The sequence below is a fragment of the Primulina eburnea genome, chromosome 16 (genome assembly GCF_022965805.1).
Source record: "Primulina eburnea isolate SZY01 chromosome 16, ASM2296580v1, whole genome shotgun sequence".
Taxonomy (NCBI): Eukaryota; Viridiplantae; Streptophyta; class Magnoliopsida; order Lamiales; family Gesneriaceae; genus Primulina; species Primulina eburnea.
Window position 1 is genome coordinate 5,616,551 of NC_133116.1, and position 134,578 is coordinate 5,751,128.

Here is a 134,578-nt window from a genome sequence, read left to right on the forward strand (position 1 = left end):
ATAATAATAATTAACAATAATATAATAATTATTATTGTTATTATCTCGGAAAATATCTCTCTCATTTTTTTTTATTACAGCAGCAACAACTCGTTACCCCTGTCCCTTGTCCGCTTCAAATTTTCTTTTCCTTTTCAAACATAATATATATGTATAGGTGTATATATATATATATACAAACACAGATAAGAACCATTTTTCTTTCTTTTTCTCTCTCTCTCTCTCTCTCTCCTGCCATCTATTCTCTTTGCGTTTTGTTATTAATATCTCTATGCGCCCAGCGATCTGGTAGAGATAGGAATCTCCACCGTGGCTCGCCGGGCGTGACGTCGTCAAAGATCTGATGTGCAGCAGCCGCGGGGAAAGAGGGAGGAGAATCAAAAGGGAGCTGAACAGAAGGAACTCATTTTCTCCAGGTGGGTACAAACTCGTGGGAGGAAACAAGAATTTTGACATGTAATTGTTGAGGTACATTAACGTCCAATGTAGGAAAACGCCGGCCAGAAATGGAAGGAATTAAAGGCGCCACGGAAGATGTTGTTTGCACGCCAAAGATACCTAGATCTCTCCTACATTTTCCCTTCCCTTTGCCTTCTCCCGCAATTTATTCCTTTGTCTTGTCATTTTTAAATTATCTCTCAGTTTATATGGCCTTCTTCAGATTCTTCTTCTGTTCTGTCACCTCTTGTTCTTTCCTGCACCCTTTATCTCTGTCTCTCTCTTTGGTACGGTTTTTGAGCTTTGAGAGATGTTGTTGTGATTCTGTAGCTGACCTTGCTTTGACGTTTTTTGTTTACTTTTTGTGGAATTTGAGTTGTTTAGACTTTGATCCCTTGAGAATTATGGTCGTGCAAGTCCAAAGGTTGCAACTTTTGGTCGTCCGAGGGTTTATGTTGTGTGATCTGATGTTGAATTTTGTGTTTACCTTAATCTAGAGTTCGAAATTTAAGATGATCTTTTCTCGATCTGCTTCAATTTCGAACATTTATTTATACTGCCATGAATTATGGTTTGTGGGTTGCTGGATCTCGTTAACGTTCTCTTTTCTTGTTTCAAATAGACTAGCCATTTTCTTTAAAAAAATTTAAGAAAGAAAAAGCGATTCGTTACGAGAAATTGAAATCCGTTGTTTTCACGTAAAATCATATTGTGTATGTATTATCTGTGCGTGTTCTCTCTAACGCTGGATCTTATTGAATTGTCTTACAGAATCATTGAGTTTGTTCTTTGCTGCAATCCAAGGACAGGATATCTGTTAAATCAGTCGCACCCTCTGATATGACTAACCATTCGGGTGTACCTCCTTCATCCTTTCTTCCCGAGGAAACACGTTCTTTGCATGAGGTAATCTCTGGCATACAATGGAAGAGAAGAATCTTACTGAAAATCTTGTGAAAAATAAATTAAAGCAGGGATTTGAATTGTCCAACGGTTCACCTTGCATCAGTCTTTGTTCCACCCACAATCCGTTTACCTTTTTGGCATCTTTGCAGCACGGTCATAATTATTCCTGATATCTTCTTTCCACTCTTTGCAGAGACAAGTTGGTGCATGGACGATGGACCACAGTCCTGGTTATCTCGGTGAGTTGCCCATGGTCTTAGTTTATGGCGGCTTCTGCATGGAAAATGAAAACAGTACAGTTATTCGTTTCTCTCTCTCTCTCTCTGGATCGAGGGGGTTGGGATGGGAATGGGGAGCAGGGGGGAGGGGCGAAGGTTATTTTTACTTTTTGAACAAGTGTGAAGTATAAACCATTCAAATTATAGATATTTGTAGGTTTCTTAGTAGTTGAATGTGTAGATGGATGCGATCCCTCTTTATAGACCGTTTAAACTATATTTTTTATGCCAAATATGGAGCCTAGCCTAAATTACAATTGATGTGTTTGCAAGTGATTCTTCGTCAAAAGCTTTTTTAGTTGAAAATCCTATTATTGTCTATTCGATTGTGTCGTTTGTGAATTAATATTCTTCCTTGAGCGACTGACAAAATTAGAAGGTTTGCCAACGGATAATTAAATACCTTTGGTGCGGATGGGTTAGTTTGTTGTCTAAAGATGATTATGAAAAAAACATTAATCTATTATTTTGTTATTTATGTTTGTGAATAAAATAATTTACTACTTTTGATAAACATGAAGAAATAGCTAAAGGATTTATATGACATTTAGCTTTTCTGTGGTAAAAATTTCTATCAATAAACACGAGAGGTTTCTGTGAAATTTGGTTCTTTTTTTCAGCCGCAACCTGAACATATTAGTTGCATTGTTAAAAATGGATTAATTTCCTCGTGAAAAATTCTTGAAATGTCATCTCGCACTCTGGGAAAGATAATTGAACTCCAGAAAAATTCCACAAGTGTCTGCAATCATTTTAACAAAAAGCAGTTATATTGACTTGCCTTTGTTTCACAATTCTTCAAGCTATTAGACTTCTTCAATCAATATCGGGGATTGCATTAAGCATTGTGGATTGTTTGCAGGTTTGAAAGCTGGTGCCGCATTAAGAGCCGCAGGTGTTGCTTCGTCGCCTATTGAGAATAGAATCCCGTTGGATCCCCAGGGTTATGTTCTTCCTGAATATTATCTCAGTCATGGTCGAAATGTTAACCTTTCATTAGGGAAACATATAGTTTCAGTTGAAAGAGCTGCCAGTCATTCCTTGCCAAGTGTTCTTGACCATGATCAAAGGACTAGAACTATTATGAATCCGGAGTCTGCATCTGGTTTGGTCGGTGGAGATAAAATAAGTATCATGGGTTCTCAGGACGAAAACAGCCTCTTTTCAAGCTCAATGTCAGATTTATTTAGTAAAAAGTGTATGCAGTACATCTCCCCTGTGTTAACTAATTCATTGAATGTGTTCTTATCTCAGCAACTCATGCCATAAAAAGCACTTGAACTCGAACGGTTTCATTTTATTCATTTTTATGTTGCTTGCTTTCAAGGTTTAATGCAAAGCGAACCTGATTTCGAGATAATACTTCATTATTCCGTCTGTTTTTATCTCGTGCAGTAATATTACCTTCGAATCATTCTGCATATGGTTGCTCTTTTGGTGCCGCTGCCTCCCATTCTCAGGGAGAGGATGCTTTTGTGTCCCTTAAAGAACTTGAGGCTCTAACCATTGGTAATCTTCTTCCTGATGATGATGACTTGCTTTCTGGAGTGACTGATGGATTTGATAGCATTGCCCAATTTAATGGGGGGGAGAATGCGGAAGATCTAGACCTTTTTAGTAGTGTGGGAGGGCTGGAACTTGGAGAAGATGGCTCGTTGCATAGAAATTATGAACTTTCTGATGTAAATCCAAATACTGAAATGGGAGTATCTGAGGTTTCTCAATGTGGGGAGCATCCTTTTGGGGAGCACCCTTCTAGAACACTTTTTGTGAGAAATATAAATAGCAACGTTGAAGATTCTGAATTACAAATGGTTTTTGAGGTACCCTACGACTATATTTTGGTTCTTCAAGTTGTGATTCAAGCAATTTCTTTTTGGTAACATAGTTGTGGAATGGATTCTTATTTTCAAATTTCGTATTTGTAGCAATATGGGGACATCCGCACTTTGTATACAGCATGCAAGCATCGTGGCTTTGTTATGATCTCATATTATGATATACGAGCAGCATGCAATGCATTGAAAGCTCTCCAAAATAAGCAATTACGGCATAGGAAGCTTGATATACATTTCTCAATTCCGAAGGTAATGTCTGCTATTTTGCTCTTCTTCATCTATTGCCCATCTTAAACATTTATGTAAACTGTGTCTTTTCTGGATACTTTTGACAGGAGAATCCATCAGAAAGGGATATAAATCAGGGAACTCTTGTGATTTTCATCCATGATTCTTCAGTTTCAAATGATGAACTCCTTGAAATCTTTGGAGTCTACGGTGAAATCAAGGAGGTGACTTCTGGCGCCAACTGCCAACGTAGTACTTTACTTTGCAATCTATTGTAGCTATTAACTATTGTTATTGGGTGTAGATTCGTGAAACTCTACCTAGAAGTCAGCACAAATTTATGGAGTTTTATGATGTTAGAGCTGCAGAATCTGTTCTCCGTGCATGGAACAGGGGTGACATATCTGGAAAGCGGATTAAGATTGAACCTAGCCAACCTGGTGGCTCTAAAAGGTGGACCAGACACTTATATTTATCTTCATTTCTAATCCTCATGGCTGATATTTTTCCTTCGTTCTGAATCATATTCATTTATGAAACCAACCTTGCAAGTAAACAATATGATTTTTTAGGTTTTTCAGTTTACTGTGCCTTGTTGACTCATGGACTCTACGGAGAATATTATATTTCAGCTGACTCCCATGGATTATCTCTGCTTTTTCTATAGGTCAAGGCAGCTATTTTCTTCAGAGCCGGAACTAGCAGAGTCTGGTATTCAATTGCAACACCATAGCCTTCCTAATATCCTCGCTACTGGATTTGTTGGTAATTATAATAGTTTTTACTTAGTAGCTGATTTGTTTCCAATTATCAGAAAAGCTGTTAATATATGTTTGGATAATTATTTCAGGATCTCTGACTCTTGGAGGAAGCACGCCCAGTATGGATAATGGTCCATTCTCAGGAACCGGAGGTCCTCATAGTCCACTCCTGGATAACATGTTTCAATCAGGAGATCCATCTAGTGTATCTTACAGCTTGCCCTCTCTAATAAAGGTTGGATCAGGAAATCATTCGCTTACTAGTGAATCTGGCCACTTGAGGAACCACCTGAAATTTGAGCTCCAGGGAGTGACAAATACTCATCCTCATTCGCTTCCAGAGTACAAAGGTGGTTTAACAAATGGGCTTCCCCCTCTCTTTGGTTCTCCAAGTAATATGGCTGCAAATATTAGTGCTCGCCCACCCGAAATTCTTGACAACCAGCAGTTTTGTAGAGTCGGTAATGATGGCAAGTCGTATGAGTTAAATGACAGTAAGATTTCACATGTTCTCCTGCCTTTTTTGTATCTTTGCTAGATTTCCCGAGTTGCTGCTTAATTGCATTTAGAAAATGAGTTGTCGAAGGCGGAACTATAGACTGAGAAAGATTTTACGTGTCCCTTGTTATGTTTGAAGAAAAAAGAAATGTCATATTTCGGATTATAATATTTCCTCCGTTTACTGTTTTTTCAAACTGTGAGACTATGATGAGTGATATGATCATCTTCATTTCAGGTTTTGGTTCCTCTGGAAATGGCAGTGGTGCTCCACCTGGCCATCACTACATGTGGAGTCATTCTTATCACCGCCAACCTCAATCCAGTGCATGGCCTAATTCAACATCATTTGTTAATGGGATTGGTGCTTCTCTTCCTCAACATTTGCATGCAGTTCCTAGGGCACCTTCTCATATGCTGAATGCTCTTCTACCTCTTAATAATCACCATGTAGGATCGGCACCATCTATCAATATCTGGGACAGACGACATGCTTATGCTGGGGAATCACCCGATACAACTGTACTTCACCCAGGTTCACTTGGGAACATGAGAATGTCTTGTAATTCACCACATCCGTTGGAATTCGTTCCTCATAACATCTTTCCTCGTGCTGGTGGAAATTGTATAGACCTGCCAATTCCTTCCCAAAATAATGGATTGCATCCTCAACATCAGAGAGGCATGATTTTTCCTGCAAGAGGCCAAATTATTCCTCTGATTAGTTCATTTGATTCTCCCAATGAACGTGCTAGAAGCCACCGAAATGAAGGCAACTCTAGTCAAGCTGACAACAAGAAACAGTTTGAGCTCGATGTGGACCGAATTTTACGAGGAGAAGATAAGAGGACAACCCTTATGATAAAGAACATTCCTAACAAGTAGGGCCTCTTTGCTTTTTATATTGTTTATTCATTTCCCCTAGCTGATAAATTTTCCTTGGTTTCACAATACCTTGATGATTAGCATTTTTGCACAAGTACAACGGGTTGTTGTACATGCATATAAATGTTATAGTATGACCTGCATTCTGGTGACTAAATGAATAAATTTTAAGGTTTTATATTTCCATGTACTAGGATGGTGTTGGACCATCCAATAACACTTTGGTTTGAACAAGCTCATCTTTATTGTTCAAATACTTGAAAGTTGTTATCCGTCTTTATCTGATACTGATGTTTATTTAATATCCTGGATTTCCGTTTTTGGAACACACACCACGGACATTGTTTATTAATTGCGTCGAATTGAATGGTTCTCCAAGGCATTTGAAATATACTTTCTTTTTTCTTTTCTTGGTTTTTCAAAATCCGTGCTTCCCTTTACATCCATGATGGTTGTGACTTCAGGTACACTTCAAAGATGCTTTTGGCTGCAATTGATGAACGCCATAGAGGGACTTATGATTTCATCTACTTGCCTATTGATTTTAAGGCAAGTACACTCCAAAGAATTTATTTCCATTTGTTGTTAATTTGTCAAAGGGCTTTCTTGGATGCTTATGATTTGGCACCAAAGAAGTTCCTTATTTATTTCATGTTGGTTTTTGGATGCAGAACAAATGCAATGTAGGCTATGCTTTTATAAATATGACCGATCCTTCCCTCATTATTCCTTTTTATCAGGTATATTAATTTTTCAGACACTTGTTTGTGTGTTTTGGATTGGTCCAAATGTATTTTCTTTTCTTGACTTTGCAGACATTCAATGGAAAGAAATGGGAAAAGTTTAACAGTGAAAAAGTAGCGTCCTTGGCATATGCTCGAATCCAGGGAAAGGCTGCCCTCATTGCGCATTTCCAGAATTCAAGCTTGATGAATGAAGACAAGAGGTGCCGTCCTATACTCTTCCATACAGAAGGTCCCAATGCTGGTGATCAGGTATGAGAACAAGGTGTCTTGCACATTATGGATGAATTTTGAAAATTTATGCGCGTCTTCTTTTTTTCCCCTTTGATAAATTAACTTATCTTGTAAAATCCATGTGCTGTAGGACTTGGACTGACCTTTCAGTTGTTGTATTGATTCACTTTTAAGTGATATTTGACCTCAGAACTCTTAGATGTGGACTTAAGCTTAACCTTGATGTAACCCTAAAAAAAATCAAGAATCTTATTTTTATCTACTTCTGCTTCAGGTTCCCTTCCCTATGGGTGCTAATATTCGACCAAGACCCAGCCAGATCCGAGCCACCACCTCTGTGGAAAACAATCAAGAAATCCTAATTGGTTCTGTAATCAGGGAGGATGTCTATGGGGATGTATCAACTGCTTCAGGCAAAGAATCAGATTAAGCTGCTACTTTCTTTTTTGACTACTAATCGTGGTAGAATCAAATGTGTTGCAGTGGTTTTCCTAACTGAATTTTGTTTGTACATTATGTTATGATAAGAGTAGCAAGAGACGGCATCAGCTGAAATTAACAGGGGGGGAGCTAAATTTCCTGCAATTGAGAAACTCTAGAGGTTTAGGGATTGCCTGTCCGAAGAATAGCACCTTTCATCTGTGCCATGAGCCCAACACAACGATGGCAGGCACAATGAGGAGCAACTTATGGAGCTTCAAAATTTTGGACTATTTTGATGAGTTTGTGATTCTGTATGTGTGCATAGAGTTTCTGAACTACAACAAATTATGCTGTTTGGAGGGGCTTCTGCTACCGTATCTCCTTTTATTGGGCAATTTTTGTTTCTTCATCGTGCCCTATTTCACATTGTTCTTAATTTTCGGTTTATTTTTGTTTTTTGGAGCAGTTTGCTTAAAAAGTCAGAGCGTTATTGAATTTTTGTTGTGATGATTCAGAAATGGATAGAACCAGTTAACTAGAAAACCTTTCGTTCTTCTTTCCTTGTTCTGTCTTGTTGAATGGAATGAAAGAGAGTGCAAGTAAGACTAGTAGAATTTGAACCAACACGACATGGCGACTGAGTTGACGTATGGCCCCAGCAATCAGTAAGGCCATTGCATATGTTTGTTAGAGCATCTCCAACTCATCTCTATATGGGAGATGGCCTTAATGATCTTGAGTGTGAGCAGTTCTCAAAAGCTTAACCAAGTGTCTTAAAATCGATTTACAGCCAGAGTTGAACCATGAATTATCAGTGAAAGCGAATGATTTTGAGCGTAAGATCATAATGATCTGGTCTAAGCTAGCAAAGTAATTAATGGATTGCGCGTTTCGAACCACAACTAGCATTGAGTCACTTGTCACCTGGATGTGTTGTTCATGATACCTTGAAAACTAGAAGATTCTCTTTAAGAAGAATTTACTCGCTCTGGTGTTTCGATTTGCTCTGGTGTTTCGATTTTGTGATGATCTTTTTTCGAGATACAAAACTCATAAACGTTGCATTTTCTCTTTTAATAGAAGCAGAATGAACAATATGAGAGCATGAAGTTTTCAAAAAAATATGATTCAAAAGTTTTTAACATTGATCATGTGTTTATAGATATCAACATGTAGGGATATGTTTCAACAATGAGATGTTTTTTCGTCCAAAAATGAGATGAAAACTACCAAGGACACCATTTGAATGCAATGTATCATGAAAACTATCACATGTTCACTAGACGTCTCCTCCACAACTCCGGAGAAAACCAAGGCATTTGGGCGCCTCCTCTGCACAGCAGAAGGTGCTTAGGCACCTTCTGTTGCTTTGATTCTTTCAGGCCGCATATGGGGAACTAAGGCGTCTTTTCTAGGCAACTCAACATTTTCTTGACGCATAGAACAATCGAGTAAGTTTTTCCTAATCTTTTTTTGCTTAACTTCGATTCTTTAAACTTTAAAATATTCCAACATAATAAAAACACAACGATTTACGCTAAAATAGCCTGAATCACCGTGACTAGTGTCAAGAAGTGTTTGTAAATGATGTTGCTGAAATCGGGGATGGCTGCTGGGAGGTCGAATCTTCGCTTGGGGAGCTCGGATCGGACATTCGACAGGTAGCTGGGAGGTCGGATCTTCACTTGGAGCTCGGATCGGACCTTCGAAATCTGAAATCACAAACAAGAGTGTTAGAAGGAGGCCGGGAGGTTGTTCCGGCGTAGCCCCTCCGACACTCAAGTCAAAGAATAGGAAACTACTCTTGGGGGCCGAAAGGTTGTTTCGGCGTAGCCCCTCCAACGCTCAAGTCAGAGAATAGAAAACTGAGAGAGTAATGTTTGTGCTGAGAGAATGTGAATATATGAATGCATAAACAGTGAACAAAACCTGGTATTTATAGGAAAACGATAGAGTCCTGATTTGGTAGGTTTAGATTCTCAGAATATTGAAAGATTTGAGTATATCTTGTGCCAGATTTGGTCAGATATTGTGCCAGATTTGGTTAGATTTTTAATGGGCTTTGATTTCTGTCGACTACGCTTAATGCTTGAGTAAGAGCTCTCGTAGGTACGAGCCTACCTGAAGTCTGGACCTCCCGGGAGCTCGGCGTGGGAGCTCGGCCGAGATGTTTCCAATCACACCGATATCATAATTTGGGAGGTCGGCTCGGCATCATCTTGGGAGGTCGGCATGGGAGCTTGGCGTGAGAGGTCGGTTGGCCTCTCCGATCGATGAAACTGCTGTTATAGGAGGTCGGCTCGGCATCATCTTGGGAGTTCGGCATGGGAGCTCGGCGTAGGAGGTCGGCTGACCTCCCCGATCGACGTAACTGCTGTTATGGGAGGTCGGCTGGGATGACCTCTCAGATGACCTCCCGCGCTTCTCTGAATGCCGAGTTCTCAACTAGATGGGCTACCGAGAGCGGGCCGAGCCCATACTCAATCCGGGAGTATCAGTAAATATTTAGAAACTTATAATGGATACAAAACTTCGTAGGAAAAATTTCGTAAACACTTTTATTTTTCAAACAGAAGCAGGAATTAATTCTCCTCCACGGGTAATCAAATTCTAATAAATTAAGTGAATGCCATATCTTGTAAATTTTGTAGAAGCTACGACGTTCTGGCAACGTCGTCTCACGTCGAACAGAAATGCTCCGGGTCTGGGCTGCTCTAACTGAACTTTCAAGTCTCAGAGACCTGGCCGTTCAACATGAAAATTAGGCAGGACCTGGATCGGCCATGGTTTGGTTCTAGGTTTGGGTCTAGGTTTGAACCATGAATATTCTTTGTACAGCCCTGTAAGTTCTATGTCAGGCAGTCGGTAGTGCTCAAGCGAGACAAATGTCAAGTCCTAGAGACAACAATTCTATATCAACTTTACCAAAAGTACATAAAAGTTCTAGCATGGGCCTCATGAAGCAGGGCAGGTTTTGCTGCAGCGCCTTGGTCAGGCCTGGTCCCAGTTGGCATCCGCCTTTTTTTCAGCCATCGTATGTTGTAACATTAGTTTTGAAAAACAATAAATTGTCGTAATAATTGATATAAAAAACATAGGGATGGAGATTAAAAAAACGAATACAAATATGCAAGAAAGCATCAACAGCATGTAGACACAGCAAACGAATGTATAAATGTCATAAGATCATAGTAAAAGATAAGTGCCACAAAGACCAAGAAAACAATATTCAGGTGCCTGCATAATCCTCAAACATACCAAAAGTGCAAAAAGAAACTAGGAATGGGGATTGTATTTTAGTAGAACTAGTGAGCAGCTGAATCATCAACCACTACTTTCTCATCATTTTCAGCAGGAATGTTGTTGCCTTGGGTTGCTTTATCTCTGTTGCTTTCATCATCACTTTCGCTGTCTGCATCATCCTCGATATCTTTAGCCTCCAACGCTTCTTCCTCCTTCTGCAGTGATTCAATCACATTCATCAACTCCCTGTTCACCTGCATAACAGAATACATGTTTCTCATTGTCTGGGGAAATAACCCGGTATTCTACAGCAGCAGTTCTGAAAGCACGTCATCAATCAATGTAATAGCATTTATTGCCTGTGGATTCTGAAGGAAGTCAGATAAATCATTTGTGCAAGATGGACATTTCATAATATTCTTCTGTGCTCTTAATGTCCTCCTCCCCTCGCATGTCCTCTGTTTTACAAAGGATTGCCCAGCAAATGCACCCTCTAAGCATGCCTTGCAGAAATTATGAGCACAAGGTGTAGTGAGCGGTAGAACCATGACTTTCCGACAGAGGAGACACATGAATTCTGCAGACATATTTACATATAAGACTTGTGAATGCAGATGTTACCATGTGGAAATCACAACAAAAGAGGCCTTCCTCTAATTTCAAGGGGACCGGCAACTGCAAGATTGCTAAATTGAGTAGCATACCTTTCAAAAGCCTTTCTTTTACAGACCCATTTCGGCTTGGACGTTTTCTTTTCTTTGAACTCTTACCATCACCATCATCACCTGGGGTTCTTCGACTTTCTGGTGGAGGTTTTTTCCACATCCATTGGCCATTTTCCTCCTATATTACATAAAAGTACATAGCTGGATTGTTTTTCTTTAGAAACGAAGAGAAAGCACGCGAAAATAATTGAAGTTTCTGCAGTTAAATTCATTCCAGTCACCATGCAAAACACAATTCATACATGCACATAAAATCTAAAAGAAATTTGTTGAAACTAACAAAGAAGTCGTCCAATATCTCACATCATAATCCCAGGCAGGACTCCCTTTCCTTTCAGTAATATCAGTAGCATCCTTCAACTCTGGGACATGAGGTAGTGGCCTCAGACGGTCACCTTGATTGTCACTGCATCAAAATCCATAATAAAAACTAAAGACACAAGCCAAGAAAGTAGTTAAATTTGGTGAGACAGAAACAACAGACCTTGTCCATGGTGCAGGTTCATTATCACAACGAACAAATAGATATCGACAAACCTTAAATCCCTGTGACAAAAATCGACAAGAAAGAGTTAAGATAACATTAAGAAACATATTATGGCAAGCATATATTCTTAGCAAATTTCCCACTTGAATTCCAGCTTTGCGCCAGCATTTTTCAATCCTGTAAATCCCATCATAACGCACACCTTCTTGCGGTGCATAAGAAGAGCGTTTCTCCTTATGAGACCTGATTGTCAGGGGAAACAAAGCAGAGTTGAAATAGGGAATTGAGAGCATAAAACAGAAAGAGGCTATTTTGCCAAAAACTAACCAGGGAACATTAACTCTGCATTTGACTGCAGGATTGATACTCACTTAAACTCCAAAAAATCTCACACAATCAAACAAAATGCACAGGGAAAACAAATATATAATATTTACCTTACTACTCGAACAGGATATCCCTGACGACAACTGACTCGCAAGGCTTCATTTTGTTTCGCAAACTTTTGGTCAAATGACTGATTTTTGGCTGTCCTTTTATTCCCACTGAGGTCACGCCCACCACTGATTACCAAATAAGACACCAAAAAGAAGAAAATAAGATGCTAATATGAGAAATGACAACAAAAATAATCAACCAACAACCTAAACTTTGGCTCCTCTCCAAGGAAGCTAACAAATTAGTTCATGAAATGAAATGTAGTTCAAATTAATGAGGGGCATGATTAAGTTTCCACGTAAAAATTTATTATGAACAAAAACTGGTAGATATAAGAAATCTTAGTGATAACTCAAAAAATTAGTTTGCAAAATATGGAATAGTGTAAAGGCTTCAAATAGCCTTAACTTTTACATTGAATTCGTGGAGGAAACAAAATCTATCAAAAGAACAGAGTTACGCAAACATGAAAGCATAACATGTCAAAATCCTCAATGACCAAAAAATATATAAAATAACAAACACAATTGACTTCGGGGGGAAATGTACTGTTAAACAATATAGTGCCAAATCAAATCTACCGATGAAGGAAAACAATAAATGACATGGAATATGGATAACAAGAAGTCAATCACAGAACCTGGTAAGAATGACCAGCCCAAGTGCTCACAAAAATTAGTTCCTGCACAAAGGCTTACTTAACAATTTAACAATGTAGATGAAGATCAGTTCAAATTCAAACACAGGCATAGCAGCTTCATCATCTTTTTTATGTTCAGAAAATTTTAAAAAAATCAGTCTTGATCAAGTCCACTTTGATATCATGCAAAGAAAACCTAAACTTAAACAAAAACACTATTTAAATTTTAAATACATAGAATTAGAATTGAATATACCTTCCTGTGTAGAGGAACCAATCACCACAGTCCTCATCATCTTCATAACCCCCAGACAATGCAACAGACTGAGCCCCATGATCTGACTGGCCTGAAATACCTGCAACATGTGGAAAATGAGCCCCCCATTGCCTGCATTCCATCCTGTCTTCCCAAGTCTCTCCGACCATAACACCCAAATTTCTTCCCGGATCATTCTCTGCTGTAATTGGACCAAAATGATCCAGAGGAATTGTGACAAAAATCTTCCCACTGCAGGCATTAGCCTTTCCAGATTTTTGTGCTCGCTCGGTGGTAAATGCTTTGTCAGGACGATCTTGGTTGTGAATAAAATGGTGGACCTTCATCGTGCCAACAGAAAAACCAGACTGGGAAAGTTTAGCCATTCGAATGGCCATAACCATTGCAGAGTTTATTCGAGGTTCCATTGCCATCTTGGGCGGAATTGACTTGCGACAGATAGCACAAGTTTTCTTCTGCTGCTGCCCTACCCATTTTTGGAAGCATTTCAAGCAGAAGTTATGGCCGCATGGAGTCTGAAACAATAGTAAATGTAAATTAACAACCACTGCCATATAGTAAGAGCTAAATTTCAATCAATGCACTTAGGTTAGAATTCGTTGAGTTTATCATAAAATATTCACACAATCATGAATGAGCAACACGTGTAACACACAAGGGTAAAAAAAGAAAATAACAGCATTATAGTGTTGGCTAACAGAATAAGAATGCCCCGATACATCAACCATGCACCGTTACAGGTGTTCCGTACTTTTTTTAGGCTAAAATCCAGAAAGAAACTATATATTTTAAAAAAAATTGAAGGCATGCAATTGCAGTAACTAACCAAATTACCTATATAGGCATATAAGTATAAAAAGGTAAATTGACAGTGTATAAAATTACGAAGACATCTTAATATATAAATTCAAGCAACTTTTTGAGGTAACATCAGCTAATAAACAATTGATACACATTTATATATTATATACCAATATCTCGCATGACGTCAATCCATGAATATATGGAAAAACATTATGTATTGTAATATTATGCAATGCTTTAAAAAATATATTTGTATAGCTAATACCAATGAGTGATGAAAAAGGCTAAAAAGCAACATTTTCTTGTGAGAATCATGTGGAGGCAAGTGATTTCTATGGTTGTTTTTTACGGTACTCTTTTCTATTCCTTAACTGATTTGGTTTGTCCTCATATGAAAATTTCATTTCTCATGTTTCCTTTTATTTCATCAAGTGTTACAAAGCCACGATACTGTTTCGGTCCATGTCAACCATAACGGTCATCCCGCGATTTTCCCCCTCAGATACACTCCATTACATTTCTCAAACCTTCACAAACATATTTTTTTCCTACTGTGTTTCTTTTGTATTCGTTAATAGATTCAGTTTGTTTTCATATAAAATAATTTTCTTACCTATTATGTTTCCTTTTTATTTCATCATTTTTACCAAGTTCTGTGTTCTGCCGCGATACTGTTCGGGGCCATGTCAACTATAACAGACATCCCCGCCACTTTTCCCCCTCGGATACACTCCACTAGACCACTACATTCTCAAATCTCACAAATATAAAAGTTAGACAGAAGCATTTGTTGCCATTATATCTGATTTAATGGCATTCTATTACAATAATATCAAGTCAAAATACACTTCCGAATCAGATGGCAGTCGAGCATCTTGATTCATTGAACATAAACCAAACTATATAATTTAGCATTTGAATATTTTGGTGCATTGTGATTAAATAGCTAAAATAAATTAAAACAATGTGCATTGATTTTAAATTCCCCCACAAGACATTGATTTCATTTGGCAGTTCACATAAACACTTGGAAGACATAAAGACACTAAATCTCATGTATCCCAGAAAGCAGATAAACCCCAAATCTTTAAAATGATACAAGAAGGCATTTTGCTTGGCACCAAATATCTTCAGGGTTATACATGAGTGGCACAGATTTACAAGAGGAAACAAATACCCATATCAGAAAACGGCGGAATGTCGAATAGTATAAAAACAAACCCTCAAAATTCCAAGGATAAACAGGTGCATTTAAATTTAAAGAAAAGCAGAAATAGGCGTCGATAAGAGTAAACATACGGAGACGGGCCTCTCGAGAAGCTGCATGCAAATGGAGCAATTGAACTTATCCCCCAAAATCTCCAAAACACCCCCGCTCTCGGTCGTCCTCTGCTTCTGCTCATCGGCGCCTCCGCCGCCGCCCAACAGTTGTTGGCGCAGCTTTGCCTTCTGATGGTCGGTCAGCGAAGCATCAGTCTCGATGGCCCGAACCTTTTCCACAAGCCCTCCAGCGTCAGCAGCGGATTTGGCAGCGGGCTGAGAGATGCCGGAGCAATCGGGGCAGTCCCACTGAGCGACATCGGCCAGAGCTTTTGGCGGGGCGCTGAGACAGGTGGCGTGCCAGGGGGTGACGCACGTCTTGCAAGTGATGGTTTCGCTTTCCAGGGACTTCTGCTTGCAGACCATGCACATTCCATCGGCATCGCAGGGGAGGTCGCTGGGATCCGCCATTGGATTGCAGCAAATGGAAAGAAATCAACACAAATGCAGTGTGGTTTTGGATTAATTATAAATTATGACAATAATTAGTATGAAGTAAAGAGAAGTGGAGTAGTTGGGACTAATTTATAAATATAGAGAGAGGGGCTGGCTCAAAAAGACACGACGCCATAGAAAAAAAAGTTCAAATTTTTGAAATCGTTTGCGAAAGAAAAGCGCTTGAAAATTTTCATTTTAATTTTTGGGCAGCTTCCCTCTTCATCATTTTCCTATCTATTTTTTGTTTTTTTGTAGTAAATAAATTTGTAAATCTACTCAAATGCCTTAAATGCTATATACACAATATATCATCAATTTGTCAACCATGTCAGTAAATGCAGCACACATAATCTACAAAAAAAAATCTTGTGATCCGATATTAATCTGTTTTTTTATTAAATCATAATACGTTTTTGTAAGATGGAATGAAAAATTCATTCGAGAAAGATTTGGTTCATCAAAAAAACAAATCGCATTAAATGGTTCAGTTCGGTGAAAATCGAAACTTTTTCGATTCAGTTTACGAATTTATATTTTCAAAATTTTTAGTTATTTATATTCATTATCAATGAAAATATTAACAAAAATAATTTTATTTAAATACTAAAAAAAGTATTTAAATAAATTTTAAAATAATGATTTTCGGTTTGGTTGGGCTCCCCGACCTACAAAAATGAACCAATAACCGAAAATCTAAAAAACATTACCGAATTAATGGTTAAGTTTTCGATTCAAGAGGTTGAATGAACTGTCAACACTTCTAAATAAGATATATATCTCATATAATTGATATATAAGATGGTTTCATATGAAATTTTGTGATTGAGTTAGTATTATGCTACAATTACTTGATTAATAGTAGATTTCATTTATATTAAGATTTCACATTTAATTCGACGACTATTGAATAATTATTATTTATGTTTCTTAAGACACATTTAAATGTCTTTTCGTCGTCGAAATTGCTAAACAACAAAATAAGGTTGTATTTAGATTTGAGATATTTTGTTTAAAGATAGAGTAATAAATATTTAGTGTGTCGATTATGCTGTTTAATGGTAATATCCAAATTTGTATTCTTTTTTCAACATTAACATCTTTTGTCATGTTTCTTTTTATTAATTTGATTTTAATATATTTTTTTAGTAAATTTAATTCAATATCTCCACAACTTTCTCTCACCATCTCAGATTTTTCTCAAACTCGTCTTAATTCAACTTGTTCCCCCTTTGTATTAAAGTGATTTTTATCGATCTCTTTTCGATTTTATTTTTGTTTTTCTTTCCTCATATTACAAGCATAACAAGTGTGGTGACTAACAAAAGATGAATAGAAAGAACGTTTACGTGTAAATTTTACTCCAAACTTATTACGATTTAACAATAAATATATATTTTTAAGTAAAAATATAAATAATCATGCACACGCGATGTATGTATATATCGGTAGCTATTATATATAAATCAAGGGAGGAATTTGAAGAGAGTATTTTAAATATGGTTGATTAATGATAATTTGAAGAAAAAATAAAATTAGAATTTCCTAAATTAAAAAAGAATCAAATTAAGTAAAATATATAATAGTAGATTTAAATCACACGACCAAGTCCAGCCAAAAATAAAATTATTCGCGGTTCTTCCGAATCGAACACAAGTCCAAATCCAAATCCAAAACACCAAGGAGTAAGCCCTTCAAGCAGTTGGGCTAAGGCGGTTTCGGCTTCTTTGTTGCTAAAGTATATTTATATATATAATTAAATTTGTTGAATTTCCTTATATTTCTCTTGCTCACCACATTTTCCATTTAATAATTTTGCATCCAAGTCGATCGAAATTTATCTGAGTTAACACAGAAGAGAAGAGAATCTCCATCGACCTAAGATGTTGAGAGTAGCGGGGCGGAGGCTGTCATCTCTTTCATGGCTGTCTGGTCGGAATTCTTCGGCCGCCTACTCGGCCCTAAACCCTCTCGCCGCCATCCATCCATCTTCCGATGATCGCGCAGCATTCATTTCCTCGCCTCCGCACACCAATTCAATTCTGGATCAAATCAGAGGTTCGGTGCTGTCCGTCATAATTTCGTTTTGTTTTTTCCTCGTTTTAGTGGACAATTAGGTGGTATTTGTTTTGATAAAGTTGAAGTATTGGGTTAGTATTGCCTTTTTTTACGAATGGCAGATGGGATTGCATGTGGTGTTTGATTGTTTCTTCCGGTGTAATGAGCTGTCTTTGCAAGATCTGAAATTACCTGTCAAATTGAGATTTTTGTTGTGTGATAATATAATTATTTTGTTTCCAACCTTCTGGATTTCTTGGTGGAATATTGACTTTTTGGTGCTTATTTAATAATTGATTGTCCGGGGTGTTGTTTGATGTGGGAGTCTGCTGGTAGATTATGAAATTTTTTGCCTTTGCTTTCATTTGGATGAAAAAAATAAATCCGTTGAATGAGCTTTTTCTCTGCGGATTTGGGGTTTTATTCTTAGCTTGTTTCTCCCAATCGTGAGGTTGGTATGAATATATGTTCTTCTGACCTACTGCGTTAATGATATTATATACCACACAACATTGGATGTACGAGTGTGAGTAATTATTTATGAGGAAATTTTTTTATAGCAATTATTTTGAAGGACAATAATTCTTCCAAAGGTGCCATAACATGAGCTTACCCTCTTTTGTGGTGTAAGCTACCTGAAAATTTTCTAGCCTTTCCTTGAGATATTCTTGAAGTTTTACATGCAGATGCAAATCTGTTTAACAGGATGCGTGCTGTTTTAAAAATATTCTATGTCAAGTAGTTAAGCTTTGTCTTTTTACTGATGAAAAGGACTGAGTGGGAAATTATGGCTTGAATTTGAAATGTATGCGCGTATGTTGGAGACATTTCCATCGGCGAGGGTTTTTTTGGGTGCTTGATGCTGTTTGTTCTTGATTGTTTTGCAGCCTGAATTTTATTTTCAGGCTAAAGTAGAAAATAGTGTAGGATTGAGCATCTGTGTGTGGATGAGCTTTCTTACAGTTTCTACTGCTACATCAGATTGAAAGTCAACCAGTCCATAATCCTGCTTTTTCACTCGGTTGCTTCATGCTAGCTGTACTTATTTGCTCCAGGCATTTCATTTGGCTGTGTTCTTGCAACATCTTGTCGTAGTCAGATCCTGTAATTTGATCGGTGTGGTGTTCTTTTCTCTTCTTTTCACGTTCCACTTCTCAGAAGTCATTCCCTTTATTAATATGTTACAAATGTTTGATTTGAAGATAATCAGGCGTTTGATTATTTGTCTAGCCCCATCGTGTTGTGAAATATAACTCTGTTCCAATCTAAATATTGTTAATTTTTAATGATTGTGAACATGGCAATGTATTACATCTGTACAGCTGTCTGCTACTAATCATTCTTGTTAGCTCCTATTTTGAACTCAATTTTTTAAACTTTTTCAGTGATATTATTCAATTCTACAAATTAGGTACCTCGCAAATTTTAATGATATATTTTGAACCTTGATGAAATTTTTCCAGGATTTTCATCTGGTGCCCTTGCGCCTGGACAGGAGATTGGTATGACTCCAGATCTCCCAGCTACAGTGGCTGCAATAAAGAATCCCAGTTCAAAGATTGTGTACGATGAGCACAATCATGAGCGGTATCCACCTGGCGATCCCAGCAAACGTGCATTTGCATACTTTGTTTTGACTGGTGGCAGGTTTGTGTATGCATCATTGGCCCGTCTCCTAGTCCTCAAATTTGTTTTGAGCATGTCTGCAACTAAAGATGTCCTCGCTCTTGCTTCGCTTGAGGTGGATCTATCAAACATTGAACCCGGGGCTACTGTTACCGTGAAGTGGCGTGGGAAGCCAGTTTTCATTAGGCGTCGAACTGAAGATGACATCAATTTGGCTAACAGTGTTGATGTTGCATCTCTTCGCGATCCGCAAGAGGATTCTGTGAGGGTCAAGAACCCAGAATGGCTTGTGGTGGTTGGGGTGTGTACCCATCTGGGGTGCATTCCCTTGCCGAATGCTGGTGACTTTGGTGGTTGGTTTTGCCCTTGCCATGGATCCCACTATGACATCTCAGGCAGGATTCGCAAAGGACCCGCACCATTCAACCTAGAGGTTCCCACTTATAGCTTCTTGGAAGAAAACAAGCTATTGGTTGGCTGAAAATTTACTTTTTATAGATATTCGTAATATAGCAATCAAATCTGGGACCAATTTTTGTTTGTGATCATCTGTGATGTGATTTGACTTAAATTTGTATTGACTGGACAGTGTGTCCCTAATAATGCTGGCTACTGGTCATTGTTTTCCCTTTAAAGAGCTTGTTTCACTCATCGAGTTCTCCATGACGTTATCATTATTATTATTTAGGTGAAATAGTTTTCATTTTTGTTTTGCTCGAAGAACGGAATAAGAAGACATTTTGTGCATCATTATATTTTTTCAAGGCAGGTTTGTTTATGTCGTCAGCTGTAAATTTCAAGTCGTAGAATTTGAACGAATACATAGGAGCTAATACCCTAGATAAACAAATTGGTCAGTATCCTACTTTCGTCATCGAATATCAACCTTATTTATTTATTATTTTTTACATGCCAAAATTAAGAATCCTACAATTCAATGAAGCACCACCTCGTGTGCCTACACCGGCCAGATAAATAAATAACACTTTCAGGCAAGCAACACAACAACAATTCAAAAGGTTTGGAAAATAGACAATTAGAATTTAGAGTCTGATGAAATCAAATATGCAGCAGAAAATCCAACACACTACACAAACTAAAAATCTCATCGCTTGAAGCTACTGAAACTTTCAGCCAATTATTCAAGGGAAAGCTCCCTGCGCCTGTACCGCACCATAACTTTTCCTTTCACGCCCACTACCATGGCATTCCAGTCTGTCTCTGGAAAAGGTGAAACAAGCTCCAGTTCAAAATTTCTGAGCAAATGGCTCCATATTGCTTTGATTTGCAGATATGCAAATGGCTCCCCTAGACAACCGTGCCTCCCACCACCAAAAGATATGTAGGAGAAAGCTCCAGCTGCCTTATCCTCCTCTCTCCCTGGCCCGAACCTATCAGGATCATAAGTGTCTGGATCTTTGAAGATGTGTGGGAGTCTGTTTGCAAAGGCAGGTGATGTGGCTACAATGTGGCCTTTGGGAATGTCGTATTCGATACCTTCTCTGGTCTTCACACTAAAGTCATTATGTGAACTACGTAGAAGCATTATAAGTGGAGGGTGGAGTCTCAGGGCTTCCTTTATGCAACGGTATAGGACTTCCATCTCAGACAAAATGTCATAATCAACCTTATTCCCATGCTTCTCAACTAATTTCTGCTGCTCATCCACCACAGCTGACATGTATTTTGGGTTGCAGAGGAGGTACGCCCCTGACCATGTGGAAGTAATGGAGCTTGTGTGCTGACCAGCGAAAAGAGCAGCAATTAGCAGGCCAGTAACCTCTGACTCAGTCGTAGAGCGCCCATTTTTATACTTAGAATCTATGAAGCATTGTAACAAATCATTTTGTGCCTTGCCTGTTTGTCTTCGAGAATTTATGATGTTAGCGAAAATCTCAGCAAGCTTCTTACGAGCTTGGTCACGACGGTGATGGGCTGGAATTGGCAGGTAGGGAAATATCACACTGATAGGAAGCATTCCATTGTCAAGATCGTGAAAGAGAGCAGAAACATCTTCAAAAAGCTGATTACGAACCTCTTCACCCAACAGACATCTACTCGCTGTCAATATGATTAGGTGTTCCAACTCATACTTCAGATCCACTTCACCACTCTCTCCCCATTTCGAGAAATATTCCTGCTCAATTGTAGAAAGTGAAGAACGGCCTAGCTTTTCCACAATATGAAATGAACAATTACATGATTAAACCAACCACACAAACACGTATATATACACGTTCCTTCTTTTCTTTCGATTTGATGATAGATATTTCGTAGGTTGAAAGCACAATTTGGTTTTTTTGTTTAATGAATATTTTACTTCGTTGTACACGACAATGGTTTGCTAAGATGTGTTCAATTATTCCTTACCATTCTGCCATTACCTATCTCCTCTCAATCAAGAATATAGTGCATATATCAAAGGAACGATGGGGATCCAACACTCTTATCTTTCCATGAGGTACATCTGGCAAGTATGCCAGGTAAAATCAGTTGAATAAGAAAAGGAAAGGGTCCGTCCAGAATCACTAACATCCTAGGATTGCATAATACCTAAAAGGAGAACTTCAAAAAACTGGTAAGACCTTCTGTACGGTCTGAAGGCTGCGAGGTACTAATTTGCGCGTGACCTTGAAATGGCCCCTCACTACTCGGCCCCCTGCTATGATATGTCTTTGGTTTTACATAATGCCCCAAGATTATGGGAGAGATTCAGTTCTAACTGGCAATGTTTGGAGTTTTGATCATACTTTTGCTCAGACAAGTTTTTCCCAAGTTAAAGATCACAACATTTGAACCATTTAAAGACTTGTTAAACAAATAATATGAATCACGAAGAAATGAGAATACCTCTGCCTCCACGACCATCTGATCGACATAACTTTTCAGCTTATTAACCCTAAGAGCCTCAGTGAAAAACCTGAACTGCTCCTGCCTAACGGTGTAGTCCACATCAAACACGACCCCAGGCCCAAATGTAGGCACATTGAATTGGTACACCTCTTGCTGACTGAGTTCGGATTCTGGGGCCTTGAAGAAATGGGCAGAAACCTCAGGCCCGATCAGGAAAGTCATGTTCTTGTTAAGGAGTTTCAGAGTGAACACACTCCCAGTCTTAGGGTACTCCTCACGCAGCATCACGATCGGTCCTCTCAAGAACCGCACCAGGCCACCCAGCACCGGCCATGACTTCACCGTAGGCGGCAGCCTTTTTTTGGATCTTGGAATTATCAATGCATATGCAAATTTTGCCACCACAAGAGTTGCCAGCAGAAGGAGCCCCACGCTCATGATTTGCTTGTAGGCAGGGGGTGATTCCTCCACATCCATGGATACCGTCATTGCTCCGCCAAAAAATTCTGGAAATTGCAGGAAAAATAAACAAATAAATCCAAAGATGCTACTTCAATTTCGACCACCCAAATATACAAAATAAATATTAAATGAAACAGATAATGGCGTATAAAAAAATCAAAGCTAGGGAATCACACTGGCAGATACACACAAACACACCATAAATCGCGGAATTAGGGTATTAGGAAGATTTACCTGATAATGCTTCGATGGACTGGGTATGCTTTTGGAGTTGGATCTTTGTAGTGTGAACTCACATTTAAAGACAAACCCTTGTTAGTATTATTTTCATTATATTATTTTAATTTAATTAACACGTAATAGGAATCCCCCCAGCGCTCCATCTCCATCAATGAGGTGTCCCGCTGTCCTTTACACTCATCGTTTTGTGCATAAACTATGGGCATCTCAATGTTAAACAAATGTGAGCCCACTTGTGCCAATTATTTTATGATCTATTGTATTGTTATCATATATTATCATTATGTATGTCAATTTTTATAAAAATATAAATGATCTAATAATATTAAAATATGAGTCCGGAGAGATGTCTATCTATATACTGATGTTGTCTCATATATCTCAGATATCAGTCTTACTTTTTTCCTACTGTCGGCCTTGTCCCTGGCAAGAATAGTATTACCCTTTAAGATCTGGCTTCACTCTTTTACGGTCTATCTATGTGAGGACCCGGACGCTGATCTTTCTCATTAATCATCTTTGGGATTTAATTATCAGTTCTGATAAAACAGGGTCTAAAAATTTTTCTTTTAAAATAAAGTGCGGAAGGTAATGGCATCTACATAATATACATATCTGTATAAAACTACATTTCAGTATAAAGAACCATATTGTACAACAGTCTTTTAACTAATCTAAGGTTCAACTACTAAAGTTCTAGTAATAAAACCTACTCTACAGTAAGTCCGGAATCACCACGCTAAACTCGTCTTCTCTCGTCATCTTCTCGACCCCGATCATGCCCCACCTGTTGTCATGCACACATACAAAACAAGACAACAGCCGGATAACTCCGGTGAGAATAAATCTCAGTATAAAACATGGTAAGCATGTATAGAAACAATCTAAATCATAAAACATGCTATCATGATCATATTCAAAAGTAATAGATTTCATAATCTATGAAATCAAATCAAAATAAGCATGCAACTCAATTCAGATAAACATGACATTTAAATCAAATCATATAAACATGATGTCATAACTGAAAGCAATAAACATGGGTTTCATAGTCTATGAAACCATATCTATAACACATGCAGTTCTAGTCAAATCATGTCTAGACTCGACTCAACTATAACTCTAGGGATCCCGTTGTGAATAAGACGATTTATCACCTACTCTCCAATCGGGGTGACGGTACGTCTTATTCCTAGACTTCGGTCTGATCTATATCCACATCTACAATAGGAGAATGATCTTGTAGTAGCCCGAATTCCAAATTGGGTAATTAACGGATTAATGGTGATTAAGAAGGTTTAATGTGTAATTTTGACCGTGGTCATGATCGGACGGACCGAAGATGGTTCGGTAGCACCGAAGAGTTCGGACGATCCGAAGTGGGTTCGGTGGATCCGATCATGAGGTGTCAAGAGTTGATCGACACGTCAGTTTACATGCAAGTTCGGATGATCCGAAGTGTAGGTTCGGTGGATCCGATCATGAGGTGTCAAGAGCCGATGGACACGTAGGAGTTCGGACGTTCCGAAGTGGGTTCGGTGGATCCGAACATAGCCTATAAATAGTGCTCGGATTTCCTCATTTTGCATTGCAAATTCTTGAGTTGTGTCTCATATTTGAGAGGTTTGGAAGGTTTCTAGGGTTAGTTGTCGGTCGAGCGATAGCCAAGAGCTGCCAGGATTGGTAGCGTAGCGACGCCTGAGTTACGAGGCAATCGACATCAAAGGGCTGTCGACGGACGAAGGTAAACCCTAAACCTTTGGTAGTACTGGTTTTGCTAGTCGAGCATGGTAGTATTGTTCATTGAGTATGCTTTTGATGCGTAGGCTTGTTCTAGACCTGATTAGCGGTGTTGCGTAAGGCTAGGCTTGCTGTGATAGAGGTACGAAAGTACTATCCGAGATATCCTGGTCGAGTATACATCCTTATATGTGTTGCATGATTATGTGGTGCATTGATATATGTCATATGATGCATGCTATTATGTCACGTTTTATGATGCATGTTGCATTTCATGTTGAGCCGTATCTCCTTCGAGATAGTCTTTACTGTTGAGCGGTATCTCTTTCGAGATAAGCTATATCTTGTGGGGCCGCTCAGCCCTGTCTTGTCTTGTGGACGCATGGACACCGAGAGTACACAGTGGCCGACGGGTCCGGAGGGCTTCGGTGATCCGGGACATTTTAGGTCCACGTCTGTTCTTGTAGTGGATGCAGTGACCCAGAGGAGTACCGCGCGGCACTATCCACTTGGCGCCTCTAGACTGAGCATTTTGAGATCCTTTGTTACTCCTGTTTCTTGACTACCCTGGTATCATATCATAGCATGTGCATTTCATATAGGCTTGTATACTCATGCTTTTGTACTGGGCGTTCTTATCGCTCACGTCCTCGGTTTTGTTTATCTTGGACACCCCATTCCCACGGGGCAGGCCTCAGGTTGGATGGCTCAGGAAGAGCAGGAGGAGGACAGTGAGTAGCTGGTTGGTTTAGTTTTCAGTACTATTCTATTCGATATGGTTGTACCGAATATATTTTGAGTTGTTCTGATTTTCGATTGGGTTGTATAACTATTGTCGTTGGCCATATTTCCGCTGTTATCTCTGATTATTATTAATTAAGTTAATTGCATGCTTAGTTCTTGATTAGTAGGTGATTCTGGAACGGGTCACTACAGATCTTCTCCTACGCTGTGATACCACCGAACGTCTAGAAGTCTGACTGATCTGTCAAGACTTTCCTATCTTATATGCAATGAATATCGATCTATAAACAAAGCATACTCATTTCAAAGAATGTGAATATAACATCTATAAACACATCATAATCATATCATAAAATAAATAACAATAATTATAGTATGTGATTTTATTGGGAAACTCAAATAGGATCTTATTTGAGTTGTGTCTTCCCGAATATCACATGAGATATACCTTTGTCGTCCCGGTCTGACGAAGACGATGATCTGTATTCAACTCTGTCCATATCCAATCTGAAATGACAATATCGAATACGCTGTATCAGTGAATAACTCAATACACAATATGTTCTGATCAATACTCAAATCAGTATACAATCTGATCAATGTCTGAACAAGATATAATCTGAGTCATATCTATAATATCACAATCTAATCGAAATCATATCTGAATCTGATCAATCTAACTCAACTGATGTTTCGACGGCATAACAATACAATCTGAATAACCCCGTCAATCTGAACATCACAATATAATACCAGAACTCATAATCTATGGCAATACAATTCATAATCTGAATACTAACACAATTCTGATATAGAATCTCAGTCAATATCTTTCAAAAAATCATAACAATTGCATAACCAGTCTATTCTTAAATCTGACTTCAATTATACAATATATACGGTAACAGAAACACCATATCTGAATCACTTGCAATTCTAGCAACATCATATTTCCAAAACATCTCAAAACGTAACAAAACTTACGTCCTTGTGTAGCTCTTAGCACGAGGAGCATGATACTGCTTCCGGATTCGAATTCTGATAGACGGATATTCCACAATCGCAAATCAAAAAGGCGTAAGGATTTTCTCTTCAACAACTCGACTCCTTTTTCTGAATTGTGAGGAATAACGTGTAATGCTCCTATATATATACTGCATGCAAATCGTAAAACGTGGCCTCATTTTTCAAGCAACACGTATGACCGCGGGTGCGGTCGTGTCATGCACCGCGGGTGCGCTCATGCTTCAACATTATCTTTCATTTTCTGAAATTCACCACCGCGGGTGCGGTACATCTTAGACCGCGGGTGCGGTACCACCACCGCGGGTGCGGTCTTGTTCTTACCGCGGGTGCGGTGTCGCCTCGAATAAAATTTGCCAACTTTCTGTCCATGCACCGCGGGTGCGGTGATGCTTCGGCCTCACCTTCAAAATTCCATTATTGCGTGACCGCGGGTGCACTCCTATTCTAAGCGCGGGTGCGGTCTTGCAAACCCTATTTCCTCATGTCTTTTCTTCCCTCATTGCATGTCATACATTCTCATATCTTCCGAGTCTCACGTTAATAACTATTAATAATCTTGGTTATCGATTCTGTAATTCTTGAGCCTTACAATCTAGCCAATCAAATCAAGTGACACAACATCAACAAATTGACATAAGATCACTTATACAAGTACTACTCACAATCATACACACTTAACCCAACTTTTAGTTTCTTTTAAAAAACTAAGAATGAAACGTTATCTTTATTATTTTGTTTAATAAATTTATTCCGTAATTTTTATATCAAAATAATAATGAAAATTTATAGATAAAATATTTTTCAACTTTTTTATTTTAAATATGTTGACCAAAATCATATAATTACTTCTATATTTAATTATTTAATAATCTAAAATAGTCCCATAAAAATTTTAATATTTATGTGTGTGTTCAATATTTTTTATTTATCAATTTCTTTATATTATATTACAATTTTCTGAAAAATAATAATAACAATGAAACATTCCTTTATTTATTTGTTTAATCAATTTATTACATTTTTTTAAAGCAAAATTTGGTTTTAAAGAATATGTACACAATAAAGTTATGTTGAAAATATTAAATTTTAAAAAATATATCTATATAATGAAATATATCTCCATTATCTAAAAAATATAGACATATCATTTAATTTGCATTCTTATTTCATTTTGAAGTTGGTTTTATTCATATCCAATTTCATTTCAATGTGTCGTTCATTACTTAATTATTTAATTAACTCTTGCCCTAAACAATCGATCGATAAAAGCATTAAGGTTGATAATGAAATGATAGATTAAGATCAATCAAACTAAAACAATAATCGGGTATTGTTATGTTGTAATTATGTTAACATTCCCAAGACAACTACGTGATTTCACATTGTTATGCCATTACTATGAAATATTGGGTTGTAATTCAAGAAATTAAGTACTTGTAATTCAGGATTTGAGTACAGAAAGGATATTAGTTTTTATGTTAAGAGTATTAATTTTTATTGTGAATATCAATAAGATTGACACGTCGCACAGATAAATATTCGTGAGACCGTTTCATAAAACTTACTCATGATCTTATACCTATAAATCATATATTACATACTAACCATGTTCTACGCAATAGGGACCACCTCATTCTCGAGTCAATGTATGTCATACCATAATAGGTTATCATACTTAAAAAATTAAGCACTTTTAGTCCAAAATCGAGTACCAAACAATTGTATTAGAGTGCTAATATGCAAATTTTGAATATTTTAAATTAAGTATAGGATAACATCTATTCGAGAATTTGTTTATTTATTTATTTATTTTTATGTGGACGATGAACTTTCTTTGTGTCCCTTTCTTGGCATTAGACAAGAAAGTACATAAACAATGAAATTGGAACAATGTAGAATAGGGGTGTCTAAATCCGATATGATCTATCAATCCGACACGGTTCAATCCGAAAAAAATAAGGTTTGGGTTCAGGATTTGGGTCAAATCGGGTTGGTCCTGATAGCTGACCCGAAAAAATGATCGGTGGGTTGACCCGAAAAATTTAATTTTTTTAAAAATATATATAATTAATAAATATTACCTACATTTTTTATATATTTTATGTCTGAAAAAATATTTATTGTATATTTATATCATAAATTTTCATAATTTAATATTTATTTTGAACATTTTTTATTTTTTAAATAATTGTTTATTTGATTTAGTAATTATAATTTATTTTTCTACGATTAGTCTAAATCATATACATGAGGGAGCTTTTGTTATTGAGTGAATCTCATGTGAGACCGTCTCACAGATTTTAATCTGTGAGACGGGTCAACCCTACCCATATTAACAAAAGAAAGTAATACTCTTAACATAAAAAATAATATTTTTTCATGGACAGCCCAAATAAGAGATATGTCTCACGAATACGACCCGTGAGACCGTCTCACACAAGTTTTTGCCATTGTTATTATGTGTTTAAATTAAAATATTTTTTTTGAATTTTATTTAATTTTCTTTTAAAAATTCAAATCGAGTTATACGGGTTGATGCGTTGATCGGGTTGATTCGGGTTCAGGTTCAGGTTAAAAGTTTTCAGGTTGGCTTGGGTTCGGGTTGATTTCGTGTTGGGCAATTTTTGAATAGTATTATTGCTCAACCCGACTCAATCCACCCGAATTGACACCCTTAATGTAGAATGCCTTTTTGCGCCAGTTGATATTATTATGACATAATTATACAATATCATCCAGTAATTGAGTAATTGATTATATGTTTGACTAGTAACGAAATATCACATGTTAGAAATTGGGTACGATTAAACCTTAACTATTTATTATCATGCTGAATTTTAAGTATTATATAATTGAAATTAAGTACTATGTATTTTTCAGACAAAGATCAATGAAATTAGAGCAATGCAACATCAATACTATAAAGTCACTCATTTCAATCCAATCCCGACACATTATAGAAGCTAAAGTCCAATAACTATCAAATGATCGACTCTCGTGTGGACATCAATGATCCTAGAACAAAATATCATCAGATATCCAATAAAAATGATTCACTAAATACAAACAAATGTATTTCTATGCACATATACATCATTTACTAGTATGCCTTAATTATATAATAATATATAGTTACTGAATATTTAATTAGGTGTCCAATAGCATAGCATCATATGTAAGAAATTCAACATGAGTAAACCTTAATCAAGTATTATTACATTGTATTTCAGTATCATGTAACTAAAATTGAGAATTATATATAAGTATGAGATTATTCCGACATGATAATTGGTTAATTCAATATTGTCTGACATTGTTGATAAAATTTCACATGAAGATCAGTGAAACTGTAATAATCATAGTTAAAAAAAAATTTATCGAACGCGGTATGTCGATACGTGATAGATATTACTAATTATAAAAAAATATGTTCGGGAAATATTGAGTATAAGATGTCGATCACACTCGAGATCGTTAACTATTGGAATATATCTATTTAAGAAAATTAATGAAGAGATGTTTATTGTTTATATATATTTTTTTTAAAAATAAAATATTCAAATTAATTGTTTTTATTAAAAAAAACTAATTTTGATGAAAATAAAATTGAACAAAGAAACTTTAAAAATATTAAATGTTTCCACATTATTGAATAAAAAATAATGTAATATCAATGTAGTCTTTACTCTTATTCTATATATATAAAATTTAATGATTTCTTCAGAAATATTGTCTTGATAAAATTTAAATTTTTTGACTTGAAAATCGTGAAATTAATTTATTAAACCACTAACTATTTTTAAAATTTTAAATTATTTTTTTGAATAATAATGAAAAAAGTGTTTTCATATAATAGTAAGTTGATACATTTAATTAAATTATTAAAATCTCTATTGAATATTTTATAGTATTAAATAAAATAAATAATGTAAAGATAATTCAACATATGCATTCTTTCAATTATTGGAAAAAAAAATGCTTCGACCTTATCATTAAATGTATAAAAAAAATTAGTTTTATAGTGGAGATCAAACTTGTTATGTGATAAATAAGAGTATTTAAATAATTTTAGACTGAGAAAGAGCTAGAACAGAGAAAACTTATTGGTCTGTGACTGAATCATGACTTTATTCATGTAGGAACTGAATCAAAAGTTTTGATTTCGTATAAGGATTTTAGTGTAAGTTAAGAATCAAGCGATCGAAGATATAGCGTCATCATTCGCTCAACTTTTTTTTAATAGTGATTCAGATAAGAGTAAGTCTCATGTGAGACCGTCTCACGGATCATAATCTGTGAGACGGGTCAACCCTACACATACTCACGAATATAAAAAGTAATACTCTTAGCATAAAAATCAATATTTTTTCATGGATAACCTAAATAAAAGATTCGTCTCATAAATACGACCCGTGAGACCATCTCACACAAATTTTTGTCTTCAGATAATTATATCGTATTATTTGATAAGACGTTAAATAATTATCTTTCACAGTTTTTATTGAATATTGTATTACATCGATCTACTATACACATATATTATTTTATCATCATTATATTTAATTTATCCTCTCCATCTCACAAATCAAAGAGTGCTTATGCATATACTTTTTAATCTATAAGTTTTAAATTATTAATTGTGAACAACAATAAGATTTATTATCCAATATTTATAAAATTAAAAAATATAGATGATGACATAAAAAAAAACATTTGATAATCTAGACTATATAAATTATATCTTACTAAACAAGAGGGTTCTAGGTAGTGTTTCCAAAAGCTTAAAAAATAATTATGGATTTTTTTCTCACATAATCAATTTTATTAAAGCGTCAAAGAAAAAGCGACGCATCGACGTATCGCTTCCCATGCTGCTTGGAAATTTCGGAGATAGCTTTTAGGCGTTGATAATTTTTTTTACTTCGTTTTGTTTTGTTCGATCTTTCTACGTCTTTTTTCCTTAATTTCAAATCATTAAGCCCAAAAAATTCGACATATAATTATAAAAAAATAGGATTACATTGTTTCGACTTTCACTTAAATGAATCGTCACGTATTTTTACGGATGGATTAAGATATTTCTTTTTAAAATATATGTTGTTACAACATTAGATTAATAGTGTGACAAATATTCAGGTTGGTGTGAATGAATATTAAGTTATGTTCCCCTACTTATTACTTCAATATTGTAAATAAGTCAAAAGACAAGTGGTGAACATCGAACAATTTTGGCATTGAAGTTAAATGGAACTATGGGAGGATGCAAATAACATACAAATTTCTATTTTATTTTTAAAGGAAAAAAGAAAGAAAAAGACTGATTTTGCGTGATGTATTAAATACCTAAGATTCAATTAAAATCCAAAATCTCAACTGTAAATAATGAATGCATATTTATTGAGCAAACAAAAATAGAGAAATGGATCGTAAGCAATGGTACCAACTAATTAGGCGGTCAAATCATTTATTTATTTATTTATTTATTTATTTATGGATATATATAAAATAATTAGTAAACAGTGAGTGTCACACCTACCCTCTCCTCCTCCATTTAATGCTTTTTCCTGTCTATTATTGATTAATTTCAATTCTTTCCTTTCCACAGTTCACATGTTAGTTGGGACTCTCTTTATTGAACCTGCCATAACTATCTACTATTCATTTGTTTGCTTCTGCTCGGTTTATTCAAGATTTAGTAAAAAAAACATTAAGGAATCAAGAATTCATTACATATGTGGATTATATTTTTAGCTTAAGAGATTAAGATAATTTTTATGTTTTAGTGATGGCTCATATTATTTTGATCCACATAACTCAATCTAATGTTGTGTTTAGATGGAAAGAACCGTGTGAGTAATTCAAATCAAAATATTTGAAATGTAGATTTGTTTTGAAATTGCGAAAAAATAGTAGGTTTTTGTGAGACGATCTCACATATCTTTATTCGTGAGACATATCAATCATGTCCATATTTACAATGATAATTAATATTTTTGTAAAAAAAAATTTTTGCAGGACCGAGCTCTTGCCGCTTTACCAAAAGCTATAGCTGGTGGTAATAATGCAACTCAAATCTTTTAAACCGCACAGCAGCTCAAGCACCACGGTTCGATTGTTCTACCAAACATGGACAATTATTGCACCCAACAATCTCCCTCCCAATAATTGCACTCATTGGAATCAATGAGAATCAAACTCGTGACATTGGCTCTGATACCAATTGTAGGACCGAGCGCTTGCCGCTTTACCAAAAGCTATAACTGTTGGTAATTGTGCAACTCAAACCTTTCAAACCCCACAACAGCTTAAGCACCACGGTTCGATTGCTTTACCAAGCAGAAACAATTATTGCACCAAACAATTTTTTTACTAATGGCTCAAATTGGAGATATGTCTCATTAAATTGACTCGTGAGACGGTCTCACGTATATTTTTATGAAAAAAACAATTAGTCAATCAATTCGAGACATGGATTTGAAATTAATTTTACTCAAATACATCATTCTATCTAAGTTCAACCTACGTTCTCTTTTCAAACACCTATTGTCGAAACCAACAAATAAAGATTGGTTTTATGTGATTATTTCGTTTTTCTCAACATTATCATCAAACCGTAGTGAGTTCTAACCTCATATAAGTATTTAATAGAAACAATTGAAGTCGGAAAAAACAAACAAACGAGTTCTAATCAAACCGAACCGTGGTCCAGGGGTGAGGCACACAAGAACCATTGATAGGTCAGTCATAGGAAATGCCAGATCCAAGATGTCCCTTTTGTACATGGTTGGTTTTCGTTGTGGGTGGATTACTTTGATAATATCTGTTCATTATTAACCCAACTTCGGCTGTTGCCTGCATTTATTGACTCGCAATGCGTATTTTCATCTGTTCTCACACTAGCTGGGTCATACCAACGAATCAACTTCAGTGGCCACATTAAATTATGTGTATATATATATATATATATATATATATATATATATATATATATATATTGATTGCTGGAAATTTTATCATGTAGCTAGCTATTAGCAAGAAAGCATATAAATTCTGAGTATCGAGGAGTAAGTGGAGGGGTGTCCGAGATGGATCATGATGTTGGCACTGGCGCTAGAGAAATCAAGTCCACTGAGTTAGTACCAACTGATCATTATGCACAGGAAGACGCGAATAGGAGGAAAAAGCTGGGACTGTATTTCCTTGAATCAGATGACGGACGGATGACTGCGCTTGGAGGTGGGTACACACCAGGCGGAGCGACACCCGTTAACATCCATGGAAAGCCCCTTCCTGACTACAAAATGTCCAAGACTGGTGGTTGGATAGCAACTTTCTTCATTTTTGGTACGAATATGTTCAGATATTTATTTTTGTTCCGATTTATTTGCCATGCGGTATTCACATGTGCGTTATTACTGCTGCAGGGAATGAAATGGCGGAGAGAATGGCTTACTTCGGACTCTCGGTTAACATGGTGGCTTTTATGTTCTACGTTATGCATCGACCTTTTGAAGTTTCAGCCAACGCAGTCAACAATTTCTTGGGGATATCGCAGGCATCATCTGTGCTGGGTGGTTTCCTTGCTGATGCATATCTTGGGAGATACTGGACGATAGCCATTTTCGCGACTATCTATCTTGCGGTACGAAATTTTCATTTTTAACAACATGGCTACAGTTTCTTCGTGTGATTTATATCAGCTTGAAACTTCTTTTTGACTATTGTTATTGTTATTTCTTGGAGGGTCTAACAGGAATAACCATATGCGCAACCATGAAGACTCTTGTGCCCAACCAAGACGAGTGCAGTCAGATTGCCCTTCTTTTAGGGAACTGCGAACCTGCAAAGTCTTGGCAGATGCTTTACCTCTACACAGTCCTATACGTGACTGGATTTGGGGCAGCTGGCATTAGGCCCTGCGTCTCTTCCTTTGGCGCTGATCAATTTGATGAAAGAGATAGGGACTACAAAGCCCACCTCGACAGATTTTTCAATTTCTTCTACCTCTCAGTCACGGTTGGGGCGATTGTGGCTTTCACAGCGGTCGTCTACCTTCAAATTAAACATGGGTGGGGTTATGCTTTTGGTTCATTGGCCATAGCCATGGCCATGTCCAACCTTGTTTTCTTTCTGGGCACTCCTCTTTATAGGCATAGGCTGCCCGGTGGCAGCCCCTTAACCCGGGTAGCACAAGTCTTAGTCGCCGCCTTTCGAAAGAGAAAAGATTCTTTTCATAGCAGCGAGTTTGTGGGCTTGTACGAGCTTCCGGGGAAAAGATCCGCCATAAAAGGTAGCTCCAAGATTGCCCACACCGATGATTTCAGGTAACATTTAAAGATTACCGAGACTCTTCCAGCATTCAAGTTTTTAGAAATTAATACAATTTTTGAACCCACAGGTGTTTGGACAAAGCAGCTCTGAGGCTGAAAGAAGATGGCCCCTGTCCAAGTCCATGGAAACTTTGCACTGTGACGCAAGTAGAAGAAGTGAAAATTCTTGTGAAACTCGTCCCTGTTCCAGCTTGCACCATCATGCTCAATCTAGTCTTAACAGAGTTCTTGACTCTATCAGTACAGCAGGCATACACACTGAACACTCATATTGGTCGTCTGAAACTCCCCGTCACCTGCATGCCAGTCTTCCCTGGACTCAGCATATTCCTATTGCTTTCTCTATATTACTCCGTGTTCGTCCCAGTATCAAGGCGAATCACCGGTCATCCACATGGTGCCTCTCAGCTTCAAAGGGTAGGCATAGGTTTAGCAGTTTCGATACTATCAGTGGCGGTTTCCGGAATCTTCGAAAGTTATAGACGACATTACTCCATACAACATGGGTACGAGGCCAGTTTTCTGACTCCAATGCCGGAACTGAGCGCTTATTGGCTTTTGATCCAGTACTGCTTGATAGGGATTGCCGAGGTGTTTTGCATCGTGGGATTGCTTGAATTTCTGTATGAAGAAGCTCCAGATGCCATGAGAAGTATAGGATCAGCCTATGCTGCAGTTGCCGGGGGATTGGGTTGCTTTGGTGCCACCATATTGAACAACATCGTCAAAGCTGCGACAGGGGATGCAAGGCAAAGGAGACCTTCCTGGTTGTCCCAGAATATAAATACAGGCCGATTTGATTACTTTTACTGGCTTCTTACAGTCTTGAGTGTCATAAATTTCTGTGCATTCTTGTACGCAGCGTGTAAGTATCAATACAGAACAAAAGAAGTGTTGGAAACGAGAGAGCAAGCAAATGGGTTGTAGGCAGCATGGCACATAGCGCTTTTGAGATCTTAGAGGATATGATTCATACATACAGAATTGTGCATCTCTCTGTGCCTAATCAGGCTTCATATATTATAGCTTCGAAAGTTTTAAGGCTGTCCACTTTTTATTTAATTGTTTCTTTTCCAGATATTTCCAGAAGAAAAAAGTAAAATAAAAAGAATGCCACCACAAACATGAACTTATTAGCCTTTTATTTAATAAAAAAATTAAGAATGTCGCCACCGACCATTTGGTTTAGTGGCATGTTACTCTCAAATCCATAGATAACCTCGGATGCCTGATCAATTTAATACAAGTTAATTTTGATTCCAAAAGTATCTGCACAACAACTTGATTTGAATTCAAAATAAAAATATTGTAGGATCTACCAGAAAATCATATGAAATGTAACACATACTAAAATATTATCATAGTCTGTGACGAAATTAATGATACAACTTAGCACATTATTTTGTCTTAAATAGTCTTGGCAAATAATAAATGAGTAAAGTTCCAAGTCAGCATAGCAAGTACTCCAGATATCCTATAGCATGTAGCTATACCAGGAATCAAATAAGCCAGAAAAAATTCGTCAGGATGAAGAACATAATATATTGTGTCATATTCCAGGGATGTGAATGACATGTTTCTTATTCATACCATAGAACCTATACTTCTCCCCACCTATAAATATCCTAAGCAGGACAGAAGTGAAAATCATGAATCCATGTATAATTTTTGTCTTTTCCTAATTTTTTTTTTATCATTGACTTGAGTTTCGAAGAAATTTGACTTGAAAAATCCAAATGTACTCTGAACCAATTTGATGTTGTTCTTGTGCAGGCTGAGTGGCTTAAACTAAAATCCAAATGTACTCTGAACCAATTTGATATTTTGGAAGGTTGGTGAACTAAAACAAAAGAAAAGTAACTATGTCTAGGTTTTTTTTTTCTAACTTCAATTTTAATTAAAATCTAATGCATAAACTTCCTGTTTCCCTAGCTTTTTGTAGTTTTGGGAACCAAATGTTTACTTTTTATTTATTTATTTCTATTTTCCTGTTCGAAGAAATTTGACTTGAAAAATCCAAATGTACTCTGAACCAATTTGATGTTGTTCTTGTGCAGGCTGAGTGGCTTAAACTAAAATCCAAATGTACTCTGAACCAATTAGATATTTTGGAAGGTTGGTGAACTAAAACAAAAGAAAAGTAACTATGTCTAGGTTTTTTTTTCTAACTTCAATTTTAATTAAAATCTAATGCATAAACTTCCTGTTTCCCTAGCTTTTTGTAGTTTTGGGAACCAAATGTTTACTTTTTATTTATTTATTTCTATTTTCCTGTTTGGTTATCAAGTGTCATAGAAAATGTGAAAGTTTTGTGATTTAATTTCATCTATGAGGGAAGTCCAAGTTTAAGACAGGCAGCAAAGTACATTAAAACACAGTTAGAAATGATAAAAGAACGAGCTGGATCTTATTTTAGGTCAGTGTTTGATTAATATATGAAATCTATCTAGATTTTTCGATTGTTAATTTCAAGCCATAGCTTTAGTATTTATCTGTCTGTGTTTTCAGGATAGAGATTGAAGAAACCATAGTTAATGGCTCATTCAATATGATTTTTTTGGGGCAGAGCTTAAAAGTCACTAACTTACAGAAATCATACAAATATCTTAATGAGGTACTTTACCGATTGTTTTGTTTCGTTCACTTTTCTATACATTTTTTTTATACCTTCGAACAGTTTGTGGAGTCAAAATTTATTAGTTTAAGGTTGTAGTTTAATTTGGGTTTTCGTTATGATTATATTTGGTGATGTATCTTTAAGTATGTTGCTGTATTGAGCCTTTTTAGAATCTAATATCTGTTTAGATATTAAGTCCTCTGCTCACATGAGAAAAAAAGGATCAGTATTTTGGTTTGCAGAATTCTGATGTTGTTAATTCACTATATTTCTCTCTTTTAAAAATCTCATCCCTTCTCTGCTGGTGCTACCGCTTGTCCCATTTAAGGCATCCAAATACTCCAATATGTAAATGATGACTACACTAAGCACACAGTATTGTGGAATATTTTTTTATTGAATGCTTGCTAAAAGAAATGGTTTCTGGATGTCTTCAGTTACTTAATCCGACTTGAATCACATGCAGGATTTCATCGATAAATTCTCCACACACTGACACATCAGTGTTATTGAACGGTCATTTTGATACCCCGCCTGGTTCTCCAGGAGCTTGGTGATTGTGGTTCATGTGTTGGTCGGTGGAATGCACAATATGTTCTGGTTCATAGTTACACAATGAAGGTTGGCTTAATTTTTACTAGTTTTTCTTTGACAGCATCATTACTCGAACTAGCAAGGTTCACAGTAGATTCTGGCTGGATTCCTCCTAGGCCAGTTATATTCTTATTTAATGGAGCAGAAGAACTATTTATGCTGGTGAGTGATGTTATTATTTTCCTTTCCCTTGTACTTTTACATAGTTGTCGTAAGATTCTTGGTTTGGTTTTTATAACTATAATAGCGCATCTACATGTGTTGATATTATGTTCTCACTATTGTACTGTAAAAATCAGTTTGTCTTATCTTGAAATATTTCTTCTTCTTTTCAAGAAATCAAATGTGAAAACCAAATTCTGGTATTGTTTATCACTGCCATTTGCTTCACGTTCATGTCTCATTCGATCAATCCGGTCCATCGAAACCATTTAATTTTATCAAAAATCCTTTCCTATGATCGTTTATCTGTTCCATATAAGGAATTTATTGTCAAAGTTTCTTCCCAATTCGAACCAAAATTCTATCATCAAGCTGTCCTTTATCCTGAATGGAGGCAGGCAATGCAAGATGAATTATCAGCTTTGGATGTCAGTGGGCTGTTGTTCCCATACCCCTTACCGAGCATTCTATCGGGTGTAGGTGGGTGTTTAAGCTTAAACTTCACCCAGATGGGTCTGTTGATCGTCACAAAGCTCGCTTAGTGGCTAAAGGTTATAATCAGCAGGAGGTGTCGACCTTATGGATATGTTTTTGCCTGTTGCTGAGTTAGTTACAATCAAAGTTCTTCTTGCTTTGGCTGCATGTCAGGGATGGCATCTACTTCAGTTAGATATCAACAATGCCTTCTTAAATGGTGATTTATTTGAGGAGGTGTATTTGGATATACCTCTTGTTAGAGTAGGTGCCCGTCGAGCCAAGTGTTGACCGAGTGTTCACAATGAAACTCTATGTATAAGCAATCTTTATTTTAGTAATATTTGATATTATTATTTTGGCACATCTTTATCTGTATACCCATGCTAGTTGCATAGATAAAGCCCTTGAATATACAAATAGTAGAAATAATATGATATGCTCATATGAGGAGTATCATGAAACTCATATTTGTAATACTGTATATTCTAAACGGTTTCTAGTCGATTCAGCCGCCACTAAGAAGGATATAGGCCGCTCGAGTTAGAGACTAGTATCTGCGATGTGAGTACCATGTTTCATTGGTAGGGGACATTGTGATGTCCGAGCATGCAGATAGGTGCTCCTAGTAGAGTGCACTGAACAACCCGCCATTAAAGGACTTTCCAAGTGGTTCTCACTTATCGAGTGGAAACGTCCTAGTTTATGGTTGTACACCATTAGTCCTTATGACCCGGGACAACATTGAGACTCGATGTGCTAGCATTTCACTTTGATTTGTTTACCGACTCTTATGGGGTCATCAGGTGGCAAGGTTGGGTGTCATGTCGAAACACATAGGAGTCGATGCATTGTAGTCGGGGATTCACCGCTTACCTTCGGGTATGGATATCCTATGTGCTATCATGTGTATGTAGGTTGAAATCTCTGTCCAGAGTATGGTGGTAATTATGAAAGGGTTTCATAGATTACACCATCGATGCAACTACGACATGACACATAGTATCAATTCATTGACAACTCTCGATAAACCAATGGTTGTCGAATCGGTCGGGATATATGAGTTGAAGGGACCGTACTGTACGCTAACCATAATTGAATGGTTCTTGCAGGCACTATCATTTGATACCTAAGGAATCATGTAAGCGATGCTGCTAGGCGTTTAACATGGTTGGTTGGGTACTATCAGACTCGAGTTCTGACATTCTTTTTATCAAGGAGTTGATAAGTAAGAATGGAGCAATTGGGGTATGCTCATATAAGGACATGTTTAGTCCGAATCACATGGAGATGTGAACCCACGGCTAGTTGTATCAATGAACCATTGAGGGCCACACAAGTGCTAGCTTTCTAGATCCCGTTGAGAAGTAAAAATAGTTCAATGTGTTGAACGGCTTATAAAGGAGTTTATAAGCGTAAGGAAAATTAGAAGTATGACTTCTATAAAGGAGAAAATAGTTCAATGTGTTGAACGACTTATAAATGAGTTTATAAGTGTAAAGAAAAATAGAAGTATGACTTCTATGAGAGAAATGTAAATTTTAATTTATGGAAGTGTTCCTAAATTAAAAGTTGGCCAAGTGAATAATGTATTTGAAAATTGTGATTTTCATAAACATTATTATGGACTAAATTAAATTAATTCAAGTGTTGAATTAATTAAACACTAGTAGACCTAGTAGAGTCCAAATAATTAAATTAATTCAAGTGTTGAATTAATTAAATAACATTGGGCCTTGTAGAGCCCAATTGGAAATAATTATTTAACTAGTGGGCTTGAGTAAAATCAAGTAAGGATTAATTGGGCTCAAATGTGTTTGAGACAATTTAAATAAAAGTCCATGGGCCCTTGTAAATTGTTATAAGCCCACATGCAAAGCATGCTTGGAAGGTGAAGGGTTGGGTAATTCTTTTCATTAAAAAATTGGATGGCATGCAAAAAGTGAGTGACTACTTTTTCACACACCAAGACAACCCATTCCCTTCCTCCCCCTTCTCTCTCATGGCCGAAACTTAGAGCCAATTTCTCTCATCCATTTTTCTCTCTTTTGTTCTTCAATTGTTGGAGATCAAAAACATTTCTCTTTGAAAAATCCTCTTAATTTTCTAGTGCAAATTAAGAGGGGATCTTCCTAGTTAGTTGTGGGCTTGATTTTGAAGGAAAGAAGGAGGCTTGGAGGCTTGTAGATCTTTCTTGCCATTCAAGAGCCAAATTGTTTACAACTTGGTTGGTGCCATACATCAACCTCAAGAGGTTGATAGGTAACGATTTTCTTACACCCTATGTATGACATTATTTGGTGTTTGTTGTATTTGCTACACAATTTAGTAGAGGTGGCCGAAATTTCTTATGAAAAATAAAAATTTTAAACTTCCGTTGCGCTTCCGGTCACCGTAACCGATCCCCTTTCACCTCTTGGCTATAAGCTTCCGGGGGAGCATGGTTCTTCCAATCAAACTTGGTTTGCAAACTTCATAAATCCCTATATGGCTTATGCCAAGCATCTAGGCAGTGGTATTCCAAACTCTCTCAGTCCTCATTCAACTGGCGTTAACTCAATGCAAGTCTGATTATTCGTTGTTCACTCAAGGCTCTGGCTCTACACTTGTGGCTTTGTTGTGTACGTTGATGATATCATCACCGGTCCTTCATCTTCTGCCATTCAGTCATTAAACACAATTGCTTTCTGCCCAATTTAAACTGCGTGATTTGGGCTGCCTCAAATATTTCCCCGGCCTTGAAATTGCAGTCTTCTACTGGAATCGTTTTATTGCAAAACCAAAATGCTCTTCAACTTCTTGAAGACAATGGTTTTTTTGCTTCCAATCCAACAGTTATTCCTATGGATCCTCGCATTCAACTGTCCTCTACAGATGGTGGTTTACTTCCCGACAGTAGCCAGTATAATCTGACTCATTGGTCGCCTGCTCTATCCTACCTTGTCTCGTCCGGACTTCACTTTCGCTGTCCATAAATTTAACCAATTTGTGGCCCAGCCTCGGGTGCCTCATTTACAGGCTGTAAGGCTTAGGAACCCTGAGAAAATGTTTAGAGAGAGAATGCTCTCCCTTCTCTCTTATGGAAGGAACATTTTCTACTGTTCTTGCTCGCGTTCCTTAGTGATTTCTACGTGAATCACCTCGTTTTCCTCTATTAGGTGCTGGGTTCTTGCTTATTGTTAGTGCTCTTTCTCGTTTCTCTTACTGATTTTGTGCGATTATCCTCCATTTCGCGACCTACCTGTTAATGTTGGGTTCATCGCATCCTGTGGTCTCTGTTTACTGGTTTAACTGGTTTTTTGGTTACTATTGGCTTTGTGAAGTTAATATTTTTGCCCTAATTTGTCTCTCTTTACTGGGCGTTTGATTGATTCATCTTGCTATTGCTTGTGCGAAACCATTCTCTTCCCGCTGGCTTTGTGTTCGTAGAATTGCCACAATGAATGTCCAGAATACTACTGCTAGTACTCGAGTTGCAAATCAGTCTACTGAGCATGGTCTTTTGGAAACTACCATTGAACAGAACAACGGAGAAAATATCACCGATCAACCAGTAAATGGAAAAGCTGTTCTAAATGGTGATGCTTCTCAATCAGGTTTGAACAATCCCCCTATTAACAGCTTAAAAGGAGTAAGTGAATTGGATAACAGAAACAGTCGAGCTTCGTATGTGAGTTTTTTCAAGAATAATAGAATGGCCAAGACAAATTATAAATTGGAATTTATGGAGTCAGGTGCAGGTACATTGAAAATTGATATGAATGAGATTGATTCCATAGAACAAACTTATGGTATTTGCTTGTTGGGATATGTAATCAGTGGGAAGCCTCCAACTGCTGCTTTGTTTGATCTAGTAAAAAGATGGGGAAAGGATATCAAATTTCAAACCCATGATAGTGGGTGGATCATCTTCACTTTCCCAAATAATGACACTAGAGATCGTGTATTGAGTGGGGGCCCGTACATGGTGTTTGGGTTCCATTTATTCCTAAAAGAAATGCCTCGATGTTTTCGATTTAGGGAGGAAGACATGAAATCAGTGCCATCATGGGTTCAAATTCATGGACTTCCACCGGATTGTTGGAATTTTGGCATATTAAGCAAATTGGCTTCTAGAGTTGGCAAACCTATCCATATGGATATGCTCACTCACGAAAGGAAGAGAGTTAAATATGCTCGTGTTTTGATTGAGATGGAAGTTTTGAAACAAAAGATCACTGAAATAGATGTTGAACTACCAAATGGTGTTATTAAGATTACACTTGAATATGAACAAGATTTCAAGATTTGTGAGCTATGTCACATTGCAGGTCATACTTTGCATCAATGCAAACGAAAAGTATCGAGTGATGAAGTTGTTGATGAAGACATGGCAGCTAATTCAAATCAGAAATATAGCAAACGATTAAGATCTACCAGTGTGGTGTGGAGAAAGAGCAATTCCAGGGGCAGGTCGCGCTTTGGTAGGAATTATAAACATGCACCGCCGAGGCAAAAATCTGGAAATAATACGACTCCGATGGTGGATATCATAGGTGTTGCTTCGGGCAGTGGGTGTAATGATACTACAGTTGGCAATGAGGGTGCAACTGAGTTAGTCGACAAGGGCAAGCAAATCACTTATACAGCAGATTACTCGATGAAGGACCAATGTGATAGTAAAGTTATTGATAATGAGGGGTTTGAGGAAGTCACCAATGCAAAGACAAATAAAAAGAATAAGAAAAAAGTGAAACAATCGGTGGCCCAACAGCAACAAGATACAAAGCAAAGGGCTGCCTTCTTCGAGGGTATGGAAGATACGAGGTCTTGTGATACGGAACATGCTAACATGGGGAAAACCAATGAAACAAAGAGATATGTTGGAAATCAAGAAAAGGGGCGGCAACCCTTAATTGCCTCCGGTTTTCAATGAAAGTTGCATCGTGGAACATTAGAGGTTTTCACAAACCTCTAAAGCAAAAGAGTGTTCAAACTCTTGTGAACACTTGTAAGATTGATGTCTTCGGTATTCTTGAATCTAAGATGGATGGAAAAGCTTTGCACCAAATGCTTCGGATAAGATTTCCAGGTATGGATGTTGTTCACAATTTTGACCTTAATAGCAAAGGGCGTATTTTTGTTTTGTGGAATCCAAATAGAGTGAAGATGAATGTTATTCGAGTAACCGAACAATCGATCCATGTCAGCCTTCTCTGCTTGCTTACTAATAAGTTGATTTTTGCTTCATTTGTCTACGGATTTAATACAATTGTGCAAAGGAGATTCTTGTGGGACGACTTGAAGTTGTATGGACAATCAGTTTCACATCCGTGGCTTATCTTGGGTGATTTTAACAGTGTTCTCTCGCAGGATGAGAAGCAAGGAGGGCTCAAAGTTAAAAATTATGAAACTCGAGATTTTAATGATTGTGTTGCTACTCTTGACTTGCTTGATCTACAGTACACTGGTTGTTACTTCACTTGGAATAACCCGACAGTTTGTAGTAAACTTGATCGTGCTCTTGTTAATAATATGTGGCTTACTTCGAGTATGCAGAGTTTTGCTGAGTTCTTGGCCCCTGGCTGCACATCAGATCACGCTGTTTGTGTGGTTTCTATGTTTGAACAGAGTAGGAAGAAGAAGAGACCATTCAAATTTATGAACATTTGGGCAATTTGTGATGGATTTCACGATCTTATTAGGGATAAATGGATATTCTGTGGTCATGGTACTTCTCAGTATCGACTTAAACAATTGTTCAATGGCCTTAAGAAGCCTCTGCAGCAGATGAACAACAAGCAATTTAGTAATATTTCTTGCCGTGCTAATGTAGCGAAATTAAATCTGGATAGATTGCAATTGGATATGCTGAACACGGGGGTTATGATTGACAACTACAGTGATGTTAAAAGGAAAACAGAAATGCTACTGGAGGCCGAGAGATTGTTCATTTCTCAAAAGACAAAAATCAAATTTTTGAAAGAAGGAGATAGATGTACGAAGTTCTTCCACGACTTGATCAAAAGAAATAACAAAAGAAATGCTATTGTTGCTATTCAAAATCATGATGGTCAACCAACATATGACACGGAGGAGATAGCTGCTTGCTTCCTTGATCATTATTCCTCGCTTCTGGGAAGCAAGATTGACAGAATTCAAATCAACAATGATGTCATAAATGATGGTCTGTCTGTACAGATACATGATTGGAATGCCCTAACAGCTTCAGTTTCTGTTGAGGAGATCGAATATGCACTACAGAATATTGATAATGACAAAGCACCAGGGGCCGATGGATTTGGGGCCTCATTCTTCAAGAGTTCTTGGAATATAATCAAGAAAGATGTTTGTGCTGCGGTGGTTGAGTTCTTTGAATCGGGCCGGCTGCTTAGACAGTGGAATCATGCCGTGATCGCATTAATTCCAAAAAAGACGGGGGCATCGACAGTAAATGATTTTCGCCCCATCTCTTGTTGCACTGTTTTTTACAAGTTAATATCTAAAATCATTGTCCACAGGTTGAGAGAAGTAATGGGTGACTTAGTTGATGGGGCACAAACGACTTTCCTACAAGATCGTTCTATTGTAGATAACATACATTTAGCCCAGGAATTGATGCGAAAATATGGAAGAAAGCGAGGATCACCCAGATGCATATTACAAGTGGATATCCAGAAAGCCTACGATACGGTTGATTGGGATTTCTTGCGAGAGGTACTCACTTCGTTAAACTTTCCTCCTCGATTTATCTCTTGGGTTATGGAATGTGTTACTACCACCTCGTACTCCATTGCGATTAACGGCCATTATTATGGGAAATTTGATGGAAAAAGAGGGCTGCGACAGGGCGATCCGCTTTCACCCCTTATGTTCTCACTTTGCCTAGAAGTTCTTTCACGATCTTTGAAGCATATGTCCAGATCTCCGGAATTTGGCTTCCATCCAAAATGTGTTAATCTCCGAATCACCCATTTAGCCTATGCAGATGATCTTCTTTTAATGTCATATGGTGATAAAAGAAGTATAATGATGATCTTACAATGCTTGAATACTTTTGGTGATATGGCCGGGTTGAGAATACATGCTTTGAAATCGAATATTTTTATGGCCAGCATGAATGATTCTGTGAGACAGGAAGTTGTGGAAGCAACTGGTTTCCGTATTGGTACACTGCCATTCAGATATCTTGGTGTGCCATTAGCAGCGAGACATCTTCGTGCTTTTGAATATAGTGCGCTTGTTGACAGTATTTCCTCGAAGGTGAGGGCCTGGCCCCGTCACTCTCTTTCTTATGCTGGTAAGGTAGAACTGATTCGTTCTGTTATTCAAGGTATGGAGTGTTATTGGTTGTCTATTCTACCATTGCCGAAATGTGTCTTGGATAATATAAATTCAATATGTCGCAAATTTGTTTGGCCAACTAAGCACCCACCGATTTCTTGGCATTAATTGTGTAAACCGTTGAAGGATGGTGGTTTCGGATTAAAGAATTTGAGAGCATGGAATCGTGCTTTGATGGCCAAAACTTTGTGGCGGATCCATGCTAGGAAAAATTGTCTCTGGATTAGGTGGATAAATCATATTTATAGCTGCTTTGGAGGGGTTTGGAATTGGAGTTGGCACAAGGATGCATCTCCCCTGATAAAACAAATTATTGACATTCGTGATGAAATGATGCGTATATATGGCTCGAATGATTATGCATCGGCACAGCTGGACTATTGGTTTAGTAATCCGGGTGGGGTTAATCGAGCTTATGAATTCTTTGTTGGGGCGAGGGGAAGTGGCCATGGAAACCTCTTATCTCAAAATCATACATTTTACCAAAGCACAGATTTATGCTTTGGTTGTGGGCTCATCGGAAATTACTAACTAGGGACAGATTGGGATATGTTGATGACAGGAAGTGTGTATTGTGTATGGTTGAAGATGAATCTACTGCACATCTTTTCTTTTGTTGCCATGTTACTAAACTTATATGAGACGCTATTCGAAGGTGGCTTAGTATGAAGAAGTGTATGAGTTCAACGACAACAATTCTTAAGGCTTTCCGGACTGTTTATTGGGGTAACTCGATACTAGCTAGACTCAGAATTACGGCAATGGCTGCAACGGTTTATCATGTTTGAAACTTGCGTAACAGAGTTATGTTTGATGATGAGAAACCGGTAGTTCAAGTTATTGTTCGAAAAATTCAGATCCATGCTTATAGGTGCATTCCAGAAGCTATTGACATAATGTGTGGTTTTAATTAGGAAGATTGCCTTATGATGTTTTACTTTGTTATCTAGTTTTTCGAACTAGGGGAATTGTATTGTTGCTTTTCATTATGATCTCCTGGGGATGCCCAGTATGCTTGTATATTTAACATTTTTTTTACCCGTTTAATGGAATTCGTTTCATTAAAAAAAAAAAAAAAATTTACAGGCTGTACATCACTTAATCTGATACATCAAAGGTAGGCCAGGCCAGTTGTTATTATTTTCCGCAACATCATCCCTTAAGTTGCGTGCATTCTCTGATGCTGATTGGGGTGCCTGCGTGGATTCTCACAAGTCTATTACTGATTTCTGTGTCTTCCTTGGTGATTCTTTAGTTTCATGGAAGGCTAAGAAACAGCTCACCATTTCTCGCTCATCGGCAGAAGCAGACTATAGGGCTCCTGCCACAACAGTCAGTGAAGTCATTTGGTTACAACTACTTAAAGATTTTTCCATTCATTTTTCTGAACTAGCAGTGGTATATTGTGACAATCTGGCTGAAATTCATACTACTTCGAACCCCATATTTCATGAACGTAGTAAGCATATTGAGATTGATTGACACTTCGTTCGGAAAAAGTTCACGCTGGGGCTATGAAGCTTCTTCCAGTTCACTCACACAATCAGTTGGCCGATATGTTTACCGAAGCATTACTTTTTTCTTCCTTGTCTGCTCTCATGCCCCCGAGATGCCTATAAAGGTCTTTATAGACCACCTTGAGGAGGAGTTTACCTTTTTTTTGCAAGTCGTACGATATTTTGTTCCTTTTTTACCCAACATTCAATTTCATTTTCACACACTATATCATCCCAAATTCGGGCACTCCTAAGAGCTTGGCCGCTATTGAAGTAAAATTTTCTAAAATAAAGACTAAATTTTGAAGCTAGAGCTACTCCAAATAATAATGAAATAACATACATAATACATTAATTCTCCATAACAAAAAACAGAACATATTTTATACAACACAAAAAATTTATGTCCTATGCACATAATTCAAACTTTCGTCTGAAAATATTATCAGAGCGCTCATTATTTATTTAAAATAAACATTTTATTTTATTTCATAAAATTTCTATTTATAATTTATTAACTAAGATGTCTACACATCATTTTTATTAATACTTTACTTAGAACAGTCAACTTGGTTAACGTATATTTCCTTTCCTTTTTGTCATTTCGAAAGAGATAATAACACGTAATTCCAATATTACATAAACTTTGAACATCAAACAATTTGAAATATTACGAAATTCACGGTTTTTCTTGTATCAAATTTTGCTTCAAATAAGAAATAATATTCTAATCAATAGTTAATCACACTAATTATCAATGAAAAGTTCGTTACATATTTTCTTAGATTTAAGCATTCTTTGTCAACGCATGTATCGTGCAGAGGTATAAACTTCTTTCAATAGAACATATATTTGAGTTCGATCACAGATAATAAGTAAAAACTCATACCTACATAAAATAGAAGAAAAATAAAAAATTTGTGTGAGACGGTCTCATGGGTCGTATTTCGTGAGACAGATCTTTTATTTGGAACATCCATAAAAAATATTTATGTTATGATTGACTTATCTCACAAATAAAGATTCGTGAGATCGTCTCACAAGAAATATATTAAAAGAAAAATTAGCCCAGCCCATTATGACCCACGTAGATATTAGGGTTTCGAAGCCAGAGATATAAACGAAGACTCTCCACTTCTACTTCGCCTTCACCTAAGAACCCTGAGGCGGAGCATTTTCTCTCTGATCCGCAGAATCAGGAGCTGAGATGGTACATCTCTTCGCTCGTGCGCTACAGAACAATCTCTACGGTATCTACTATCGCTAAGTTTATTATTTGATCTTAACTTGGAATTTTTCTTGTTTGTTGTTAATTTTTTGACAGGTGAAGTACTCGAGAGAGCCTGATAACGCCACGAAATGTAGGTTTTCGTTTATCATTTTTAGTCGGAAAGCTAAGAATTTAGTTTTTCTGGGATGTGTCTTTACTTCTTTTTTTGTCATATATTTATCGCAGCTTGCAAAGCTAGGGGATCCGATCTCCGAGTTCATTTCAAGGTATGTTTCACTTTTTTTCTTTCGTCTAAATGTGTTCAAGTGTGATTCTGTTTAATATTTGGACATGACTTACATGTCCTTGTACTTGTGGCTTTCGTGATTTCTTCTTTTATATAGATTCGAAATTTGAATGTGCTTGAACTATCTTTATCGTGATTTTTATACTTGGGGTTGCTGAGGTTCTTTATATTTAATTTCAAATTGCTTATGCTGGTATGAGTTCCGGTTTGTATTTGAGTATTGGGTCAATTACAACTTATGACCTGATGAAAAAAGCAGGGATTTGTTGCCTTTTGTGAACAAGGCTCTCGTATACATCAGGGATAAAAGATTTGCAATGTTATTGGGTGAACCTCTTGAGTTGTTCCAATGACTGATGGTTCAGTAAATGACGCTACATTGTTTCCTTGTTCTCTGACTGATGAGAGTATGTTTTTTTACTAGATTTTCTGTATGGAGTTTATTCTGTATCTTTTTTACTATCAGCTAATTAGCTTTGCTTTCAATTGCATTCAAGGGAATTATTTGATTTTAAAATATGTTTGTTGGTGAAGGTTAGGGATGCAATGTTATTTTTAAGTTGAAAATGTACTATCTTGGCACTTGCCTGATGAAAAAAGCAGGGATCTGTTGCCTTTTTTGAACAGGTTCCTCGTAAACTTCAGGAACATAAAATGGCAATGTTATTGGGTGAACCTTTTGATATCTAATGATTATGGGTTCAGTAAATAATGCTACATGTTTAAAACCGTGTTACAGCAAGAGGAGATTTTGTTTTGCTTTGTAATTTTAACGGTGCATTTGTTCATGTAGCAGCAAGCCATGAGTTAGATACGAGGAGTGTAAGTGATTATATTTGAAGTTCTTATTTAAGTTTTGGAGATTTGAATGTTGAGAGAACCCATAAAATGTGTTTATACCCATTCGTGTTTGGTATTGTCGCACCATGAAGTCTCATGCTGAAATTAATTTTTGTTTTGTCTATAAATATCATCATTGTGGTGTGCTATCCTTGATGAAAATAAAGTGATCTCTAATCTAAGATGCATGACCTTTTACAATTTTGCAGAATACTAGGGAAACTGCGCATGCCATCAGAAAGCTGCCTCTAGCCAAGGCTAAAAGGTATTTGGAGGATGTCCTTGCCCACAAGCAGGCCATTCCTTTCACTCGCTACTGCGGCGGCGTTGGAAGAACTGCTCAAGCAAAGAACAGGCATTCCAATGGACAGGGTCGCTGGCCTGCAAAATCTGCTAAGTTCATCTTGGATTTACTGAAGAACGCCGAAAGTAATGCTGAGGTAAAGCTTTATTCAATTTGTTTTCGTCGTCGTACTTCATTTATATCTATATCTAATAACTGAAGATTTCTGTTCCTAGGTGAAAGGATTGGATGTCGATACACTTTTCATATCCCACATTCAAGTTAACCAGGCTCAGAAGCAAAGACGTCGCACATACCGCGCGCATGGGAGAATCAATCGTATGACATCATTTTGATTATTTGTTCATTTTTCTTATAACTAATAAAAAGTTTTGAACTAACATTATGATGTACTTACCAGCTTACATGTCATCTCCTTGCCACATTGAGTTGATTCTTTCTGAGAAGGAAGAAGCTGTGAAAAAGGAGGTAACCATGAATTCAAGAATCTTTATTTAGGATTGGTCAAAGAGTTCCTTGAATCACAATTTTTCTGTTCGTCTTACTGATAATTGGCACATTTTCTTGTTTGTTTTGCAGCCCGAATCTCAGTTGGCAACAAGCAAGCCTAGAAAAGCTTGAGCTCATGGTGAATTCCAAATCATCGTATCGCCAATTTTTGAGCTTATCCACCCTTTCTGTTTTTGGAGAGACAGTTGTGTTTTATTTGCAAAAAATGATTTTGATTTTAAAATATACTTGGATTTGTAAGATTGATGGCTTCTCTCTTTCTATGATTCTATCATTTCAATCAATCATAATTCATACTATGATATGGTTTAATTAACTAATTAACTTAAATCAATCAAAGAAAACTACTTGAGGTTGTGGCCTTTTTTACTGTGGTTTTGAAAGATCTTGTTATATAACAAGGGCCCATTAAACTGTAGGTAAAGGTGAATTGTGCTATTCCATAACATGATAGTTTTTTTTTTCCCGATAATTTCTGTTCCAATGTGGTCCATCTTGAACCGAAATTGACAATTTGTTAGTTTTCCGATTTCTGTATAATTTGTCATCGGCTAAATTTTGTGGAAGTCGTGCAACATTTTGTTCCTTGGTTCAAGTGTCTACCCACAAAATGTTCGTTTAACCATCACTCAATTTCAGTCTCGCATGCTATATCCCAATCTGTGCGTACCTGAGAATAATGAATTGACGTACAGTAATTCTGGATGACTACGTTCCCCTTGGACTATAACTTATTTTATTACAAAACAAAATTTTTCATGTACCATTTACATGATTCGAACTTTGATGAGTTTGTCATGTTGACTTTCTGCATGTTGATTATTTTTTCAAAAAAATATACATGACAGTTTCTTAACTCTCCAGTTGCTCTATTCCCCCCTTCTCCGCAATTAGGTCGGGCTAATTCGGCTCCTAACGTTGTTTGTCAAAATTTGTGTGCTTATATGGTTGGGCTTCTCTTCAAATTTTAATTAACATTTGTTACATCAAATATCTTTTTATAATGTAACTAAGATTTCCACATATTATTTTTATGACTACTTTACTTAGAGCAATCAACTTAATTATTTTATATTACCTTTTATTTCTTTTTCTGCTTTTTTTTTTTTTTTTCCATTTTGAAAGAGATGATAACAAGTCCAATATCACATTTGCTTTGCAATTCAAACATTTTGAAATTTGACTAATTCACAGCTCTTCTTGCATCGAATTTTACCTCAAATGAAGAAATTATATTCTAAGCAATACTAGGTAACCATACTAATTATCAATGAAAGTTTGTTACCTGTTTTTATTAATTTTCTGCATTCCCTCGTAAAAATATATGTGAATTCCCAAAATTAGTCTTTTGTAAAATATATGCGAACATTTGTAATTCACAATAACATTTGCAAATGTAATTCATAATATTAGTGTTTGAAGAGCTTATTTTAATTGTTTGTTGGTTTTCACATGTAATTTTCAAATATTTCATTGACTCAAAGTTTAAAAAAATTAAAACAAATTCTTGCAAACACTATAATAATAATAAAAAAATAGTGGATTTCAAATCTGTATATTTTAAATATTGTTAATTAATGTTACGGCTAGATCTTTTGTGAGACGGTCTCACGAATCTTTATTTGTGAGACATGTAACCCATCGATATTCATAATAAAAAATAATAATTTTTCATAGATGATTCAAATAAAAGACATGTCTCACAAAATACACAAAATACACAAAATACGACCACCGTGTCATACAAATTTTTGCAATTGTATATGTAAATTGGGCACAGTTATGAGCCTGCAGGCCAATACGACCCACGTAGATATACGGTTTCGTTCTTGGGTAATCGGACCTTCATAACCCTGAGAGGAGAAGCATTTTCTCTCCGATCCGCAGAAGGTATACCCCTTCTCTCTCTCGCTACGCACAATCTATGTTGTATCTATGATATGATTTGATATTAACTTTCAATTTGTCTTATTTGTTGTTATTTGGACAGGTGAAGTACACGAGGGAGCCTGATAACGCCACGAAATGTAGGTTTTCGTTTATCATTTTTAGTCGCAAAACTTGGAATTTGTTTTTTTCTGGGATGTGTATTTACTTCTTTATTTGCTGTATATTTGTCGCAGCCTGCAAAGCTAAGGGATCCAATCTCCGAGTTCATTTCAAGGTGTGTTTTTTTTTGTCCGGCTAAAATGTTCATGTATAATTTAAGTTTGATATTAATTTCGACGCTGTGGTTTGTTTTACTGATTTTTTATTTTGTAAAGATTTATGAATTTTATCGAATTGTTTCTTAGTCAACTTTGTTAGTTTGAAATTTTGAATGTGCTTGAACTATGTGAGTCATGATTTTTATATACTTGGGGTTGCTGAGGTCCGTTGTTTTTATTTAACTACGTTTTTTGCGCCTGTACGAGTTCCATTTGTATTTGAGTATTGGTTGAATTACAACGTTCAACATGATGAAAAAAGAAGGGATTTGTTGCCTTTTGTGAACAAGGCTCTCGTATACTTCAGGGATAAAAATTGCAATATTATTGGGTGAACCTCTTGAGTTATTCCAATGACTGCTGGTTCAGTAAACGATGCTACATCGTTTCCTTGTTCTGTGGCTGATAAAGTCTATGTTTTTTACTATTTAGAAAGGTTTTTTGTATGGAGTTTATTCTGTAATTTTATGCTATCAGTTAATTAACTTAGCATTCAAGGGAATGATTTGATTTTAAAATATGTTTGTTGGTGAAGGTCGTTTGTGATAGAGATGCAATGTTATTTTTAAGTTGAACATGTACTATCTTGGTACTTACCTGATGAAAAAACAAAGATCTGTTACCTCTTTTTGAACAGGTCTCTCGTAAACTTCAGGAACAGAAAATCGCAACGTTATTGGGTGAACCTTTTGAAATCTAATGATTATTGATTCAGTAAATAATGCTACATGTTCAAAAGTGTACTTACAGCACGAGGAGATTTTGTTTTAGCTTGTAATTTAAACAGTACATTTCTTCATGTAGCAGCAAGCCATGGTTGGTTAGATACGAGGAGTACATGAGATTTATCCTTAAAGTTCTTATTTAAACTTTGGATATTTGAAGGTTGAGAGGACCCATAAAACGTGTTTATTAGATTTATGTGTTTCTGCCTTGTTGTGAATATTGTGGAGCATTTTGATGGTTTAATTAAATTTATGCATCTGCGCCTTTCTGTGAAATTCTGCCTTTTATGCCTTTATGTTCTAAATGTTGAGACACCATGAATTTTGTTATCATTCTTTAAGAAAATAGGATTCTAACTTCAGGAACCCCGAATTGCATGACAAATGTGGGTCGGGTTCCGGTAGTCAAAATGGCTACCCGACTAGTCCGGTACATTCATACCATTTGTTGATCCATCCAAAAGAAAAGCTGGTTTTTTTAAAGTTAATTGGACAATGTCCTGTGGGTATTTCGGTCTTTTTTCTGTGTCTTGAAAAAGTATGGTTATGTTCTTTCCTTGAGCAATGCGGCTTTGGTTTTTTGGTGTCGAATTGCTTCAAATTACTTGTTAATGGACTCTATTACTTGTCGTCAAAGTGCTTTTTCCTACCCAGTAAGTGCTAAATAGTCTGCGCTCATACCTCTCGTTTATCTCAATATTTGCGAACCCCATTGTTTATTTTCACGCTCATCACCGTTCCATATTTTTAGCTTTGACTACTCAACCCCTTTGGGATGTTATTTGTTCTGAAATTTCTACATTACTGGATACCAAATGGATGATTCATGTAATTTGTTATTGTTTTCCTTTAGATAGTTACTTTACAACTGCTTTTAATTTAAATAATTTAATCCCGACCACATCTACATAGTACTTAATTCATTGGGGCATAACTATCTTGTTACTAAATAATTTGTTTGGCAGATGGATTGGCAGGGGCAGAAGCTAGCAGAGCAGCTGATGCAGCTGATGCTGGTAATTTTCGCTGCTGTGGCATTCATTGTAGGCTACGTGTTTGGGTCTTTTCGTACAATGTTCGTCATCTACACGGCAGGAGTCGTGGTAACTTCTATTGTTACCATCCCCAATTGGCCATTCTTCAACCGCCATCCTCTCAATTGGTTAGACCCAAGCGAAGCTGAAAAGTATCCCAAGCCACAGCCTGCTGTTAATTCTGGCTCAAAAAAGAAGACATCGAAGAAGTAGGCTATCTATGTTTCAGCATTCGAGGTCTTAGTAACATAGCACAATCTTGATGAATGAATATTTACAGCACCTTGATATTAATCAACTATTACCAATTTTAAGTACTTGTGACTGCATATATTCTCCTTTTGTTTTATTTTAGTGATACCATTAATGTTGAGGCTATAAATAATTCGCTACCGATATCTAGAACTTGTTCGATTTATAAGCTAAAACTTGCTTGAATATAAGCATATACAGATAGCGGAACGTGCTAGCCTAGTCAACCAAATACTATCACTGTGTGGTGGTGAAATAAGATCTTAGACTGCTGTGGATGAATAAAGCTAGATTTGACTTGGGATTTTGAATGATTTAAATTTGAATTCTGGATCTGAACTTACTTGACTTGAGTTGAATTCTAATGTCAGCCAAGATGATCTGAATTTATGGGGGAAAAAGATTAATTTCGAATTTTATTTATACGATGTATTGAATGCAATTTTATCTAATTTTATTTTGTGTTATTTGTGGTTTTACTATCTTTAAGCACACTATTTATTATTGTTTTCTTTTGTTGTTTTAAATAATTTGAATTTTTTTTTATTTTTTCATTCTATTCATCATTCAAAAATAAAACCGTAAATTTATCGTAATCGCTCAAAACCGCGAAACTAACTTATATGCAAAACAACAAGTAATCAGCCAAACCAACTTATATGCAAAACCACAAGTAATCAAAAGTAAATATAACCGAACTGCAAATGACAATTTGATTTAATTTTTTTTTTTTTAAAAAAACTATAAGATCGCACCGTGGTCGGCCATGCCCAAGGGTATAGATATGCTACTTTAAGGTAATGGCTACTCATAAGTAATAATATCGATTTCTGCAAATGTTTATTTCGTTCGTAATATAACGGGTTTTTATTAAAATTAATTTAAATTTAAAATTTTTTTTCAAAACTAATTGAAAAAAAAAAACCATTTCAAAACTACGTGCATTTAGCGACGGTTTCTGATGCATTTAGCGACGGTTTAAACGGTTTAAAAAAAAACCATTTCAAAAATAAAATTATGTACATTTAGCGACGGTTTCTGATGCATTTAGCGACGGTTTAAACCGTCGCTAACTTAGCGACAGTTTTTAAGCCGTCGCGGATTCCATTACAGCGGCGGTTTATAAACTGTCGGAACTATTAGCGACGATTTAGCGACGGTTGTAAAAACCGTCGCTCAATTGCGACGGTTTATATATATTTTCCGTCGCTAATATTATCTGCTGCTCCCCGCTCCAGCGGATTACAGTAGTTTTAAAATGGTTTTTTTTTTTCAATTAGTTTTGAAATTTTTTTTTAAATTTAAATTAATTTTAATAAAAACCCTAATATAACTAAAGCCATTATTAATCTTTTTAGACCGGGTCCCTCAAGAAACCATGTTACAGTTGCAATGAAGATTTTAATATAAAATAAATAAAAGCTATCGATTTCTTTCTATTGCTCTGGGGTCAAATGAAGTCCCAGTTTTTGTTCCGAAATTGGCGTTTCGATTCACGTGAATAGGTGAATGACACGTGTTCTTAAAAAGTAAAGAGTGAGTCTCATGTGAGACCGTCTCACGGATCATAATCTGTGAGACGAGTCAAACCTACCCATATTCACAATAAAAAGTAATAATACTCTTAGCATAAAAAGTAATACTTTTTCATGGGTGACCCAAATAAGAGATCCGTAACACAAATACGATCCGTGAGACCGTCTCACACAAGTTTTTGTCTAAACTAAACGTATACATGATTTACTAGAAGTAGACTACATTTGGAATGGGTTTGGTTACAAGTTAAAAGATCGATGTGAATATTGCTTGGGCTCCAAAACTTGGAGGCTGCTCTTTACCAAGAACTCTAACAATCGGTATATGCCTCTGCCATGATCAAAACTATGAGTGCTTTCCAAGAGATAAATGGTCGTGCGCCTTTCCCCTTAGTTTTCTTTGGATCATACTTGATAATGCCCAAGTAAATTAGGTGAATTTGATGGACAATATCCTGGATCGAGTTATGTTTCATTTCTGGTAGCCCCGGAAACCGGACAAAAAGATCTCAGACTAAGTGTTCTGCAAACTTGGAAAGCAAAGAACGTTAGTAGGACGTCAGAAAGTAGTGTGCAGATGAGACAACATGTGATTTGGCTCTGTTCAACTGATTGTTCGACTGATATCTTTTCTGAACCAGCTTGTTGTTATAGTAATTGGAGTAGTCATTTGAATAATTCCTGCTGAATCTTTTTGACGACTGACTGCGTGAGTCAATTAAAACTTTTGGGCTATAACCAATATCATATCTTTTAGCCTTGTTCGTACATTCAGTAGACTGTTCAACCAGTTTACTTAGCTCAGTTTGTTCTTGTGTCCGCAACTGATTTGACAAAATGAATGTATTTCTCTTTATCCATTTTCAGTTTTGATCGAGTATTATTGAAAGACATTTCATCTTGGTTACTGAACCGCATTTTCGAGGCTTTGAGCTCGGCCCTCAGAATATCTTCCCTGTCATAAGAAGCCTTGGCCTCCACCTGGGCCTTCTTCAAACTCGTCTGGGCCACCTCTAATTGTTGATAGGTTATCTCCAAGGTCATCCTTAGCCCAGTCATGATTTCTTCGTGCAATAGTCGAGCCCATTCCAGCTCGTCCTTTACTTGTCTTCCCATCCCTTCAGAGAAGATCGAATATCAGCAATGAAGCTTTTGTTGACTTAGGCGATTGGAGAGAAGGCACTCTCATTGAACCGAGAAACGAAAAAATAATGAAGGATAAAGGAGATCAAAAGATTGATCATTTAAAAAAATACATAGGCCTTTGTTATTATGCGGAAAGAGTTGAGATGAAGTTGGTTTAAAGGGACCTCGAGAAGTGGGCCACCTCGATGTAGAATGAAGGGATGGAGAACGAAGGCCAATGCGGATTTGGTCTGGAAAGAAAGTATACCATACAGCAATCCAACCCTGTGGGGGTTGGTCGAATCGATCCAAATGAGCAATAATAATGGAGAGGGATTATCCTGAGGACTCGGAGGTCTTTGTCGGCCCCGGGGCTAAGGGTGCTAGCATAGTAGAAAATCACGGAGCGCCCGGGTCTTCGGTCCCAATTTTGGTAGAGATTTGAATCTTATCCTTTCCCTTCTCTCGGGCATTGGAGGGCCCTGTAGCTAGGTGGGCAAGCTAAGATTTTTTGGATTTAGTGGGGTCTGAAGTGGAGCTCAGGAAGAAGAAACAAGGAAGGATTTTTCAGAAGTGGATTTTTTAATAGGAAAGGAATCAGAGTACAACGTCATAGACTCGTATTCCGACGAGCAGTAGGCGTTGGCTCCGGAGATATAAGAAGTAGAGAAGGACATGTTTTAAAATAAAGAAAAAGAGATACTGAACTTATAGGATGATGGTAGGAAGAAAGAGGCGACCAATGCAACAACAAGCAGAAGACCAGAAGAGCGTCAGAATTGCGGAAAAATGAGAGTAGAAGCGCGAGGAATTGAGAAAATGTGAAATTGAGGTAAAGAGGAAGGCGGTTGGTATTTATAGGATGTGGAGTAATCTCAGTCGTCGATCTTGTTGTAAAACAAGTGAACATGATGCGCCTCAGAAATTGAATTGGGTCACCTGCGAAGATGAAAAAACGGGTCCGGAATACAAAAGGACGTTTGTCAGATTTTTGTTTTTTTGACTCCTAGGGTTTACGTCATTCTTCCGTCACCCCTACCCTGCTTAAATTCGACTTATGATCATGGGTGGCAAGAAACTGAAAATAAGATCATTGATATTTTTTTCCCTATAAATACCAAAATTTGCTCGTTCATTTAAGACATTATTTTCACTTAACATTTTTCACAAACACTCTTATATACTCTATATATCATACTTTTTTTGCATAAATATTTACTGACTTGAGCATCGAAGTGATTATGTCGGAAGTCTAGGCCATGACCGAGGAAGCAAATGCTTCAAGGTCCCAGGCCAATGAAGCGGTAGCTGCCATGGCGGCCCTTGTAGTTCAAACTAAGAAGTAGACCGGACCAAAACATGTCTTTCCTTACGGGTGAAAAAATATTATAAGTGTTGTGGAGTCGTCGGGGCTTCAAGGTTGAACTGATATAATTCGGACACTCCGAATAATAACCTCGTCTTCAAAAATTGTAAAAAATTTCTAAGTATTTTAGAAAATAATTGGGTTGCTTCTGAACACTTGGTAAGTAGTACTCACAAATTCTTACAAGGTCCGGTATCTTCTGGATTTAGATAAGATAAAGTGTCGAAGCCTTAAGTCCCGGGTATTTGATAGGAAACCGAGGCCTCATGTCTCCCGAGCCTATATCAAATAAAGTGCCTGGAACTTGTAACTCTCGGGCTTTAGATAGAAAGTCAGGGCCTCATGTCTTTCTGACCCATATAAGATATAGTGTCGGGGTCTCGTAACTCCCGAGCTTTAGAACATATCCACCTTCATCAGCATGTAAAAGAACAAATGCATGATTTTATCCATACTCATGGAGGCCCAACCGAAGTACGAGGGTCTTAGCAACCAAATTGACATATTTCTTTGTAGAACAACTTACCATGAAGTTGTAATTAATATGATGCATTTTTTACGCCGTGAAGGTGGACAAGGCCACCCTTTACATTAAGTTTGAGATCTTACAATATAATGCAAGGTTTTTAAAATATCTGGGAATTTACTTTTCACTTTGCGCTTCAATCCGCACTCCCCCAGTCTCCTCCGCAACCACTCTCTTTATCCTTTGATTTTAAAAAGCTTGCTGTTAATGTGAGATCTTGGTCAACCAATACCGGACGTTCATAATCACGTCCATTATGTTGTGTCCAAGCATAAGTCGATAGTTCATCTGAATCTTGGCAAACATGCCGCATCAATTATCTTCCATCCTTCACACCAAACCACATCAAACCGGGAAGCAGAGACCGTGGAGTCCTGGCAATTAGAAGCATTGGTCACATATGTTCCTAGCACACACTCAACGAAGTATGTTACAGCTAGAATTACAAACTATGAACAACCATGTAACATGGACCAGAAACAGTCGCTCGTTAGCATCGTCCCTAAGTGATTTCAGCTTCATACAAACTTCATAGCTCATGGTTAAACCTAAATCGATTGGAACAATTATATTAGTTACAGTATAAACCAAATAAAAGAGATAATTCAAGAATGCCAATACTTCATCTTCAAATTAATTACTGCCTTTCAGCTGCCAAAAGAAAAAAAATACACCTATACTCCATAGATTCGGAGACCAATGCAATATGGACGAACTCCAATCAAAACTAACTAGCAAAGATGCATCATCAAGAGTAACAAGCAATACACCCATATTTTTCCTTAAATAATGGAAAATCATTTCAATTCTTAAAGTATTAATAAGTAAGAAAAACGAATCATCACTACTATCAAGCATTAAAATGAAAGGAAATCTTTTTTCAGCTTATGAAAATCCACCGTGCGCGAATTCCAAAATACACATTAGGCCTATATGTTCCCCAGTATAAACTCTCTCTGTGATCCCCTTGAAACTGCATTACAACTTCCGATCAATCCACGAGCATAAATAGTAAAAATGACAAAACTTCCCACATTTTGTAAATAAAGAAGACTAGAATTCCAGAAGGCATCGAAATTTGGGTGATCAGAGCTATTATCCGCTTTAGATTACTGCTTCTACCACCGATTTTTCTAGTTTTTCGATCGGAATGATGGTAATTGAACGATGAATCAACAAACGGGGACGACCTAGCTTTGACGTGTGTGTTCCTTCGGGAAATTCGGGTCATATTCTGGTTGTGTTTCACTGTTCCTGGCACCAGGAGAGCTGTGGAGGGAGACTCGGGTTTATGCAGACTTATCCGTTATGTCGATGTGGCTAATTGTTTGGGCCTTTTGTTGGAGCTAAGCCCAGACTCATTTGGGCCTTCAGTATTGCTTCATTGCTTTAACATTTTTCAGTTCCTGTGTTTGGGCCACTAATTGGCCTTTCAAATATGGGCCTTGACTTGGGTCGTGCTATGGCCACCGCTTCAAGATATGGTAATTCAGGATCGATAACAAAATCTTATATGTATTCATCATAGGAGATTACTATCAAATCTAATTTAGCGAACTGCCTAATGAAGTAGTTAATGAAACAATGAAAAAACAAACAAGGAAATTTGAAGACGCTTGTGTCTGGAAGAACTTTTTTTAAGTGGTTTTCAAATTTTACATGTCATTTCCAAAAATTTTATTGACTAGAAAATTGGAAACATTTGAAATAAACTTTTGCAAACACTAAAGTAAATTACAGTAGCATGTAAATTCCTAAAATCCGATGAGATTATCAAGTTATTTCAAAGAACTAAGTCAGCGCACTAGTGTCCACGGACATACAAGATAAATTACACGTATGTATATGAGCCAGTCTTCCGATGAAATGGACACAAATATAACAACTCTGGTATAAAAAAAATTGTAGGAATTTCTGCCCTTGATGAGAACAAATACTTTTAGAAATACAGGGAAATGGAAAAGGAATAGGAGATTCGATAACTGTTTTTGTCCATTCATGATTTGGTGTAAAACGACCACGATCTTTGTTACATTGACGGAATGTTCATCACTCAAGTATCATCATATAACGAGCCCTTATCCTCTCTTTTCGAGATTTTCGGAGACGGTTTTCATCCTCGGCCGAAGTTCAGGATCTCCCTCGGTGCACGCAAGAGCTACATGAAACACGGCAAGCACTTCTTTCTTGGCATGTATTTCTTGGAGCAAAATTGTGTCAACCATCTCAGATAAAGGGATTTCGTCCTCGAATCCCTTCCTCGCCCACCCCACGAGGTCTAGTATCTCTGTTGAGGTCGAGCTTGTAGGAGAGAGCTCGGGGGATTTCCCTGTCAACAACTCGAGTAAGACTACCCCAAAAGAGTAGACATCCCATTTCTGAGTAGGTCCGCTACCGGGGATCCGGGCTTCTGGAGCTCGGTAGTTATTTAGTTTTTCGGGTTGAGTAGGGTTTAGATATGGGAGGGCTCCACCGATGAAGCCTCCAGAGGACGAAGGGTTGTTTCCCGTGATTGTGATGAGACGGTTGAGGCCAAAATCAGAAATGTGGGCTTCGAAGTTAGGGTCGAGGAGGATGTTCGATGGTTTTATATCTCCGTGAACGAATTTCCTCGGGCTACATTCGTGTATATAGGCTAAAGCTCGGGCAGCTCCTTTGGCGATTTTGAGCCTTGTTGACCATGTTAAGCTCGGTGATGGCAGTCCCGTCTTCCCTGTATAAAAGGAAGAAAACTTTAAATAACTAGACTTGATGTATAAAAGAACTTTTGCTGCCAAAGATGATTAAAAAGTGAATGAAACATAAAAAATTTCTTCACTTCTGAATTACGCATCATCTAAAATCATTAACACCATGAAATGAAAATTCATTCGATCGAATATTCAAGCAACATTCATGAAATTGGGAAATAAATGCAGTGTATCGATGATCAAAATCCACAAGCAAAGATTCAAGACTTTACCATAAAGAGCAGAGGCCAAGTTCCCACTAGAAATGAAATCACTTATGAGAAGCTTCTCGTCTGGCGCCCAATAATAAGCCCTCAACCTCACAATATTCGGATGCTTCACCCTCCCTATCGCCTGGACTTCAGCCACAAACTCTTTATACCGTTGTTCTCCGCCTTCTCCCAGCCTTCTCACTGCCACCGGAATGTCATTTCCGAGCACCACCTTATACACTATTCCTAGACCACTCTTTCCCAAAACATAAGCCGACGCCCTCAGCAACTCATCCAACTCAATGCTAAACCCTTTATCAATCGCCACGAGATCTCCCTCCCCACCACTCGTGCCACCACTGGCTCCACCACCGCCACCCTTTTCCGACTCCATTTCAGAATCGTTACTCGAAAAACTACGGATACAAGGGAACAAGCATAGTCCTGTTTTCTCATTACCCCCAAGCTTCCCTTTACTCGTGCAACTACATCCACCGGAATCCTTTTTCTTCCAGTACACATAAATGATCACCAATCCTATAAACGCCACTCCCAATGCATCAGCCACGGATATCAATATGATCAACCCTGGTTTTAACCTTTTTTGATCATGGATACCCTCATTTTGAGTTGAACCAGTGCTCTGAACTGAAGGTGCATCGGCTGGATTACTTTTACAAGACTTTTGTAATGGAAAACCACATAACATCGGATTGTTCAAAAATGCAGTTGGACCCTGATTAGCGAAAGATCCCGTTTGTGGAATTTCGCCGCTCAGATTATTGTTCCTAAGATCAAAACTCACAGTAAGTGGCAAATCGCCTAAAGTTTTTGGTATCTCACCTGTAAAATGATTAAAAGACAAGTTCAAAGTGCCTGAGAGTGACTTCAACTCGCCAATATCATCCGGTATCCAGCCATTAAACTCGTTCGCTGATAAATCGAGCTGTTCTAAGTTAGCAAGCTCAGGGAAAATCGCCACTGGAATCCCACCCGAAAAAACATTCCTGGCGAGAATCAGCCTCTGTAACTGACGGCAGCCGCGCAGTATCTTCGGGAGCGGTCCCGAGAGAGAATTATTCGAAAGATCAAGGTTTTGCAAGCGAGGGAGGTTACACAAAGATGGCGGTAATGAACCGGAGAGATTGTTACCATAGAGGAAGATGCTGTGCAGAGCAGAAGCATTGAACAGTTGATCCGGAATGGACCCATAAAATCTGTTGCCATGGAGATTGAGCCGCCGGAGGTAAATCAAACTGCCGAGCTCCGACGGAATATACCCCCGAAGATTCTTCCCGGAGACCGCAATTCCTACAACACGCGGGTCAGACGAACCTGAAACGTTCATGCAAGAAATTCCTGTCCAATGACACGGCGTTGCATCATCCTCGTCCCAGTCCGAAAAAACCGAGGCGCCGTCCGCGTCGACAGCGGACTTAAGAGACAGTAAAGAGAGGCCATCGGAAGTTAAAGAAACACCAGAATTTACGTATAAGCAGAAATTCAGAATAAAGAGAGCCAAATATCGAAGCTCTTCGTAGCACAGCATTATGTAAACAGGCGTTCAGCGTTTAATGTGCATGAACAACACCACAAATCTCGAAAAAAATCTGTAAAGTAAAAAAAAAGTCCAAGCACAAAAAGGCTCCTTCTAAAGATGGGAAAGGTAAATGCAACCCCTTTTCCCGTGCATTACCACCAAAATTCAAAGCACAAAAACCCCAGAATCTTGAAAGAAAAACAGTATTACCATTGCAAAAATGAAAAACTCTTTCTGTTCAATTATCAATGTCTTGAATATTCGAACGTTCGAGTTGAGCTGGGGTTTGGTGAAGGGAGTTGAAGAATTTATGAGAAAAAGACCGGAGAAGGAGAAGGGGATCGATTAATGGGGCCCAGCACACCAAAACAGAGAAAAAAGATTTAACTACATTATTTGCCAACAGAAAGAGTAAATTTTATTCATATAATTATTGGATTGCATGAAGAGTGTGGTAAAGGAAAAGCAAGATTTGCTTACTCGGTCTCATAGGTATTAGGTGGTGTGAAATTTTAAATATATATGTTATTTATTTGTAAATTATTTATATAAAATTTAATGAATTTCAAATTAATTATTTATAATTATATTAGGCAAAAACTTGTGTGAGACGGTCTCACGGATCGTATTTGTGAAACATATATCTTATTTGGGTTATCCATGAAAAATTACTATTTTTTATGCTAAGAGTATTACTTTTTATTGTGAATATGTGTAGGGTTGACCCGTCTCACAGATTAGGATCCGTGAGACGATTTTTTATGAGACTCACTCTTAATATTATATAAACATGCTATACATGAATTTCAAGTTTATAATTTAGTTTTCTGAAAGAAAAAAAACACATTTGAAATTCGCGTGAATTCAAAATATTTCAATCCAAATACAATCTTAAATAAGTCATAAAAACCACTATGTTTATGTTATTACAAGAAAGTCCTTTTCATGGACTTATGTTTTTTGGCAAAAACTTGTGTGAGACGGTCTCACGGATCATATTTGTGAGACGGATCTCTTATTTGGGTCATCCATGAAAAAGTATTACTTTTTATGCTAAAAGTATTACTTTTTATTGTGAATATAGGTATGGTTGACCCGTCTCACGGATCTTGATCCGTGAGACGGTCTCACATGAGACCTACTCTTGTTTTTTTCCCTTGCTTGTGGCTTTAATCCCATCTCTTCTCGTATTTATTCATAACCACCTGAACTAACCTTAGCGTCCCTTTGAATTTTATACACTATGTTTCTTAAATTCATGGTTTTTATAATAATTATTTGTGGGGAATGACCTGATCGTTTAAAACTCAAGAGTCTTGATAAATATAAATAAATTTTAATTTTTTCGAAAAGTTGACGAGATAAGTATACCGATCATAAACAAGTTAAAATTTAATAAAAACATATGTTTATGATATTTTAAATATACAAATGAATTCATTTTGATATATTTAAGATTAGGTGAGATTGTAAGTTGTCCTAAAGTCTGGGTGTGGTCCATGTGAGTAAAAATCTGCGAACAAAATAAAGATTAGAAAACTTGTAATAGGTTATGGGTTGTCTTTACTACCGGGGATACCTCCGAGTGTGTCGATATGCCAGGCCAGCATCTGTATATTATAGTGATAACATTTAATATTATTTTGTTTTGTACATTAATGCAGTAAGTGGACACTTTTCACTGAGATGGGCAGTTATGATATATTTTTCAATTGTGTCCCTGAGAAGACAAGGCATAGATCAAGAGAGATAATTTACTCAACTGACGTAGTTTGCAAGCTATTGGATTAAGATCGACGGTTTATTCAAAGCACGTGGTAACGGCTATGTTTTCTCATGTCATAAGTGAAGTTTAAAATCTTTTTAAATAAAATTATATAAAAATCTTACTTTCCTTGGGAAAAAAACTCAAGGAGGGGCGATCTTCCAATAATCCAAAGGGTGTTAACACTGCTATATAATATCATTTAATGATTAGAATGAGTGATCATCAATCATGAAACCATGCTTAGAAGCTAACGATAGAATGTGGGTTTGTGTGTTCTCTGTTTGGTAGTATGTGTATTATACTGCGAGAACATCGGAGCAGTTGGGTGATGGCTACAGGGAATGTTGATTTTAATTACTTGTAATTATTGCTTTTATAAAGTGGGTAGGATCGCACGTGAGAATAGGTATAGATGAAGACTACACATTCTGCCAGTCATGTGCGCTGATCAAACGGGGTACCAATAGATTTTCAAATTTTGTGTTGAATTACTATTTGTAAATTCATATTTGATCATAGTTTGTAATGCATGGTTTGGATTGATCACACGCTATTATTTCATCTAATATTGGGGCTAATTTTTTTCTTTTTAATAAAAAACTAGAATTATAAACGTAATGTTATCTATGTATCATTCTTATATTATACATCATTCATCGTCTTATCATTCAAAATCAAATCGAGTTGAATATCATACTATTCACGTTCGAATCAATTTAAATTACGTATACTCAAACTTGGCGAGTTGGCGAGTAATCAATTTCAAGTTGTCGATCATATACTAAAAAAACCAGAAAATCTTCGTAACATATTAACAAAAAACTCTAGGGTTTAAATTTTAGTTATATATTGACAAAAATATCCCTTGACTTTTATATCCTATAAAAAAAAATATATAATTACTAGAGTAGTTTGTGGGTTAATGAAGTAGAAACAATTAAAACTCAAACTTGGACAAATCAAGCTCAAGTCGAGTTTTAACTGAGATATTCACGAGTTACTTATAGTTAGTTTGATTTATTTACACCCCTACCCGTCGATAACATTAAAAATAATTGTATATTTTAAAATGTGAATATGGATATAAAACAAAAGAAAAGAATAGAAAAGAAAAGAGAGGATCCTTTCTAATTTTTATGAAAAAATATATGTTACATTAGAATTTGGATGATGAAAAGTATCACAAGTTTTGAAGTAGATTTATAGTGATTGATTATAACTCTATATTAACTTGAAGTAAAAGGGAAATATGACGCAAAAAGATCTTTTACTTCGTGATAAAGATTTTTCTCAGAGTGGGAAATGGGGTCCCAATGTTACCTTATATGTTAGTGGCTTCATTTAGGTGGACATACATTGAATTGTCTACCAAGCAAAGGCTTTCACGTACATTTTTTCATCCTAGTGATTGACTACGCAGTTCTTTAATGATGCCATCACGATGAAATTCAGCGGGTTCTTGAAATGTAAGATTTCATCAGAGTTAACTCGTGAAGATTTGATATGGTCTCGACCCAGATGCAACTTCGTGACCATTGGACATAAACAGAGACCAAAATTGATCCTGTCCACCCAATTTCGTATCTTTGTTCTGAAAAATGATATGACATGAGCATCCCTAGTTTTTGTTCAGATATGGTATCTGTGAGAATGCTAATTGAGAAAGCACTTCCAAGTTCTAAAAACATTTATAAATTAGAATGTTTCGTACACAATGCAGGAGGGAAATAGAAAAACTGCAAAGATTCATCACGATTATTACGTGAGCAAGCACAAAGTATTATCTCCAGGCACAAGAGCAACAATCTTCGAATGACTATCATTTTGCGTCACACGGCGAAAGGAAGTTGTTTAATTTGAAAAAAAATGTTACAAATAACCTGTCTACCATTATCTATTGTGTTCTGAATAATAAAACCACATCACAAGTAATCAGAGGCAATTTGTAGTGAATATACTGCTTCCTTTCTCCGCCTTTTAGGCCATAGATGTCTCAGTCATCTCTTGATCCACAGGCATGGGTTCGACAGGATAGTAATGGTAGTGAAGCTCTCCAACATCATCGCCAGATAGTTTTTTCCATCCATTTGGCCCAACGTGGTATACTGAAAGATGTTGGAGGTCATTGTCATGCGAACACAGTCATGTCATGTATATATATATATAGTGAAGGCTTGGTAACATTAGAGAGAGAGGAGAGACAAGGCTTTTGGCGGGTAGGGGAGAAGTTTGTTACCGCTGGCAACACCACCGCTGGCTCCATCACGAAATGTTGCATGATAAATTGATCGTCTTGCCAGTTCTGCAGCTTCCTCAACTGACATATCAAAGCGGTATCTAAATAATGCACAAAATATGAAACACAATTAGAATAAAGAATGTAAAGTGATGCTTAGAGATGTTAATAGATGCACAAGGGTGAATTAATTATGTTGATCAATGAGCAAAATTGCAAGAAACAATGCAAGCTAGGAAAATATAACACAAAACTTAGGACAAAATGCTTTATCCATAAAATGCTCTAAATAATTCAGTTTTCTAAAATCATATAGGCAATGGAATTCGAATGATGATTGACTTGATGCACGCAAATCATTCTGTAGTCCATAATTCAGCACTAAAAAAATATAATAAATAAACAATCTGCCAAAAATTGAGTTTTAGCAGCTGCCAGCCTAACACCGAGTGTGCAATTTCTATAATGATCGGCAATAAAACAGATGATGAAAAGAAAAACAAAGGGTAATAATGTGAACAGAGACTTTTGAGCAAAGACGTGACTCACCCACTGTCCAAAACACCATAAGCATATGGTGAACCAGACCCAACAGAGAATCTAGTTCCTTTGAGGCGTCCGCCTTCACTATCCACATAGTAAAGCCCAGGACCCTAAACCAAATAGCAGAGGGTTACAAAAATATATTGGGTATGTACAACAGTTTCTATAATTCATCCTTGTACCTTTTCATCCCAGCCAGCTATCATGGTTCCTACAGACAAACCCATTCCTCTGTAAGAATAGAGAATGTTTGCAAGCAACTTTGAAGCTCCAGTAACAGAAATCCTTCTCTTGTTTGCTAGTTCATGTAATCGGCACTGGATTATGAAAGAAAACTCTCGTTAGTACTCTAACGTAGGATGCTCGAATGGTACTCTAACATAGGATGCTCGAATAGCAGGAGTACACAAAAAATGCCCCATAAATACATTTCCAAGCTAAAATGACAAATATTTTCAAACATCAACAGTGGTAAGCAGTATTGTAATGCAGCAAAAGACGATGTCAGGGAATCAATCAGGATGACCAGGTCCTTCCCTCCACAAATGGGATCTTTTTATGATGTGCATGTCATTACCCATTCTTGCTCAATATAAATAGTGAAAGGAAAACATAAAATAAAAGGTAAAAACCCAAATGGTAAACTTTTACGTTCACAGGCAAATATCTACGATTCAAGTTATAGGATTCAATACCAGAGAAGTACGAACACTTTATAAATATGCCTGATTCAGTTAAATGATGGATAGACAATGCATATTCCGCTGTTTATTCATGAAAAGATGAACTTGGCAATAAAACTATGACCAGATCAAACCATTTAACACTAGGACCTTAATTCCAAGATTTCTGTGCCAGAACTGGCAGTCAGCTGCTCCTCCAGCCATTGTTCCAAGCATGTAGGGATTGATTTCAATGATCTTCTTGACAGATTGTGACGCTGTTATGTTAATATGAGCATCATACAGAACTTAGTCTTGCACATTAAATGAAGAGGAATCATGCAAAATTTAACACTAAGAGTTACGATAAACAACTTTTCATCAAGATCAAAAAATGAAAATGATTCCACAACATCAACAAGAAAATTTACATGGTTTTAACTTTTAGCGATTGAATCTCATCTTTTTAACTGCATGTGCACTACAAATATGAATCTCATCTTTTTAACTGCATGTGCACTAAAACCACGAGATTAAACTTCGAAATATATGTGTGTCAACAGATAAAAATAGATTAAATAGTTCACACAAACATGCATGCACAAATATATATATATATATACATATATATATATATATATATATATATATATATATATATGTCAAATAAATATAACATATGGTCCAACAAGCATCCAGCAGACAGTTCCATCAGATCTAGAGATGAAGCAAAAATTGTTCAATGACGCTAAGAAGTTTGACTAATCGAGTTCCACAAAATACGATCTTCCTCTAGCACTTCCAAACTTATTCAGGTGCAAAACTAAGAATATCAGATCATTTCATTTAATAAAAAAATATACTTCTAATGGACGATAAAGTTTAAACTACTGAAAATATTTAATCCATTCATCTTAAGAATAAAAACTAATAACTCAAAACCAATCTCTAGGAATACACCAAGAGCTTTAGCATTTACACGGCAACCATTTACTCAGAATGTTAGCATCCATGTAGGAGGTATTCATGATATTATGCTCAATCACTAGATTCACAGTTATGAATGCAATGCAAATTATAAATCCGAGCCAAAAACATATAATCTTGCAGACAATCATCAAATCAGTAAGTTGGATTCCCTTACAACTATAACCAATGTCTCAACCCAACAATCAAAGAAATAAATAAAAAAAGGACTCACATATGTATCCTCCCATGCTTGCACGAGAATCAGCGGCCACCATTACACCTTCTCTGAATATAAAGGCAAGAGTTGTCGTACCCTTTGCTGGCTTCACCATCTGTACTGCCGCCTTCTGAAACCCATCGAACTAGGAAAATACAAATACATGGGTTTGTAAATTCAACCAGTTACCAGTGAGCATTTCATAAATATATAAATTTTCAAAGACACAAAATAAAGTTTTATAACAAATAAAAAAACAAACTCACATCAGCAGTAGTTGGAAGTTTAAATGAGGGTGTGCCCAAGATCTCGTTCCGCAACTCATCCTCATCCAAAGTTCCCCTAAACGGGGCGGATGGTTCGAGCCCAGTAAAATCAATCTTCATCATTGTTCCCTTCACAAACAGAAGGAAAAACAACAACAACAATATGGAGAATTAATCATTCTTAATTTCGAAGCTTAAAACCTTAAGTTCGAACGATTTAAAATCTCTAGCTGCAACAATATTTACTTCCTAATTAGCACTTCAACAAAGAAAAAAATATCCTAAAACCTTTCAGCATAATCTAAAGAGACCATCGTCTGCATTTGCTTAAATTGTCATCCAAATCAAATATCGCACCACGTGAAGCTAAAAAACTAAAAATACATATATACTAGCAGTCAAGATTACGATGACCCGACGGATCAAGATCAAGCACAGTATAAGCAGAAAATCCCTAATCGGTAATTAATTGCAACTAAAAATACATGGATACTGTGCAGAAAAAAAATCAAACAATGAACCCCCAATTTTACCCGATTTCTGCGGTTCTCCAGAGCAACTAGTTGTGAATGAAGAAAAATATTGGGATAAATGAAAGATTAGACAGAATATATAGCAGCAGAACAAAAAGTTTGCTTCCGCTGCAATACACGGGGAAATGGGCATTATATTGGGCCGGATCGTCAACATTGGTTTACGATGGGCTGAATTCGGTAAGGCGTGTCTAAAACACAAAAAGAAACCTAAGTAGGATCCATGTCGTTGAGATCCATAATATATAATGAATTATATATACAATAATTTTTAATAGTATATGATTAACAAAATTTGAAATGAAAAAGTATTAACTGATTTGCATATAAGGGTTAAAAATGAAATATCTAAAAAATGAAATTAAGTGGTAGAATTATGAAAGTTATATGGATAATTATAGTAAGTTTCACCAACATACCAATATTCGACATTAATTTTAAGGGTGGATCTCTTGTGAGATGGTCTCACAAATATTTATATGTGAGACGAGTCAAGTCTACCGATATTCACAAAAAAAAGTAATATTCTTAGCATAAAAAATAATACTTTTCATGAATGATTCAAATAAGATATATGTCTCACAAAATACGATTTGTGAGACCGTTTCATACAAGTTTTTGCCTGATTTTAATATAACATAGATTTTATATTGTGACCCAAAAAATGAAAGAAAAAGAAAAGAAAAGAAAACACAATCATGCCAAGAAGGTGCATGCAACCTACTTTTTCTAAGGCGTCACATGGATGAAATGGATGTACATTAATGCTAGTGGGATTTCCAGGGAATAAACAAAATGTCCCCACGGCATAAATTGGGTAAAGACAAAAGAAATTATATATATATATATATATATATATATATATATATATATATATATATATATATATATAATAACTTTTTAATCTTTGGGTAATAATTCAAAATTTAATTTGGGAAAGCGAAAATAATACTAATATTTTATATTTGAAGTCCAAAAGTTGTACGGCCATATGCAAGGAATTTAATTAGTTTCGTATCAATTGTTGTCAATTCGATTCGATCTCTGGAGTGGAGTAACATCATTGCAAAAAGTTTGTATAAAGTGTGACATTTTTTTAAATTGTTTTTAGCCTACACGACACCGGGCAATAGCCCTCATGGTCCCATCATGTTTTTTTTTTTTGTATGACTTGAGTTCGACTCCCCACCACACATAAAACTAGTCAACATAGAGCGCGAGATCTAGTATATAGGAATTACAGTAGTATGTTCGAGTCAGTGGAGTAAATGAATACTTAATCATGATCGGAGGTTCGGTTCCCCATCAACGTTTTTTTGAATGAACCTGTTACATGTGATTTGCTCATTACGGTTCACTTGACTCGCGTATTTTACATGCTATTGTATTAACTCAAGATTAACTAATATAGAGTGTTCAAATTTCGATGAAAATAAAGAATCGACACACTTAGGGGGGTGTATTCATTCTATACTTTCAAAGACTTTTAATGACTTTTTTTAATGATGGACTTTTGTGGAGTTGATGGATTTTTATTGACTTTATGGAATATCGTAGAATTGTAAAACAAATTTTATAGACTTTTATAGACTTTTTTTCAATATTTTTGTAGATTTTTGTAAACTTTTTCATAGAATTATGTGATTTTTGAAGTTTATAATTGTGATTTATATTTTATTAATTTTTTTTAAATAATTATTGGACATATATAACCTCTTCAATTTTAAATTATTTTTTAATTTATGAATGTAAATGAATTTTACTTACTTAAAAGTTAAATCAATTTAATTTGTGAAAAATGACAAATGAACTATCCAATTTATTGAAATCAAAATTTCAATTCTTTATGTCAATTTAATCAACATCGTTCTACATTTCATTATGTTGGAACTTTTCAAGTTCGCAATCTTGATTTTGATGTTAAAAAAACTTGTTATTGTGTTTCTAACATATTTACTCAAGTGTGAAGTTGCAAACACAAGAAGCAAGCTGAAACTGAATTTTGCACAAACTGAACTTCTGGCGAGTTTCGGTGTTTTGATGATATCTCCCTAGCTGGATGATTCAAATGACATTCCGCCAATTGGACTGATCAGATAACTCAATTTGGAACAAGTCGTATTTCACGTCAGTTGGGCAAAATCGGATGTTATCATGGTCTAACTGATCGCTCAATTACCGAACCGATCACACGAAAATATCAATCAGTTGAGTTTGAGCAACTACGGTATTTTGGTCATATCTCTCAGCTCGGTTATCGAAACGAAGCAATTAAGTATGTGTTGGAAAGATAAGACGAAGATCTACAAATCATCTTCAGAAGTCAAAGTCTGAATCAAAACTTAAGATGCTGATAAATGACGATGAAGTTACTGGTTTTGCACAAACTAAAATCAGCTAGGCTGATTTCAGCACACCAGCTGAAACTGAACCAACTGAACAAACTGCTGACCAGCTGACCAACCAACTAAACTGAACCAGCTGCTGACCAACTGAAACTGAACCAGATCAGCTGAAGACCAATTGAACCAGTTGAACTGATTGACCAGTTGAGTTGATCAGTTGACCAGAGTTGACCAGTCGATAAAATGTCCAGCAAGACGAATTTGACCGTTGCAATTCCAGAAACAGTACAGAACTTTCCAACAGTCATATTCTTGTGTCTAACGTATATATCATTGTTGGGGCTTATAAATACAATATCTTGAAGATCAAACAAGAGCTTTTGAAGTGAATTCAAAGCGTGGGCAGTTAGCATGAATATAATGGCTAGTTGAGAGCACAAGCGCTTGTGTGAGGATACATTTGAGATGTACACTGTAACTGATATATTCCTCACACACGATCACTCACACATATACGAGAGAGTTGAAGTTCAAAGATTAGTTGAGTGAGTCTTGCACAAAGACGTAAAACTTGTGTATGTAATCTTTGCATATGAGACATTAAACCATATGCTGATTGTGAGGTGCTGCCTACAATCTTGAGTGCTAGGAGTTCAGTTTAGGCAGTTGATAAGTCCTAGCTGAATGGGTTTGTACAAAGTGTTGTATAAATCAAAGTCTTCTAGTAGATCCTTCCCAAGGAGAAGAAGGGGTGACGTAGGAGTGTTTGAAATCTCCGAACATCCATAAACAAATTTGTGTCAATTTGTTTATTGCATTTACTTATCATTTCCATAGTTTTAAAGATGCATTGTTGAAGCATTTTATGTCTTCTTCAAATACCAAAATATTGTATACCAAGTGTTTGATAAAATGCTTCAACTGAATATTTTAACTCATTCAACCTGCATATATTTTAAATGGTTTACAAAATATTTATTCGGTTTCTACGAAGGATTATTTCGAGTATTTTCCGCTTGGTTTGAACACCAAACTCGATTTAATTCATCGGTGTTCAATATTTCAAGAACCGAGCTATTTTAGCTCAACGATTACCCCCTAATCGATCCTAACACATTGGCTGTGGTATCCCTCCATGCATTAGCATTTGCTCGTTGTTGTTTTTGAGTATTAAATAATTGATCAAAGTCGCCACCTTCATAAACTTGTGTTCATGAAGACAATTGAGCTTCATTACCTTGTTCAATTTGAAATTCATCAAATTGACACTTCTTTCAAAGAAAATTGTGTAATATAGCACATGCCAATACAAGTCATGTTAGGGATGGGGAAAAATACCGAATTTTCGGTATACCGAGATTACCGTAACAAAAAAATATTGAATTTACCGAATTTTAAATACCGAAGATTTCGGTACGGTACGGTAACAATACCGAATTTTCGGTACGGTAACGATATCCAATTTGAAAATTTTAGTATATACCGAATTATCGGAAAAATATACAAAAATTTTAAAATATATAATATTTTAAAACAATAAATTATAATTTTTTCAAAATGTAAGGATTTTTTGGTTCGGTATACCGAAAATTTTGGTATAGTATAGGTATGGATTTGCTTATACAATAATTTAAGATATAGTTTAACTAAAATTAAAGAAAATAATTAAAAATAAAATGTTATATAATAATTAATAAAATAAATACATTTTAATTATTATTTTAAAAAAATTACAAATAAAAAGAAAAATAAATAGATGAGAAAAGAATGAAAGTTTGTATTGAATTTGAGAGATTTCTCAATTAAATGTACATCCAAATCTTTAGGTTGAATCAAAGACTTTTGTTGACATTTTATTGTTGTATCTTAGGATATAATTCTTGTACTTAATAGAATTTTATAGAGTCATTAAAAGTCTATTGACATTTTGAATATTTATAGACTTTTGTAGAGTTTTTAAAAGTCAAGTTTGAATACCACATGACTTTTTAAAAGTTTACAAAAGTTTGCATTGAATACCACTAAACTTTTATGGAGTATATAAAAGTCTAGTTTGAATACCTCTAGACTTTTAAACTCCATAAAAATCATTAAAAGTGTTATAAATTTAGTAGAGAGAATGAGAGAAAACAAGTGCATCTTATTACAACTAAACACCTCTATTTATAATGTAGAGAGGTTAGTCTATAAAAGGAACATTACAATCAAATCAATCACCTAAATGTTATATATATATATATATATATATATATATATATATATATATATATATATATATATATATATATATATATATATATATATATAACACTCCCCCTTAGATGATTGATGGAGAATCCAATGTTGCCTCGTTAAAACCTTGTCAGTAAAACCCAGTGGGAAAAACCTGAACGAAGGAAAAAGAGTACAACAACTAATACTCCCCCTGATTTCAATCACCGAAGATCTGTTAATTGATGCATCCCTATCTTGTACACCAATTTCTTGAATGTTGATGTTGGTAACGCTTTTGTGAATAAATCAGCTACATTGTCACTAGAACGAATTTGTTGTACATCAATATCACCTTTCTTCTGAAGTTCGTGTGTGTAGAAAAACTTTGGCGAAATATGTTTCGTTCGATCACCTTTGATATATCCTTCTTTTAGTTGTGCGATGCAAGCAGCATTATCTTCAAATATAGTCGTCGGACTATCTTTCATTGTTGGTAACCCGCATGATTCTTGAATATGTTGGATTACGGACCTCAACCACATACATTCTCGGCTTGCTTCATGCATTGCAATGATCTCAGAGTGATTAGATGATGTCGCTGTTAAAGTTTGCTTTGTCGACTTCCATGAAATAGCAGTGCCCCCTCGTGTAAACACATAACCTGTTTGAGATTTGGCTTTATGTGGATCTGAAAGATAGCCTGCATCTGCATATCCTATTAAAGATAAATTTGATTTTTTCGCATAAAGCAATCCCATGTTAGTTGTACCACGAAGGTAACGAAATATGTGTTTCACACCATTCCAATGTCTTCGGGTTGGAGAAGAACTATATCTTGCTAGGAGATTAACAGAAAATGCTATATCTGGACGAGTGCAATTTGCAAGATATGACAATGCACCAATTGCACTAAGATATGGTACTTCAGGACCAATGATTTTTTCTCCATGTTCAAGTGGACGGAAAGGATCTTTATTAGTGTCGAGTGATCGGACGACCATTGGTGATGCTAATGGGTGTGCTTTGTCCATGTAAAAGCGTTTTAATAACTTTTCTGTGTATGAAGATTGATGAACAAACATTCCTTCGGATAAATGTTCAATTTGCAATCCAAGACAGAACTTTGTCTTTCCCAAATCTTTCATCTCAAATTCACTTTTTAAATAATTGGCAGTTTTGGTGAGCTCTTCGGGAGTTCCTATAAGATTTAAATCATCGACATATACTGCCACGATTGCAAAACCCTCATCCGTTCTTTTTGTAAAAACGCATGGGCAAATAACATCATTTGTATAACCTTCTTGTAGTAGAAACTTGCTAAGACGATTGTACCACATGCGTCCGGATTGTTTTAATCCATATAATGATTTTTGCAATTTTATTGAGAACGTGGTCTTGGGGGTTGTATCACTTGCTTCTGGTGGTTTAAATCCTTCAGGGATTTTCATGTATATGTCGTTATCAAGTGAACCATATAAATATGCAGTGACCACATCCATTAGTCGCATGTCCAAATTTTCTGATACAGCCAAGCTAATCAAAAATCGAAAAGTGGTGGCATCCATCACAGGTGAGTATGTTTCCTCATAGTCGATTCCAGGTCTTTGAGAAAAACCTTGAGCTACAAGTCTGGCTTTGTATCTTACAATTTCATCATTTTCATTCCTTTTTCGTACAAACACCCATTTGTATCCTACAGGGACTACATTTTTAGGTGTTTGAACTACGGGTCCAAACACTTTACGTTTTTCTAGAGAATCTAATTCAGCTTGTATAGCTTCCTTCCATTTCGGCCAGTCATTTCTTTGTTGACAATCTTTAACAGATTGTGGTTCGGGGTCATTAACACCTTGTGTGATATCAAGGGCCACATTAAGAGTGAAAACATTGTCAATGTTTGTTTTTTTTCGATCCCATATTTTACGAGATATCAAATAATTTGTTGAAGTCTCGATATTTTCATGTGATTCTGGTTCTCCCTGAATCACATTATCCACATCTGTTTCATTTATTTTTCTTGTTGTATCCTGTAAGGTTGCTTCTTCTGGAGCTTTCAATTCTTGCTTTTCTTGCACCTTTCTTTTCCTAGGTACTGTATCCTTCGAACCAATCGGTCGACCACGTTTCTGGCGTATTTTAGATTCATTTGCGGGTGAAGTATTAGATGGTCCTGTAGGGACATCGATCTTTACTGGAGTATTTTCCACTTGTATGTGTGACTTTGTTACATTTTTTGTATTAACAAAAGCATCAGGCAATTCATTAGCAATTCTTTGCAAGTGAATGATCCTTCCAACTTCTTGATCACATTGATTGTTTCGAGGATCATAATGTGATAATGTTTTCTCATTCCAACAAATTTTTCGTTGTTCTTCTGGATACAATTTTGCTCTTCCCAGTGTTGGAAAATCACTTTCATCAAAATGACAGTCTGCAAATCTTGCGGTAAACAAGTCGCCTGTTAATGGCTCCAAATATCTAATGATAGAAGGTGAGTCATATCCCATATAAATTCCAAGTCTACGTTGTGGACCCATTTTGGTCCGTTGTGTAGGTGGGATAGGTACTTGTACCGCACAACCAAATATTCTAATGTGAGAAACTTCAGGTTCTCGACCATACACAAGCTGCAAAGGTGAGTATTGGTGGTAATTAGTTGGTCTTACACGAATTAGTGATGCAGCGTGTATGATAGCATGACCCCAGACTGAAGATGGTAGTTTTGTTTTCATGAGTAGCGGTCTTGCAATTAATTGCAATCTTTTAATAAATGATTCTGCAAGACCATTTTGTGTATGAACATGAGCAACTGAATGCTCAACTGAAATCCCAATTGATATACAAAAATCATCAAATGCTTGTGACTTGAATTCAGCAGCATTATCAAGACGAATTGTCTTGATTGGGTGATCAGGGAATTGAGCTCGTAATTTAATAATTTGACCAAGTAGCTTTGAAAAAGTTATATTTCGAGTTGCAAGCAAACTAACATGTGACCACCTAGTTGAGGCATCAATTAATACCATGAAGTATCGAAATGGTCCACATGATGGGTGTATAGGCCCACAAATATCCCCATGGATTCTTTCCAAGAATGTTGGAATTTCAATATCAACCTTCATTGGGGAAGGTCTTATAATGAGTTTGCCTTGTGAACAGGCCACACATGAAAACTCATCATTTAAAATAATCTTTTGGTTCTTTAGGGGATGTCCACGAGTATTATTTATTATTCTTTGCATCATTGAACTCCCAGGGTGACCAAGTCGGTCGTGCCACAATATGAAATTTTTCTTGTCAAAAAAACTTCGTGTTTGTGACTGTATTTGCCTCAATTGCTTTAATTATTGTGCAATACATTCCAGAGGAGAGTGCACGTAATCTTTCTTTTATTTGCTTCTGGCCGCATATAATAGATGTAATACAAAGGTATTCAACATTGTTTGCATTCAATGTTTCAATATGATATCCATTTCGACGGATATCTTTAAAGCTAAGCAAATTTCTATTGGATTTGCTAGCATATAGAGCATTTTCAATATATAGGCTTGTCTCATTTGGTAAAATGAATTTTGCCTTTCCATGGCCTTCAATAATTTTTGATGCACCCGATATTGTTATAACATTATTTTCAGCTAATGTTAATTCTAAAAAATACTTTTTGCTTTTAAGGATGGTGTGTGTTGTACCACTATCAGCTAGACAAACGTCTTGATATTCCCTCATTAATCTAAAAATAAATGCATAATAAAGTAAGTTATAACTCTAAAATACATAAAATAAAATTGTAGTTAAACAAAGTTCTCAAAGTAGTTATCACTTATTACAACTCAAGAAAAACCTTAAACCAAGATATAATAATGCGGACATTCTAGAAAAAAACATTAAAAATATTGAGCTAAGACAGGAAAAAAAATACTAGAACCAGAATTTGATCAATCTATATTTTCTAGCACACCACCCCCAATCAAATTATCAATATTCCCATCCGGTTGTGCAAAGAAATCAGAGACATCTAAATGAGTTATGTCGACAGGGCCATCATCATCAGCAAAATTTGTCTCTATCTTTCCTTTTCCTTTGATTGAATTTTGGTAGAGATCCACAAGATGCTTTGCCGTACGACAGGTACGAGACCAATGCCCCTCCGTTCCACATTTGAAACACTTGTCTTCATATTCTTTTGGTTTTCTAACTGATTCTTCATTATTCGGTTTCCACGGCTGGTGGTTTGTTTTCTGTCTCTTTCCATCATGTTGCTGATAATTTTTCCTTTGACCATTGCTACGTCCGCGTCCACGCCCACGCCCTCTTCCATAATGAGGGATTTGGGTTGAGTTGGCATTCACTTCAGGGAATGCTGTTTCATTTGCTTCAGGAAATGGTGTAGAGCCGGTTGGGCGCATTTGATGATTTTTCATCAGTAGTTCATTGTTCTGTTCAGCAACTAGTAGACATGAAATAAGCTCAGAGTATTTTTTAAATCCACGCTCACGATATTGCTGCTGCAGGAGCACATTTGATGCGTGGAAAGTAGAGAATGTTTTTTCAAGTAGATCTTGATCAGAAATATTTTCTCCACAAAGTTTGAGCTTGGAACAAATCTTGAATAATGCAGAATTATAGTCGCTTACAGATTTGAAATCTTGCAGGCGAAGGTGGATCCATTCATATCGGGCTCTTGGGAGAACTATAGTTCTCTGATGGTCAAAGCTTTCTTTAAGATCTTTCCAAAGTTCTTGCGGGTTTTTCACAGTGAGATACTCGGCTTTCAATCCATCATCGAGATGGTGACGAAGGAAAATGAGTGATTTTGCAAGATCCTGCAGGGATTCGTTGTTTGCTTCTTTTATCGTATCTCCAAGATTTTTAGAAATAAGATGAACCTCAGCATCCAAAATCCATGACAAATAGTTTTTTCCACTGATGTCAAGTGCTTCGAATTCGAGTTTGGTAATATTTGCCATATCAACTTTGAAGAACACTCGTGCTGATAACGTGTTATAAATTTAGTAGAGAGAATGAGAGAAAACAAGTGCATCTTATTACAACTAAACACCTCTATTTATAATGTAGAGAGGTTAGTCTATAAAAGGAACATTACAATCAAATCAATCACCTAAATGTTATATATATATATATATATATATATAACAAAAAGTTTATAACCAATACACCCCCCTTGAACCGACCGATATTTATGTAGATATTTTAGAGTTGACGTGAACCAAATCTTGTGTCCATTTGCAAAGAGAAACACGTAGTGCATGCGTATTTCGAATACATTAAACCCAACGAAATTTCGTAATATGGACTTTATCCTAATTAATTAGTTTTATCCATATATCGAAAAAAAATCTGAAAGGAATAAAAAAATAAAGGATTTTTTTTTAAATAAGGTCGGACACAAGATCGGACACGTTTATACATTGAAAATGGTATCAACCTCCGCTGCATATTGATACTTATGGAACATAAAATAAATTTACTTCTTTTGGTTCTTACGAACAGAATGAAATAAATATTAACTTAACGCTTCCTTTATTAGAAAATAACCCAATGGGAGGTCCATAGGAATAGATGATAGTCAATCAGATATAAAAAAATTGAAGAATAGATCTCATGTAAGACCGTCTCATGAATTTTAATTTGTGAGACAAGTTAACCCTACCGATATTCACAATAAAAAGTAATATTTTTAGCATAAAAATTAATATTTTTTCATGGATGACCCAAATAAGAGATCCGTCTCACGAATACGACCCGTGAGACCGTATCACAAATACGACCCGTGAGACCGTCTCACACAGGTTTTTGTCAAAATTGAATAGGTTTTGCGTTGTATTAATAATATATTTTCAGAAGTTTATCATGAATTTTGTTGATTTTAGATTTAGAGCTATAATTAACCAGGCGTTGTCAATTTGAATCACTTTAAATTTAATCACATACATAATGTTAGAGAATCGAGATATGTTTTTTTAATAAAAAAAATTGTGAGACGATCTCACAGATCAATTTTGTGAGACATATATTTTATTTGGGTCACACATGATAAAATAGTATTTTTATGCTAAAAATATTAATTTTTATTGTAAATATGACCAGAGTTGTTCCGTCATACGGACCAATATACGTGATACAATCTCACAAGAGAGCTACTCAACAAAACGTTTTGTCGTAGGTCAATAATTATGTCATTATCAATGATTATGAAATTGGATTGGACCCAACATTTTAAAGAAAAGAACTTTAATGCCTTTTTTATATGGAAGTCAAATAAAATAGATCCTGTTTTGGGATAAAATACAAAAAAATAATTGTACGAGCTTTGTGAACCTTTTAAGTGAAGAGATCAAATTCTAACTTTTAAAGGTTGTCACTCTCGCTGTTGTTTTCATCCATACTTTAGTGTGGTTGTATTTTTTTATATTTTTTATGCTATGTTATTAAATATTAGTTATTTAAAGTCACAGCATATGGTTATGTTTAAAATTACATTAAAGGGCGAATAATATATTGTCATCCTTAATATGTAGCCCCACATTTGTACGACCGTACAATATATCTTTATAACAATTACTTCATATCGTCGTCGTTTTATGAAAATAGTTAACTAAATTATTATAAAAATCAATCATATTTTGCTATACATGTATTAAATATTTAATTTTTCGCATGTTGGACCAGAGTATTACATACACAACACTCAACTAGCACTTACATTTTTCAAGTAAATGGATAAAGATACAATTTTTTATCACATAAATATCACCTCAAGATTTTATTTTAGTAAATTAATAATTAACACACAGATAACATGTAATGTCCGAGAATTAATCACTGTAATCAATGATGATTAAGAACATGATTAACGTCTGGGTCCCCACATAATATATATCATATTATAGAATTAAATCGTGTCTACCATATTATCAAAATATATAGCTGTTGATAATTTTACGATTCAAATCATTTAAATTGTATAATATTAAAAGACGACTTATTAATATTTTCCAAACACTGAAAATTTATTGCACCCTAATATTTTTTTCAAAATCACTGTTTCGTTTTTGAAAAAAATCCTCAATATTTCTTAAAATTTATCTTCGCTTATTTATTATTATTTAATTAAAAAGAGTATAATATGAATCAAATTATATTTAGATATAGTTTTTATAATAGTTTAAAATTAGATATAGAACGTGAAGAAAGGCATGAATAGATTCCCATTCCCAATTAAATAAAATAAAAAAGATAAATTTTAAAAAAAATCGACCTGCCTACCGCGAAAATTAATATCACCAGGCAATTCTGGTTTCTGCACGTGCAAAGCGTGATTTTTCGGACTATCTTTCCCCTGATTGGCGGAAAACTACAGAGTCCCCCGACAATAATGGATTGTGCCATCTTTATTACAGTAATCAAATATAGAATTACATTTTAAAATTTTAAGGAGAACTATTCTTTTTCTGTTTTTAGATATATAATGATGAATTTGTATTTATATTTCGGTAATTTGTATGTTTTTTAATTTTCGATTATGTTACTATATGTTTTCATTTTCAGTCATTTTAAGGTATGTTATTCTCATTTTTGGTACTTTTTAATAGACAAAAAATGATAAACTCCGATAAAATTAACAAAAATGAAAAAACATATATATACAAGTTACGTAATTAAATGAAAATTCAAAATAATATGGAAAAAATGAAAAAAAAATGTAAATACAAGATTAAAAATACAAATTTGTTGTTAATATGCTCAAAAGTAAAAAAATTAAACATTACTATATATAAAAAATTAATTCATCCAAATTTTAATTCAAGATGACTATAGTTGAAATGAGTCGTGGGTTAGATGTATATATTAATAATAATAATAAAGGAGTTGTTATTGGCACTTTATTTTATATGATTTACATTATATTTAATACGTAAAATTTATTTATAAATAGAATGAATATAATAAAAATGAAGTTAAATAACAATTTTCTAATAATAATACGAGTAGGTTTCATGAATCTTTATCTGTGAAACGTGTCAATCTTATCGATATTCGTAATAAAAAATTAATTATAAAAGAACTAAATAAAAAATATGACTCATAAATACAAACTTGGCAAAAACTTGTGTGAGACGGTCTCACGGGTCATATTTGTGAGACGGATCTTTTATTTGGGTCATCCATGAAAAAGTATTACTTTTTATGCTAAGAGTACTACTTTTTATTGTGAATATGGATAAGGTTGACCCATCTCACGAATTAAGATCCGTTAGACGATCTCACATAAGACCTACTCATACAACTTATGAAATCATCTTACACAAATGTTTATCAGATAATACATTGTCGACGGGTCAAATTGGACACGGGAAACATTAATTACAAATCCACAAGCAGACAAAGTGTGGGGGCCCGCAACCGTCGCCGATCCGGCAACCAGTATCGGGCTTATAATTTTGATCGCCCTCCAAAGATATCATATTCACAAATCAACCCACAATTTATCAAATATTAACCAATTACCCCTAACTGAATTTATTGGATCTCTTTTCCTCCCCCTATTTATCTATAATATTATAAAATAACCTTACCATTTCCAGCTCGTTATTATTTTCCTCCTCCCTCCTCTGTTCTTTATGCCACCAAAACAAAATATGAGTGTCAAATCCAGAAAAAAAATTGCGAACGTACGAAGAATTAACTGCTGATTTTTTGTTTTCACATTTTGTATTTTTTTTTAAATTTTATGAAGCCACTGAAGATCATCTTTCATTAAACTGGTATGTAAATGTTTTCTGTTTGCGAAATCGAAGCATTTATACAATTTTGGAATTTTTTAAAATTTTGTATTGCATTATTCTCATACATTTAATGCTTATGTTTTCCTTAAATTCATTTATTAGCAGCTGAAGATTAATCTTTGGTATTTGTTCGGGAAAAAAATTTTTATTACAAATAATCAGCCAATGATTTTACTGATTTTAGCTTCTTTTTTTTTGCCCTCATTTTGTGCTTTCAAATTATTATTATTTAGCATTGTTTGTTTTCTTTGAAGGCTGATGCTTCTGCCTACTTGGTTGAGTGGTTTAGTTTGAATCTCGTCTGTCAAGCTGATGTGACTAGAGTAATAGGAACATTATTGGCATGCTATTTCAAATAATTGGTTAGCGTAGAATAATGATTATTATTCATCATAGGTTAATGCAGTAGCATACTTCCGTTGTAATGGTATTCTCCTTCTTTGTGTTTTGTGTTTTTAAATATATTTTTTTCAGGTTTACAACTTTACATAAAGGTCACCCGTGTTTACCTTGCTGGACATGGACGCTTCAGAGATTGAGGAAAATTTACTCTCCATTGGTGAACCGAAGGTATGGAGTAGGATCATAAATACAGAGGACTTGTTTATTTTTTGATCATGCCTTTTGAAATAATTTGGGGTTGATTACAGAATGATTTTATTTACAAGAATGTGGACGCATTAAATGATACTGGGGTTCAAATTCTTATTTGATCTTAAATCCATCTCGCTGATGGCATAGAGCACTCATTCAAGAGCATTCACAGCAGGAACATCTCGATTTTTCATAGATGTGCTGTTTGCCAATTGGCAAATAAGTTTGGGTTTTAATTTTTTTATGTGCTCTTTGACTCTTTGTTAGTTCATTTATTTATTATATATTGGAATGTTTTGGTGGGTTTTTTCACCTTAGCTGATACTCGTTGTTGGTTTAGTTACATGGTGAGATGTGCAAGAACCTAAGTTCCGTGTATGCAAAAGTGTTGGCGATATTCCCTGATCTAGAGGCGGCTCGACCAAGGAGCACATCTGGTATTCAAGCACTATGTGCTCTGCATATAGCACTTGAAAAGACCAAGAATTTTCTTCAGCATTGTGCAGAATGTAGTAAACTTTACTTGGTATGACTCATTCTTTTTCACTTCTGAACGATTTTTTTTCTTATGCACCAAAAAAAAAAAAAATACAAATTTCGAAATGGTAGCTGGCACCACCTAATCTCCCATTTTTGTATTTTACCAAAATTTATGGAGTCAACTCATGTTTGTGTTTAGTAAGAGTATGCAAAATTTGTTAATCAATCCCTCCATCACATTTGGTTCGGGCTTGATTCTTTGCCTTTCCTTTGTTAGGCAATAACTGGAGATTCCGTGGTAATGAAATTTAAGAAAGCACGATGTGCACTTGAAGATAGTTTAAAACAGGTTGAAGAAATTGTTCCACCAGCTACTGGCAGTCAGGTGATTTTGAATTTGGTTCTTCTGTTAACTTAAATGTATTGGAGAAGTTTTAATTGAGTTTTGGTACAAATTATATATTAAGTTTTAGAAATTTTTTTGAATTTTAGTATTCTATTTTTTCCCAGATCGCCGAGATTTTGGGTGAACTTGGAAGGATTGAGTTTTCTCTTGATCCGATTGAGAAGCAAATAGGTGATGATATTATTAGATTGCTTCAACAAGGGAGAAATTTCAACAGTAACTCTTATGACAACGAGGAGCTTGAATCTTTTCATCAGGCTGCATCTAGGCTCGGTATCACCTCTTCAAGAGCAGCACTTAGAGAGAGAAGAGCTTTGAAGAAACTCGTGGAAAGAGCTCGAGCTGATGACGACAAAAGGAAGGAGTCTATCATAGCTTATCTCATGCATCTCATGAGAAAGTACTCAAAGGTTTTCAGGGGCGAGTTTTCGGATGACTCACCAGGATCAACACCTTGCTCGCCTACTATCCAGGGATCTTTAGAAGATGGTAACATGCTTGGCTGTAATGGTTTTGCTTTTGATAGGCAGTTTTCGAAACTCTGTTCTTTCGATTTCAAGCCAAATTTCCGGAGATCAGATCAGATTCATGTGCCCCCTGAAGAGTTAAGGTGCCCTATATCTTTGCAACTTTTGCATGACCCAGTTATCGTAGCTTCGGGGCAAACATATGAAAGGGTTTGTATAGAAAAATGGTTTAGTGACGGTCACAACACTTGTCCTAAAACTCAGCAGCAGCTCCCTCATCTTTCTTTGACTCCCAATTACTGTGTTAAAGGATTGGTGGCTAGTTGGTGTGAAAATAATAGGATTCCAGTTCCAGACGGTCCACCAGAATCACTTGATCTCAATTACTGGAGGCTAGTGTTATCCGAAAGTGACTCTGCAAACTCAAAATCGTTAGAAAGTTTCGATTTGTGTAAGTTCAAGAGTGTTAAGGCTAAACCTTTGAATGACAGTGGTATCATTGAGGATGCTGAAGGAAATGAACTGGAAGCTACTTCTGTGCAAAAAGATGATTGCGGAGATTACCATTCCTCCAAACAGTGTCACGATTGTTTGGCTGTCTTAGAGAAGCGTGATGACTTGATGGAGAAATGCAAAGTGGTGGAGCAGATAAGGCACTTGTTAAAAGATGATGAAGAAGCCAGGATTTATATGGGGGCTAATGGTTTTGTAGAGGCATTGCTGCATTTCTTGGACTCTGCTGTCTCTTACAGGAATGGGATGGCTCAAGAAATAGGAGCAATGGCTCTCTTCAATCTTACTGTAAATAATAACAGGTATACAAACATCCGTATCGAATGATTTTGAAATTCCTTTGATAAAATCCTAACTCTTTAAAGAATTTTTCTACTCATTTGGTTGCTGAAATTTATTTGATACTGCAGAAAAAATTTATGAGCTATACATAGAGTATTACAGTAGACGTTTATATAGCCTTTAAATCACATTTTATGAGCATCGTGTTTACGCAGTTTCCACTCTTTTCAGAAACAAAGAATTGTTATTGGCTTCAGGAGTGCTTCCAATACTGCAGAAAATGATAGCTAATACCGATTCTGTTGGAGCAACAACTGCCCTTTACCTAAATCTTTCCTGCCTCGAGGAGGCCAAAGCCATTATCGGGACTACACAGGAAGCTGTCTATTTCTTGATCTCCATCCTTAAACTTGAAACAGATGAGCAATGTAAGATCGATGCCCTTCACACCCTATACAACATTTCCAGTCATTCAACCAATATCCCTCATCTTTTGGGAGCTGGTATCGTTGATGACCTTCACAATCTTATCACACATCCCAGCGACCACTCTTCAACAGAGAAGTGCATTACCATGTTAATTTACTTAGCTTCGAGTAAATCTGCTAGAGATGAAATCATTGCCTCTCCTGGCCTTATTACCGGGCTTGCTACTATCTTGGACATCGGTGAGCCCGTAGAACAAGAACAAGCTGCAGCCTGTCTTCTGATATTATGTAATACGAGCGACAAATGCTGTGAAATGGTTCTTCAAGAAGGGGCGATACCTTCATTAGTGTCGATTTCTGTAAATGGGACAGTTAGAGGTAAACAGAAAGCCCAGAAGCTTCTGATGTTATTTCGGGAGCAGCGACAACGAGTTCCTTCACCTGTTCCCAGTCGACCGATGCCCGAGAACAGTGAGATGGCTTTGCCTTCTCAAAATTCAAAGCCATTTTGCAAGTCAATCTCGAGGCGAAAAGTCGGTAAAACATTGAGTTTTTGGTGGAAGAACAAGAGCATTTCTGTGTACCAGCGTTGAAAATTTTACTGCCTTATGTCTGGCTACAGTAGTCTTCCCTTGTATATTATGCCTCGGCTTTTCCAGTATCACGTTTCTCTTAGAAGAAATGTACAGTCTACTTTAATCAACGGAGTATCTAGCATAGTTTGAAGTCCATAGATCTTTGTTTTCAAGAAAATGTAGTTATGTGAATATTTGGTTGTAAATCCTCTGATTTTGTTCAGGGGCTGAGTTTCTATGAGCAGCTTGCATGATAAATGTCTCGTTTCCACCACTTCATCACCATTTCAAATATTCTGCTATACTTGGTGACAGTTGGTGTTGCTTATTCTTGCAATAACTACAAATCTATCACTTTGTGCATGGGGTTTTGTGGTTAGATTCGTATCTAAGTTTTGAATAAACCAAATAAATACGACTAAAAGTTGGCAAAAACATTATGTGAGACGTTACATGAGTTGTATTTTGTGAAAAAAAATATCTTATTTGAGTCATCTATGAAAAAATATAATTTTTTATTCTAAGAATATTACTTTTATTGTGAATATCGATAAGATTGACATGTCTCACAGATAAAGATTCGTTAGACCGTCTCACAAGATAGATACTCTTAGAAGCTAGTCAATTCATATTATGTAATATATTTGAACAGTCAAATCCTTGTTAGCCCCTGAAACATTTTGAGACGTTTGTCCTGAAATAAATTTCAGTGATTCATTTTCTGGATAAACCATGGCTTCATCGATTATAAGGCACAAAGTTAGAATACAACGGAATTAAGTTGAGTCACAAAATTGACTAGCAAGACATCTCTCTTTTTTTTTTTTTTTTTTATGTTTTATAAAATATCGCAACTTCTTATTAATTATTTTTAAATAATTTTTTATTATTAAATAATTTTTTATTATAAAATAATAATTATCTAAAAATATACTTATTTTTAAAACAACTTATAAAACTTTTTATAAAATTTCTATATTTATAAACACTTTTTATTATTACTCGTCAACGTCCAGAAATATGGCGACTGAGGTACAGGTAGTATATATCAATGAAATGCGATATCCCTCCACTCCAGCAGAACTCGGTTAACGCACACCGGATCCCTCACCCAATTCATCTTCTCCACAAGAGTGCACACAACCTCTTTCGGTGAATCGAATTCGATTCTGCTACCGAAAATGATTGAATCCTCCTCTTTACAACCAAACAATATGCTGATCGGAGTGTGACAGCTCCTCCCTCTCTTTATCAGAATTATCAACGCCATTTAATTGTATGTGCAGATAAAAAATTCTGGATTTCGATTCGTAATTTATATGCTATTTCGCTGCTTATTGTTCAATTACCTATGCTTAAATCAAATCTTCCGCTCGGTAACCGTTTCAAGGCTTTTCGTATGTTTTACGGTTTCGTTATGTATTTGATCGAATCTTATTTATTTTAGTTTTCTGTAGTTCTTTTTAATTTTTATATTTGGTTTGCTTGTTGCCAGCTTAGTTGATTTGCTTACGTTTGTTTATTCTTTCCGTGGGTTTCAATTTTCTTCTGCATGAATTTCGCCTTTGAGCCTTTTCCCCCATTATTGACAATTTACCATTTCGTTGTTTGCTTTTGGAAATTCTTGTAATTAAAATGGATCTAGGCTCAGGTATGTGATAAAAATCTGGTGTTTTTTTTCTCTAAAAATATATTGTTTCGGAAGGTTGCTTTGCTGATGAATTGAACAAAATTATGTGTGCTGTTCTTCTTCTTCTTTTTTTTCCGGTTGATGATCTCATAACTTGATATCCATTTATTAAGCTCTTGAACATTAAACTTGGATGAAAATTTTTGTCCAAATTAATGGATCAATATTTTTCTGGCAATACAACCAATGACGAGTCATGAATATAACTCTGTCCGAACTAGAATTTTAAACTTTAGAATATTTTAATATTTTAGATTGATCTATCCGAGCTAATATCATATTAATCCAAAATATACAAAATTTGCATATATATTTTTTTTAAAAAAATTGGTTCACCTGTGCTGTCTTACCATGTGGCTCCGCCACTGAATACAACTGATAAAGAGTTATTTTTGGTTTCATACAATTTGAAATCTTTTAGTTGATGAGACATTTATATAGACTAGCATGATGCACGTGCGTTGCACGTAATATCAATTATATTATAAAAATTAAAAAAAATTGATTTTTTAAAAAACAATTTGAATCATTTTGTTATTTATTTGGGCTTAATTTCTTATCATATTAGACAATTTATAAGAACTTATATAACTTATTTTCAAAATTGTTTTCTAAATTAAAATTCAAGCAGTTGATTTATGTTATATAACAAAGTGTATAAAACATAATAGATAGAACTAAATGAAGTGAAACAAATTCTTTTAAAAAAATATATATTCAAACATCACGTATAAAGCATAATAACCTAAAAATCAACCAAATTATGGATTTTATCGATGTATAAATCATAATCTACATAAGCGAAGCATACTAAAGACAAATAATTATCAATTTAAAATCACTGTGACTAACTCATAAAAACAATGTTAAAACAAATGAAATAGTAATATTGATAGTAAAATATAATTCATGATATTTAATTTAACCTCTTAATAATTTTTTTACTTTTTTTTACAATTCTATATCATGGATAATAAATTCTATATATCGATATTTCGTAGACTACCATTGATGACTATTAATTTCTTGTTAAATAAGTTTTAAATAATAAATAAATCAACAAATATAAAGAAATGCACATTCAAATAAGATTATATGATAAATATTAAATAAACTCATATAATAATTATTAAATATAAATTTTAAATTATTGGTATGATTTTCACCATTAAAATTTGAAATATAACAAAAGAAATAAACTTTCATAAAAAATGTTATTTTTGTATCTATTGAATTAATTAGTTTGATTTCAAAATAATTAAATATCATATGTAAAAATTCTGATACTTTAACAAATGCTAATTCATGATCATTATAATTATATTTATTATAAAGACTATATCATATATTGTTTTTACATAGAAAATAACTTAGAGTCTTTTTATTGCTTATTAAATCTTTTTTCATGAATTACATATTCAATGTTTTGACTGATGATTGATTTTAATTTATCAGCATTACATGTAATTTTTTAGTTATACAGTTTAATAAAATAATTATGCATATAACATATATATTTGTTGTAGATAATTTTTTTTCCATATTTTTTGAAATCGTACTATCTTTTATAATCGGAATTAAACTCTTTACTTTCAATTCTTTGTTAAAAAAACACATAAAATATGTTAGTTATTCTACTATTGCACATATGTTATAAATTTTTCATATATCTTTTTGTGATACTATAATTAATTACTTAATTAGAAATTGCAATAAAAATATAATTACAAAATTACAATAAAATGATTAGGAATAAATGTAGAGAGAAAATTAAAATGATAAAATATTTAAATATAGTATAAAGATGAGTTATTTGATAAAACTAATATAGGAGTTACATTCTATTTTATTTTTGTGATAGTATAATTCATTACTTAATTAGAAATAACACTAAAAATATAATCACAAAATTACAATAAAATCATTAGGAAAAATTGTAGAGGGAAAATTAAAAAGATAAAATATTTAAATGTAATATAAAGATGAATTATTTGATAAAATTAATATAAGAGTTACATTCTATTCTTGAAGTGTGTATAGAAGATTAATTTTATCATTGCACAATTGTAAATATAGATTTTGATTAATATTGATGAGACATTTATGTCCTATTATTTTTATCTTTACATTACAATAATATAAAGTTTTATTTTGTTCAAGTTTGCACGAAGGGTATTCTTGTCAATACACAATCGGAAAACAATGTCAAGAATCCACACTTTTATAGGTATATAGATATAGATATAGATATAGATATAGATATATAGATTTGATTGACATAATTCCTGATTCTAATTATAAGTATTTATTAGGCCTAATTGCACCAATGTAAATTGCATTATCGGCAGGTGTACCTGGCGATGGGAGGTGTTTGTTCCGGTCAGTGGTTCATGGTGCTTGTCTACGTGCAGGAAAGCCATCTCCAACAGAAAACCGTGAAAGGGAACTTGCAGATGAGCTTAGAGCAACAGTACAAAATCCTTTCTTTCTGTTCTGCTGTTTTGAAGGAATTCAGTTGCTTATATTGCATAGTTTTACTTAGGATTCCCTTGGTTCTGCAGGTCGCAGATGAATTTATCAAGAGGCGTGAAGATTCTGAATGGTATGATTTGATCGTTGGAAAATTCAAGGATTAGTTCTGAAAACGTCTGACCCTTTCACATTTGTCAGTTATGTATCCATTAACTTTGCAGTTTAACTTGAGATAAGAGTAAGTTCAAATGTGTAACACTCGAAACATTTATGGGAATGTGTTGTCGAGCATGTTGTATCTTGAGTATAGAATAGTAACTTCATACTGCTTATCCAATTCTTAAATGGGTAACGACTTCAATATATTTTATCCTCAGGTTTGTAGAAGGTGATTTTGATACTTACGTTACACAAATGCGACAGCCCCATGTATGGGGTGGGGAACCGGAGCTGCTCATGTCATCACATGTGTTACAGTACGTGCTCTCAGTGGTTTTTGTTTGCATTTATATTTCCTTCTGTGCATGGTGAAAATTCGCCCATTTTAATCATCCCAAATGGTTATATTTGTTAATAAGAGCACTGAACAACCAACAATCATCCACAGAATTCATTATATGAATTACGTGCCGATAACTATACTGTACTGCACTCGACCTTTTGGTAAATAATAAATAATAATAATCATAATAATGGTTGCAACCCACTAATAATTGACAAAATGCAAATGCTCTTTTTATTGTGGGCTATTAGATGAAAAATGTATTCAATAAATTAACGGGAAAGAAAAACATTTTCAGGGTTCCGATAACTGTTCACATGTTGGATAAGAGGACTAATTCTGTCAAGATTATTGCTGAATATGGCCAAGAATATGGGAAGGAGAATCCAATTCACGTATTGTATCATGGTTATGGGCACTATGATGCTTTAAGGAGCTCTTTAGATGGTTCACAATTGAAGCAGTAAATTCTCCTCTTTATGAGCTATTTTTCTCATGTCAAACCGCATGCCCTGAACAAGTTTATTCTTTTTAAAATGTGTGCAACATCATATTACGTTTACCAATTTTGCAGGAACAAAAGTAGATGAAACAATCCTCGGAACCAATTGGTGCTCAATCTGTAGGTTGCATCAATCCAGCAGAAAAGATGGAAGCAATTGTAAGGAAAATAGGGATTGCTTCCTGGTGATTCGAATATCAGCTGAATAAATACTCCCAACTCCAGTTACTTGCTACAACTTTGTCATTAAATTTCAAATATTACTCCCGTAAAATATTCAATTTATCAGAGAATTATACAATTTGATCACTTGAATATAGCAGATCAATGAAGAGACTGGATTTTTCTTATATAATATTTACTCGCGTATCTTGATTTAAAATGAAAGATACCCTCTGTATTATTCAACATCTTTCCATATTTCCCGAAGCAGCTGATATCTGACAACATTCCTCCCACCCTTTTCCTTCGGCATCAAGCTGAGTTTAGCTAAAGCAGAAGAAGGGAGGAAGCTATCAGGAATGATTGAAGTCAATGGTGAGTCGAGTTCATCCAACTCATCGTCACTGGCATATGATTTCTTGAGTGTTGATAACCTGCTGCTTTGAAGCACTTGGCTTCCAACTTCTCCCACACAAGTTAACAAAGCTGCTGCGGGTGGTGAATATTTTGTGGGAGTTGCAATGCAAGGAAAGAATGTGACCATATCGTCATGACTGTCAGAAATATCCTGAATCGAGAAAAAATTGCAAGTTGAGAATAACTTGTACACCTCTAGAGAATGCACACAACAATATATTGAACTATGACAGAAAATTTGATGGTATCACATGGTAGTATATGAGGCAGCACCAACCTCTGAATCTAGGGCAGCGACTATGTTGCGTGGCATCGGTTCAGGACAGAATTCATCCGGAACAAAATTGTTCAGAACTCTTTTGATTAGGGTTGGACCAAATGTCGGGCAAACCTTCAGAGGAGGAAACCGTAGATGATTACAAACCAAAGATTCTATGCTATTTGGATTCACTAGAATCATGAAATGCATGTGGGTTTCACCAACATCCCATGCGGATCATGTGTGTGGGTGTGATCACTTGTAACATAGATAATATTATTCGATTTGATGGTGAGTCACCTCTTTTCGGGTGGAAGCATCAGCAAGCATTCCAAATGGCAGCATCATAAGATTACTTAACGCATGGAGGAGCTTGAAAGCCTTGAAAGATTTTGGTCTGTTGCCATCAACAAGAATGTTAGTATCCTCATATGACTCGTCTTCTATGCCGAAAAGATCCGTGAGCCATCTGGACCAGTTCCCGATCTACAATAAATGCAGAAAAAAATATTAAGAATTTTAAACTCTACATTGAAAGCAAACAGGCTCGGTCAAATCATAAATAATTGTCTAATATCAAACAATGAGGATCCGCAACCAACATCAGTTGGTTCCACACTTGACACTTACAGCATTTTTTAACTGTACACCAGCTCCAAAGCTTGATTTCCCAGCTGGAATTGGGAGTACTTTGGAATCACTTATGGGATCAGAAAAAGGATCAGTTGGCATTTCTTCAGCGGATTCACGTAGAATAGCATTGAACATTGCAACATCCAATCTATAAACTAACTGCTCCATTACCTAACAGAAGAATGCAATTCTGTTGTGTTTGAATTTTAAATACGTTTTTATAAAATTTAGACGACGAGCCCAATCCACCCCTAGAAAACCTGTTAGTAATTAATACGGGGAAGGTAATTCGACTGTATAAGTTGATCCAATAACCCTTGCCCAACTGTCGTGGTTTGTGAGACGCCCAACCCATGGCTCACCGTTGTGCGTGTAGAGCCCACCTGGGGTTGGACATTTCTTGGCGGCACAGACACATGGGTCCCACTCTAGTACCACTTTGACATGTGCCTAATCCACCCCTAGAAAACTAGTTACTATTGGTGAAGGATATCGCCCACCTGGGGTTGGACATTTCTTGGCGGCACAGACACATGGGTCCCACTCTAGTACCACTTTGACATGTGCCTAATCCAGCCCTAGAAAACTAGTTACTATTGGTGAAGGATATCCCTGTATACATTCACAAGTCGACTTGGGATGGTAGTGTTGCACAAGGTTGTTTATAAAACGTACCAGTCTAACCAGCACAGACAAGCAGCCACATTCATGCCCCACAGCCCGAATCGGACAAAGCCTTTCACATGCATCTTTGAATGCTTTCTTCCATAACTCGATAGCCAAGATTCCCTGTTTCTTCATGCCTGAACTCTTGTTAGTTCTGTCGCTACTTTTTGCTAGATTTGGCTGCATATGTGGGGTAAAAGTCTGCAGCAAATGAAACATGATAATAATTCTTAACTTCAAAATCTGAAATAAACAGGGAGCTTTCGGTTGTTTTTATTATATTGCAAATAGTGAGAGTAGTGGTGACCTGCCACCAAACTGACTCAACAATCCGAGAAAAGAGCCAAGATTCAACTTTTTCGAGTGCAATAATGAATGTCAAGACATCCTCAAAGTCATCAAATTCTTCAGTTGGTTTAGTATTCTCCTCATCCATGTGAGAAGAGTCTAGTTGTTTATTTGTTATTCTTCTAGCTGATTCAGATTCAGGGCCATCATGTTTTATTTGTGATACATTAGAATGTGGTAATTCAGCAGCAATTTGGCTGACAATGGCCCTCAACATAATTGAATTTGACAACCAGTATGTCAACCTGTAACATTTTTACATAAAAAATCTTGATATTATCAATATCATGATATATCTGAGTTCTAAAAGTTAAAAATTTGGTGAGATGAGTAGCATGAAAAAGGACGATAATAGGATGCCTGTTGGATAGGCATATAAAGAAATGTAATATTTTCTAAACAAACTTAACTTGGGACGTCGTTTCCGCATGATTTAGAAACCAAAACCAAACCAGACACCACAGCTCTTGCTGCACTAGACCGCTTTGCTTGAGATCCTTCTCTGCAAATGTTACTGTAAAATCTTGAAAGTCGTCTAGCTGGGGCATGGACCTTATTTCTCGAACTGGCATGCTCAGCAACTACTGAATATAATCCAACCTCAATTGCTGCAGCTTCCTTCAGTTCTTCCTCAAGCATCTCAATTCTAGTTTTCCATTCATTTTTCCTGTCAAAATGCTCACCTTTTTGTTCTTTTCCTTCAGTTTTTGAGCTATGTTTACCTTTCTTGTGATAGACATTATATATATCGAGGTCAGGTGCTTTTCCCCCAGCATAAAAGTCGGCCAGAAATCCATTCCCTTTAGCTGTGCCGTGTATTTGGATGGATTTTACATGCTTCAACTGAGGTTTGTTACTGCTGGATGGAGGAACTAGTGGAGCTTTTCTATTTGGAGCAAGAGTATCGCTTCTTGTTGTCACCTGTCTTTTCGCATTATCATCTGATAATTTATCGAGTAACAGTAACTTATTCCCTGGAGAATGGCTTGTCCCTTCCGATATCTGCTCATCACATCGAATATCTTTTCGTAGCCTTTCACCAACATGTGAATCGTCGATCAGAACATCTTCTGGTTGCAACTCTTTATCTTGAGAAGAACTGCTTTTTCTATAATTATCAGCTTCAATTGCTTCAGGAGAAAATCTTTCGAAGGATTTGTCTTCAACATATTGCCGAGTGTTTCTGCTACTTTTATAGTTGCTGTTAGCAATAACTTCATGGGAACTGGGGTAAACACTTCCCCTGACAAAACTTGTTGCAATGTTATTGGGCTTGGTATGTATCTCTCGAAAACTTATGGATGAGGGAGAGGATCTAATGGAGGGGGGGACAGAGTTCTTGACAGATGTCATGCTTCGCTCAGAAAACTTTGACAATGAAACCTGGTCATTTACATGGTTCCTAGCATCAAATAATGAATCATTTGATGGAAGCCTTAAGTTCTTGTTTTGCTCTTTCAAAGAGTCGATTCCAGCATTTCCATATCCATTCTGCATTTTTAACTTCAAATAAGTACCACGAGGTACAAGTAAACACATTGAGTAGAAAGAATTATCAATACTATGCGGTAAGATAAGTAATGTAGCCTAAGTATGGATGTCAATATAAATTAAATTTTAAGAAAACTTGCTTACCTTCTCATTATGAGATGGTGAAGTTGTTAGAGATCCGATGGTTGATGAACCAGGTGCCCTTGATGAATGTGAAGAAGCATCATCATCAGTAAAAGAGGCGATTTCTGAGCTATTGTCATCATATTCAAGGAAGCCAACTTTAGGCGAGGAATTAGAGCTATCCATTTCAACAGGATCAAAACTAATAATTAAACCCGGTTGGACTGAAATACTTGAACTTTTCTTGAAGCTTAACGGGACATTTATACTTAATACATGATCCAGTACTCCATAATCTGCAAGATTCAATGAAGCTGTCCCCAAGAGTTGTCCTTTAGCCTTATCCTTTCGAGGCTCGAATAAGCTAAACTCCAAATAATTCTTCTTAAACTTATCACCAGCTTTTTTGTCTTGGTGAAAAGTAATAGGAAGCACGAAAGACTCGTTAAATACGATATTGGATTCCCCAGCAACAGAGATAAATGAACCAGAATTTTGATCACCAGTTTTCCCACTGAATCAAAACGGTTTGAACAGATTTAAGAGACTCAGATGGTGGCCAAGGCCTAATCTCCTGTATTTGGACAATGTACTGAACTCTAACTGAAGCACCCCGTTTGTGCTTCGATCTCAGTCCAAGAACCATAGCTAGAGCAAGATAATTAAGAGCTAAAGCTGGTCGGTTAATTCTGATCGACTACAACATGGTGAGAAAAAAAAATCATCATAGAGAATTTAGGTAATAACACGCACTCATGAATACAGTCTACAAATAAAGATCTTATGAGATTTCTCGGTATAATGAGATTTTGCAATTTTCATCTATACACTAACACTTGAAAATAACAGAGAGAGACGCATTATGGCCGACTCAGGGATTTGGTGCAACAGCTTAACTTATGATGTAAGCTCAAAATAAATAAATAGACAATATGCATGCAATTTGAAAATTTCGCATTCCAGTGGATTGCCTTCGGTTTCCCTGTCGAGTCTCACGGATACATCCTCAAAAAATTGCAGTAAAAACTGAACCAATCAAGCAGACCAAACAAAGAGAGAAGAACGATCAAGCTAAAATGGCCACATTTGCAAACTACCCAAATAAAGAACCATATTACTGTAAAAGAATCACCATTTTAATTTCAGGATCCAGTAAAATATTCCAAGAAAAGGAACAAACCATTAGAGGACCAATCAATAATTAAGCATCCAGCTATCAAATGCCACAACACAGAAATGGAAAACATACACAGAAGATCACAGTTGCGTCCATAATTATCAATGAAAAACAACTACACTGAGCTAACTAAAAGAAACAAGAAACAGACAGAGAAAAAAAAAGACAGTCTTTTACCAGAAGATTGAAGAACAAAAGAGACTTACGCTTCTTGCAATGCCTTTTGAATAACCGATCTTGTTTATTTCCGCAGATGGGATTCCTTGTTTGTTAGAGGAGAAAGTAAAAGAAGGCGTAAGAAAGTCCAAAAGATGGAAAATTCAGAAGAGGTGGAGGAAGAAGAATTTTGCGTTCGCAACGTGTGAAAAAGAGTCCCCAGGTTTCAGTTTTCTGCTTTTGCGCAATTCCTATCCTTTTATTTGCATACAAAAAATCCTATTAATTAAACCAGAAAAAGGAAATGATAATCGCCAAAATGAATATCGAGATAAATATAAAGATGTATAAGAAATGTTTGTTTGACACCACCCCGTTTTTTTAAAAAAAAAAAACTAAACGATAAAGATAAAAAAAATAGATTGTTTTATTTATTATTTTTACTATATTTTACTAAAATTTATATATATGTATATATATAAATATATTGGTGTATGCGCATAAAACTTATTTTTATACTAATGCAATTGGTAACTATAATTTGCACACTTTTTACAAATATTTAATTTATAGAAGGTATTTATCAAATTTTTTTACTTGTATATGTTTCTCTTTTTTAAAAAATATATTTAGATGTTTCTCTTTAAGATGATAAAAAACATATAACTTTCTTTTGATAATATAAAAATAGATTTCTTAAAAGAAAAGGAAATGATGAACAAAGCTATTATTTCCCAACAGGACCCATTTACATTTTATTTTCAAATATAAATGAAGATTATGATAATATTTTTTCTAGATATCTTTGAAAATATTTCGTGTTTATTGCAAATTCAAAACAAAAACTTGTGTGAGACGGTCTCACGGGTCGTATTTGTAAGACGGGTCTCTTATTTGTGTTATCCATGAAAAAGTATTATTTTTTATGTTAAGACTATTATTTTTTATTTTGAATATCGGTAGACCCGTCTCATGGATCTTAATGAGACGGTCTCACATGATAGTCACTCCAAATTCAATGGCTATTAGGAGGATGGTGGAATTATGTTTCCATCAAAATTCTTGAACAATTATTCAGATCCCCAATCTCATATTTGTATATAAATGACCGATAACAAATGGAGTTGAAATAATCAATAAACGATGCACCGGAGAGGGGAGGTTGAAGCAACCACGTCTCATTTTGATATTGAAGTAGCAATATTATATTATTAACACCAACTACACACATATATATTACAAAAAGTGTATGTGTGTTGTACGTGAAAGCAATTTTAATCGAGATAAAATTAGTTAATATAATAAATAAAAATAAAAATTATATTTTTATTAATTCATATTAATCGCATAAATGAAATTTGCATGTTTTCACGTGTTTATTTTAAATAATTTATTTTTTGTTATAATATTTTGTGTGTTATTTATCTTCTCCTCTTAAGTTCTTTAAACAAAATAGACAAAAACTTGTGTGAGACAGTCTCACGGGTCATATTCGTGAGATGGATCTGTTATTTGGGCTATCCATGAAAAAGTATTACTTTTTATGCTAAGAGTATTATTTTTTATGGTGAATATGGGTAGGGTTGACTCGTCTCACAGATTAAGATCCGTAAGACGGTCTCACATGAGACCCACTCAACAAAATATTATTGCAAGTGTACACGTCAAGTTTTAATAACAAATACAAATATAATCCGACAGAATTTGATATTACAAATCTACCTCAAGGAAAATTCATTTGTTAACTTTAACAAAAAATTAAATAAATTAATAAAATAAATTTAATTTAAAATAGAAGAATGAAACAAACACAATATAAATAATTTAAATTAAAATAATAAATAAACAATGGTTAGAATCTCAGTTAATGCATGTATTATTTAATCTTCTGTAGTGAATGAATTTCAATTCTTAAACAATGTTTTTGAAAAAATTCATTATTTTATCAATATATTATATCGATTTATATTGAACTTAGTCAACAACATGCAATAACCAAGTATCTTTTTTATTATTTAAATTGTAGTTGCAGCAAAGAATGCTAGAATTATCTAGTTTTATTTTTTAGTTTATAACTATCAACATTTATTTAATCTCATATGTTGCTAGGATCGACTAGATGTTTAGAGGGAGTAAATGAATACCTGGTAAATTTTTTGGCATACTTGGTTTGGGATAACAAAACACGATCACTTCAAGTTAGTAAGGTAAAATATATGCACCGAAAAAGACGTCAACTATCCTAATGCCAAGAATATTCACGATGTTCAATAATTTTCAATGATAAAAATATTGTTAAATAGCAAATTCAAGTTTTTATTTTGATGGAAAATGGAGAAGAAATGCAACATCTTTTGGAGAATGCATAATTTGCATAGAACGAGCAACAATCAACAATCAATCAACACATTTCATTCAATGAGACCGAAAATGAACAAAGATCTCAACGAGTTAGAAGAAGACCAACATGGATGACACATTATGAGGTAACTTGTATTAACCAAATTGAAGATTCATTTGTTCATTTTACTCTATTTTCATATTGTGACACAGTAACTATCGGAGATGTCGTCAAAAAACCAAAATAACGAAAGGCAATGGATGCTGGACTCTCATCCATCGAGGAAAAAAACTTGAGAACTAACCAAGCTTCTAAAAAGTCAAAAACAATAGATGTAAAGTGGATTCATAAGAGTTAATTGAAGAAAATGGAAAAGTCGACAAATTCAAGGCACAGTTGGTGGTAAAATGTTACAAACAAGAGTAATTGGATGTGAAATAGGCATTCTTACATGGAGACTTGGAAGAACACACACATATCGATTAACCTTTTCGTTATATTAAGCATAGAAATAAGCATAAAGTGCATAAATTGAATAAGCATTTGCATGGGCTAAAGCAAATCTCACGAGCATGGTATAGTCTAATTGAGGCTCATTTTTTAACGTGGGTTTTTAAAAATGTCTACATGAATATACAATTTGTACAAATTTGAAGATAGAGAAAAAATGCTCATTGTTTGGTTATATTGATGATCTTATTATATTCACGGGTAATGATAATATCATGTTTGAAAATTTAAGGAGTTTACGATGGTTAAGTTTGATATGTCGAATCTTGGAAAGATGCATTATTTTCTTGGTATTAAAGTAATTCAATCTACTTATAAGATTTTTATTTCCCAAAAGAAATATGTTCAATTTTTTTTGTAAAGATTTAAAGTGGAGAAATACAAATTTTCAAGTACTCCCGTAGAATGTGTTTGAAGCTAACTAAATATTGTGAATAACAAAAGATTGACAGTACAATTTACAAGAAAAATGTTAGAAGCTTAATATATTTGAGAGCAACAAGCCCATATATTATGTATTTTTTTAGTGTCATAATCATATATATGGAGAATCCAACAAAAATACATCTTTTAGCTGCCGAGAGGATTTACGATATCTGGAATGAACACCAGAAGTTGGTCTGTACTATGAGAAATGAGAACAATTGGGTTTTATGCCATTTTGTGACAGTGATTATACATGAAATCGAGATGATAGAAACAGAACTTCATTATATGTTTTTCTCTTAGATTCAATGGTCGTTCCATGGATTTCGAAGAAGCAATCAATTGTTACTTTGTCAACCACTGAAGATAAATTTCTTGAAGCAACTTCATGTGTATGTCTATTTGGTTGAAAAAAATTATTGAAGAGCTTAAATTCAAGAATCATGATCATATTGCAATTTATTGTGATAATAGTTCAGCCATAAAACTATCAAAGAATTTTGTCCTATATGGAAGAAGCAAGCACATTGATGTAAGATATCATTTTTTAAGAGAACTCACAAAGAATGAAACAACTGATCTCATCTATTGCAGAAGCGAAAACCAAGTAGCTGACATTTTTATCAAGTCCCACAAATTGCCTGCATTTCAGAAACTAAGGGAGCTGATTAGTATTAACATACTACAAAACAAGTTTGAGAGAGGATGCTCATACTAAATCGATGTTGACCTCATCGGTTTAAGGGAGGGATTGTTGAATTGTTAAAGATTTGTCCAAGCCTTTAGTTATCTGACTTGTCAAATGAAGGATGTTAGTCATGATTTATCAACAACAAATTATTATATGAAATAATTATCTTTCCATATTTGTTATTTAATGGTTTTGGTTGTCAAATATTGTTATTATTTTTATGGTTCTTTTTGTTGGTATGTTTGTTTGTAAAAGACTCATTGCTCAATAAAGAAGATATATAGCTATTAACAAAAAAAATTTCTTTGTTTGATTTATATTTTATTCTCTCTTTCTTAATTTTTCTATCAATGCAAAGTCTGAACCACTAACCACAAATTTATATCTTCATATAACAATTTAAAAATAAATTTCGAACTAATTTTTGTTATAAAACATATATATTTATTTAACTTTAAGTTTAAAAAATTAAGTTCGAACATTAATTATTATAAAACGTAAAAAAGATATTGCAAATTTAAAAGATTAATAATAATCCACTAAAAAAAGTATTAAAAATATTAATAACATTTGACTTTTTTATTTGAATATTGCATTGTTATGTATCGATTAAATAAATCAAATTGAATAAAAAATCTATTAATTATTAATTAATAGCGGAGAAAAAGAATGCAAACCAACCCAAAGATATTGCAGATATTGCTCAACTTTCTGATGACCCTGATGCTAAAAATAGCAGCAGCTCGCGAAATGTTTCTCGCTCAACGAGCCCGTCGATAACAGTGAAAAGAAACATATGCCATTGGATTTTATAAGCCTTACAATGCTGCCAATTTTAGAGTTTGACAGGGAGGTCGAAGTTGTATTCGTTGTACACCGACATCACAATTTCTAACACCGCCTGCATTTAAACATCATCGGAGACATGATCCCGCTGTCACATCAAGATATTTTGGCCGTTCATGATAATATGAATTTTATCAGGACAAAATGTAAGGTTTAGTGGTTTGGAAAAGTAAGGTGATTAACCTTTTGAAGTGGGCGTTGAGAAAAATTTCAGAAGTTGAGAAAGATGCACTTAAGAGTCGACAATGGACTTTATAATGGAAAAATCCACGCGCCTGTCAATCAACACAACCTGAATATTTACGTTTTGACATATCATTTCTCATCTACTCGCCTATAAAGACTTGAACAAAGACCGCATTTGATATTTCCCAAGCTCTTATCATATCATCATAAATTCAAGCTTTTATTGTTGGCCAATTCGCATTCGGTCCGTGGCCTGCAAAATTCTAACACAACCTCATTGCACTAAGAACATGCAACGGGACCTCATTCCTCACCTTTATTTCAAGTCATCAAGTCCTAAATTCCCTTCACAGACCAGGATATGATAAGTAAACACAACCCCACATAGCAGGCTTGTATTCAAATTATCCAATAAACGCAAACAAGAAAATTACCCCATAGCAATGTCAACCCTACATTGCAGTAAAGAGTTGGCAGCTGTCACACCAAAGCGGCAGACATGGTAGCTCGACCACTCATTTCTAGCAAAAATGGACTCACAGATTACATGAATTTGTGGGTTTGGGTAGCAAGAGAAAGTGGAGAGCGGAAAAATGAAGGATTTGAAAAGGGCTTCTGAGATGTCAAATTGGATTTAAATGTGTGCAATAGATTGCGAGAATGGAGCTTGGATCATGTTGAGATGATCAATAGGTATGATCTTCATGGAGATGGTGTCCCTAGCTTGCGAAAATTTCATGTAATGATGCTCACGAACCATCAACCAGATGTCTATTATCTCCCCTATCCGAACATGTGTCACTAGTATACATCTTCCGAACACTATCAGAACCTTTGATGCACAACCTACATATATACACATGCATATAAATTTTTTTTATTGCACAGGGCTAGTGGCCACAGTTACATGTATTAAACAAGAGATTGAAGACGAAGGGAGCGACAGATCTGAAATAGCCAACCAACTGCATTTGACATAGCTTCTTCAATCGAGAATGAATTGGTACGATCCATTCAATCCTACGATTTTTGGTCTTTCAAGTTGTACTGTGTATCATGGGTCAATTTTATTGAATCAAGATTCAACCAGAGAGGAATTTCAGAGTTTGCCATAAATTTCGTGTTTTCCCTGCATCAAACCGACTCATAGAAACAAGGATCAGAAGTGCCGATCGCTAAGAAATCCATATGCAAAAGAAATACCTGCTTGTTGTAATAAAATCTTCCTGCAAATCTCTGAGATACAGTACCTGTGTATCACTTGGAGCAGCATAGAGTTCCATTAAGGTAAAAGTTCTATCCGGACTCTTTCTATAGTGCTCAAATTTCAGGTAAAGAATTTCACTGGCTGCAAAATAGTTGAAAAGTAGATGCTAATCCACGAAGTATTTTGGTCATGATTCGCATACCAAATGGAAACCTATGGAGGTATACTCGAGTTTGATCCAGAATAAATCTTGTCAAACAAGCCATCGCGGTTCAGAAACTAAAACAATCAAGACCACATTCATATAATATGAACTGTCAAGACCCCGAGTAAAACTCTAAATATGGTAGATGACAGATTGTTAGATGCTTCAACAGATTCAAATGCAACAAAATGTAAAAGAGCATATCTAAGTCAAAAACGCATAACAAGAAAAGCCTAAGAAAATACAAACAAACCAGTTTGGGTAACTTCATAAAGTAATTCCAAATATACTGATGAATATGTATGTAAAGCCAAATTTTCAAAACCACTGAGGAATAAGAAGCCATTGAGGAATAAGAAGCATACAACTCTCTTAAAAAGCTTTAGCCTCACATCGAGATCAAAGAAAAAGACAGCAAGGGGAACCAAAAGCGATAAAAAAGAAAACACAATCAACACTTTCCAACAAAAAAACAACTGTGGTCAGGATTAAACATAACACAAAATGTAAGTAAAATATCGCAGTGTACCTCTTTTAATCTGCGGCATACATAAAAGTGTATTTGTATAAATGGAACAGTGATTTGAATTTCTATAAATGTACTTCGACCTCGTGAATTCCCCAACCTGCTTGCTTGGATACTGCAATAACATTTCAGGTTGATGTCATATAAATTCAAATCCATTGTCAAAATCATCATTTTGCCATTGAAGATGGGGAAATATGAGATTTTATGTTCTTAGAAGGATGTACAAGCTAGTCAAGCAATAGCTCCATTCATTTTGCGAAAAGCGCCAAGCTATAACAAATGAAAGGTAGGCTCCACCAGACACAAATACTGATAGGACTTTCCATTGCGGCAACTGACATGCATTTTTGATTTCTAATAGTACTTTTTTTAAAAAAATTGCAGTACAGACATTTCAATCCAATGATTGAAGTTCTACAGGAGTCAATTCAAGGTTTGATAGATTTTCTATTAGAAAAGGTAAATTAAGATTTTGGAAGTCAAACCTAGAAAAGAAAAGGAAGGAAAATGTAAAAGTCTACAGTGTACAATACACGCAATGATAGCACCATAATAGGGCCACAATGTTGCTTAGGGACAAACAATAAAAAGCACCGCCCAAAAGCAAAATGACATCGTGACATATGAATCAATGACCAAGTCATGATGCCGTAGGCAAAATATTCCACGTGCGCAGAAAACTTTTGCCCCAGTTTCCTCCATGTACCCGTCAAATTCTTTGAGATGAAAGTAAAAGAATGTCCCGTACACCTAACTCCCCACCTCTTTCAAACATAATATAAGGATTAAATAAAGACAACATAAAAAAACAACACAAATACAATTAATTTAGCATTCAAACTCAATTTCGAGAAAATTGTCTGCAGTGACAAGTATAAATATGTTACATGAACTAGAATAACCAGAAACAGTTTCGTAACAGGAAGTGCCCAGTGGCATTCTTGGGCGCATATTAAAAAACCATTCCTGGGAGCAACAGATTCTAGAATATAACTGCACCAATTTTGATCCGAGCAGAAGCCATAGAAATGCTTATCCACCTAAATCATTGAAGTACCTGCTAAATTACAGTAAAATATTAATCACATAAAAAATGCAGCACCTTCGATCCCATCCAAAGCTCTCTCAATCGTCTCCCACATCTCCCAGAAACAAACAGGAGAGAGATTTTGGAAACTATTGACCAAATAAACCAGCAGTGCCAAATTCTCCTTGTTGCAACTCCTTCCTCCGTTGCTCTTCTAATGGATCGGGACTCTTCATTACTCTTCGCATGCGCCTGAAAATCAAATTAATTAAATTGAAAATTCTAAAAATTTATGTTAAAGGTAACTAATTTTAATGTAAAAAAAGACCTGTCTTGTGCATGCTGAGCTGGAAAAGTAGGCATAAATTCCTTAGATTTGGGAAGTGGAACCTCACGAAACCACGGATGATTGAGGGCATCTTCAGCAGTAATTCGCTGACAGTTTACACAAGTGAAATTACTTACTCAAAGTTTGGATATGCTTCATCTAAAAATTTGATACAATAGATAATGGAATACCTTGTCAGGATCATATGTTAACAGCTTGTTCAACAGGTCAAATCCAGTATCAGAAAGTACAGGTGACCCAGTAAAAGATGTTGCTGGAAATTTTCTGCGTAAGAGATTGTACCTGAAATAAATGTCACTGGTTAGAAGCAACAAGATGTCTAAGCCAAGTATCTAACACTGTCACCAATGGAGGCCAGAAAGCCAGACCAGAATCACCCAAAGCTGGAAGCCTGGGAAAACAGTGGCAAAAAGAAGAGAACATAAATTTTGAGACCAAAATTGGAATGAATTAAAAATACACGAATCTGGTACTTACTTATGCTTCACAAAGTTCACCTTGACTCCAGGAAGTTTAGAAAACCCAGGCCAGATTGTCTCATTCGGGGTGCCAAGGATCTTGAATATCTGCCTCATTACCCCAACCTTATCAGACTAGATAAAATATATAAATTGGCCCAAAAAAACCTCAATGAAGATTTACCTTGTCAAGTTGCTCAACTTCTGTTTTCCCATTGAACAACGGTTCTTTTGATAATAGCTCAGCCATAATACACCCAAGAGACCACATATCAATTGCAGTAGAATACTGTTTGGCTCCCAAAAGAAGTTCCGGTGCCCTGAAAATAAATCAATGATTTAGATGTCCTTCAATGAATAAACCAAGAGAAAGTGGGAATGCAAAATATCATTCAGAGCAGGACAGTATACTAACACAATAAACTTCATGATAGGACCATAAAGAAAATGATAGGTTCATGGACATTATTGTGCCAACATTAACATCGGAAAATGACTGAAGCATATTGAAAATGCAATACTGAAGGATATTGAAAATGGGGGCAAAATATAAGATCAGATATTGATAGGATCTAAAGATAATCATCGAGAAACTAGTTACACGCGTTAGCTTACAAAAGCACCCTAAGTACACTGAAACCGTGTATTTAGTTAAGGCAGATGACTTCGAATTATAAAGTAAAAAAAATTTTACGAGCATAAGTTGAAACTTACCTGTACCATAGAGTAACCACCAAACTAGTATAAGGTTTCAGAGGACTCCCATATTGACGGGCCAGACCGAAGTCACATATCTTCAACTCACCACGATTATTTAATAATAAATTTGATGTTTTCAAATCCCTGTGAAGCACCCAGTTATCATGAAGATACTTGACACCACCTAAAAGCTGAAGCATAAGACATTTAACTTCACTTTGACTAAAAGGCTGTTTGATGGTCTCCATCAATCCCTTGAGATCATGTTCCATGTACTCCATGACCATAAATATGCTATCAAGATTGCTACCCACAACCACTTCTTTTACATCGACAATGAAGGGGTGATGAAAAGACAGAAGAATGTTTATTTCCCGAAGAGACGTCAACGGAAAGCCTTCTCTCTCTTTCTCCATCTTGACCTTCTTCAAAGCAACAACTTCTCCAGTCTTCTTATCTCTGGCTCTAAAAACAACCCCATAAGTGCCTTCATCTATCTTGTTCAGTCTCTCAAACTCATCAACATTTCTGCATCCCTGAAGCATATTAAAACTCCTCTGAGGGGGGTGTGCTGGATCTGGTGTACCACGAGAATCATGATCATCCCCGGATTCCATGTCAGACTGGCTAACACTGGTAGCATCATAATTGCGAACATCATTTACATCCATAGAGTCATTTTTCTCATCATTGTCATGGTTACTATCTCTACTGGATGACCTAACCCGTTCCTCAGACCCAAAGGACCTCCTCCTAGTTCCTTCAGAACCTTCTCTTTTCACCTCTCCAAGCTCTGGACTTAGTGATTTTTGAATTCTCCTTTCATTTGACTCAGAAAGAGAATTCCTGCTTAATTGCCGAACATCTTCATGATCAGAAATCTCACCTTCGTCAACCGGGGAATCAATATCATCTGCCCAACGAGAGGACTTTATAGTTCGTGTAGTAGGCACATCGTCATCGCCATCTACTGCATCAATTCCATGTTTATTCAATAATTCTTCAGGTTGCCGATGGGATGTTTCAGCAGAGAAATCTGACAAATCAGGTAGTAATTCCATTGGGGAAGCTTCGGGCACATCACACTCCTTCTCATCTTCAGTTTCAGTCTGTAAATTCACATCAAACATATGGTCAATAGCTGGTGATTGGTGCTTAGGTTTTGATAAAGGAGGTGGTGGTGGTAAGTTCATAGTCTCTGAAATTTTTCTAGTCTTGAATGCTGTATCATCTCTGTCCCAAACAATTGGCGAAAACTTCCTCTTATTAGTTAGCAAAGGAGACAACTGGTTCCCATTTACAAACTTCTTGATTTCTGTCACTTTATTAGCTTGAATTTCTGAATCAATGGCCTCATCAGACCCATCACTTGATAGCTCCCCAGGTTCCCTATCCATGGTTTGAACCGCATATCCACGTCTCCTAGGGCCACCACCACCACTTCCTGAATCGCTCCTGCTGGAAGTAGAGTGATATTCACCATTCATCACCTCCCTTTCTCTAATATCCTTCTGTCTGATCCTAGCCCTGTTTTCAAGAATATCTCGACTCCTGACCTTACCTTTCTCATACTCTCGAGCCCCATTACCCTCATAGCCACCTTCTGAATATCCCACCTCTTTCCTTGATAACCCAAAATCACCCTCACGGTTTCTAAAGTCATTGTCTCTGTAGCCCCCATGTCTACCAGCAGCCATAAATCTAGAGGTGAGTTTCTGTCTATATAAAGCAAACGAAACCCTACCTCACCCACCCAACTCCCCTAAATTATTATTCAGGTAAAAACCCAAGCTTCAACCCTAAGCACTCCGATTCAAGCAATTCCCAGGCAGATACCCTGTACTTTTTTAGATGAACACTACTAACTCACGAAACAGCCTTTCAATAAATTTTATTTTGTATTGAACATTCAAACACAGATCTAATAAAGCACCGTATCCAAAAACACGACAAACGACGTGTAACAGCTGAATAGCCACTCAAATTTCAAATTTCCAACAACTAATAGAGAAACCAAAACAAAAATCATGCGAACGAGAAAAGAAACCCTAGAAAAGACCCAGCGCAATAAACACTTCACTTTCGCCCACTTCCGTTAATGAGAACACAGGAGTGGAAGCGCTTACCGACTAGGTTTATCGCGAATACGACGCAGGCGAGTGCTGAGGAGAAATAACGAGGCGGCCGCAGGCGCTTGTAGAGAGAGAATATAATAGCGACGACAGAGAAGCCAAGTTGAGGCCGCGTAGAAAGAGAGCCATCTAATATGGCCGAGTATCTTTTAAATCCGAAAAATCTCCCTCATTATATTCTTTTAATTAATAATTAAAAAAAAACGATGATGATAATAATAATAGTTAATCTATTTTAAATATATATAAAAATTGCTAAAATAATAATTTAAAAAAACAATTATTTAATTTTCTATTCCATTTAAATAATATTTAACTAATCAATCCAAACAAATCAAAAAATTTGAAATTTGGCATTTCAAATCTATTAAACCGAATGTAACTATTGATTTTAATCAAATTGAATTAGGTTGAAAACCTAAACAAGCACAAGTCTTATATTTTTGTCTGAAATTATTTATATAACCAAATATAAACCGCCCTTCGATAATTCAGTTTGGATTTTAAGTTCATAGAATTGGAATTTTTTTTTGGTGTTTGGCTAAGATTTAAAATATAATTTAGAATTTGAAGACTAAAAAAAATAGTTTGTATATTAAAAAAATTTTGTTATTGTTTTTTAAAAATTCATTTTTTATCAATAATATTTCTATAATACTTTTTTTTATCAAGAACAAAAAATTATTTTAATACATAATTTTTTTTATTAAATATCATTTTTAAGAAATGAAAGATATAAAAAGTTTATTGAGATGAAATAAAAAATAAAGTTAGTAAATTTTGATAAATTGGGTTGTTAATATTAAAAATAATTAAAAAATTTAAGAGAAAAAAAATATAATAAAAATATTTATCTGAAGTTTTAAAAATGTAGGAAGTGTGGAGCAAACGGAGAAATCCTCTGCTGGCGATAGCTAGGGACATGGAGATCGAGGCTCCGTTACTTCTGTATAATTTCTTTTTTCGGAAGAGACGAGCTGGTATTTTTTTCGTTCTTTTTTTTTGTTGATTATGAATTTGTTTCTTCAAATTACTTGTTTGCTACTGATCTTTGTTGGAAATTTCAAGTAAATTTAAAGATTGAAAGTATCTTTTTGTTCTCCATATTTTTGATTTAATTGGAAGATTAATTGAGTTAATTAATTTTACATGATTCTTGACATGCATTTTGAGGATTATAAATAATGTGTTCATTTTCTCATTTCATCAGCATAAAAATAGTTTTTGTAAATACTCAAGATCTCTTTCACAGCATTCTCTTACCTTTCATATTGTTCGATTTCCATTTGACCTTAGTTAAATTTCGGTACTTCGTTTTAAGTTGCTGCAAAGTTTTGCCGTTGTAACCTGGGGGCTGGGAAACAGTTATCCGTCAAGATCCTCGACGCACGGTCGGAGGGGACAAATATATTTTGAGGAAACTGTATTTCGTGTAAGACTCGGTTTGATTTACTGTTTTATTGTTGTTATTTTATACATGATACTCATACTTTCAATAGTATGGTCATTTTCGTATGATGTTTTTGGTTGTCGACTACCGAGACCTCAACAAGGATAAATTATCTTTGCCAAACATGGATATACTTATTCATGGATAGTGGTTCGAAAATTTTTCATTTATAGATGGCTATAATAAGTATAATTAGATAAAATGACTCCTAAAAATGCTGTTTTACGAGACTGCTTTCGTTCCCTGTTTCTATATTTTTGTTATTAGCGATTTGGCTAACATTCTTTTGTTCATTAATACCAGTCAGAAAAATTTTAGAAGAATTCTGTTTGTTTTTATTGATGCTATGTAGTCTTCGCGATGGGGATTGTGGGGAAATTTCATGGATATCATCACACCGAAGCAAGAAGCAATGCCATTTATTGCGTTTCTTACCTTCAAAAAAGAGTTTTCTCAGACTGTTCTAGCAGAATCAATACCCAAGATCGAATCTTGCCAGTCTTGATCGTGGGCCCTGTGGGCATTGTTTTCGTAAGACTGAGGATTATAAAATTTGGACCTCTGTTGCCTTTTCCAATCAAATTTCCAGCTCTATGATGTCCATGGTTATAAACTGTGGGTACTATGAGTCAATGTTTTTTTTTATCTATTTCTCCGATTGTGTTTAGATTTGGTCTGTCAGACATCAAATTTTGTTTTAAAGGTGGAAATTGCAGTTACATTTATTTGCTTAATGGTGTTCTTCAGGAGTAAAATGTGCAGTTCTAGAGAAAAGCAAGGATTTCTCGAGGCATCCTCAGGCTCACTTCATCCACGACCGATCCATGGAGGTTTTCTCATATTTCTTTTGTTCGTCTGACCTTGTTGATGCAATTGTAAAATCCATGACTCTAGGACTTAGGATGTCAATTTGATCCCTTTCCTTCTTTATTTTCTTTTCTCCAACTAGAATTTTTCTGTAACATGTGGACTTTATTGGTTCTTGCTATCTCGTTGCTCCGTAGAATTCCTTTTGGTAAATTGAATATAGCCAAAAACTCCATAAGATATGTCTATCAGTAGCCTTTTGAGTTTGTCTAAAGGTTGTTCAGTATGAAGATTTAGAGTTTGTCACCGCGAATGCATGATACGATAACGTTGAATAGGCAGTGATCATGGAGGCATACATGTAAATATTAGGGGAGTTGAATTTATCGTACAAGAGGTGAGCATGCCCAATATTGGAGAGATGAAGTGTGCAGAAGCGGATGAGTTTGATCGCGTAGAAACGCCTTTGGCCATGACCGAGAACAATGAGATGAGCTTGGAGCTGTTTGAGGTGATTGAGGTTACTGCATTTATCGAGGATTGATAATACATGCCTGTTAGGGGAGGAAAGCGTTTGAAGACCATATGCACAACACCACAAAGTAACTGCGTGTCAAGGTTAAATTATCGTTTCAACTATTTCCCATTTTACATCTAAAACTTGTTACTCATCCTATTAGGCAAACACTCGAGTTTAATTCAATATCCTGCAAAACAGTACGTCAAGTAAACAACACTTGATAAATCATATATCACATGTTCGTCCAAAAAAGTGTAGGACTCACTCACCTATGTTTAGTGCGATTCTTGTATCCATGTAATGAAGATGTTGAGCGGCCCCTCTGTGACCACTAGTTGCTAACATCTCGGCCATCCTGACCAACACCTACCTATCTTGAGGTGATGTGTGCAACACATGCACTGGGCGGCTGAATTTGACCCGTGGCTCTGGGAGTTCTTGGATGTTGCGTCAAACATCTCCGTGGAATCGACACGTCCCATTTGCTGCTCGTGGCTAAGTACTCGAGCCATCAAATTCAAGTCCTGACCATTGCTGTTAGATATATGTGCAGCATCCTAGCTGCTGGTCTAAAAGTTCGAGTCATTCAGATTAAATTCGGTGTTTGTGTGAGTCCGTATTGTTTTTTTTGTTCGATGGCTCGTTTATTATCATAACTATCCATATAGACGTACGGATTACTTGTGTAACGAATACGTGAGCAAATATGTATGCTTTGACACGGAACAATTGACAAAGATAAAGATAGATTTAATTAATTCAAAAATTATACCATAATCTCAAGCAGTTAGTGCAGAATACTTGACTATTATATATAATTTAAATTTTTATTAAAACTAGCAAGAAGCACGTGTGATGCATGTAAATATTAATTATTTAATAAAAATTAAAATTTGATTTTTTTTAAAAATAATTTTATTCATTTTTTTATTTATATTGATTTAATCTTTTGTCATATTAGACGAATAAATTAATTAAGAACTTATATACTTTACTTTCAAAATTGTTTCTCAAATTGAAATTCAAGTCGTTAATTTTATGTTATATAATAAATTATAATTAGCATAATATATAGAATGAATTGAACTGAAACAAATTTTGAAAATATATATATCTAAGAACCACGTATAAGGTATAATAACCTAAAAATCAACCAGATTATGGATTTTATAAATCCATAAATCATAATTTATATAAGTGAAGCACACTAAGGACAAATAATTTTCAATTTAAAATATTTATGACTAACTCGTCAAAATATTATCAAAACTAATGAAATAATAATAATTGATAATAAAATATAACCGATAATACTCAAAATTTGCTTTTAAAATTTGTTTTCAATCATTTTTACACGGTTGAAAGATTTTCTCAAACAGTTATAAATATTAACCACGTGAAAAGTGTGGAAGACGGTTCAATATTTCTAATGATATTTTCAACCAGTTGACAATCTAAACAACAAGATATAGTTTGAAGAGTTAGTCTCATGTGAGACCGTCTCACGGATCTTCATCCGCGAGACGGGTCAACCCTACCCATATTCAAATAAAAAGTAATATTCTTAGCATAAAAAGTAATACTTTTTCATTGATGATCCAAATAAGGGATCCGTCTCACAAATACGACCCGTGAGACCGTTTCATACAAGTTTTTGCCTAGTTTGAAATGTAAAAACTTGTGAATAGTAAAGACACGGGAATTTTATGGATGTAAAACACTCACACGTCACTCCTTCCTCCGTAAAAAGGATTCCACTAAAAGACTTTGTCTTATATATATATATATAAATATATATATTTATAAGTGCGACTAAAATATTTAAACTTCTTATTATAGCTAACTATTTTAATTTTTCTATCAGATTCGTATTTTATGATATTATTAGTATATTAAAATTCATAATTATTGATATAAATTCTAATAAATAATTTATTAAATTCTTTACTTTCAATTTTTAGTTAAAAAATAATAAAATATATTAGTATTAAATTTCATATTATTATATTATTATATTATTATCATGTTATTGTACTATTGCATATATAATTATTTTTTTCTTATATCTTCATGTGATACTATAATTTATTACTTAATTAGAAACTACACTAAAATATAATTACAAAATTGCATTAAAATAATAAAATAACATGTAGAAAGAAAATTAAAAGGATAAAATATTTAAACTTAGTATAAAGATGGATTATTTGAGAAAGTTAACTTAGGAATTACATTTTATTCTTGAAGTGATATAAATTATTACAATCAATGTATATTGTAGTGATAATTCATTAGGAATTGTTAGACTATTAATTATATATGATGTGGAATAATTAGGCTACCAATTAATTATATATTAGGTGGAATAAATAAAAAAAATTGATATTTTCTTTTTACACTTGCAACAATTAGAAATTTACAAATATATCTTTATTGAATTTTTGGATTTGTATTGATGAGGATGTCATTTTTATCTTTTGACAATTGAAAAAATTGTCAATTATCTACACTTACGTAGGTTTATAGATAAAAAAAAATATATTTTTATTATCAAACATATATTCATTTTTAATGCATAGATTTCCCATAAATTATGTAGAAAATTTCCATGCAATTAATCTAACAACACACAATTTAAGGGGATGATAGAAAATTTAGAATGAAAAACTTTGTTATTATTTTTACACTTTTATAAGTATAATAGTTAAATATATATTCTTTTAATATTTTTAATGATTTTTTAAAATTAAAAAAAAACTATTGTTTTAATATTTTTTCTAAGAATTATGTATCAAGAAAATATTATTTCTCTAATGTATTTTTATTATAAAATATTTATTCAATTTTTATGTAACATTATTTTCAAAGATTCTTATGTTGCAATTTTTTATTAAAAAATAAAAACACTATTTTAATCCTTATGTATTTAATGATTGTGTAATTTTCATGCAACTAATCTAACAATACACAATTTATGAGAATAGTAGAAAATTTACAAGGAAAATTTTGTTATTCTTTTTGTACTTTTATATACTTTTATAAGTATAATAGTTAAATATATATTTTTTTTAATATTTTTTGTAAGAATTATGTATGAAGAAAATATTATTTTTCTAATATATTTTTTATTATCGAATATCGATTCAATTTTTATGTAATATTATTTTCAAAATTTCTTATTTTACAATTTTCTATTAAAAAAATAAAAACACTATGATCCTCATGTGTTTAATGAGTTCAAAAAAATAAATACCTCAATTAAATACATAATCAATACATTACAAATCCATTATCCCAAATTTGTCCCTAAATTTTATATATTTTTTCCACCAATGCCCATGCAATTAATACAAACAATGCATAGTTTTTGGGTAAAGTAGTAAAATCACAATCAAAAAATTTTGCCCATCATCCACACTTTTATAGGTATATAGATATAGATATAGATGATACACAGTTAGATAAAAAAAATACTCTCTTTTATTAATAAAATAGAATTTGCAAAGATAAAATACACCCGTGATCCAAAGTAAACATCAAAATATCCTGCATGTACCTATGCCTTCAAATTATTAAATGTCCCACCACTATTTTTATCATGCCTCTAGAATTTTGTCTTCTCCATGTGAACTGTCCCTATTTTCCTGTATTAGGATTTATCATTTTTTTTTCCAAACTATATTATTACACGTATTTTTTTGTGCTTTCATAAATCGGCGAAAAAACCCGTATAACATTTATTAGCGATTTGATCATGCAAAATTCCTTTATTTAAATATTTATTTTGTGTTCGTATGTTAAATAGAAAGTGACGAGGCCCCTGAAATCCAATTTCAATACGAAATGTATATTTCAAGTGCGACATTATTTACCACCAACAATTACAAATAACCATCCGAATGCAATTTCCTTGAGCGTCAGAAGAAAAGAATTCACCACAAAACCAAATACTGACAAACAAGAATATTGCAATTCCTCTATTATGATCAGCCTAATAATAGAATCAGAACTTTACATGAATGATCAAATCTCTAAGCGGGAAGTGTATATATTTTTCCTACAAAAGAATTAAAACCAACAAAAGGCCTGAAAATGATGGTAGAAACACATAGCAATGCCACAGCTGCCGGAGAATCCTACATGATTGTGCAATTACACTTGGACTCCAACTTTGGAGGCTTCATGCTGTCCCACTTATATGGAGATTTAACTACGTGTGGAATGAACTTCTCTTCCGTTTCAGCATCAATGGAAGCAGGTTTTGGGTCGGTTTCCAACTTCTTCTGTCGAGTTTTCTGGGATCTGGAATTACGTTTCCCAGTGTTTCTTGACCGGATCTCCGGTCTGTTTGAATTGGATTTGGCAACAAACGGGATCTCCGGTCGTAGAACTGGTTCCACTCGTGGTGTTTCTTTATCTATAGCTATGTTCACAGCTTCGTATGTGAGATTGTGGACAATGGAGCTGCAGAAGAGGATTGCATCTGTTGCTTCTTCTAGAGTCAGGCTTCGGGACTTTTTTCCATCGGAGTCTTCTACAATTAGAGTGAAAGTTTCATGAATTAGAGAAGAGAATAACATTTGAAAAGGACTAGCCTTCCACTGCAGAATAAGACTAGGACACAGTAACAAGACAAGATCGTCAAATATGGGGAAGGAAGAATAAAGAATAAGAAGCTCGAACATAAGATTAAAAATAAAAGAGAATCAGAAACACAAACATTCAAAAATCTGATGCACATACCAGGGGCACCACGGGCTGAATCTGAAATATAAAATTCTTCAAAAGTTGTTATAGCATTATTTTGTGCCACTGAATCAGAGGGCTCCAGTAATTCATCTGTGTGGGAATTAATGGAATCTACATCAGAATGACAATCAGCAGCAACAATATCAGCATTATCCATTTCGATTTCTGGCATAGTATCCAAAGACCTTGGAGTGTGAGCTTCTTCAACATCCACTACAACAGGACAAGGGCTTTGCATCTCATCTTCCCCATGACCACAGGGCTGCGAATGTGCAGATAGTGTATCTGCATCCATTGAATTATTAGAATCCGAAGTTGAAACTGGCAAAACTGAAATATCTTCGGAGTGGACATTCATGAGATGGTCAGTTAATTCAGCAGCAGATTTAAAGATGTGGCTTTCAGAATCCATATATTCAGAAGCCAGATATTGTTCACTTGGATCAACACATTTTACGGCCCCGATACTATCTTCGTGGAAACTTGGTGCTGCACTTTGGACCTGGAAGCAATGACTTGAAGCACCGGACAAAGATGAGGCAGATCGTTTGTGTGTAGGCATATCAAGCATCCAATTTTCTGTATCTGATTTTCGGCCACTTGATTGCCTTTGAACCCGAGTTTCTATTTTTCTCGAATAGCCCATATCAACAGAAGATGACACAGATGCACTGATGTGCCCAATGGAGCTTCTTATGCTATTCATAGAGTCCCTCATATAGGAGAAATCATCACAGCAGGTGGTACTCGCAGTAAAACTCCTGCTTTGGACAATGGGTCCTCTGCTGCTACTTGATTTCTTCAGCAGCAAAGAAATGCCCGCACCTTCAGGAACTTCCACCGTAGAATTTAAATTGGCCCCGCCATGCTGCAACTGCTGGTGGCCAAAGTCACCATACAGCTGATGAATAATCTCTTGATCGGCGGCAGAAGTCGTTATCCCTTCCTCAACCAGAAGTGCTGCAGGATTCTGACTTGGCTCGCTATATAAATCTTGACCCTCAGCGGTAACCTCATCAAGATAATCTATCACAATGTTACCAGAACAGGTAGTTTTCAATGGTTCTGGAGTAGACTGGTCCAAAATCTCAAGCGAACTATGCCTTGTATTTATTTCCAAGTTCGCACACTTAGCACAAAATTGTAAGTATCCTTCCATCACATCTTCATCAGAACGAAACTTGAGGCCGCATTTCGAGCATATTGCCATATCTGGTGGACCATCACCATTTGAATAATCATCCATAGCTGCAGCCTTGTCCAGTTGGCTATTTCGGTCAGCAACAACAAACCGAGAATTTACTATGGAGGGGCCATCAATTTCGACATGCTGACTAAGAGTGGACTCTTTCATGATCTTGTTCCCAAAATCTTCATTCAAAGCATCAGCTTGATCCATTGAAAATATTTCATCCTGCAAATTAAGATATTGTGCTTTCACACTTTCACGGGTCAAATCTTCCTGGTTTAGCTCAATTTCTCTTGTATCAAGTGCTCCACTCATTCCTTGGTCAGAACTGGCATTGCTGCTAGTTGTGATTGAAGAATTTCGGGATGTCAGAGAACGATGATGTACGCTTGCAAAAGTTGAACTGGGGACACTGGACAAGAGGGGTCTAAACATATTCTGAGGGCCCTTCTTATCCTGCATACAATTACATGGAAAAAAATGTCACCTCGTGGAATCAGTTAAAAGATACAGTAATAAAACATGCTTCAGGAAATGACATGGCCGTATCATATTTGACCTGTTGGGAAACCATCATACAGACCAAGCGTGGTCCACAGTCCAGAATAGGCAATACTTATTAATCTTGAGTCACTCCACCTTATATTAAATCATTCTACTTCACCCATCCCGAAACTAGTTTTAAGTATCCTTCAAATTGTAATTTCATCATGCATCAGCCATTACCACTATTTTTTCCGTGCACAAATGCAAACAGGTTTTTTTCCCTTGTTTGATGATGATTATGAAGAACTCATGAAGTCATGTATTAAATTTTGGTGGTTACAATCATTTTCTGAAAGGTGAAGCCTAGAAGTAGAAGCTCATGCATGGCTCTTGATATCAAGTTAGTAATATGGTGCAGCCAGGCGAGTTAAGTTGATGGATCAAGAAGCTATAAGCACATCATAGCAGGAAAAGTGGGAAAAAGATCAACTACAACCTTGGTATCCATGACCTTACTATCAGAGAAAAATAAATCCAATCACAGCATCAAATTAAGCAGTTTGGTATATGCATATATTGACACGTGGTATGCAAATTTTATGTAAAAATATACCAGAAAATACTTTCCTCATCAACTATAGAGCCAATATAAAAACTCAAACTAAAATTAGCACTAAAAAAAGAAAATAGTAAATCGAACAAACACCATCCAGAAAATCTGGTGAATAGTGCCAAAAAAAAATCAGCATTCTATGATTAACCACAATGTTGCACTTCCGCTATGCAAGGAACAGATGGACACAACAGCATTTATTAAAGACTGTGCACATGCAAAAATAGACACACATACAAGATATATTCAGAAAAGTAAACCCATTGAATTTTCAATTAAGAGACATGGTCGGTCACTTAATATAGCAAGTCATTGTTGAACTGCATTCTGACACTGAGCAGAAGGAAACAAATATCAACAACTGGAATAACAAGATAGTGTGATCCATTACCAAGAAACCAAAGGGAAAAGGGAAAACTAATACAGAAAGTTGCCTAACCATTTGTCGGAGCGCCAGGTCGAAGGATCTTTTGGGGGCGGAGCTGAACAAAATTTTAGACGGTTTCTTGGAATATCCAACAGTCCTCATGCTTGGGAGAGTCCCTATGCTTCTAGGAGCTGAACGTTCTGAGCTGCTGATAGGTAAGGATTGTGGCGACTCAGCATCATCATCACCAGATGATGCAACTGATGCTTTACTATGGACACTAAATGGATCCCTATCATGACTGTGTGACGAACTGACACTTCTAGAAGCGGTTGGAGACATGGATTGTCTTCCAGATCGGGAGCTGTTCCTTGATGCTGGAGAAGAACCTCGTACATATGATGCTGGTCTATCAGCCAGTGAGGTACGAAGATTAGGTGGGGCCTCAGAAGAAAAGCCAGGGATGTTAGATTGCCATGTGCGTATTTTTGGTGAAGCAGAGTTCCCCCGACTCGTCTTGATGGGGGAGGCACCTCTAACTCCCGATGGGGCGACAGCGCTGACTGAACCAGTGCTCATCCTCCTTGGGCTGGGTGTACTAGACCGCAGAGCAGGTTTTGGTTTACTCAGTGGGGACGACAACCTTCTTAAATCAGAAGGATGTTGCAAAGTAGGCGGTGGGCTTGAGTGTGTAGCAGAAAGCGGCCTACTTCTTGATTGCAGTGTATTGTTACTCGATTGAGGAGATGGGCTCAAGCGTTGAGGACTTGCGCTACCTCTACTATTTCTGCAACCCTTCTCTGTCTGCAGTTAAAACACATTTATGAACAATTTCAGACGAACATAAAAAACGAGTCATATCATAATCAAGTCTTCTTGTAAGATCATACTGAGGATGACAGCGGGACTGGAACAGGTTGACTCCTTGACCTTCCCCTAGGCGCAAGATTAATTGGTGGCGCATCATCATCCAAAGAAGTAAAAAGAGGAGTTTCAGGAGGCGTTATCAACCTGCAACATAGTTCGAATGGCACAGTAAGGAACACAAGGAGAATGAAATACCGCCAGTTATCATTTTATGCAATCACTGATGGGTATTACTTTTGCCCAAAGTTCAATATCAGAACTTCTAAGTTTCAATAACTTGGATAGAATCATCAGGAAAATGTTAATGCGCAAAATGGATTTTTGCTATATCCTTTAGCCCTTTTTTTATACCAACAAAATTCAAACGAGAGAAAGAAAAGAAAATCAAGAACAAAATAACAAAAAGAAAAGAACAAACCAATCATAGTCATTTTTATCTCCCTCTGTGTTGAGCAGGTCACTACTCTCACCCCTAGCAGGAATGGAGACTCCAAGCTTGTGATCTGGTATGTACCTAAACTTTGTAGCTGCCAAATGCCATAAACGAAAAAACAAAAGACAGGAGACAAAAAAAGAGGCAACGTTTGTCAGCAAGACTAAGCAAATAAACAAAAAACACGGGGCACATTATTCGCTAAATACCAAAGCCATAAATGCAGATAATCTGAAAGCAGATCAAGGGTGTGAAAACTCACAGAATATCTCCTCAAAGTCGTCATTCGACTGAAGCAAGAAATTCTCTTTTTCTTTGCTCCGCGACTCGTTGAACAGAGCAAGATCGTCGTCATCTCGATAGTGAATCCCGCTCTCGAGACTGCGCCCTCTCTTGTGATTCTCTACCGTCATTTCCGTACGTGGGAAAACCCTCACAGCCGGAGATGGAGGCATTAATTTGAAATCCTCACCTTAAATTCAGCCTATATTTTGCCAGTCAAACGCTTCAGAAAAAACAAAAATCCCAACTCAAACAGCAAATCATTGAAATCACACAATTCGATCCAGTATCTCCGTAAAGAAAATTCATTCCAACACTTACCCTCTACAACACCTAAGAATCAAATCCCACTTCACATTCGGTACATCGAAGAAAAATGTCACCTTTTTACCCATTTGCACCAATATCATGTAACTCTATATTTCTTCTGCAGCTCAACGACACCCACTTCAAATAACACCTAAACTACCAAAGTCTACTAAATTATCCCAGACCCAATTCAGAATCCACTTCCGGAACCAACACTCCAAACCCACCACAACTTACCACCAAAGCAAACACTTTTAACACAGGCAGCAAAATTCAGCAGCTCCAAAGGATGAAACAAGCTCAAGAACAAGCACAAAAATGTCATTCCACGATATCCACTTCAAGACTCAGCTTTACTGCATAACCCTCGAGTCCTCTGAACATTACACGCTCAACAAGTGATCTGGATCTGAAGGGAAGTGAGCAGATCAAGAGAAATCCAAGATCAGGCAAAACAGTAGAAAGAAAACCTAGAAAAGACGAATGAAAAGGTGAATAAAGGGCCTAGTTATTGTTCACGTGAGAGGTAGATTGCAAGGGGAGAAAGCGAAATGTGCAGCAGGTAGTAGCACCACCACCACGACAGCAGCAGCAAAGCTAAAAAGGAAAAAAGAAATGCAAATGAAACTCGTAAACAACAAAAAAAAATGAAGTGATTAACGATAATAATTGTGGAAAACAATGTGTAGACAGTGATAATCTGGAATTGGTTTTCCCTTTAATTTGACTACCTTTCTATAGTTTTGTTACTTTCTCTCTCTCGGTCAGCTTTGATTCTCCATTTTCTTTTCATTCTTTTTCTGCAGTTACCATTTTTTCCTTCTCTTTGCTCTTCTTTCATTTTCTTATTACACTTTTATTTTTCCACTTTTTTTGTAATTTTACTCCTAAATTAAATGAAAAATAAAAGGAGGGTAGTGTAATAATGGTGACATAAATGAGTGGTTTGGGACATAATTTCATGGTTTTGCGGGTGCAGCTGTTCAGATTTGGTGTGAGAAAACTATGTTCATATCTAAAGAGATAATGGTGTTTTTATTTCAAGGTAAATATACTGTAAGACAATTTACGGAAATTTTTTTGTTATAGTTTTATTCATATTTACAATATAAAGTAATATTTTTGACATAAAAATTAATATATTTTCAAACTGACCAAATAAAATATATGTCAATCAAAATTGACTCATTAGACTATTTCACAATACTTTTTATGTTATTTTAATTAACGACTTTGTTGTTGTTATTGTTATTATTTGGGTTTTCATTTGAGCGTAGATCAAAGATATTAGGAACATGTTTTCTCTTAGTACGTTCGAAAATTGTAAATGGGGATATATGAACTAACAAAAGTTCGCATAGTAATCTGCTTAATTTTACTTAATTCGACTCGATTTTGAATTTGTTTATTCTTTAACATGACTTCAATTATCGGATAATCTAGACAAATGAATATTAAATATGACTGTATGTAAAAAAAAAAATATTCCTAACAACTATTGTGTAATATAGAGCAATTAAACTAGGAATCCTCCATCCACACGATGGATCTTATTGCTGGAGCATTTAATAATTTAATTAATTAATATACCAAAAGAGAACCAATAACATATGTGTTTAGTTTTGGTATAGATGGTAAATATTTTACGTTTGCTTCTGTTTGTAGTAAACAACGTTGTCAAATTTTTTGAAGGTATTCTTGTCTTGAGAATATATTGCAAATTTCCCTTTGTGTTAAGAAATTCCGTGGGGTGTTGATATAGACTTGAAAAAAATTTAATCACAAATGCAAATATATGAAATACATGATCAAACCATTTGATTGGCCACACACCTATCTATATCCATATTATGAGGCTGACATTTTCATGTAACAACTCTCTATGCTTTCCAATTAGGTACGTCTCTATGAGATTGTCTCATGAATTCATGTTTTTGAGACTGTTCGACACGATCTATATTTGAAATAAAAAATAATATTTTTCATGAATCAAGTGGTTGGATATGAGATTTAGAGCATAAAATTGAACTGTGATACAATTTTATATAAGTTTGTTTTTGTATGGGAAGAATTTATTCATCCTAAATGTATGTGATACTAATACAAGCATGTGTTTGATTTAGGGGTGCAAACGAATCGAATCGAGCCGAATAATAGTAAAAAAGTCAGGCTCGAATTCGGCTCGAAATAGGTATATTCGAGTTCGAGCTCGATTCGAAGTTCGATAATTTCAAATATTTGGGCTCGAGCTCGGCTCGAAATGAAGTTCGAGTTCGAGTTCGGCTCGAACTATTCGAATATATTCGTGAACTATTCGAATTATTGCTCGGATATTAAGGTTTGAAAGCTCGAAATGCTCGAAATATTCGAAATGTATATATATATATATATATAATTATATTATATTAATAAAATATTAAGGCTCGCGAACTATTCGCGAGCTATCGAACAAAATAATTTGGGCTCGAGTTCGGCTCGAAAAAAAGTTCGAACGTGTTCGAGTTCGGCTCAAATTCGATAAGTTCGAATACGAATCGAATATTTATTGAGCCGGCTCGAAAAACTCGCGAACATGTTCGGTTCGTTTGCAGCCCTAGTTTGATTCATGGATAATAACTTTGCCTGATACACAGAACTAATTCGGCTCTTTTAATTAAATTCTACCTACACCAACCAATATAAATTTAATATTTTATTATCCTGAACCATTTAAAAAACCAATGTCAAATTTGGTGATAATTATTCAAATTGTCCTATCAAGATTTTTGTTTCCCCCAAGTGGTTGTAGCAATTATTACTTTTGATTGAAAATGAGAGAAAACTCTTTCATTCATACTTTTAAAAATATCAAATTTTATTTCCACCAATAAGTTAAGGAATCATATTTTTTCTTTCGTATATGAAAATAAAAAAATATTGATTTTTTTTATAATCGTTGTAATGGACCACATAAGCCAACAACTAGAGAACGTCTATAATTATCCCACATTCCCACTGTCACAGCACACTCCATTCATCCCCCATCAAATATAATATATATTAATAACTTACGTGATATACGTTATCTATAAAAAATATTATTTTTTATAACTTTTAAAATGAAATGTATCAATTTTTAAAATTGAAATTATATAAAAAATAATAGATCGGATGGAAAAATATTTGTTTGTGAAACATAATATAGTAAAGATATGTTTAGTTTTATAAGATTGATGATATTTTAGAAAAATCCAAATTATATGTTGAATTCATTATGTTAATGATTGTATATAGGCAAAAACTTATATGAGACGATTTCATGGGTCATATTTTGTGAAACAGATCTCTTATTTGAGTCATCCATAAAAAATATCGTTTTTTATGTTAAGAGTATTATTTTTTATTGTGAATATCAGTAGGGTTGACCCGTCTCACAGATAAAGATTCGTGAGACCGTCTAACAAAAGACCTACTTTTGTATATATATAAATATATGTGAGTGTGTGTCGCTTGTCGCAAAACATACTATAAATTTTAGTCTCTTAATTTAGAAAGATACTTATCATTACATATCTTTGTCACATAATAATTACGAGATCAGTAGCCTCTCTCTTTCGTGTTAAATTAACAAAATTAATCATTGATTGTCGTTGAAAATTTCAATTAAGAACTCTAATCGGTATGATTAATATTAAGACTTTAGTTATAGGTGTTCACGTAATTTAATTATTAGAATAAATAGATATTTTAAAAAATATAGATGTTAACTTTGAGAATAGAGAGAAATTTGAGAAAAATATATGAATAAGATTAAATAGATATGAATATTATTAATAAGCTCACACATCGAATTGCATAACATATTACGAAAGGGTTAAATTAGAAATGGTTACTTTGAGGTACTCAAGTAATATTCATGTAGTTTGATCAGATCAAAAGTATATTAGTAATTTGAACTCGAGACTTGATTCAAATTAAATTCGAGCAAAAAATATAAAAATTTTATATATGAATTCCATTTGAACTAAAATATATAATTCAAATTTAAATTTTTTTTATATTCAGCTCGATTCGATTTGTATATACTATAAAACAAAACATAAAAAAAAATAGATTTAATTTTTGGAGATATTTTAAAATAAATGACATATATAAAAATAACCATAAAATAATGACTAAATTTACTAATCTGGTAAAATTAAAATTTGGATTTCGTAATTTGATTATTTCCTATTTTATACTCGTATATTTTTAAATTATAGATTAAGTCATCTAATTTGATGAATATTCTCATTTTAAATTTTTGTCATCAGTTTATTATCATAATCATAATATAAAAAATGAAGAGTGGGTCTCATGTGAGACCGTCTCACGGATTATAATCCCTGAGACGGGTCAACCATACTCATATTCACAATACAAAGTAATAGTCTAAGCATAAAAAGTAATACTTTTTCATGGGTGATCCAAATAAGAGATCTATCTCACAAATACGACATGTGAGACCGTCTCACACAAGTTTTTACTAAAAATGAATTACATGACAGTGAAAAATTGATCAAATGACAGCGAAAATAAATCATATGATATGGAACATCGCTGAGTAATGAATGATATGCAAATATATAACACTAATAATATAAAAATAAGTCAAAAAACAAAAGCCCTATTTGCCCCATTGGGACGTGCTATACCCCTGCCAGTGCGGTGGCGATTCAATGTGGTCGGTGTTGCGCCGCCGAGTTCTGTCCTCTCCTGTCATTTTCCTTCACTCATCGGTGTGAAGACCTAACCTCTTCTTCAATTTTTTCTCGTCAATTCGGATTCTCCAGCATTTCACATGACGTCACAGACTTTGTCGCAACGAAGAAGGAATTGTTAAGCTTGGAGGAGGTTGAAAAGATCCTCAATGATGTCGGAGCCGACGATGTTAAGGTTATTCCAGCTCCAGAACGTTGTGAGTTCACAGATTACATGGTGATCGCCACTGGTCGGTCTCCGTGGCACGTTCGCAACATCTCTCAAGCCCTAATTTACAAGGCAGGTTTCTGTTCCCCATTCTAATCTGAATTTGTCGATATATCACCCTTCCTGCTGCAGTTTTTTTAAGGCAGCAGCTGACGAAAGCTGTGCCTGTGAAGCACTTCGTAATTTAATATTTTGAGATGGGAACCACAAATGTTTTTGTTCGTCCATCGAATTCCACCATATTTATACATAGATTGTACTCTGAATGTGTTGTCTTTGTGCGTGGATTTACTGCGTGTTCTCAAATGGCGTGAATGGATAATGATATCAAAGTGTGTGCACCAAATTGCAATGATTTCTAAATTATTCATTTCGCTTTGTTTGCACAATATTTGATTTGCGGGCGTGCCATGTGCAAATATGCACCGATTTGTGTAAAAATGATAAAAAATATAACTTCTAAAAATCAAGCAAAAGCTATTTCTAAATTCGACCGTCGGTTCTAATCTCTTAAAACAAATATGACGCCAAAACAAAGAAAACTATTGGAATTTGAAGAATAAACACATAACATTTTTTATATTTTCAACAAACGGTAGGAATTTACAAGACACAAAAATTTAACATATAAAGTTGTTGAAATATGAAACGATAAGACCTATAATGCTAGAAAATACACCAAAATGTTTGAAAACTAGTGTTTGAATATTGAAACTCAGTAAAGAGTATTTGCAGATTTTTTGTGCAGTGTTGTGTGTTTTTCTGTGTTTGCCTATGTCTCTTTCCTTTCGAGCGCCTGTGCGGTTCTTCTCCACTCCCCCGTGATCCATGTTCTTTCGCTTTTCATTCCACAATTTCTCCCTTTCATGCCACGATCTTCTCCTTCTTCTGCGCTTCGTGATCATTTCAAATTGACAGGGCTTGTTCTGCTACTTTGATGGTCATGTGTAATTTAATTGGGTCTCTCTAATTTAATTTGAGCTTGTATTTAAATTGGGCTCCCGTCATTAAATATTTGGGCCCAAACAATTGCCCCCCACAAGCATTGGCCCATTGAGTCAAAATGCTTGTATGTAAGCCCGGTTCAACTCATTTGTTCGCAGTGGTGGGCCAATCACCTAAGCCCAATTCTCTATTGGACTTTAATTCTCACCGCCTCTTGGAATTCCTTCTACGGAGTCAAAGTCAAACTCTCCAGCCCTCCTTCCTCTTCTTTTTCGGCATTCTCATTGATTCACCACTCCCTGCTGTCACTGGAAGACTGCTTTTTCTTGGAGCTTGCTCGCCTCCCTCTCGCCGTCATTTTTTTTGCATCGTGGTCGCCCGAAGAAGTTACATGGCTCAAGATCCTCTCTGTCGCATCTCCTTGACTCCAGCGTCGCGGGTTCCTCTTCCGTTCAAGCAAGCGTTTCCGCCCCACTACCTACTGCGTTCGCCGGTTCCGCCACTGGTCTCAATCCTTTCCTTGCTATTGTCGGGTCATCGACGGGTCTTCCAACGAGCGTTGGGCCATCTTTCTCCGCAAGGGCGAACGCCCCTCTCGGCCCTGTCACCACATGACCAGGGCCATGACGGTTATAGACAATCCTCATGTTGTCTTTGTTCCTTCCACGCCGTCTGCTCTCACGTCGATCCCACCTTTGGTCGCATCGGCCTCCGTGGAGTTCTTGGCACAACCGATTTTGCCATCTACTGCCATGGGTACTTTCTCCTTTCTTTTTCTTGGACTTTATTCAGTGTTTCTCGGCTCCTGCCTCCTTGAATGTTGAATGTTGTTGGTCGTCTTGATTGACTTGGAATTTTCTTTCCTGCTTTGTATGATGATTTTGTGGCGTGTATGAAGGACAAGTGTGTATTCTCTGCTTCTCTTCCTGTTCGAGAAACTAAGCGATGGGCGATTGGTTTATCAAAATAGTGGGGCTAATTCTTTTGACGCTTGGTTGTTGTGGGAATTGTGGATTTGGTATTATTCAGCCATTCGTTGGCCTTTGTTTCGTGGGTTTGGTGGGGTTGCCATAATGTGATTTTGTAGCACACATCAGTAACAATGAGTTTTCTGAACATTTCTTGTATGCATGCAGTGATTTTCGACTCCAAACACTCTACTGAGTCTAATTCTGCCTCAGTTGTCATTCTCACTTGTGATGAAAGAACTAGGTGTGTGATGCTTTTGCTTAAAAATTGTGGGGGCTATGCTTTTGCTTATACTCTTGTTGGTTCTCAGGTTGTCAGTTGCAGTATCATCCCGCCTTTGATTGCTTCCAATATGCCGACTCCGTCCTCGGAAGTAGTTCTTCCATCCAATATGCCGACTATGAGGCAGTAGAGGTCGGGAGAGCAACAAGTCCCTAGGGCGTAATGAAGGCAAGGGAAAGAACAATTGATTGACGGGTGGGGGGAATTGATTGTCCGGATATGAAGGATGTCGGACAGGTCCGATGGTGGCAGAGGCAAGGAAATTCGCAGTTTTGGTCCTGCAATCCGAACAACAGATAGATAAGAACACTACGATACAAGAAGAAAATTGACAACCATGCATGAGAAACGGTCCATACCCAGCCTTAGCAATGACCCCAAACCGGTGAGAGACCCCGAAATCCGGTGAAGGTTTGATTAGCAGCAGGTACACCTACAAGAAATGCGTTGGTATCTCAAACATCTTTATCAAACGGATGAATTATAAGCCAAGGACATACCGGACACCGTAGATGAGCGAATCACGGGAGTGTCCATCACCGAGGTGAGAATCGAGGCTGAAATGATAGCGGGCACAGATGGAACACCTATTTCTGAGCACGGAGTCGGCATATTGGAAGCAATCAGAGGCGGATATGATACTGCAGCTGACAATCTGAGAGCTAATAAGAGAATAAGCAAAAGCATAGCCCCCACAATTTTAAACAAAAGCATCACACACCTAGTTTCTTCATCACAAGTGGGAATGACAACCGAGATGGAATCAGATTCAGTAGAGTGTTTGGGTTGAAAACCACTACATGCATACAAGAAATGTTCTGAAAACTAATTTTTAAGGATGTGTGCTACAAAACCACACTATGGCCACCCCACAACACCCACGAAGCAAAGACCAAACAATTCCCCACAACAACCAAGCGTCAAAAGAATTAGCCCAACTACTCTGATAAACCAATCGTCCATCCCTTAGTTTCTCGAACAGGGAGAGAAGTAGAGAATACACACTTGTCCTTCATACACACCACAAAATCATTATACAAAGTGGGAAAGAAATTTTCAAGACGACTAACAACATTCAAGGAGCTGAGAAACACTGAATAAAGTTCAAGAAAAAGAAAGGAGAAAATACACATGGCAGTGGAGGGCAAAATCGGTTCCGCAAAGAACACCACGGAGGCCGGTGCAACCAAAGGTGAGATCGACGTGGGAGCAGACAGCGTGGAAGGAACAGAGACAACCAGAGGAGTGTCTATAACCGCCATGGCCGCCGTCAGGTGGTGACCTGAGAAGGGCGTTTGCCCTCTCGGAGGAAGATGGCCCAACGCTCTTGGAGGACTCGTCGACAACAAGAAAAATATTGAGACCCGTGACGGAACTGTGAACACAGTAGATAGCGGGGCGGAAACGTTGGCTTGAGCGGAAGAGGAACCCGTGGCGCTGGAGTCAGGGAGATGCGACGGAGATGAATCTTGAGCCCTGTAACGTCTTCGGGTGACCGCGGTTCAAAGGGAATGACAGCGAGAGGGAGGCGAGCAAGCTCCAAGAAGCGTCGATCTTCCAGTGGCAGTAGGGAGTGGTGAACAAATTGCCGAAAAGGAAGAAAAATGAGGGCTAGAGAGTTTGAATTTGATCCCGTAGGAGGGAATTTCAAGAGGCAGTGAGACTTAAAGTCCAATTCCCAATTGGACTTAGGTGCTTGGCCCAGCCCACTGCGAACAAATGAGTTGAACCGGGCTTATATACAAGCATTTTGGTCCAATGGGCCAATGCTTGCGGGGGGCAATTTTTTGGGCCAAAATATTTAATGATGGGAGCCCAATTTAATTACAAGCTCAAATTAAATTAGAGAGGTCCAATTAAATTACGCAAGCCCATCAAAAGTAGCAGATCAAGCTCTATCAATTTGAAATGATCACGAAGCGCAAAAGAAAGAGAAGATCGTGGCATGAAAGGAAGAAATCGTGGAATGAAAAGCGGAAGAACATGGATCATGGGGGAATGGAGAAGAACCGCACAGACGCTGGGAAGAAAAAGGACATCGACAAATACAGAAAAACACACAACTCTGCACAAAAAAATCTACAAATACTCTATACTGAGTTTCAATATTCAAACCCTAGTTTTCAAGCATTTCAGTATATTTTCTAGCATTATAGGTCTTATCGTTTCAGATTTCAACTTCATATGTTAAATTTTTATGTCTTGTAAATTACTACCGTCTATTGAAAATATAATCAATGTCAGGTGTTTATTCTTCAAATTCAAATAGTTTTCTTCAGTTTGATGTCATATTTGTTTTAGGAGATTAGAACCGACGATCGAATTAAGGATTCGCTTTTGCTTGATTTTTAGAAACTAGATTTTTTATCATTTTTACACAAATCGGTGCATCTTTGCACCTGACACGCCTGCAAATCAAATATTGTGCAAACGGACTTATTTATAAAACCACTTTGTATGGCACGCCTGCAAATCAAATATTATGCAAACACACTTATTTATAAAACCACTTTGTATACGTTATCGCCTTGAAAGGTTGAGTTTTAATGGCAAATGTCAGTGAAATTATCGTAGTATGATTAAGTGGCTGTGGATTTACCTAAAACTATAATTGATGTGCTTACCCAAATATTTTAAACCTACACCAGTCCAAATGTCAAGTCTCAATTTCTATTAGTCAATTATCGATCCCCCAAAATTTAAGTTTCATGCCCAATTTTGTTACACTGCACTTCTCCTCACTCTGTATGATATTAGCATAGCATTAAAGCAATTGTTGTCAATTTGTTTTGTGAAAGAGCTGTTTTTAGAGGTTTATACAAGAAATTAGTCTTTATGGTGCTTGAATCTTCCTTGAACCTTGAAACAATCCCATGGTTACTTGTTGATGTAGATTTAGTTTAGTCTATAGATGTAGCTTTGGACATTACATGCTGACTTTTGATTTACTATTTTGTTAAAATGAGCAGGTTAAGCAAAAGCAGAGAGGAGCAATTAGGATGTTGCTGCCTACTGTGGTAGGGCAAGAAGGGGGAAAGTGGATCGCAATAGATTCTGGTACCCGTTTTTTCTCCTTCATATGTTCCTTTCTAGACAATTGAATCACCAGTCCAGATGATCTTCATTGGTGCAAATGGTAGCGAGTGCTATGACTACAATGACTAAAATGCTTACAAGATTTGGTAAAAACCTTCGCTAACCATGTTGACAAATTTTGCATTCAATTCAATTGAATTGCCTTTTCCTCGAATCTCAAGCTCCTTAAAAGCATACATTTTCTTTCTTATGTTTCGTCTTAACCACATCTAACTCTATGGAGTTCATAGGACAAACCAATAAAATAAATAGAAGTGTGTTTAGAAGTTGATTAGAAAGGGTTAACATGTTTGGTGCAATTAAGTAGTGATTTAACATTTTGACATATTGTGATTGCATGACTTCTGATGATTTTGATAGGAAAATTGATCGTGCATGCTGTTGATGAGAAAGCAAGAGCTTATTACAACTTTGAGGGGCTTTGGGCCTCAGATAAATCGAACGCTGAACAAGTTCAGGTATACTGCAAATCTAGTATTATTAGCTGAGGAGTTAACTCGCTTAGTTTCATGTGATATATTATCAACTTCTGGCATTTCAAAGTTCAAAACTTAAAAAAATAAAAAGTAAAATTTGGGCTTGCAGTGTCATTTTTTCTGCTTGAGACATGCTTGCTTCAACCTTGCAATGTTTTAATAATTACAGGATTTGGAGAAGGCTTTTGTCAAGGTTCGCAAAAAGAATAACTCGAAGAAATCTTCACAACCACACATGTAGAGTCGTCTAGGGCGATGCCATTAACCACTGCTTCAGAAACGGAAAATCATGATCCACCTGTATGTCTAGATGCTAAGTCGCCAATGGTCATTGCGATGAATGGAATGGAATAACATGAAGAAGCATGTTTAAAATTTCATGTTTTACCGCTGTTTGGTAATGTCCAAATGTTCAACAACAAATTTGAGCCTCTAAGAAATTCTCCCATGTTAAACCGAATCATAACTGTATTTGCTTAATTCTCGAACTCGTAGATAAGTGGCTCTAGCGATAGAATGCTGAGGTGGTGGAATTATTGGCTCTTACTCTCGTTCATTTTACCAAGAATGTTCCTCGCTTTATTCCAATTCTATTAGATCATGTCGATCATTTGTATTTTTATGAAAGTTGACATGTGTTTATGATCCAAAAAATAACATTTGATCATAGTATAAAAGGAAATATTTAAGGTGAAGTATAAAATAATCTTACGTCATTGGGCTGGCTGGCTAAAACGTAATTAGCGGTGAATATGCAGCATTGACGAAATTGAATTCCTTAAATAATCAAATTGGATTTCTTCCATACGGATTATTTCATCCTACCCCTCCCGGCAGTGCCTGCAGGGGTACATCCAAAAGTCAGAATTTTTTCTGGCCCAATTTTATTTTTTTTTAATTTTTTTTTTGCCCATAAGGTGGAATCTCAACCACTCATATGGGGTGTGGGCACTGCCCACACACCCATAATCGAACTAACCCTTGCATACGATGAATTTCTACTGTCTATGAACATTTTGAATTTTAAATTTATATATTATTTATATTTAACGAGTTAACATTGAATTCTTTAAACAATCAAATTAGAATCCAGGCAACCGACAATTTATGCTGTCTATGAATAATTTGAACGTAAAATTTATATATTTTTTATACTAGAAAAATGCACGTGCGTTGCACGTAAAAAAACAAAACTACCGAAAATATATGTACTAAATTTTAATAATATTTAAATGAATTAAAACATGGTTAATAACATTTATCAACTGAAACAAACTAAGTCATAAAAAATAAAAAATCATGACCATAGACGGTATATAAATCAGAGTAAGTATCTTATCCACTTGACAAATTTTCCAATATGCTTCTTGGTTGATTTTGACAACTCAACAGCTCTTTGTCGTAGTTTGTTATAATATACATATAACTATTTTGATATGCTCAACAAGTATCTGATCGTCTTTAACATCTATTATGTTATTTACAATCCTTATCCAGGAATATGACATGCTCGT

General features: G+C 35.6%; 16 protein-coding genes, 1 long non-coding RNA gene and 4 other non-coding genes across 33 annotated transcripts; 13 read left to right on the plus strand and 8 right to left on the minus strand.

Moving 5' to 3' along the window:
* Nucleotides 1–153: 153 nt before the first annotated feature.
* On the plus strand, nucleotides 154–7,834 carry LOC140817273 (protein MEI2-like 4). 2 transcript variants are annotated; one of them, XM_073176911.1, is made up of 15 exons: nucleotides 154–416; nucleotides 1,210–1,344; nucleotides 1,538–1,583; nucleotides 2,485–2,820; nucleotides 3,018–3,445; nucleotides 3,551–3,709; nucleotides 3,796–3,912; nucleotides 3,993–4,141; nucleotides 4,356–4,453; nucleotides 4,539–4,943; nucleotides 5,186–5,828; nucleotides 6,297–6,381; nucleotides 6,504–6,572; nucleotides 6,648–6,827; nucleotides 7,084–7,834. In XM_073176911.1, exons 2-15 carry the CDS (start codon nucleotides 1,279–1,281, stop codon nucleotides 7,237–7,239), a joined length of 2,937 nt encoding a protein of 978 aa, XP_073033012.1. In that variant the 5' UTR covers nucleotides 154–416; nucleotides 1,210–1,278; the 3' UTR covers nucleotides 7,240–7,834. The 2 variants fall into 2 exon arrangements, with proteins under 2 accessions (XP_073033012.1, XP_073033013.1); XM_073176912.1 differs by having other exon boundaries at nucleotides 190–416; nucleotides 1,248–1,344.
* A 2,519-nt stretch (nucleotides 7,835–10,353) lies between these two features.
* Nucleotides 10,354–15,689, minus strand: LOC140816978 (E3 ubiquitin-protein ligase ORTHRUS 2-like). Its single transcript, XM_073176498.1, has 9 exons — nucleotides 15,146–15,689; nucleotides 13,022–13,557; nucleotides 12,125–12,250; nucleotides 11,831–11,930; nucleotides 11,685–11,746; nucleotides 11,504–11,606; nucleotides 11,180–11,318; nucleotides 10,835–11,052; nucleotides 10,354–10,729 (listed from the first exon to the last, which is right to left on the minus strand). Exons 1-9 carry the CDS (start codon nucleotides 15,575–15,577, stop codon nucleotides 10,538–10,540), a joined length of 1,908 nt encoding a protein of 635 aa, XP_073032599.1. The 5' UTR covers nucleotides 15,578–15,689; the 3' UTR covers nucleotides 10,354–10,537.
* A 1,713-nt stretch (nucleotides 15,690–17,402) lies between these two features.
* LOC140816661 (cytochrome b-c1 complex subunit Rieske-4, mitochondrial-like) lies at nucleotides 17,403–19,936 on the plus strand. Its single transcript, XM_073176053.1, has 2 exons — nucleotides 17,403–17,659; nucleotides 19,123–19,936. Exons 1-2 carry the CDS (start codon nucleotides 17,485–17,487, stop codon nucleotides 19,764–19,766), a joined length of 819 nt encoding a protein of 272 aa, XP_073032154.1. The 5' UTR covers nucleotides 17,403–17,484; the 3' UTR covers nucleotides 19,767–19,936.
* Nucleotides 19,937–20,287: 351 nt separating this feature from the next.
* LOC140816354 (obtusifoliol 14-alpha demethylase) lies at nucleotides 20,288–22,978 on the minus strand. Its single transcript, XM_073175569.1, has 3 exons — nucleotides 22,835–22,978; nucleotides 22,136–22,644; nucleotides 20,288–21,422 (listed from the first exon to the last, which is right to left on the minus strand). Exons 2-3 carry the CDS (start codon nucleotides 22,625–22,627, stop codon nucleotides 20,424–20,426), a joined length of 1,491 nt encoding a protein of 496 aa, XP_073031670.1. The 5' UTR covers nucleotides 22,628–22,644; nucleotides 22,835–22,978; the 3' UTR covers nucleotides 20,288–20,423.
* A 10,342-nt stretch (nucleotides 22,979–33,320) lies between these two features.
* On the plus strand, nucleotides 33,321–35,721 carry LOC140816181 (protein NRT1/ PTR FAMILY 6.1). The gene is made up of 4 exons (XM_073175264.1): nucleotides 33,321–33,694; nucleotides 33,775–33,992; nucleotides 34,094–34,674; nucleotides 34,749–35,721. Exons 1-4 carry the CDS (start codon nucleotides 33,436–33,438, stop codon nucleotides 35,605–35,607), a joined length of 1,917 nt encoding a protein of 638 aa, XP_073031365.1. The 5' UTR covers nucleotides 33,321–33,435; the 3' UTR covers nucleotides 35,608–35,721.
* A 1,261-nt stretch (nucleotides 35,722–36,982) lies between these two features.
* On the plus strand, nucleotides 36,983–38,749 carry LOC140817164 (uncharacterized). 2 transcript variants are annotated; one of them, XR_012114725.1, is made up of 5 exons: nucleotides 36,983–37,096; nucleotides 37,189–37,294; nucleotides 37,764–37,871; nucleotides 37,953–38,053; nucleotides 38,452–38,749. It is a non-coding gene; the product is annotated as an uncharacterized lncRNA (long non-coding RNA). The 2 variants fall into 2 exon arrangements; XR_012114724.1 differs by lacking the exon at nucleotides 38,452–38,749 and having other exon boundaries at nucleotides 37,953–38,095.
* A 9,658-nt stretch (nucleotides 38,750–48,407) lies between these two features.
* On the plus strand, nucleotides 48,408–50,816 carry LOC140817303 (large ribosomal subunit protein uL22y-like). Its single transcript, XM_073176944.1, has 7 exons — nucleotides 48,408–48,556; nucleotides 48,671–48,707; nucleotides 48,803–48,843; nucleotides 49,913–50,143; nucleotides 50,223–50,325; nucleotides 50,408–50,475; nucleotides 50,587–50,816. The coding sequence occupies exons 1-7, from the start codon at nucleotides 48,554–48,556 to the stop codon at nucleotides 50,626–50,628; spliced, it is 525 nt and encodes a 174-aa protein (XP_073033045.1). The 5' UTR covers nucleotides 48,408–48,553; the 3' UTR covers nucleotides 50,629–50,816.
* LOC140817646 (small nucleolar RNA snoR74) lies at nucleotides 49,113–49,245 on the plus strand. Its single transcript, XR_012114856.1, has one exon. It is a non-coding gene; the product is annotated as a small nucleolar RNA snoR74 (small nucleolar RNA).
* On the plus strand, nucleotides 49,457–49,585 carry LOC140817644 (small nucleolar RNA snoR74). The gene has a single exon (XR_012114854.1). It is a non-coding gene; the product is annotated as a small nucleolar RNA snoR74 (small nucleolar RNA).
* A 1,464-nt stretch (nucleotides 50,817–52,280) lies between the features above and the next one.
* On the plus strand, nucleotides 52,281–54,812 carry LOC140817124 (signal peptidase complex subunit 1-like). Of its 4 annotated transcripts, none has more exons than XM_073176727.1 (4): nucleotides 52,282–52,407; nucleotides 52,508–52,544; nucleotides 52,650–52,681; nucleotides 54,415–54,812. In XM_073176727.1, the coding sequence occupies exon 4, from the start codon at nucleotides 54,415–54,417 to the stop codon at nucleotides 54,694–54,696; it is 282 nt and encodes a 93-aa protein (XP_073032828.1). In that variant the 5' UTR covers nucleotides 52,282–52,407; nucleotides 52,508–52,544; nucleotides 52,650–52,681; the 3' UTR covers nucleotides 54,697–54,812. The 4 variants fall into 4 exon arrangements, with proteins under 4 accessions (XP_073032829.1, XP_073032828.1, XP_073032827.1 ...); XM_073176726.1 differs by having other exon boundaries at nucleotides 52,286–52,407; nucleotides 52,641–52,681; XM_073176728.1 differs by lacking the exon at nucleotides 52,650–52,681 and having other exon boundaries at nucleotides 52,281–52,407.
* On the plus strand, nucleotides 52,980–53,110 carry LOC140817645 (small nucleolar RNA snoR74). The gene has a single exon (XR_012114855.1). It is a non-coding gene; the product is annotated as a small nucleolar RNA snoR74 (small nucleolar RNA).
* Nucleotides 53,327–53,456, plus strand: LOC140817648 (small nucleolar RNA snoR74). Its single transcript, XR_012114857.1, has one exon. It is a non-coding gene; the product is annotated as a small nucleolar RNA snoR74 (small nucleolar RNA).
* Nucleotides 54,813–61,062: 6,250 nt separating the features above from the next.
* Nucleotides 61,063–64,138, minus strand: LOC140816903 (receptor protein kinase-like protein ZAR1). The gene is made up of 2 exons (XM_073176399.1): nucleotides 62,250–64,138; nucleotides 61,063–62,000 (listed from the first exon to the last, which is right to left on the minus strand). The coding sequence occupies exons 1-2, from the start codon at nucleotides 63,775–63,777 to the stop codon at nucleotides 61,366–61,368; spliced, it is 2,163 nt and encodes a 720-aa protein (XP_073032500.1). The 5' UTR covers nucleotides 63,778–64,138; the 3' UTR covers nucleotides 61,063–61,365.
* A 3,122-nt stretch (nucleotides 64,139–67,260) lies between these two features.
* LOC140817054 (proteasome subunit beta type-5-B-like) lies at nucleotides 67,261–71,090 on the minus strand. Its single transcript, XM_073176621.1, has 8 exons — nucleotides 70,963–71,090; nucleotides 70,430–70,558; nucleotides 70,179–70,308; nucleotides 69,149–69,255; nucleotides 68,498–68,632; nucleotides 68,322–68,425; nucleotides 67,773–67,873; nucleotides 67,261–67,641 (listed from the first exon to the last, which is right to left on the minus strand). Exons 2-8 carry the CDS (start codon nucleotides 70,550–70,552, stop codon nucleotides 67,514–67,516), a joined length of 828 nt encoding a protein of 275 aa, XP_073032722.1. The 5' UTR covers nucleotides 70,553–70,558; nucleotides 70,963–71,090; the 3' UTR covers nucleotides 67,261–67,513.
* An 8,366-nt stretch (nucleotides 71,091–79,456) lies between these two features.
* LOC140817345 (uncharacterized) lies at nucleotides 79,457–80,488 on the minus strand. Its single transcript, XM_073176995.1, has one exon. It carries the CDS (start codon nucleotides 80,486–80,488, stop codon nucleotides 79,457–79,459), a length of 1,032 nt encoding a protein of 343 aa, XP_073033096.1.
* Nucleotides 80,489–84,137: 3,649 nt separating this feature from the next.
* On the plus strand, nucleotides 84,138–88,436 carry LOC140817596 (U-box domain-containing protein 6-like). The gene is made up of 6 exons (XM_073177371.1): nucleotides 84,138–84,307; nucleotides 84,803–84,898; nucleotides 85,263–85,448; nucleotides 85,680–85,787; nucleotides 85,913–87,090; nucleotides 87,302–88,436. Exons 2-6 carry the CDS (start codon nucleotides 84,848–84,850, stop codon nucleotides 88,089–88,091), a joined length of 2,313 nt encoding a protein of 770 aa, XP_073033472.1. The 5' UTR covers nucleotides 84,138–84,307; nucleotides 84,803–84,847; the 3' UTR covers nucleotides 88,092–88,436.
* A 646-nt stretch (nucleotides 88,437–89,082) lies between these two features.
* Nucleotides 89,083–93,507, plus strand: LOC140817598 (OVARIAN TUMOR DOMAIN-containing deubiquitinating enzyme 4-like). 3 transcript variants are annotated; one of them, XM_073177372.1, is made up of 6 exons: nucleotides 89,083–89,470; nucleotides 92,112–92,233; nucleotides 92,325–92,365; nucleotides 92,613–92,711; nucleotides 93,036–93,200; nucleotides 93,312–93,507. In XM_073177372.1, the coding sequence occupies exons 1-6, from the start codon at nucleotides 89,425–89,427 to the stop codon at nucleotides 93,325–93,327; spliced, it is 489 nt and encodes a 162-aa protein (XP_073033473.1). In that variant the 5' UTR covers nucleotides 89,083–89,424; the 3' UTR covers nucleotides 93,328–93,507. The 3 variants fall into 3 exon arrangements, with proteins under 3 accessions (XP_073033473.1, XP_073033474.1, XP_073033475.1); XM_073177373.1 differs by having other exon boundaries at nucleotides 89,083–89,449; XM_073177374.1 differs by lacking the exon at nucleotides 89,083–89,470 and adding an exon at nucleotides 89,523–89,724.
* A 132-nt stretch (nucleotides 93,508–93,639) lies between these two features.
* Nucleotides 93,640–98,918, minus strand: LOC140817599 (uncharacterized). Its single transcript, XM_073177375.1, is given in 11 exon segments — nucleotides 93,640–93,969; nucleotides 94,096–94,209; nucleotides 94,378–94,563; nucleotides 94,708–94,881; nucleotides 95,386–95,577; nucleotides 95,684–95,803; nucleotides 95,912–95,972; nucleotides 96,137–97,215; nucleotides 97,360–97,842; nucleotides 97,844–98,035; nucleotides 98,693–98,918. Coding segments are annotated over 10 exon segments (2,880 nt in total). The 5' UTR covers nucleotides 97,985–98,035; nucleotides 98,693–98,918.
* Nucleotides 98,919–104,873: 5,955 nt separating this feature from the next.
* LOC140816199 (cyclin-dependent kinase G-2) lies at nucleotides 104,874–110,413 on the minus strand. 3 transcript variants are annotated; one of them, XR_012114492.1, is made up of 7 exons: nucleotides 108,161–110,411; nucleotides 107,631–107,766; nucleotides 107,466–107,554; nucleotides 107,159–107,270; nucleotides 106,968–107,074; nucleotides 106,715–106,891; nucleotides 104,874–105,724 (listed from the first exon to the last, which is right to left on the minus strand). XR_012114492.1 is itself a non-coding variant. In XM_073175291.1 (6 exons), the coding sequence occupies exons 1-6, from the start codon at nucleotides 109,840–109,842 to the stop codon at nucleotides 106,789–106,791; spliced, it is 2,229 nt and encodes a 742-aa protein (XP_073031392.1). In that variant the 5' UTR covers nucleotides 109,843–110,411; the 3' UTR covers nucleotides 106,417–106,788. The 3 variants fall into 3 exon arrangements, 1 of the variants encoding a protein (XP_073031392.1); XR_012114493.1 differs by lacking the exon at nucleotides 104,874–105,724 and adding an exon at nucleotides 107,357–107,379 and having other exon boundaries at nucleotides 106,417–106,891; nucleotides 108,161–110,413; XM_073175291.1 differs by lacking the exon at nucleotides 104,874–105,724 and having other exon boundaries at nucleotides 106,417–106,891.
* Nucleotides 110,414–116,880: 6,467 nt separating this feature from the next.
* On the minus strand, nucleotides 116,881–123,244 carry LOC140817408 (uncharacterized). Of its 4 annotated transcripts, none has more exons than XM_073177077.1 (8): nucleotides 123,081–123,242; nucleotides 122,869–122,946; nucleotides 122,021–122,758; nucleotides 121,744–121,852; nucleotides 121,349–121,469; nucleotides 120,531–121,262; nucleotides 117,798–119,448; nucleotides 116,881–117,588 (listed from the first exon to the last, which is right to left on the minus strand). In XM_073177077.1, the coding sequence occupies exons 3-8, from the start codon at nucleotides 122,211–122,213 to the stop codon at nucleotides 117,191–117,193; spliced, it is 3,204 nt and encodes a 1,067-aa protein (XP_073033178.1). In that variant the 5' UTR covers nucleotides 122,214–122,758; nucleotides 122,869–122,946; nucleotides 123,081–123,242; the 3' UTR covers nucleotides 116,881–117,190. The 4 variants fall into 4 exon arrangements, with proteins under 4 accessions (XP_073033178.1, XP_073033177.1, XP_073033179.1 ...); XM_073177076.1 differs by having other exon boundaries at nucleotides 122,021–122,242; nucleotides 122,362–122,946; XM_073177078.1 differs by having other exon boundaries at nucleotides 116,881–117,585; nucleotides 122,021–122,946; nucleotides 123,081–123,244.
* Nucleotides 123,245–127,031: 3,787 nt separating this feature from the next.
* On the plus strand, nucleotides 127,032–133,610 carry LOC140817009 (protein Iojap-related, mitochondrial). The gene is given in 5 exon segments (XM_073176560.1): nucleotides 127,032–127,085; nucleotides 127,087–127,368; nucleotides 132,462–132,549; nucleotides 132,949–133,046; nucleotides 133,234–133,610. Coding segments are annotated over 5 exon segments (579 nt in total). The 5' UTR covers nucleotides 127,032–127,046; the 3' UTR covers nucleotides 133,306–133,610.
* The last annotated feature ends 968 nt before the right edge of the window (nucleotides 133,611–134,578 follow it).

What these genes read in the sequence shown, in the direction of transcription:
- LOC140817273 (XM_073176911.1), top strand. Translation starts at nt 1,279, where the DNA reads ATGACTAACCATTCGGGTGTACCTCCTTCATCCTTTCTTCCCGAGGAA. An exon ending in TACATTTCTCAATTCCGAAG is followed by an intron (nt 3,710 to 3,795) that starts GTAATGTCTGCT and finishes TACTTTTGACAG; the next exon opens with GAGAATCCATCAGAAAGGGA. An exon ending in ACTTGCCTATTGATTTTAAG is followed by an intron (nt 6,382 to 6,503) that starts GCAAGTACACTC and finishes TTTTGGATGCAG; the next exon opens with AACAAATGCAATGTAGGCTA.
- LOC140816978 (XM_073176498.1), bottom strand. Translation starts at nt 15,577, where the DNA reads ATGGCGGATCCCAGCGACCTCCCCTGCGATGCCGATGGAATGTGCATG. An exon ending in TATCCTGTTCGAGTAGTAAG is followed by an intron (nt 11,931 to 12,124) that starts GTAAATATTATA and finishes CCTGACAATCAG; the next exon opens with GTCTCATAAGGAGAAACGCT. An exon ending in ACTTCCTTCAGAATCCACAG is followed by an intron (nt 10,730 to 10,834) that starts GCAATAAATGCT and finishes TCTGTTATGCAG; the next exon opens with GTGAACAGGGAGTTGATGAA.
- LOC140816661 (XM_073176053.1), top strand. Translation starts at nt 17,485, where the DNA reads ATGTTGAGAGTAGCGGGGCGGAGGCTGTCATCTCTTTCATGGCTGTCT. An exon ending in AATTCTGGATCAAATCAGAG is followed by an intron (nt 17,660 to 19,122) that starts GTTCGGTGCTGT and finishes AAATTTTTCCAG; the next exon opens with GATTTTCATCTGGTGCCCTT.
- LOC140816354 (XM_073175569.1), bottom strand. Translation starts at nt 22,627, where the DNA reads ATGACGGTATCCATGGATGTGGAGGAATCACCCCCTGCCTACAAGCAA. An exon ending in AGATGGTCGTGGAGGCAGAG is followed by an intron (nt 21,423 to 22,135) that starts GTATTCTCATTT and finishes ACAATTGAGCAG; the next exon opens with GAATATTTCTCGAAATGGGG.
- LOC140816181 (XM_073175264.1), top strand. Translation starts at nt 33,436, where the DNA reads ATGGATCATGATGTTGGCACTGGCGCTAGAGAAATCAAGTCCACTGAG. An exon ending in AGCAACTTTCTTCATTTTTG is followed by an intron (nt 33,695 to 33,774) that starts GTACGAATATGT and finishes TTACTGCTGCAG; the next exon opens with GGAATGAAATGGCGGAGAGA. An exon ending in GCCCACACCGATGATTTCAG is followed by an intron (nt 34,675 to 34,748) that starts GTAACATTTAAA and finishes TTGAACCCACAG; the next exon opens with GTGTTTGGACAAAGCAGCTC.
- LOC140817303 (XM_073176944.1), top strand. An exon ending in CGCGCATGGGAGAATCAATC is followed by an intron (nt 50,326 to 50,407) that starts GTATGACATCAT and finishes TGTACTTACCAG; the next exon opens with CTTACATGTCATCTCCTTGC. An exon ending in AAGAAGCTGTGAAAAAGGAG is followed by an intron (nt 50,476 to 50,586) that starts GTAACCATGAAT and finishes TTTGTTTTGCAG; the next exon opens with CCCGAATCTCAGTTGGCAAC.
- LOC140817124 (XM_073176728.1), top strand. Translation starts at nt 54,415, where the DNA reads ATGGATTGGCAGGGGCAGAAGCTAGCAGAGCAGCTGATGCAGCTGATG.
- LOC140816903 (XM_073176399.1), bottom strand. Translation starts at nt 63,777, where the DNA reads ATGCTGTGCTACGAAGAGCTTCGATATTTGGCTCTCTTTATTCTGAAT. An exon ending in CTTGGCCTCTGCTCTTTATG is followed by an intron (nt 62,001 to 62,249) that starts GTAAAGTCTTGA and finishes CCTTTTATACAG; the next exon opens with GGAAGACGGGACTGCCATCA.
- LOC140817054 (XM_073176621.1), bottom strand. Translation starts at nt 70,552, where the DNA reads ATGATGAAGATTGATTTTACTGGGCTCGAACCATCCGCCCCGTTTAGG. An exon ending in TAGCTGGCTGGGATGAAAAG is followed by an intron (nt 68,426 to 68,497) that starts GTACAAGGATGA and finishes TATTTGGTTTAG; the next exon opens with GGTCCTGGGCTTTACTATGT. An exon ending in CAGCGGTGGTGTTGCCAGCG is followed by an intron (nt 67,642 to 67,772) that starts GTAACAAACTTC and finishes AACATCTTTCAG; the next exon opens with TATACCACGTTGGGCCAAAT.
- LOC140817345 (XM_073176995.1), bottom strand. Translation starts at nt 80,488, where the DNA reads ATGGCAAATATTACCAAACTCGAATTCGAAGCACTTGACATCAGTGGA.
- LOC140817596 (XM_073177371.1), top strand. Translation starts at nt 84,848, where the DNA reads ATGGACGCTTCAGAGATTGAGGAAAATTTACTCTCCATTGGTGAACCG. An exon ending in AATGTAGTAAACTTTACTTG is followed by an intron (nt 85,449 to 85,679) that starts GTATGACTCATT and finishes TTCCTTTGTTAG; the next exon opens with GCAATAACTGGAGATTCCGT. An exon ending in CACCAGCTACTGGCAGTCAG is followed by an intron (nt 85,788 to 85,912) that starts GTGATTTTGAAT and finishes ATTTTTTCCCAG; the next exon opens with ATCGCCGAGATTTTGGGTGA.
- LOC140817598 (XM_073177372.1), top strand. Translation starts at nt 89,425, where the DNA reads ATGCTTAAATCAAATCTTCCGCTCGGTAACCGTTTCAAGGCTTTTC. An exon ending in CAGATGAGCTTAGAGCAACA is followed by an intron (nt 92,234 to 92,324) that starts GTACAAAATCCT and finishes TTGGTTCTGCAG; the next exon opens with GTCGCAGATGAATTTATCAA. An exon ending in AGGCGTGAAGATTCTGAATG is followed by an intron (nt 92,366 to 92,612) that starts GTATGATTTGAT and finishes TTTTATCCTCAG; the next exon opens with GTTTGTAGAAGGTGATTTTG.
- LOC140816199 (XM_073175291.1), bottom strand. Translation starts at nt 109,842, where the DNA reads ATGGCTGCTGGTAGACATGGGGGCTACAGAGACAATGACTTTAGAAAC. An exon ending in GTGGTTACTCTATGGTACAG is followed by an intron (nt 107,767 to 108,160) that starts GTAAGTTTCAAC and finishes ATTTATTTTCAG; the next exon opens with GGCACCGGAACTTCTTTTGG. An exon ending in GTGAACTTTGTGAAGCATAA is followed by an intron (nt 107,271 to 107,465) that starts GTAAGTACCAGA and finishes CATTTATTTCAG; the next exon opens with GTACAATCTCTTACGCAGAA.
- LOC140817408 (XM_073177077.1), bottom strand. Translation starts at nt 122,213, where the DNA reads ATGCCTCCATCTCCGGCTGTGAGGGTTTTCCCACGTACGGAAATGACG. An exon ending in CGACTTTGAGGAGATATTCT is followed by an intron (nt 121,853 to 122,020) that starts GTGAGTTTTCAC and finishes GGCATTTGGCAG; the next exon opens with CTACAAAGTTTAGGTACATA. An exon ending in ACCTGGCGCTCCGACAAATG is followed by an intron (nt 119,449 to 120,530) that starts GTTAGGCAACTT and finishes AATTGTATGCAG; the next exon opens with GATAAGAAGGGCCCTCAGAA.